The sequence below is a fragment of the Solanum lycopersicum genome, chromosome 5 (genome assembly GCF_036512215.1).
Source record: "Solanum lycopersicum chromosome 5, SLM_r2.1".
Lineage (NCBI taxonomy): Eukaryota > Viridiplantae > Streptophyta > Magnoliopsida > Solanales > Solanaceae > Solanum > Solanum lycopersicum.
In genome coordinates, this window is record NC_090804.1 from 2,209,350 (window position 1) to 2,317,972 (window position 108,623).

Here is a 108,623-nt window from a genome sequence, read left to right on the forward strand (position 1 = left end):
ATTAAGAGCCAAAACCCTAAACTTAAGCAAAGTAACAGCTGATTCAAACACCCAATTCAGAAATGACACAAAGTATGCAAATAAAAACATATAAAAAAAAAAAACATAAACCCCTAAAACCCAACTCAAAAAATGCTTTGTACAACCAAGAGAAACCCAAAAAAGACCAAACCTTTGCCTTGAAGGTGGCTATCTGAATCCAACCCTTTGTCTTACAGTAACATCTATTGAACAAAGTGCCAGCAAAATTTGAACTTTGCTAGAAAAAATTGAAAAAAAAAAAAACAAAAACAGCAAATCTGCAAGAGAAAAGTATCAAGAATCAATGCTAAAGAAGTTTAAGAAGGTAAAAATCAAGTCGATGGATTTTTTTGGCTTAGAAGAGTCAAAGAAGAGGAACAGTTGAGGAAGGTTTATGAAGGAAAATTGTGAAAAAAAATGGTTTATAAGAGTTGCTTAATGCTATTGGTGCTTTTGTTCAGTAAAGAAAATATAGCAATGGAAAAAAAAAAGTATTATACCGCCAAACATAGATTCAATAATACCATTACATTATTTTATTCTAATTTGAATTCCAAGGGAACAAAATGCCCTAAAATTAGGAGATGGTATACCCCAATTAATATACCTTATATATCATATCAAATGATTCATAATTGAATAAAAATCAAAATTATAATGAATTATATAATTATCGATCAATCACGTAGAAATTTTTTTTTAAAATGAGAGTTGATTTCATGACATATGTCTGTTATGATGTCGTGTTAAAGTGTGTGACTCATCTAAAAGCTTAAATTATTTTTAAAAACAAATATTTTTATTATTTGATTATATTTTCAACGATCAAAGTCTTTTTCTTCATCAAGAGTGAGAGATCCATCTAAGAACAATAGAAGAGAAATATATCATCGAATGAAATCTTTGAAAAGTCTCTATCTTCATCCACATCTAGGACATAGATTCTACGTGCCCTTCAAGACTTTATATTCTATATTGTTATTGCCATAATGGTCAATATTGTTATTACAATGAAATACAATTTTCATTTCTGAATATATATTTTTTTAGTAAAAAGAAAAATAGTGAACTCACTTTGTGTACAAAATTTGAGACCAAATTTTTATGTAACATGCACTTGTAGAGAAGCTGTCTGGGCATAGATGAACATTACAAAGAAAAAAAGAACTTTATGTATGCATATTTTTGGGTCCCCAAAGAAAAAACCAAAATTGTTGCCTCTTTTCTTCTTTTTTTTTTTTTTCTGAAAACAATTATTTTTCTCTATGCAAAACAATAGTACAGTATAAGGTTAGATAATATTTACCTTAGTGTAATATTGATAAATATTTATCTACCTTTGGTATTTATATCGAATTATATATATAATATTTATATAGTTATATGATATTAATGAAGTAAGAGGGCATGCTTATTATCGTAAAATGCTAAATAGTTGTGCATGTGCAAATACATGTATCTATTGATTTAATGTCAATACTAGGGATGAGGGTGAATGATTTTTAAACATCGAGGATATGGACTATGATGGATGAATGAGATTTCTCCACATTTAAGCATATATAGATCTCGAGTTCGAGCTTAAAAATAAAAATAAAAAAGCCTTTATTAAAACGCTTTCACTTTAATTGAACCCCATGTGTATTCAAATATGAATTGATTGGTCGAGTGATTTTTCAAATACCAATGACTAGATAAGAAAATACTTCCTCCGGCTCAAGATCGACAAGACGAATTGCAACTTTTATATAATCTTCAATATTTAAAATATTAAATTATTCTAATCTAATTCAAAAATTAATTAAATCAACTCTCGATAACTAAAATATCACATAAATTAAAATGATTTAATTGGTGTAATATGCACTTGTAGTGCTCATAAATTAACCACATTTTTTTGGTAAAATAGTCCCTATAAAGTAGATCTTCTTATTCATTTAATTAAGCAAAAATTGGCATCTATGGCTTCAAGAGGACCACTCATTTTGTTGTTGGCAATGCCAATAATTTAAGCCCTATGAATCAAATAACCACCACCCACTGGTCAAAACACTTTTTGCTCTAATGTATAAATCATATATCTACCTCACATTTATTATTCGTGCAGTTATAATTAATCAGAGTTATTGTAATTAACGAATCGATATTTTTATGGACAACTTTTACATATAACAAATATAAAATTTATGTTTGTATGTTATAACAAAGTTTGCATAAATGCATTTTTACATAATTGTGATTCATATTAAACTTATATATGTATAATTCACTATACATATACAATTAAAACAAATTGTATAAAGCGACAAAGAGATAAATTATATACAATTTGAATTGTATAAAACGAGAAAGCAAGAAAGGCAAAATTGATTTGTATAAGACGAGAGAGAGAGAAATTATATACAGTTTGAATTGTATAATACGAAAAAGAGAGAAAGGCAAAAAAAAGACTTGTGCAGTGAATGTACAATTGAATCGCATTGTATAAAACAAGAAAGAGAAAAAGTATATACAATTTTAATTTTGTATAAAACGAGAAAAACAAAAGAGACTTGGACAGGGAAATAATTATATTGTATAATTATAAGTGTATAGGACGAATATATATGTATTTGCATGCATTTATATAATTTTCTCTCGCTTTATACAATTATAAGTCCCTACTTTTATTGTTTGTGTTGATTGAATAATCTTACTATATGTGGTGTATATGTCACTGATAAAATTTATTTTACTAGTTATCACTTATTCGTTCGTTAATTACAATATTGTTGTCTAATTATAACTGCACGAATAATAAATGTGATATAAATATTTGATTTATACATTAGAGGAAAAAAAACAAAAAAATAAAATAAAATATATATATATATATATATATATATTTAAAGTTTTAAATACGTAAGTAGTAGTATAATAACTAGTAGTATAAGTTTTATAAGTGAAATACACAAAAAGAAAATTCTAAATAATGTCACTATTTAAAGGACAAGAATTTCGCTTACCTAATATAAATTATAAATTAAGAAGAAATTGTCTACGCTTTTATGTTAGATAATATTTTAAAAATTTAAACTAAACCACTCGTATCTTCATATTAGTAAATAAACTTTGATACAATATTATCTAACAGATTGTATTGCAAACAAATGATAAATATCTTACAAAAAATAAATATGGAAAAAAAGAAAGACATTATAGGTCTTTCATTAAATATTGGTTTTAGACCACTACTTTTAATAGGCAACTCTTGTATTAAAAAAAAAATGGATAAGTCATGTAATTATATTATATTATAAAAAATTGATTCATATCATATTATTTAACTCAATTTCAAGTATATTATTATAATTTTTATCGATGAGTTTTTATGTTCAAAACATGCCTTATATGTTTATGAGAAATACTATCAATTTTTTTTTTCTATATAAGAAATCAAATAACCACGCAAAAATGTGTCCTCCCTTCGATTTTGTAAGACAGACTTTATGAATATCATTCAAGTCTTCTAATGGCGATTCTCGTCTTGGACAAAAGTTGACACCTTAACCACAAGACCCACGAACAGTTTGATAAAAAATAAATAAAAAAATTGATGGGTCAATGTCGATATTTGATACCTAGACGATATTTCAATTCACTTTATTTAAATTTTAATTTTGTTGAAATAATTTTATAGTTAAAGTAATTATATTAACTAATTCTCCATTTTGGTGGAAAAGTGAAAAATTAAGTTGTTATCTTTATCTTATGACTAGGTAGTGTTCACGCATGAGTATATAAAAGGGTATATAATAAATGACAAGCTTTTATAATACTCCGTATTACATATACATATTTTAACATTCATTTTACTACACAAAATTTGCGAAATTAATTTCTTTCTTCCCTCTCCTCTAATCATGTGGTGTGACGACCTTGATGCTACTTATATATCCATTAATCTTATTTTCTATGCTCACATCAAATATGTTGAAAATAATTATCATCCTTTAATAGGAAATTTGGATTGGGTAAGTAATAACCATGAATGACTAGGTTATATTTATATGACATGTTTGGCTTATTTTCTTGTTTGAAAGGACAAACCAACAAATCAATTAAAAAAAGTGAAGTCAAAAATCATACTTCCTATGTCTTTGTCAACTAAATATGATTGGTCCTAAATGCACACGTTTCAAGAAAAGAATGGCAAATCGTGGCTCACTTTTTCACCCAAAATTTTCATTTTCATTGTCAAACTTCCTTCTTGACTCTATTACATTCTTATGTTAATCCAAAGCCCATAATTACTCGCGATCGTCTGATTAGTGGGATAAAGATAATAGATTCAATTTTATGATATCTGATGTGATTGTTTTATCCTTCGTTTGGTAATGAGTTTATAAGACAATATTCAACTTGACACAAAATTTAAAACACTTCTCGTTCATTTATATGGTCATGCCTTGTTTAATTAAGGGTAAAGCGAAAATTTGAACAGATTAAAGAGCACAGTGTACCACACAAATTGACACAAATGAAAATTATTTTATCCCACAATTTTAGTATAATGGAATACATAATCCCATATAGAATGTGAAATAAAATAATTACTTTGAGATGTCGTTATTTATTCCATCCCACCAAACAAACGACCCCTCCAAGAATCTAATTGAGAAATTGACATAAAGAGCAGTCCCACCAAAATTATAACCAACAAATGTATATTTTACATGATATACATATTTTATTTTTGATACAAATTAGTGTATACGTTGTGATATCATAAATCATCTTTAGCAGATCGACCAAATGTGTAATTTGCCCATTTTAACTTCCATGTACTATGATAACAAGATGAAGCAATATTTCATTTTTGGTTGTAGATATCAGTTTGTTGAATTTTGAAAAGAATAATAATCTACACATGCAAACACTAAAAAAATAAAATACTTTTGTACGTGATTTTTATTTTTTATTTTCCACATGGCTTCCGATATCTATACTGAAGTCCAGTTAAATTTGAATCGCGCGTTGCAGGACCCGTTTGAGGCAACGCTTTCAACATGATGATGTATATAACATAAAAGAATGTGCAACTCTGACTGTTATATCAAATTCAAAAAGAAAAGCTGTACCTACAAATTGGTTGATTCTGCTCGCTAATTTTGCTACATGAAAACTAGCTATAGTTATAATAAAATCATCGAAATCGCGTCAAAAACGATATACAAAAAATACAAACTAAAACTCAGATTCTTCTAATCTCTCCATAACCTTTTCCTCTGTCTTCAGCTGATTCCTGGATGCTGCTGCTGCTCCTTGTTCTAGTTTCTAGTTGCTCAAAAATGACCAAAAATTCCTGTGTTATCGCGAAGAACAGAGATGATTGTAAAAATCCATTGGATAGCCTTCCTCAGCGTCTTTTTACATGACAAAATGTACTGTTACTAGACATGTTCTGGTGTGATGTTGTACTTCTCACAGATTTTTTGTCCATTTTCGTTCCACCACTTCTCTGCCTCGTCCTCTGAGAAGCATTTCCGGCTGTAAGATAAGCAAATGAAACACTTCAGTAAACATATCAAGAAATAAGTTATGATTCAAGTTGAAGCAGAGTCAAAATAAAGCAGTTATAAAGATTAATCTGCAACACATACTACTTTGTGCAACAGGATGCTTTATGTTTCATGTAGTCGTTGTTTGATCTCTGATGACACTTTTTCGTTAGGGTAGGTATGGCCGTATGGAGAGTATAACTCCATCTATTTGGATGTCGAATAGACTGTTTTATGAGAACCTTAAATCTATAGCAATAGTGTGAAGGCCAAGGGATGAACATTCATCCCATTCATAGTTTTATGAAAATTCTTTTCTTTGGAATCGTGGTCGTGTTTGGGTTCATAGTTTATGAACAAGGCAAGTGAAACTTTTCAATAGAATGCACAGTTTTTGGATAAAGAAAGAGTTGAATTCAAGCACGACCACGATTCAAAGGCTTTCGCTAAGCCATCTAGCGTGACCACTTTGGGGCAACACAGTTATTAGTTCTCAATTGACAAGAGGAAAGATATGTATATATGTTGAGATTTAATCTCTTTTGTCATTCTGGTGGAAATAAAGTGAGGCAGAAGACGAAAATATCGAAATGTACGAGCAACAATTTAAGTGATAACTGAACAACTTCTGCAGGTATTTTCAGCTCAAGTCATTGTTTTCTATTCCTCTCGCTAAATGCTCATTTCCAGCAATTTGAAGCTATTGATCAGAGCATTACATGATTATACCGTGTAAAAAATGAAATAGGTTAAAGGATAAGTACCTGAAACGAACTCGTTTCAGTTCATTGCCTCCATCAGGTAAGGAAATAAGATATAGGTACACGCCTGGTTCAACTTGTAACATGCGTTCTGGCTTCTGCCCTCTAGACTTCTTAGCTGAGACAACAGTATTAGAACTACCACTGCACTCGGTTAGGGTTGTGGTAGTTACACATTTACCATTTGAAGGACGGGTACAGTTAAACGATGTTTGTTCAACATTAAAATCTAAATTGTTGGTGGAGACCTGCTCTTCTGGAAGCCTTTCAGTTACCTCCTTCAGCTGTGGAAAGTTGGATTATCCATGCCATTAGAATATAGGTCACAGTAATAAACTAACAATGCACATTGGCAAAATCCTACACGCTTCCCCAAAGCTTATAAACAATTGACTCATTTTATGTAGCGAGTTTATGCAATGACTAGAAAATATAAGACATAACTAAATTAACAAGAACACCGAAGACATACTTACATACTCTGACTGGTTCCTGAGAAACTCAAATAGCTATGATGTATAATGAGAACCTAATAGGTCATGCATATGTTAGTTAGTATGTACCATGTAAATTTATGCCACGCCAAAACAGCAATAAACAGAATATACTATTGAATGAATAACATGCACATTACAATATCCAAACTAATAGGTGAAGTTCCCACATGTAGTTTATGTGCAATAAATATGCAAATATTGGAGATTAAGCATCTGAATTTAAAGATAAACTAACCTGGGCAGTCAGAGACTTGATCACGTGTTTCGCTGCTCTTCTTTTCTCTGCTTCAACTGCAGCTTTTGCAGTTGCATCCTTCAGCTGCTTTGTCTTTCTCCCAAGTTCAGCTTCTAGAAGTTGAGATTTGCTTGCAAGCTCTTCCAGCTACAAATATTTTTCGAGTCAAGCTTAGCAGTGTGAAACTTTTGTTATCACTTCACTTAGTTGCTCACAGAGGTTTGCGTCTAGATTCTCTAGAATATTTAAACTATTGTGTATATTAGTCGCGATTAACTATGTAAACACTAATTGAAATCCAATAGCATGAGGTAAATGCGCTGAAATTCCCACCTAGTCCCAAATCCAATACTAGTCTATTTAAGTTGCCATCTTGATCGACCATGAGCTTATTATATAAAGATGCGCAGCTAGTGATCATACACGTGTGTTATAAGGTATCTGATAGGAGTTTGTTTGCTATTTAAGATGCTGGACAAAGATTGTAATTAGTTCCTTGTCAAACTAAAAGCAGGTGGGCATGCATACAAAATTCAAAAATGTTTTTCAGAGGTAAGACAACTTCATTCTTAAGAAATTGGTATGCTGGAGAAAGATTTTAAAATGGTTTTCACTCCTCATTTCTTCTTCTTGTCGATATGCCTGCGTGATGGTTCATGATGTGTAGATGTGTAGGCAGTCATGTTAAAGGTAGCCTAGAAAAGAGAAGTCAGCCCATTTTCACACATAAAGTCAACATATATTTTCTTGAAGCCTAGTTATCTCTACAACACAACCTGGATAATCGGAAAGAGAAACAGTTGATGGTTAAATAGGGAGGGAGGAGATTTCGGGAGGCCGAACAAGAACATACCTTCCTTTCCTAAGAAGAGCTGAACTCAAGACTATAGCAAGGTAGAAATCGTAGAAGACGGTGGAAATGTATATGCAAGTAGATGATGAATAATTCTGCTACATTATCAATTTCTCGAGAATGGTATATGAGATTGAAAAGACGAAGATATACTAGGGAAAATTGGTTGACAGGGTAGACAGACTTAAAACTCAGTGAACTGAGATTGGAAGAACTGTTAAGAGTTAAAATAAGGTCTGAAATAACTGAGTAACTTAACACAGATTCTATTTAGAAAGCAAAAAATTCAATCATTTAAGGAACCTAATCTTTTAGCACCCAAAATCAATATAATGTGTACGACGACAACAACATACCACCCACAAATGGGGTCTAGGGAGGCTGATGTGTACGCAGACCTTATCCTTCCTTGTGAAAGTGGAGAGGCTGTTTCCGCATGCATACACATGTATTGATAACACCGCACGCATGCACACACATTGGCCACATGGAAAGATCAGTTTTAAATGTGAAGGTTATATGCTCTATTGAACTGGTCCAATGACAGCTCCATATGGGATGTTTATAATTTGAATCTTCCGTAGAAGCATATAAAATAGCAGAGACGCTGTAAAATGTTTCAGAAAGAACTGAAACTTAGCAACTGCTCTATCTGTTTTAGCATCTCATGAACTTAATGAGAGGCCGAACTAGCGGAGTGCTTCTGAATATTAGTATTAATATTTGAACAAGGAACAGAGATTTATCGTCAGCAGGAGAGCCAAGAAGCCATAAAGAGATATAGAAATGAGAAAACACAATCACTAGGATTTAGAATGAAGAAACTGAAAAATTCTTTCACAACATAAAAATAGCTCACCTGTGCCTTCAATTGTTTGACCTCCAGGCTTAAGCTATCATTAATTGGCTTCAAATTATCTTCCACTACTTCAGCCGTACGAACAGGAGGATATGAAGCTGGTATGGCAGGCCACAATGCACTTGCCTTTCCTAACAAAGGAGATGTTGACTGAGAGACCACTCTAGTACTTGGAAGAGAAGCTGAGAAGAGACTTTTGGAAACTCGAAATGCACTGATTGGTGATTTGGACAAGGAAAAGCTTTCCCTTGGGGTATTTTCAGTTTGAAAAGAAGATGCACGGTTCTCGTACTGATCAACCCTAGAAATTCTGCCCTGAGCACGATTGAATGAGTCAGAAGATGAGAGTCTGGAAGTAAGACCTACTAATAGAGGAAGCCCACTCTCTTTATCTGTCTGCTCATTTGCCTTATAAAGTGCATTTCCAGCTTTGACTTTTGGAACTCGGGAGAAAGGTTCTGATTCTATTGCCTTCTGTAACTTGTCAAAACAATCATCACAGACACGATATGGCTTGTTTGTGCTTGGGGCTAATGATGCTTTAAGTGACTTTTTGCTGCTGCATGCTTTGCAAAAGACAAACCCACAATTGTAACAATTGTGGCGTTTTCTTCTGAAATTGAAAGGGATACGACATCCAAAGCATATAGAATTATCAGCACTTAATGCCCAATTATGAACACAAATAGCAGCACTAAAATTTGAGCCACACACTATTCTCTTTACTTGTTTATCCCTCAATATATCTACTAGAGTAGGTGTACACTTATTCTCGCAGTCTCCATGACCAAGTTGCCCATTTTCACCCTTTCCCCATGTATAAACTTCTGTTTTGGAAGTTAAAACTGCAACATGATGTGAACCACAAGAAATTTCCTCTACAGTACTGTCAACGAAATAATCTTCCACACAAATTGGAGACATTCCATCAGCTAGAGGGCTACCAAGTTGGCCATAAACATTACTACCCATCGTATATACTCGGCCTGCAGTTGTCAAAGCAACAGTCATGGCATAACCACATGCTACCTGACTGAAACTTTTGTCAACCAATGCTGCTATGGACTCGGGAGCTAGTCTGGGTTTATTATCACCGTGTCCTAGTTTCCCTTTATCTCCATCTCCCCAAGTGAATAGTGTTCCAGACGGAGCATCAGATGGTCTGGAATCCAATCCACTCATTAGTTCAACTACAGCAGCAGTGTGCCAAACACCACAAGCAACCTTGAGTGTCTTCAATCCATTGAAAGTTTCCACCTCTCTAGGAGTAATACATCCAGAACGATCTCCGTGACCCAATGCACCAAAAGTTCCATCTCCAAATGTAAACAGGCGGCCAGCAGATGTTATGAGAGCTGTATGCCAAGGCCCACAGGAAACATGAGACACTCTTAAGCCTTCCATGAGGCCACATACTTTCTTTGGGATCCAGTGACTGGCTTCACTTCTGTGTCCAAGCAGACCCGAACTTTTAGTACCATCACCCCAAGTGTATAGATCCCCAGAGGATGTAACAGCACATGAATGATATTCCCCACATGCAATCATCTCAACATTCATTCCTTTGAAATTTTTGATAAGCTTGGGATGTGAAACATCTGTTTCCGCCCCATGGCCCAGTCTGCCCCCTGCCTCTTCACCCCAGCTGAACGCCTCTCCTTGTTTTGTGACTAACATAGCATGCCTATTACCACAAGCAATATTCTGAACGTCAAGAACCACACTTGACTCCAGTGATTTGGGAATATTAGCATCAATCCTTGTGCCAGATGATTTACCAATTCTGTGTTTGCCACCACCCAATAGCCCATTGCCAGTGCCTTCTCCCCAAATGAAGACATCTCCAAGGTTATCAAAGTCTTCAAGGCAAGAACCCTGGCTGGATGAACTTAGAGCACTGGATAAACTAACTCGAAATGTATCAGCTGTAGAACTTCGAGCATTTGAGTTGTCAATTGCTCCAGCAGACAACGAGCTAAGATTAAAGGAACCTGTTTCAGCAAGCGTAGGACTCTTGCCAGCTGCAGTGTATTGAATAATGTCAGCATAGGCTTTTCCAAGCCTGCTCTGAGGTAAACTCTCAGTTCTCTGATTGTCTCCTTGATCCTGAGGCAAAAAGATGTCATACAACATTTTGTATCAGTTGGAGGGGGAAGAGGTCAGAGGAGAGGAAGAATGAACACACACAACTGAAGGCACAACAAAATGCCAACATACAATAGATGAAGTTGATGTGGTGACTCGTTGACCAAGTGGACTATCCGAAAACATGGTTTCACTTCTTGCATCATATTTTCCTCTGCGAGAGCGTCCCCTCGTAATTATTGCTTTCAGCCCAGTAATCCAAACCTCAGCTTCATCCTTGTCTTTACAGATCTACACAGAATTATCATAACAGTTACTAGATTATTTTTTTAAGACTTGTAAATATCAAAATGTCATTTTTCCCGACCGGAAAGAGTACTTATTTTCATTGAGAAGACAAATCAGAAACCTACCAAGTCCAAAGACCGGTCGTTACAGATGAGAGAAAATGATTGATACTCCTTTTCAGGTCGAGGATACCGCTGGAATATTGCCTGAAGAGGAGAAAATTACCACTGTTTTGGTCAGCCACTTGAAAATAAAGGTCTAGCACAAGAGGAAGAGGAGTATAAACCACACAGAAAAAGGATCTAAACTCGACAGACATAAGAATAGCAATGCCCTTGTGAACTATAATATATGGTCTTTACAAATCAGTCATAGAGCACAACAAAGAACTCGATGCAGAAATTACTCTTGCTGATCAATGATCAGAAAATTTAATCCACCTTCTCTTAAAGAGTAAAACCTGCAAATCTTCCATTCAAATGGAACTTGAGGGAAAAAATTTCCTTTATAAGGGAAGAAAGATGTGGGAATACTCAAACTCACAGTTCTCTGTCCAGGAATAATCCTTGATACATGACACAGTTCAAGCTGTTTTTCTTCTTTGTCGTGGTACCATACCACTGCAGATTCATCCTGACACATCAAGAAATTCCTTAGTGAAATGGTATAAACACAACTTATAATCAGGTTTTCCAAGCAGTCAAAGAAAACATTAGTACTTAATCAAAGGGATATTCAACATTAAGTTTACTTCTTAAATTTTTCTTGGCCCTAGGATCTCAAACAATTCAATATCTTGTATCTTGTCCAGTATATGAGAAACATAAATGGAAGCGGATAATTTTAGGAAAAAAGAGGAACTCAATAAGCTTTTCTCTTGCTGTTCAAGCATGAATGCATATTTTGAATACTAAGGAGCACTGAAATGCACATTTTCACTTTGTTCTTCTGGTGGTGAGTTCTACTAATGTTTGTTTTCTGTGCAATTCCTTTCTGCTTTCCTAAGAATAATCTCAAATCTCTCTCTATTAGCTGCTTCTGTGAGGGTGACAGGGAATACTTTCAACACCATGACGCATGACTAAATGCAGTTCTTTCTGTTTCCATCATATCCTTTAACTCTAGCCAAGAACATCTAAGTGTATTATTCCTTTTACTACTTATCGCATCTGAATACTTTGGTGACAAAATAGCCTACAACATATTTTGTACCTAGATGTGGTCTCTAGTTTCAAAGGTCGCAATTGTCAATTCTATGCTAATTAAGGCATAGAAAGAAACCTTAATATCAAGATTTTAAGAGAACAAGGATTTCAAAGCTTTTTTCTGTCCTCTGCTACCGTGTGCTGCAGATATTAAGAACAAAAAGGCGTAGATACTGTACTCCAACTTTGATTTTGTGAACCCCATGACTGCCAATGGAAATAATATTTTGAACGATAAGATAACTAAATAACTTACATTAGAAAGACGAAAAGGACAAAACTTGGGTTTTCCTCTGCGTCCATACTTCAGCAGATTTGCTCCTTTCTTAAGTGCTGCAATGGCCTTCAAATGAAACAAAACCAACAAAACAGATAACAAGCAGAACAGTTTAAGTTCAATATCTACATGTAGGGTAATAATGCATTCATTAAATCAAGAGCCTCATAATGTACTCTATAGACATGTTGCTCGAACCCTCCAAAAATGCTACCATACCCATGTCAACCGTGGCAAAACCAGGATTTTCACTAAAGAGGTTCAAAACATGAAGATGTTCACACATGAAGAAGTCAAAAGCGGGTTCGACATCTACTATATATACATAAAAATAATTTTATCCATGCATAAACAATGTAAATTTTCACCAAAGGGATTTCAAAATATGAAGAAGTATACACGCGAAGAAGCCAAAATGGAGTTCAACATGTAATATATATACATAATAAGTAATTTTAACCATGTATATACAATGTAACTTTCTGCCAAAGGAGGTTCAGATAAATCCCTCGGTCCAACGTGGCTACGACACACACCCGACAATATTTTAGAAAAGTCCGAGCAACATAGAGTATGTCTATAGTAGTTTGGCAAATTAGAAAAATGGAATTACCTGATCAATGTCCCTATCAGCAAGACTAGACCTTTGGAAATCAGCCATTCAAGTGGTAATACTATTAGGTGAAAAACCCCAACTGTTGAACCAAAACCCATCTGAAAAACCACAGGGAAAAGTTTTCCCCTTACTAGTACACCCCATATACAAAAAACACAATATCCAATCCCCTTAGCTACAAATACAACAACACCAAATTCCTTCATCTATCCCATTCTACAACTCTTCAAAAATCCTCAACAAAACATTCCCTTTTTTCACATATAAAAAAAGCAATCAACTTTCAACTCCCCAGCAGCTGAAATCACTCATTCACTCCTACAACAACATGAAAAAATCCCCAATAAGTCACCATTTTTTCACATTACACAAAATAAAATCCAGAAAATTCCAATAAATTCAATTAACCAAAAAGGGTCTCATTTTATAACAAAAAGATTGGATTTTTACCTCTTTTTTCTTGAAAATTTGAGGTGATTCACTAATCAACCCCTTGATATTATTATCTAATGAGCCAGAATATTATCTGGGAGCTCAAGAAATGAATACAAACATGCAATTCAATGAATGTATTTGAAATTTAAGAATAAAAAATATGTTCTTGAAATTGAAACCTTAATTGTTTCAATCTTGTAAAAAAAAGGGTTTTTTCAGAAACCCATATTTTAGTAAAAATTGTTAATAATTCCAAACAAAATTAAGGAATCAGAATTTCTACGTGCGTCCCTTAATGTTCTATTAGGTGTTATCTGTACCAATGATCTCTGTTTTTTTAATTGTTATTTATTTATTTAATTAAAATTAATTAATTTAATCCATGTCAGTCACCCGACAAAATTGTACCTAACCTGGAAATCCACGATGAATGATTGCGATGTTTGGTTTTGTCTTTTTGACTAATAAGGCCAAAAAATATATTTTCTCTGTTTCAATTAATTAATTTATTTTTTATTTTTCAAAAAAATTATGTATTTTTTTGATGTAATATATTTTAGATATATCTAAAACTAAGATTATATGATTTGTATATTTTTAAAATTTTTTATTTTTTATTTTTTAAGTTAAAATTAGGCAAACAAATAAAAATAAAATAAATATATGTATTTATGTTTTGAGATTCTCTATTAGTCAAAAAGGAGAATTCTAAACATGACTTTTTAAATTAAATAATTTTTTCCTTTAATCAAATCGTTGATTCTTCGTCAAAAAGAAAAAGAAAATCAAAGTGCTTTTCGTTTTTTCTAGAAAAAAATATCGGTCATCCCATGAATCTTTATTTTTCAAATGTTATTCTTTCAAATAAGGAATATGGGACTTTTTTTATTAAAAAAAAATGCATTTATAATCAAATTTTGAATACCATGATAGAAAATTAATAGGTGATCGAGATTGTTTAGTTTGATTTAGTGTAATCTGTTCTTCTTTTTTTCATTTCCGTTATTATATTTATTTATGGTTGATATTTATTTTTTTATTAATTATTTTTAGCATGACTTTTTTAAAAATTTATTTATTTTACATATCCTATTATTAATATACTTATTCGAGTAGAGAGTCTATCAAAACAATCTCTATAATAGAGGCGGATCCACATGGTGTCCGTCGGGTGCTCGAGCACCAATTAACTTCGTTACGAAATATATATATCTATGTAGAAATTTATAGATATTTGTATAAAATTAATATAGAGCACCCAATCAATAAATGATTTAGTTGGCTCAATGGTTCCTGGATGGGTACTTAAGACTTTTTTAGTGTTGTTATACTAAGTGCTCTATAAATAATAGAAAATAAGATAAAATTACATGTACATCACCTTACATTTGGATTATTGTTGTATTAATATAAATACATTTTCAATAATGTTACCATGAAATTTATTTCTTTTTGTTAATTGCTTTATATTGTTAATGGACCAAAAAGTCCATAATTAAAACAAAACCGTCTTTTCCTAATGAGTGTCATTGTTCATTATTAAAAAAAAAATTAATTTGAACGTAGCAGATTAAATATTCTTAATTATGAGTGGAAACTGAAAGGATTATCGAAACATAGTTCATCAAAGTAAGTAATTAAGAAGTAATTTAATAGTACAAAGAGAAATTAATTAATATCGATAATCATCATCAAAGGTCATGTAGTTGTTCCTCCTGGTTCTTGCATCTCTATCAGCCTGCTAAATTAAAATCATTACCACTAAACTCAAAATTAATGCATGTAAAAATAAGCATCCAACACAAAAGTACTTTTATGTGCTTTACTCAAATGTTCACGAACTAATAATTACTATCTCAGCAAGTCACGTAATTTCATTGTTGAGGAAAATTGAAATCAATAGAAAAACGTGATTTTCTGAGACAATAACTACTAGTCAGATGACCATATGAGAAATTAACCCGACGAATGTAGTTTTTACATCAATCACGAACACAATCACTTTCTTCAACTCGAATATCTAACAACTTTTTTAATGCATACATATACCAAATCAGGATCAATTGTCATAAAAAGAAGAATAAGCTGTTATCACTCCTTGGTCATTCAATAATTACAACAATAGTTATTTTTTTAGTCGTAGTTATTAATTTGTAATAGTGCAGTTTTTCTTTCTAGTTATTTTAGTATATAGGAAAAAGAAGCAGAAAAGTAATTTCGGGTTTTTGAGTACTTTAATTCGAGAGATCACAGATTATCTCTTAACGAACCAACACAATATGTAGAAAAAAGAAAACCTCTTTCCGGTCTCCTAATTCACTCAAACATTAACTCTGATTTTGTCTTGCAACGTCCCATACTAGATCCATGGCAAGGAATACGAACATAAGCTAAGAACAATGCTACACTGCTGTTGATCATTTAATTAAAATCCTGAATCGACCTCTAAGAAAGGGTGTTTCAAACTTTGGTAACGTGAGCAACCCCTTTCTAGGGGATAAGTATACACATCCAACCCTCTCTATAATAACATTTTAAAATCAATTTCATGTTATCTCTAAAAACGATAAAACATTCTTGACAAAACAACACCATTATAAAGAGATTTGACCATATATGGAACACCAAATATAGATTTACCTTGGCTAAAAGCCTTTCAAATGCTTGTGGTCCATGTTCTTCAATATATTTTTCAGCAGCAGTTAGAACATCATCTGGCTTACTAAAAATATCCTTCTTCAAAGGAACATACCATATTTTAACTTGTGGATTTCTATAAAATGGTCTTATAAAATTCTCATAAACATAACATGCTCCATTGAAGTAAGGTAAAACTAGCCAACATATTGCAGCTAGTTTTGCATAAGACCATATTGGAAACCTGAAAAGTATAAAACAAATAACATCACTAGTTCATTTTTCTAAAATTTATTTATTGATTTGATGTAAAACTCGAATCAGCTTACCATTCAATGAGCTTAGAAAAGCTAAGTTCAAAGAGAGTAATCAAAGAATAAAGAACCCAATACGTTAGCCATTGTCGATCATCTGCACGAGACTTTGTTTCAATTGCCTTAATAGATGTATACCTGCCAAATTATGAAATCATCAGTAACAAAAAGGTATTTAAATCAGTTACCTAAAAGAAAAAAAAATTAAAAAAGTTACATTCTTAACTTTACTATAGAGATCAAGTAACTTACAGAGGATAAACAAGAGAGATTAGAGGCCTGGAGGAACAAAAAATGTTGAACCTTTAGCATGTGAAATGAGTTGATAAAATTACATAGCAAGAGCAAAAAAATGTGTGGTTACGTAAAGATATGCCATCTGAGCCTAACTTAATCCCAAAAGCCAAAGGATTAGCCGACTATATATAAGCAGACCACCAATCCATTCACGACTTTTACCTACTCTAATATTATATTATCATTAGTACAAATATATGTAGGTGAAAATTGAGAATGCTTACAAAGCAAGAACATCAATATTTTTGGCAATTACAGCAAGAACATTGTTGTCTGAACCCATTTTTTTGTTGAATGAACACTCAACTAGTAAGAAACAGTAGTACTAGAGAGGAGTGGCTATTAATTAGAAGATGAAGTGTGAAAAAGAAGAACCTGAAGTGATAGTGTAAATGCATGGACTTTTTAGTACAGAAAAGGAGTCAAAAAGGTAAGTGGAAAAAAGAGTGAATCATGGACTTTTGAGTAAAATTTTCTTTTCAAGAAGCATCTTATGCTTCACGAAAATCGAGGCACCGAAAAAATAATAATTGAAACTTCATTTCCTCTGTGTGTAAGGATAATTTTAACATGCATTCTGAAAACTAGTGTGAAATGTCACTCGTGGGGTGAAAATGAGATATGTTAGATGGTGGTGAGAATACAATCAGTGTGCAACGTCACTTGTTGAACTTGTTTTCTCTCTTCAACTAGGGAAGTCATTTTTTTCATTTTTAAGAAACTTTTTTTACTAGAGAATATTTTCAAAAATTTAGCCACAATCACCTATGTTAACAATGTCATAGGGGTCTGTGGCTCTTGCAGGGCCCTTTTGTATGATAACGGTAGTTTCGGGCCTGCTTGCGCTAGCTCGAATTACACCGGGTACTTTCTAACTCTCACTAGCACAATTAATAGGTAAATCACCTAGCATTTGTCTCTGCTGGGATTTGAACTTTGGATGTTCCGACACTTCTTCGGAGTCCCAGCCTCATTATGATCTTCATGATTTCTTCCATGCTCTGCTGTGGTTGGTCAGAAGCTTCAGCATTTTAACCATCCATCACGTCTTTTACCACGTTCTTTGGGAAAGAGGGATGTCTCTTCTATTTCTGGAATGGGGATTCACTGTAAAGCAAAAAACAACATGTTTTAAGCTAAGTTAAGCAATAGTGCAATGTGCAATACAACAACTATCTTGAACAAGCAAGTGCAGTCAACCTTTTGTAGCCAACAGGAATAGTTCAAGTGCAAGAACCTAACAAAGAAGCTTACTGATTCCTCACACTCAAATTCATTACCACTTAAATTCTTCAACTACTCAAACTACATACATGAATCATGGCATGCTACTAAGTCCTAACAACAGTAATTCCGTGTTTATTCATCACATAGTGGGGGACCTGATGAAGGCAACGATTCGTAACACTAGTAAAAAAAAGACCAAAAAGAGACCTAAAAATGGAGACCTCAAAAATAGGTCAATAATAAGAGACCTCATGAGGTCGCTATTTAAATTAATATCTTTTAATTTTTTTTTTAATGTAGGAGAGACCTCGTAATAATTTTTTTTTTACCTAACTTATTTAAAAATTTTAAATTTTTAATCTAATTCTCATAAAATTGGAGACCTCATGAGGTCTCTTAGACAAAACAAAAAACCTAGCCAAAATTAAAATAACTCTTTCTTCCCTCTCTTAATTTTTTTACACGATTGCGCGCCTCTCTCTCTTTCTCACTAACCTCGTCGACGGCGCGCCTCTCTCTCTTGTCGTCATTGTCGACCGCCTCTCTCTTTCTCGTCGTCGATCGTCGACCGCCTCTCTCTTTCTCGTCGTCGACCGCCTCTCTCTTTCTCTCTCTCTGTCGACCCTCTCGCATTGCTATCTCTGTCGACCCTCGCTCTCTGTCGACCTTCTCGCTCCGCCGCCAGGTCTCGCGCCACCAGCTCGCCAGCCACCGCCAGTTGCAGCGCCTCAGCAGCAGCACAGCGCCTCCATCTCCAGGTAAATATCTTCGCATAGTACAACTACTTATGGTTTCACGTGAATTAGGACTTTTTCTTGTTATTTGGACACCACAAGGCATTGGGCATCCTAAGAACTTGTGACCAGAAATTGTGACTTCCAATTGGATTCTTGAAACTAATCATCTGTTCAAAATTAAAAAGAATAATTAGATCGTCGCTTTGAGAATTACTAAAGATATTGTAACACTACTAAAAAAAGGCCAAAAAGAGACCTAGAAATGGAGACCTCAAAAATAGGTCAATAATAAGAGACCTCAAAAATAGGTCAATAGGTCGCTATTTAAATTAGAATCTTTTAATTTTTGTTTCAATGTAGGAGAGACCTCGTGAGGTCAATATAATGAATAATTTTTTTTTACCTTACTTATTTAAAATTTTAAATTTTTAATCTAATTCTCATAAAATTGGAGACCTCATGAGGTCTCTAATTTCTTAATTATTCAATTAAATTAAATTATTATTTTTAATTTAACAAGTAGAGACCTCATGAGGTCTATACTTGTTAAATTAAAAATAATAATTTAATTTAATTTAATTTTTTAAAAGTTAGAGACTTCATGAGGTCTCTTAAACAAAACCAAAAACCTAGCCAAAATTAAAATAGCTCTTTCTTACCTCTCTCTTAATTTTTTTGGTCGACCGCGCACCTCTCTCTCTCTTTCTCACTGACCTCGTCGACCGCCTCTCTCTTTCTCGTCGTCGATCGTCGACCGCCTCTCTCTTTCTCGTCGTCGACCGCCTCTCTCTTTCTCTCTCTCTGTCGACCCTCTCGCTCATCACTCTCTGTCGACCCTCTCGCTCATCGCTCTCTGTCGACCCTCTCGCTCATCGCCAGCTCTCCGCCGCCAGTTGCAGTCGCCTCAGCAGCAGCACCTCCATCTCCAGGTAAATTTATTTATTTTTGGTTATTGAAACTAAATGTGTTAGATCATTGAGATGTGAGGTGTTTGAGGTTCATTTGATTGTATTATTATATATTTATATCTCATTGTGATATTGTCACTTTGCACATATACTTATGTTGTTATGAATTTATAATATGTGATTTTTACTCTTTAACATCTCTTTTTTCATCAAACAAAAACAATATTGGGAACTTGTGAAGTGAAGATTGTTTTTTTTTTCAATTAATAAGAGTTGGGATGACTCATTTACTCTAAAATAAATAAAAATTTTGAGATGTCTAATCATATACATATAATAATAGTTAGATGTAGAATGATATACATATAATAGAGATGTGAACATGAATCAACAACAATTCCCCAATCCCTAACATTAATCTACATAATTATAAGTCATAATATACTACAAATGAGAACCAAATATCACAAAATTATTTGTTTAAGCATAAGTACCAACACTAGTTGATCCTATTGATAAATTCATTTTCTTTGAAAATCAATTTGTGTCCATCTAGTGTTGACACTTAGCTTTAAATTTAGAAATAATTATTTGTTAAGCTTAAGAACCAACAATAGTTGATCCTATTTATGACAAAATTGATTTTCTTTTGAAAATCAATTTGTGTCCATCTAGTGTTGACACTTAGCTTTAAATTTTAGAAATAATTATTTGTTAAGCATAAGTACCAACACTAGTTGATCCTATTGATGACAAAATTGATTTTCTTTTGAAAATCAATTTGTGTCCATCTAGTGTTGACACTTAACTTTAAATTTTAGAAATAATTATTTGTTAAGCATAAGTACTAACACTAGTTGATCCTATTGATGACAAAATTGATTTTTGAAAATCAATTTGTGTCCATCTAGTGTTGACACTTAGCTTTAAATTTTAGAAATAATTATTTGTTAAGCATAAGTACCAACACTAGTTGATCCCATTGATGACAAAATTGATTTTCTTTTGGAAATCAATTTGTGTCCCTCTAGTGTTGACACTTAGCTTTAAATTTTAGAAATAATTATTTGTTAAGTTTGTAACTATCGTGTTAGTATTAAGTTAAACTAAACTAATTAAACTTAGAAATTTGTTAAGTTAGTTAATAAGTTAAACTTGTTACTATAGTATTAGAATTTAGTTAAAACTAGACTAATTAGACTTAGAAATTTGTTAAGTTGGTTAATAAGTTAAATTTGTAACTATTGTGTTAGTGCTTGACAAATTTAATGTATGATTCTTATGTAGATGGATCGTAGTTGGATGTATAATATGACTAATTTTGGTCGAATGGGGCTAAGACCTGAATTTGTAGAAGGTGTCATTGGTTTTGTGGAGTATGCAAAGACATTAGATCCTTTTCAACGTAGTGGTATGATTAAGTGTCCTTGTAATAAATGTCAATGTTTGAATTATGAAAAACCAGATGCTGTTGAGCTTCATATATATCGAAATGGGATTAAAAAAGAATACACTGTGTCGACTAGTCATGGAGAATTGATAATAACTTTGATGTATTCCAACATTATGTTCCTGGTGAAAGTAGTAGCAATGTGAACTCTAATGCACAAAATTATAGAATTGATGACATGGTTCAAGATGCTTTTGGTGTCCATTCTAATTTTGATTTTGCTAATCAAGGTGAAGAAGCTCCTAATATTGAATGTAAAATTTTCTTTGAACAATTGGAATCTGCTAGTCGGCCTTTATATGAGGGGAGTCCACACTCAGAGTTGTCTATTGCGGTTAGATTATTAAGTATCAAATTAGATTGGAATGTTCCTCAAGGGGCAATGGACTCTGTGATTTACCTTATTCATGATTTAGTTGACCCAAATCTAGAGATACCTGATAATTTCTATAAGGCAAAGAGGTTGGTAGCAAAGTTAGGAATGTCATCGATGAGAATTCATTGTTGTGAAAATGGTTGCATGTTATACTATAAGGATGATATTGATCTAGAATCGTGTAAGTTTTGTGGAAAATGTCGTTATAAACAGACAGCTAGTGGGAAGAAAGTTCCTATTAAGGCAATGCATTACTTACCTATTATACCAAGGTTAAAGAGGTTGTATGCGTCTAATAGATCTGCTCCTCATATGAGATGGCACCATGAACATAGAAGACCACCTGGAGTTATGTGTCATCCATCTGATGGAGAGGCTTGGAAGCATTTTGATAGAATATATCCACAATTTGCAGCTAAACCACGTAACATTATATTGGGTTTATGTTCAGATGGATTCACGCCACATTCTGTTTCTGCTGCACCATATTCTTGTTGGCCTGTATTTGTAACACCATATAATCTTCCACCCGAGATATGTATGACCAGTCCATATATATTTCTCAATTGTGTCATTCCTGGCCCTCGGAATCCAAAAGTATTGATTGATGTATAGTTGCAACCTTTGATTGATGAGTTGAAAAAATTGTGGGTTCAAGGGGTTGAAACATTGGATGTGTCTTTTAAGCAGAATTTTAATTTGCGGGCCATTTTAATGTGGACTATTAATGATTTTCCAGCATATGGCATGTTGTCAGGGTGGATGACAGCGGCGAAATAAGCTTGTCCTTATTGTATGGAAAATACTAAATCATTCACTTTGAAACATGGTCGTAAAAATTCTTGGTTTGACTGTCATCAACAGTTCTTGCCAATGGATCATGAGTTTAGGAGTTTGAAAAATGCATTCAGAAAGAATTCTGTTGAACAAGGTTATCCTCCTCCAATCTTAACTGGAGAACAAGTTTGGGAGAGGGTTCAAAACTTTCCAAAGGTCACAAAAGAACAACCCTATAAATTTGATGGACATGGTGTTGCACATAACTGGACAAAACAAAGCATATTCTGGAAGTTACCGTATTGAAAGGACAATCTTCTTCGATATAATCTTGATGTCATGCATATTGAAAAAAATTACTTTGATAATTTATTTAACACAGTAATGGGTGTCACTGGCAAGACAAAAGATAGTGTTAAAGCTAGAATGGACTTACCTGAATATTGCAGGCGAAAAGAGCTATGGTTGCAAGAGAAACAGAACAACAAGTTCTTCAAGCCGATGGCTAGTTATTCATTTACAAGGGTTCAAAAGAGTAAAATTTGTGAATGGGTCGAGCAACTTAAGATGCCTGCTGGACATGCTTCAAATTTAGGATAATGTGTTGATATGGAGCATGGAAAATTACATTGTATGAAAAGTCATGATTGGCATGTCTTCATGGAAACATTACTCCCCGTTGCATTTAGTGGCTTGCCTGATAGAATTTGGAAACCTATGACTGAAATCAGTTTATTCTTCAAGGACTTGTGTTCTAATACGTTAAGGGAAGACAACCTAGTTCAGATGGATCAGAATATTCCTGTAATTACGAATAAGTTGGAGAATATTCTTCCACCTGGATTTTTCGATGTGATGGAGCATCTTCCTGTACATCCTTGGAGGTCTGGTTCAATATAGATGGATGTATCCTTTTGAGAGGTAAATATTTAACTATTAATATTTTTAAATTAATATGTTGTTTAAATCAATGATAACAATGTATAATGTAGGACTATTGGAAAGTGTAAACGGGGCATGAAACAAAATCATAGAGTTGAAGGCTCAATGGTTCAATTCCATCTTGGTAGGGAGATAACTAATTTTGGTTCTTATTACTTTAAAAGAAGTGTGTCATGCTTTCAAAATAGACCCAATTGCCATGACTATGGTGGTGAGACTATGAAGCCACTATCAATCTTCAATCGACCAGGCAAAGGTTCAAAAAACGCACAATGAGGAATCTTAGTGCCATTGAGTTGCTGTCTGCATCTACACATGTCTTATTGAATTGCCCACAAGTTAAACCATTTGTTGATTAAGTTTTTTTTCTTACTAAAATATGTAATTACAAGACAAAACTATTAACTTAATATCCATCTTCTTTGACAGTTACTTTGTGCATTTATATGGCAATGAAAGAGTATTTGAGAATTTCTCAAAGTGGTTTCAAGATTACGTAAGCCTTATAATATTTTCATAATACTATTATTATTAAATAAATTTATATTTAATTGATGCTAATTTCTTACTTTTTAAATATTTATAGATTTATGACACAAAAAATGGTCAATTTGACAAATTTTTGAAGGACATTTCTTGGGGACCCATCAAGACTTATTCAATGAATAAGTATGTTGTTAATGGTTTTAAATTTACTACTGAAGAATACTCCAAATATAAAAAAACTAACAATAGTGGTGTTTGGGTAAAAGGTGGTGATGGAAATCTAGATGGAGTTGATTATTATGGGGTACTCTAGGAGGTTTTGGAAATGGAGTATTCCGGTTGGCCTACAAAAAAAATTATATTATTTAGATGCAAGTGGTTTGATCCAACCCCCAAAAGAGGCATGAGAGAAATCAAACAATATAATATCATTGAAGTAAAGCACACAAGGGAATATGAAGCTTATGATCCTTTTATTATTGCACAAAATGTTAAGCAAGTGTACTATGTTCCTTATCCCTTGCGTCCAGATAAAGCTGATTGGTGGGTGGTTATTAAAACCAAACCCATGGGCGGTGTGGAAGTTGAAAACGTGTTGGATTTTGCATACCAAAATGATGATTTATCAATTGTTCACCACAATGTCGATATTGAATTAGAAAATGATTTAGAGCATCCTGAACACATATTAGAAGAGGTTGATATGGAAGAAATAACAAATGAAGGGGCAAATGCAACAATTCATGAGGATGAGTTTGAGTATGATGATGGGGATGAAGATGAATATGAGGAAGAGGACGAGGATGAGTATGAGGACGAGGATGAGGATGAGGACGAGGAGGATTAGTAATTACCATTGTATCTCCGTATTGAGTGCTTTATAGATTTATTAATGATACAGAGTGTAATTTATTAATCTATCCTTGTGTGCCTTTTTTTTTAATTTCAATAACTTCAACTTCATATGTTCTCGTGTTCCTTTTGTTGGATATTGTTTTTGATATTATTTTGTACTTTTGGTTGTGGCTTTATTTTATTTTAAAAACTGATGAACTGCTAGATAAGCTACTGGATGATGTTTGTCTCTCATATATTCAATATCTAACAACCTTTGACTTGAATGTTTCTGTTACCAATTAGATGACAAGTAAATGTAAGAATAAAGATATTGATAATGGCCCCAAAAAGAAAAAAAATAAAGAAGGTATGGTTAGTAGACAACAAACAGGTATAGATATAAGATCACACAACACAACATCTCTCCCACCAAAAGACACTCTGCCACATTGCTATTCTAGGCCGACCGTGCCTCCACGTATTAATCCTCCTTCGACCTATATGCATCCACCACTGGAATATACTCAGCCGCCCCCTCAGGTAGCTTTGATGATGACCACATCAGGGAATGCTACCCCACAGGGATACAGTGTTTTGCCTTTAGAGGATAATCGACCAACGTCTAGTGTCTCTCGCACTAATACTCACAACCCTGCAGACTCACAACCATCATCATCATCTGCTTCACAACTTATGATGTCGAGTCTTTGCATTCAACGTAATAGTTCTGAGCCTAACACTCCAACCACAAATCAGTCAGATACACCTGGTCATGACAATACACAAGTTGGCATGAGGGACATGCATAATAGACTTGTCATTGAGCCTGGAGGATACACGTAAGTTTTTTTTTTAAAAAATATGGTATGTTTATTATTATATGATTTAATTGTATTTGTTTTAACTTGTAAATGTTAAAACTTTGTATTACAGTTTCAATCCAGATGATGTTGTGGGGATCATTTCTCAGACAATCAAAGAACTCTATAGAGATGCTTATCCTACATGGGGCAAGTTCCCTAGCAATCTCAAGAGACAAATATTTTTGGAGTTCAGGGTATTTTCGAATTTATTTGTTTAACACTATTAAAATACTTGTCTTCATTAATACTTATTAAATAAAATAATTTATGCTTTGATTGTAGAAAAAATGTGCTTGGCGTTCGGAACATGAGGCCAAAATTTGTGCAAACTTTCACAAGAAAGCTACGCATACTCTTGCTAGTTTGTTTAATAAAGCTCGTAGAGATAATAGCAAACCTAGCTGGGTTCTACCGGATGATTGGGAAAAATTACTCGTGCATTGGAAATATGATCCAAAATTTAAGCAGATGAGTGAGATCGGTAAAAAGGCAAGATCATCTACTAAGGGTGGTTCTCTACACACAAGTGGTGCTCAAAGTCAAGGATGTGTGAGGAGGAAATTGGTGTGTATCATTTTTCTTTGTGTTTATATATTTTATTTATTAATATTTAATTACTCTTGATTATAACTTTATTATTTTATGTAGGAAAAGGAACTAGGAAGACCGATAACTCAAGCTGAGGCATTTAAGGCAACACACATTAGAAAGAAGAAAAATCCTGAAGATCCAGACGTGTGGGTTGAACCGCAAGCTGAAGTGACCTATGTAAGCCTCTAATTTTAAAAAATAATTACTTATTTTCTAAATTTATATTCTCATATGATAACATTCAATTTATAATCGATATCTTCAAGCTTTGGAGGATTTACAACAATCTCTGCCGGAAGAAAATCGAGGTATGCCACTTACTCAAGAACAGGATGAGAGAGTTTGGTTAGACTTGACTTGTGGGCCGAGTAGATATGGGTATGCATATGGAATGCTGCATAAAACCTTTCGTGAATTTTCTTCTGAGTTTGAAGGCCTAAATAGTTCAAATAATGATGAATCAATGAAGAAAAATTTGGCTATGGAGAAAAAGATTGTTGAGCTATCTTGCCAAGCCGAAGAATCACGGGCTAGGGAAAGGTGGTTGGAATTACAGTTTGCGGGTCTTAAAGCTCAATTCGATGCATTACTTGCCTCAGGAGGGATTCCCCCTTGTTCTGGTGATGTCGCTTTCCCTCCTCGACCTCCTCAATCTCAACCTACTCAATATTCAATGTATGGTCAACAAAGAAATATGACCCATGAGATTAGTAGTGATGAAGAAAGTGATGATTATGTGGCAAACACACTACCACATTAGTGAAGTTTAGACTTGTGATAGTTAACTTATGGATCATTTTGTTAACTTTATAATTTTGTGATGGGAATTATTTGTTTTGTGAATACATGATAACGTTGGAATATATTATATAACTTATGGATATCATGGTTTTTGTTTAATATATAATTATGTTGAAGTGAGTAGCAATTGAGTTGATAAGAGAATATTTAGTAAATGTATTGCTTCAATTGAGTTTTTGAAGCTCTTTGAGTTTGATTTGGGTACTGAATTAAAATGACAGGTGATGCGAAGTTGCAGAAACAATAATTTTCTGCCAGTTTTTTTCCAGTAAAAGAGACCTAATGAGGTCTCTTTTTTGCATTAATTTTCCAGATATTTCATAATAAAGACCTCATGAGGTCTCTTTTTTGCATTAATTTTCCAGATATTTCATAATAGAGACCTCATAAAGTCTCTTTTTTGCATTAATTTTTTCAGATATTTCATAATAGAGACCTCATGAGGTCTCTATTTACCATTTTCTATTTTATAAATGTAGAAAAGAGACCTTATGAGGTCTCCCTTTTGTATTAATTTTTTCAGCTAGTTCATAATAGAGACCTCATCAGGTCTCTAATAAACATTTTATATTTTATAAATGCAGAAAAGAGACCTCATGAGGTCTCTTTTCTTCATTATATTTTCTGTAAATTTCATTATGGAGACTTCACGAGGTCTCCAAAAATAAATGCAGAACAGAGACCTCATGAGGTCTCTACTTTAAAATAATATAAAATTAAATTAAATAATATCTTAGCGACCTAATGAGGTCTCTTTATTAAAATATAAAATTAAATAATATAATAAAATTGTGACCTCATGAGGTTTCTATATAAAAAATATAAAATTAAATTAAATAATACAATAGTGACCTCATGAGGTCTCTTTTTTGTTAAAAAACAGATAATTTGTTGGGTGAGGTCTCCGTTTGGCAACCTCATGAGGTGTCTGTAAAAAAGTGACCTGCATTTTACTGACCTAGCGTTGAGGTCTCTTTTTCGGTCTTTTTTTCCCGAAAAGAGACCTCATGTGGTCTCTTTTCTAGGTCTCTTTTTGGCCTTTTTTTAGTAGTGTAATTAGAAGTAAGAAGCAATTGAAACTCACATTGTTTACAAAAGGGGTCATAAGACCACATAGTGCTGCATCACAGTGGATGTAAAATCGATCATGTGAATAGCCACATTCTTTGAGTGTTTCAAGAATAACATCAACATCATCAATAGCTCCTTTGAACGTAGTTCCTATAGTTAAAAGAACCATCATTGGAAAAGACTTAAGATGACTGATTTGATCACATAAAAGAAAAAATGAAAAATGATAAGAGGTTGGAGTATACGTATATACCAATTGTGACATTTATAATAGCTGGTTTGTCCTTATTTTGAAGTAACTTTGCTCTTAAATCTGAATAGTCCATCTCTCCATTTACTGATGTATTGATTGTTTCTGAATCCATTCTATACATTCTTGCAGCTTTGAATACTGATTTAATAATTAGCTTTAAATTTTAGATATAATTATTTGTTAAGCATAAGTACCAACACTAGTTGATCCTATTGATGACAAAATTGATTTTCTTTTGAAAAACAATTTGTGTCCATCTAGTGTTGACACTTAGCTTTAAATTTTAGATATAATTATTTGTTAAGCATAAGTACCAACATTAGTTGATCCTATTGATGACAAAATTGATTTTCTTTTGAAAATCAATTTGTGTCCATCTAGTGTTGACACTTAGCTTTAAATTTTAGATATAATTATTTGTTAAGCATAAGTACCAACACTAGTTGATCATATTGATGACAAAATTGATTTTCTTTTGAAAATCAATTTGTGTCCATCTAGTGTTGACACTTAGCTTTAAATTTTAGATATAATTATTTTTTAAGCATAAGTACCAACACTAGTTGATCCTATTGATGACAAAATTGATTTTCTTTTGAAAATCAATTTGTGTCCATCTAGTGTTGACACTTAGCTTTAAATTTTAGATATAATTATTTGTTAAGTATAAGTACCAACACTAGTTGATCCTATTGATGACAAGTTTGATGGATATGGTGTTGCACATAACTGGACAAAAAAAAGCATATTCTGGGAGTTACCGTATTGGAAGGACAATCTTCTTCGACATAATCTTGATGTCATGCATATTGAAAAAAATTACTTTGATAATTTATTTAACACAGTAATGGATGTCACTGGCAAGACAAAAGATAGTGTTAAAGTTAGAATGGACTTACCTGAATATTGCAGGCGAAAAGAGTTATGGTTGCAAGAGAAACAGAACAACAAGTTCTTCAAGCCTAAGGCTAGTTATTCATTTACAAGGGATCAAAAGCGTAAAATTTGTGAATGGGTCGAGCAACTTAAGATGCCTGCTGGACATGCTTCAAATTTAGGAAAATGTGTTGATATGAAGCATGGAAAATTACATTGTATGAAAAGTCATGATTGTCATGTCTTCATGGAAACATTACTCCCCGTTGCATTTAGTGGCTTGCCTGATAGAATTTGGAAACCTATGACTGAAATCAATTTGTTCTTCAAGGACTTGTGTTCTAATACGTTAAGGGAAGATAACCTAGTTCAGATGGATCAGTATATTCCTGTAATTACGAATAAATTGGAGAAGATTCTTCCACCTGGATTTTTCGATATGATGGAGCATCTTCCTGTACATCTAGTGCATGAAGCATGCCTTGGAGGTCCGGTTCAATATAGATGGATGTATCCTTTTGAGAGGTAAATATTTAACTATTAATATTTTTATATTAATATGTTGTTTAAATCAATGATAACAATGTATAATGTAGGACTATTGGAAAGTCTAAACGTGGCATGAAACAAAATCATAGAGTTGAAGGCTCAATGGTTCAATTCCATCTTGGTAGGGAGATAACTAATTTTGGTTCTTATTACTTTAAAAGAAGTGTGTCATGCTTTCAAAATAGACCCAATTGCCATGACGATGGTGGTGAGATTATGAAGCCACTATCAATCTTCAATCAACCAGGCAAAGGTTCAAAAAAACGCACAAGGAGGAATCTTAGTGCCATTGAGTTGCAGTCTGCATCTACACATGTCTTATTGAATTGCCCACAAGTTAAACCATTTGTTGAGTAAGTTTCTGGGTTCTCACTAAAATATGTAATTACAAGACAAAACAATTAACTCAATATCCATCTTGTTTGACAGTTACTTTGTGCATTTATATGGCAATGAAAGAGTATTTGAGAATTTCTCAAAGTGATTTCAAGATTACGTAAGCCTTATAATATTTCCATAATACTATTATTATTAAATAAATTTATATTTAATTGATGCTAATTTCTTACTTTTTAAATATTTATAGATTTATGACACAAAAAATGGTCAATTTGACCAATTTTTGAAGGACATTTCTTGGGGACACATCAAGACTTATTCAATGAATAAGTATGTTGTTAATGGTTTTAAATTCACTACTGAAGAATACTCCAAATATAAAAAAACTAACAATAGTGGAGTTTGGGTAAAAGGTGGCGATGGAAATCTAGATGGAGTTCTGAGCCTAACACTCCTACCACAAATCAGTCAGATACACCTGGTCATGACAATACACAAGTTGGCATGAGGGACATGCATAATAGACTTGTCATTGAGCCTGAAGGCTACACGTAAGTTTTTTTTTAAAAATATGGTATGTTTATTATTATATGATTTAATTCTATTTGTTTTAACTTGTAAATGTTAAAACTTTGTATTACAGTTTCAATCCAGATGATGTTGTGGGGATCATTTCTCAGACAATCAAAGAACTCTATAGAGATGCTTATCCTACATGGGGCAAGTTCCCTAGCAATCTCAAGAGACAAATATTTTTGGAGTTCAGGTGTATATTCGAATTTATTTGTTTAACACTACTAAAATACTTGTCTTCATTAATACTTATCAAATAAAATAATTTATGCTTTGATTGTAGAAAAAATGTGCTTGGCGTCCGGAACATGAGGCCAAAATTTGTGCAAACTTTCACAAGAAAGCTACGCATACTCTTGCTAGTTTGTTTAATAAAGCTCGTAGAGATAATAGCAAACCTAGCTGGGTTCTATCGGAGGATTGGGCAAAATTACTCGTGCATTAGAAATATGATCCAAGATTTAAGCAGATGAGTGAGATTGGTAAAAAGGCAAGATCATCTACTAAGGGTGGTTCTCTACACACAAGTGGGGCTCAAAGTCAAGGAAGTGTGAGGAGGAAATTGGTGTGTATCATTTTTCTTTGTGTTTATATATTTTATGTATTAATATTTCATTACTCTTGATTATAACTTTATTATTTTATGTAGGAAAAGGAACTAGGAAGACCGATAACTCAAGCTGAGGCATTTAAGGCAACACACATTAGAAAGAAGAAAAATCCTGAAGATCCAGACGTGTGGGTTGAACCGCGAGCTGAAGTGACCTATGTAAGCCTCTAATTTTAAAAAATAATTACTAATTTTCTAAATTTATATTCTCATATGATAACATTCAATTTAGAATCGATATCTTCAAGCTTTGGAGGATTTACAACAAACTCTGCCTGAAGAAAATCGAGGTATGCCACTTACTCAAGAACAGGATGAGAGAGTTTGGTTAGACTTGACTTGTGGGCCGAGTAGATATGGGTATGCATATGGAATGCCGCATAAAACCTTTTGTGAATTTTCTTCTGAGTTTGAAGGCCTAAATAGTTCAAATCATGATGAATCAATGAAGAAAAATTTGGCTATGGAGAAAAAGATTGTTGAGCTATCTAGCCAAGCCGAAGAATCACGGGCTAGGGAAAGGCGGTTGGAATTACAGTTTGTGGGTCTTAAGGCTCAATTCGATGCATTACTTGCCTCAGGAGGGATTCCCCCTTGTTCTGGTGATGTCACTTTCCCTCCTCGACCTCCTCAATCTCAACCTACTCAATATCCAATGTATGGTCAACAAAGAAATATGACCCATGAGAGTAGTGATGAAGAAAGTGATGATTATGTGGCAAACACACTACCACATTAGTGAATTTTAGACTTGTGATATCTAACTTATGGATTATTTTGTTAACTGTATAATTTTGTGATGGGAATTATTTGTTTTGTGAATACATGATAACGTTGGAATGTATTATATAACTTATGGATATCATGGTTTTTGTTTAATATATAATTATGTTGAAGTGAGTTGCAATTGAGTTGATAAGAGAATATTTAGTAAATGTATTGCTTCAATTGAGTTTTTGAAGCTTTTGAGTTTGATTTGGGTACTGAATTAAAATGACAGGTAATGAGAAGCCGCAGAAATAATAATTTTCTGCCAGTTTTTTTCCAGAAAAAGAGACCTCATGAGGTCTCTATTTTGCATTAATTTTCCAGATATTTCATAATAGAGACCTCATGAGGTCTCTTTTTTGCATTAATTTTTCCAGATATTTCACATTAGAGACCTCATGAGGTCTCTATTTACCATTTTCTATTTTATAAATGCAGAAGAGAGACCTCATGAGGTCTCCCTTTTGTATTAATTTTTTCAGCTATTTCAAAATGGAGAACTCATCAGGTCTCTAATTAACATTTTATAAATGCAGAAAAGAGACCTCATGGAGACCTCTTTTCTGCATTATATTTTTCGTAAATATCATAATGGAGACCTCGTGAGGTCTCCAAATATAAATGTAGAGAAGAGACCTCATGAGGTCTCTACTTTAAAATAATATAAAATTAAATTAAATAATATCTTAGCGACCTAATGGGGTCTCTTGAGGTCTCTACTTTAAAATAATATAAAATTAAATTAAATAATATCTTAGCGAGGTCTCTTAATTAAAATATAAAATTAAATAATATTATAAAATTGTGACGTCTTGAGGTCTCTATATAAAAAATATAAAATTGAATTAAATAATACAATAGTGACCTCGTGAGGTCTCTTTTTTGTAAAAAATCAGATTATTTGTTGGTGACCTCGTGAGGTCTCCGTTTGGCGATCTCATGAGGTGTCTGTAAAAAAGTGACCTGCATTTTACCGCCTAGCGTTGAGGTCTCTTTTTAGGTCTCTTTTTTTCGAAAAGAGATCTCGTGAGGTCTCTTTTCTAGTTCTCTTTTTGGCCTTTTTTTAGTAGTGATATAAGAGTCGAAAATGCATCCTCACTGTTGTTAACTGCTAATTAGCAAGAGCCTTACACACACACATAGTACAGCTGAATGCTGAGAGCATCTTTTTTCAGTTACATCTCATGGTAGAGACTCAAGAATAAATGAGTAAACGTTAGTCAAAAGGTCCAAAAAGAAAAGAAGAGTGGCAAATGAGTCCCACAAAATGATGAAGATTTAATCTTTAGTCAAGGTGTCAAAACGAATAAACTATAGGAAAGTATGCAATGAAATATGTCAAACTTCAGTTTTCATTGGATTGAAATCAACCTGATACCAAACTCAAGATAGTGTTTGAGGAATGGGGCAAGATATTTCTACTTGTTGATGAAGACTTTGAAGTCATAATTCTGCATCTCTTCAACTTGTGATTCCCTGATGACCATGGCTGACTCGACAAGCGATTCTTTGCATGACTTTACCTCAATGGATATTAGAGATGTGATGTCTCCAAAGCGAGAAGGGATTGCCTCAAGATATCGACATCTTCTCAATACCAAGTGTTCAAGGCAAGGAAAAGCATTGTCAGAGACATTCCATTTTTTAAAACAAGGACAATCAACTACTTTCAAAACTTTGAGTTGATGGAACTTGTCACTCGTCACTTCCCATTCGGCCTTTGAGAAAAATACTGCTACCAGCTTGAGTACCTGAAGGTTTGGAAGCATTGCAATGCTTGATTGCAGCCAATGCATGGTAAAGTTCGACAAAGTCAATTTTTTGAGATTTGGTGGAAAGTTGGATGGAGAACTTCCGCAAGAATCCATTTTAATACTGAGTGTTTCAAGCCGTGTTAGGGAGCTCATTACATGAGAAGGATAACCCCAACCAACAAATGAGCATCTCAGTTTTCGAAGGTTAGGTGTTCTCAACATCAATTCTGCATCCCTCACACAACAAAAAGTTGGAGAGGAAAGAGTTATCAAATTGTCGAATTTTGAGTTCTCAAGCAATTCATCTGCAGCATTTAAAGTGGAAAAATGAGCTTTGCTATATATCTGCAGATGTCTCAATTTAACCATCTTCAAAAGTGTAAGTGGCAATATTAATTTTCCTCCCATCGGTTTGACTATCAAAGTTTCAAGGTTTCGAAGATTGACTATGGACGATGTGATTGACTTCTGAGAAGTTCGTGCAGCAAAATACCTCAAGTAAACTAGCTCAGTTGGGAAAGAATCAATTACAATGAGCTCCAAATTCAAAACTTTCAGAAATCTGAAGTAAATGTGAGAGAATTGGACAATTGAAAAGGAACCTTTGTTTCTATCTTCCCTGCAACGTACAGTGCCAACAAGTGAACTCCATTTCACAAGATCAACCACTTGAGAATTGATGGACATGCGACGTTGAACAAGCTGCTTGTGAGAGTAAATAGAGGAAGACGTATTGACATTTTGGTCCCTGTAAATATAGAAATTCGTGAAACTATTAACTTTCAAGATTACTTGATGAACTGATCAAATAATTTTAACACTGAATAATGTTTTACCGTCTCATCCACAGTAGAAGATTCTTCTCCCTGGCTATTTCCTTGCAGAAATAAAGCAACAGGTCATGAATACGGCATGTTTTGACCTTACCGCCGGAACCCCATTTAGCAACCATAACTAGATTTCTTCCAATAAGATTCTCCAAGTAGCCTTCTGCTATATCCTCCAGACTCTTGTCATCACAACTTTTTATAAATCCTTCTGAAATCCATAACCATGTCAAGATTGAAATGTTGATTTCTTTGTCCTCCAAAAATACTCCAAAATAAAGAAAGCAAGGCTTTAGATGATAAGGTAAATTCTGATAACTTTGCTCTATGATGGCCTTCGAGTTGCTGAGAACATTAGTACATAAATTCTTAGCCACTTGTTTCCAGCATTTTTCACTCTTCTCCATCTTTGTTAGCATACCAGCCACCAAAACAATTGAAAGAGGCAGCCCCCTACACTTGTTTGCTATTTCTTGTCCAACATTTGAAAGGAGCATGAAGCAGCTTTCTTCACCAAACACTTTCTGTTTTAGTAGCTTCCAACTCTCGTCATCATTAAGAATACGAAGATGAAGGGGATCACTAACAGATTTAGCATTTTCAGCAACATCAGCATGTTGTGTTGTTAGGATAATTCTACTTCCATTATTGGAATCATGGAAACAACATCTTAAATCATCCCAAACACTAGCTTCCCATATGTCATCAACAAGGATGAGATATCTTTTCCACAATAAAGTTTTGCGAAGCTGATCTGCTAATACATCCGTAGGCAATTTAGTAAGGGTTGGAGACTCACCAATGGCATCACGTAGAATGGAAAGTAACACACTCCTACGCGAATATGCTTGGGATACACAACATTTTGCACGGATATCAAATCGTGAGACAACTAGCTCGTCAGAATATAGTTTGTTGGCCACAGTTGTCTTGCCTAATCCAGGCATTCCAACAACTGAGATAACATCTAGCTGTTTGGTTCCTCTTATTAGTTGTTCTCTTAGTTTTTCCATAACATCTTCAAAACCAACAACTTCTTCATCGGTTATCCTTGGAGTGTTAATCGATTCTGATGATATATGAGCAGGGGTGGTATCCAAGGTATCATTTAATACAAAGTCAAACTTCAAAAGTTCCTTTTTCCGAATCTTTGTGACCTCTTCCTTGATAAGTATAACTTCCTTTATGATGTCGAAGAGCCAACGAACAAGACACCATTCGGGAACTTCTTTTTTAATAAAAGAATCAACTATATATTCCACCTCATAAGCTTTGCCATTCAGTAGTGCTGCACAATGGTGGAGCCTTTCATGCTTATTGTACCACTCTTCCGCCACATCCTTGAGAAAAGGTTGTAAGCCCTCGAGTTCCTTCTGAATAACTTGAAGTTGGCTCTTAACAAAAGAATACTGTGAATCTGAATAACGGTCTTGGAACTCCTTCAAGTTATTCAGAAGGAAATCAACACAGCCTAGTCCATGGACCCTAGGCAAATTAGATTGAAATGCCTTTCGACTCACGAGGAAGATCACTTCCTTGATATGCTGAATGCTTTTGGGCATATCACGAAATAGTGTTTGGTTCACTTCCTCATCCTGCTCCTCTCTATCATATAACGAGTAAACGAGAAGTCCCACATCAATGCTGATAGTATCAATATCTTTAAGATGAAATTCAAGACCCAATTTTGGCAAATGGATCAGACTGGCTCTCAAGAATTTGAGCATCTCCACAAGGGTTGCCATTAGATGATTCAAAAACTCTATCCGACTGAGAGTACTAATACTCCGTATCTCCTCCAAGTTGTGTATGAGAATCTCTATGAAGCCAGCTTCAATCTCAGCTACATACACATTTTGGATATTCAGAGACAATTCGGATTGCATTGTCCATTTCAAAGCTTGTAGTACGTCAACATAGATTTTGCGGATGCACGGATTAACAGGCTTAATCCTCATCCGCACGAGATAAGAAAGCAAGAAATTCATCTCACCAGGAACCAAATCCTGATCTCTGTTATTGTCATAGCTTGGAATGTACAACCAGACAACCATTGCTGCAGAACCAGCCACAAATAGAACATGACCGAAGAAAGTACGTACGCTCTGAGGCTCTGCATACCACCTGTTTGATAAAAATCCTACAAGACTCTTCAACAACTTCAGCTCTTTTAAAACCTCCTGTATTTCGCGAGAACAGAGATCATCCATCTCTGCTAACTCGCTAACATTCTCTACAACACCATTGATGAATTTCATTACAAACTCGGAATTATCAACCCCACTCTTTTCCGAAAGTTGTTGCAACGAAATCTCGGAGAAGAAGGAGTAATTAGCTCCGATTTCCATCTTAGTCACCCGAATTTTGTTCTGCAGCAGGGAAGTAAGACGATTGAGATTTTGATATATTTTTGATACATCAAATGCGGAATCTTGAAACAGAGCGTGAACTTTCTGAGTGACAGTTAGCATGTTTGGTTTATCAGTGAAGCTCTGAATACTGAGAAACATATCCATGAATTTGAACTCTGTTTTGAGTAAATAAACTCGTTCCTTTATAGTCTCCGGCATGTAACTACCCCATTCGTCTTCGATTCGCTGCAAAAATTTGAGCGGGTGATGCTTTGTTGAAGACAAATATTCGCCGGAAAACATGTTTCTTGAATTTGCGGGAAGGGGAAGAAGGAGAGCAGCTAACAGCTTTTTTGAATGGTGGTTAGTTGTTACAAATGACACCATTCGAATTTTGAGTGTATTTTAAATTTAATGGAAATTAATTGACTAAAAAAGTGATTATTACATGTTTTTTTCCAAACTAACTCCAACCTAAGTTCAAAATCTCAGACACACTTATACTATATTAAGATCATGTTACTTACAAACTTTATAAATAATGTATAACCTCTTTTCGGCCTACCGATCACTATCTTCTGGGTCCAGTGTGCATTGATAATTTTTTCAAGTTATCTAGTTAATAGTATAGCGTAGGCCGAAAAGAGGTAGAAAGTTATTTATAAAATAAGTTTGGGATAATAGAATCTTAATTAGTATAATATAAGTGTGTCTCTGAAATTTCGAGCATATACTTATGCATTTTCCCTTTTTTCATTACATAAAAAATAATTAAACAATATTATACAACAAAATTAAAAAAGGTTTTACAATAATCAAAACAATTATACCTAAAGTATCAAATCTTTTTGGGAAAATTTTGCGGTTAAATAAACTTATACTACTCACGACTAATATTATACATTAATTATGTGGGATGACTTCAATTTTGTATAATTAGCTACATTTGTATATGTATAATTCGCCAGAATATACAAATACATATGTATAATATACAATTATTTAATCAATATACATATACAATTCACCCCTTTCTCACTCTTTGACCTCTCTCACTCGCCTATCTCAATCTCGCTCGCCTCTCTCCTCTCTTTCCAAATCTCACTTGTTTTTTTATACAAATGCATATGTATAATATACAATTTTAATCAATATACATATACAATTCACCTCTCTCCAATTCTTTGCCCTTTCTCGCTCACCTCTCTCTTCCCTCTCCCAATCTTGCTTGCCATATATACAAATACATATGTATAATATACAATTATCTAACCAATATACATATACAATTCACCTCTCTCACGCTTTTTGCCCTCTCTCTCATCTCTCTCTTCTCTTTCCCAGTCTCGCTCGCCTCTCTCCTCCCTATAACATATAGCTACAAATTGTAATTATCAATACACAAATAAGTAACAACCATCCAAACTAAGCTAAAATATGATCCTTGTCTAAACTTTTTGGTAACAATCTAAGTTTATTCAATTGCATGTGATTTAAATTTTACGAATTTAAACTTGAGTTTTGAGATAACATTTTATTTACTAATTTATAATTAATCCAAAATTATTGAATTCTAATAAACACATTTAGACTTATCCACTATGACCGTCCATGCACCAATGAAAGTTCCTTTTTACTCTTCATTTTTTCATTATTATTTTTAATGAATAATAATGGTTTCACATTACAAAGTCCATAAAAATACCGACCAATAATGATTAAAATACCAAACTGATCCATAGATACATAGCGACCCTTTTTTGTGGAATTTAATTAGGTTCTAGATTTTAAGAGGAGTCAAAACTAGTATACAAAAAGATGCTACCAAGAAACTTACAAAAAGACTTTTTTGATATATTAAATCAAATGACTAGATGATGAAGTGTGTTTGGATGAAATTATGTGGAGTATATGAACTGGAATGATAAATTGAAATAAATATAGTATAAAGTACAAAAATTCTAACAATTTGAGCTTTAATTATAGGGCAACTTTCACATATAGCAAACATAAAATTTATATTTATATGCTATAGCAAAGTTTGCATAATTGCACTACATAGCAAACATATAAATGTATAATTCGCTATACATATACAATTAAAGTGAATAGTATAAAACGAGAAACAGAAAGAGACTTGGGTAAATAATTGTATAAAACGAAGTGTATAAGATGAATTGTATGTGTAATTATAAGTGTATATAACGATTATATGCAATTTGAATTTGTATAAAATGAGGAAGAGAGAGACAAAAGAGATTTGGGCAGAAAATATACAATTGAATCGAATTGTATAAAACGAAAAAGAGAGAAACTATATACAATTTAAATTTGTATAAAACAAGAAAGAGAGAAAGGCAAAAGCTAACCAAAAATATATGTATTTATACAATTTTCTCTTACTTTATACAAACACAAACGCATTTTATACATTTGTGTTTGTATAAAGATATATAATTATTTAAGGAAAATCGAATTTGGAGAGAGATTTTAGGAAAAATTGAAAGAAATTGGAAGAGTAAAAATAGCTAATAGATTTGTATTAAGATAGAGGGTGGGCCACAACCAATTCAAAATAATTGATTTGGGAAGAAATTTTAGGGATAACTAAAGAAAATGGGAGAGAAAAGATAGGGAATGAATTTGAATAAAAATAAATCTTCTGCTTGATGAGTGGGTCCGAACCAAATGGCAAAATTTGTGCAAATTTGCTACGGAGTACAAATGTTTCAAACAGTAGCTATAGGATTTATTTTAATTTAAATGTTTGCTATTATGTACAATTTTCCTTAATTATATCCTTATGATACATTGTTACGTAAAAAATGATACATGAGTTAAATATTAGATACATAACTATAAAATCAAATTTATACTGATTTAAATTTGAAATAATCGAGGTTAGGTGTTAAAAATAAGATTTGTACTAGATACATTGTATAGAAATAAAGTTATAATGTATCTGATAAAGGTGAAATGATGTATACTAAATATTAAGAGAGAGAAGGATTTTTTTTTGTCATTGATTCAAATGATATAGATTTTTAAAGATTATGTTATCTTAAGTAGTGTAATTACATAATTTTCATATAGATATATAAGGGTTTTCTAGATTATGTTATCTAAGTAGTAATTTTCAATTTAAAATAAGTGTTACGTTAGGAAAAATCAGGTCCTCTAAAAAATAAATATATAATGTGTAGTTTACTAGACTATCTGTTTTTAATAAATCTTTTTTGAAAATTAAAGGGAAAATGCACAATTATTCGCTCAATCTATGTCCGAAATTCCAATGACACACTTATACTATACTAAGGTCCTATTACCCCCCTGAACTTATTTTATAAGTAATTTTCTACCCTTTTTCGGCCTACGTGACACTAGCTTGAATAAAAAAGTCAATCATCGTTGGGCCCACAAGATAGTGCCACGTAGGCCGAAAAGGGGTAGAAATTATTAATAAAATAAGTTCAAGAGGTAATAGGACCTTAGTATAGTATAAGTGTGTCTCTGAGATTTCGGGCATTGATTGAGGGGGTAATTGTGCATTATCCCAAAATTAAACACTATTAAAAAGATGGAGTACAAAAAACGTTATAGTTGAAAAAACATAATGTTTTTTGTCTTGAAATTCTAAGTGATACTTATTCTGGACATTGTTATTTTTCTTGCTAAGGTAACAATATTAGAGTCTAGAGCCAGAAGGGCAAAAATATTGAGCAAAAATTTCAGAAGGACAACAAAATTTAGGATCAAATCAAAAGGACAACATTTGGATAGAAGGATGGATATCATTAAAATTGTTGGTAGGAAGGCGTATACTGACATGTGCCTTATAAGGAGGATACTGACATGCATTTTTGGACTAAAATATTGATGACAAAAATATTTTTAGACCAATTATAAATGAAAGACATTTTTTTTTCATTTCATATAGTTTAAGAATATTCTAAACCCTTTTTTAGTTTTTTAAGGGATGAACCAGTTATCTGTGATACATACCATGGTATCATAGAGGACTTATGAGTATCATTTTAATGAATGAATCAATATTCTATGATACCTTGTCGGTATATAAAATATACCATATGCATATCAATGAGGATTAAGTAACATCATTTTGAAGAAATATATACTCTTGTATGAAATCATGCCAATATAATGGTATTATTTTCCCTTCTAATGGCTCATTGCATAAATTTAACACAATGAAAAGAAGTTATTTTTTATTGTTTTATAAGGTGCGTGCAATAATCATTCGATAATTGTTAATTTGTTATCGATCCAATCGATATTTTATTGTCTGGCTAACAAATTAGTATATTTAAAACTCGATAGCTAATAAGCCAATGTTGGAAGTGATCTTTCTCTGCTTTGTGCTTTTACTCTAGGTATTACTATTACTACCTCTGATGTGTGGATTATGAAGCATTGCGGAGTTAATGTATCTTGGACAAAATAATGGTGAAATTTTGCATTTTCTTCGATCAAGCATCATGATGTATTGTTCAACCAGACGACTGAAGCGCAGTGTTGAAGTTGAGGGATCATGGCTTATGAAATTAGTTAAAGCCATGATTGAGTCTCATAGCATGAGAGGATTTTATATAAATATTGACAGAGTTCAAAAGTATTCATTTTTTAAAATAGTTCAAAAAAAAAATCAGAACAAAATACTGGTCAATTTTAGAATTAAAAACAGAGAGTATAGTAAAATTTATAATAAATACAGTATTAAAAAACAAAAGTTATTGTCAAACTTCATTAATTTGCACAAAGAAAATATGTAACAATTTTTTTTATACACTTAATTGCTCTGCTTCAACTATTCACTGTCTGTTTCACTTCACAAAAAAGAAAACATCCAACCATGTTTTCTTTTCTTTCTTTTTGTGATTGGATTCATCGGGTGATTCACACCGTTTTGCTCAAATTCATTTCAGGGTATGATTTCATTTTCACTTCACTTTCTACGACTACTGAAATCATAATCCCGAATGACATCCTTACAGACATACTCTTACGGCTGCCCCTGAAGTCTCTCTTGAAATGTAAGTCCGTTTCTAAATCGTGGCATCAACTAATCTCTAGCCCTGATTTCGTGAAGACGCATCTCAAATTAAAAACCGATCAACTAGTACTGTTTCCAGGTATCAATGGAAAATACAAGTTTTGTTCTCTTACTTCCATCTTTAACAAACAACAACTCGCTCAGGAGCTACTTCTCATCGATTCTCCCAATTTAAAAGTTTTCTTTGTTGGTTCTGTTAATGGGTTGATTTGTCTGTGCAATTATTCGAGGGAGACATTTATATGGAATCCCACCATTAAAAAGTCAAAAAAAGTACTTTATCCCAAATTGGGCACGTCTTTCTATAACAAATATGGTTTTGGATACGATGAGTCTAGTGATGATTATAAAGCTGTATTTGTGGACTATTATCGTAATTCATACAATGATGATGTGTCCAAAATGAAGACTGTGATCAACATTTACAGTTTGAGGACTGATTCTTGGACAACACTCTATGACAAGCTTCAGGGCGTCTTTCTACTAAATCATTCGGGTAAATTTGTTAAAGGAAAAATTTATTGGGCTGCATCTGCTCGTATTGGTAATTATGATGTGTACAACATCATTTCTTTTGATGTAGCTGATGAGATATGGGAAAGCTTGGAGCTTCCCAGTTGTGGAGAAGTTAATTCTAAATTCAAACTCGGAGTTGTGGGAAGTGACCTTTCTGTGATGTATACATGTTATCTAGGTACCGCGACTTCTGATGTCTGGATTTGGAAAGATTGCAGCGTATCATGGATGAAACTGTTCACTATGGAATATCCTCGAAATACGATGCTAGTTATGTTTTCTTCATCATATTTCACATTTTCTATACACCTTAGCAAATCAGAAAAGGGTGACATTTTACTTTCGCTTCCGGGGTTAATCATGATATTTGATGGTTCAACTAAAATACTAGAGCACACTGCTGATGTTGAGGGATGCAATCCTGCAGAAAACTACACAGAAAGCATTGTTAATCCCCTAATGATACCCGGTAAGTATTCTACTTTTAGTTTATATTGCACTAGTTTCTAGACACATGCGTTGCGTGTAGTCCTCTATTGTAGTGTTTCTATACATGATGGACTCATTTTTGGTGAATTGAGAATTGATGATTCACTATTGTGCTATATGCTTAGAACTTATTTTGTACTATTGAATTTCAGGAAGTGGAAGCCAATGTTGAACACTCATCGACATCAGATCATAGAAGCCCTTTTATGATCCGTTTTCTTTCTCCATCGTGTCTGTTGTCTTTAGTATCAGACTTGCAGTTCTATCCCGTAAAATTAGATATTTAAAGCAAATGGATATTGCAGATTCATATAATTGATTTCGACTTGTGGATTGTTCAGGGGAAAAGAGTATTATTAGCCGTATCAATTAAACTTAGCAATTATGGAAATGTTGCAGATCTAATTATTGATATTTGGAAGTTTATTTTTTGGTAAAATATCTAACATATAGTCATACTTATTCTTAGAGCTATCAATATGGGCCCCATTCGGGCTAATCCATATAGATTTTGTAATTCGATGGGCCACGCTGGGCAAATCCATTTTTTATGTGGACTAGACAATGGTCGGTCCAGCCCATAAATGTGTCCGCTACGGGTTTTGTCTAGCCAGCCCTCTTTTCTTCAAACTATATTTTTTCTAGTTTTTAAATTAAATTATAATTTAAAAATATTATCATAATATCGACAAGACAATATTACATGGGTTAGAGTTACTATTTGTTAATCAAATACACAAATAAAATTATCTATATAGTATATTTGATTTCAAGTAAAAACATAAATAGTTAAATAGGAATATTAACCTTATTGTTTTACAATGATCATAATAAAACACAAAAACTATGATAATAGTCCATAGGTTATGACCTATGTAGTGATTCCCTAGAAATTTAGGCATTTTTTATTCTATGTAGTACATATTTTATAAACATAATTTGTATTGAAATATAATACTTCAAACTTTAAACAAATTTTGAGGGTAGACTCATGTTATTATTAATACTCCATTTTTATTTTTACTTTTAATTAATTTTTAATTGGTCCACGGGCCGACCCTATCCATATTTCTCAAGTCCTGCAAATAGACAGACTAATTCAGGCAAGCTAAAAAGTCTTTTTCTTAAATGAGCTTCAAAAATCATAGCTCAATCTTATCAAATCACGAGTTAGGCCAGACCGATCTAATGGGCCTAGCCCATATTGACAACTCTACTTATTCTAGACGTAGGAAGCCCCATATTTGATGATCAAATTAAATGACATATTTATGTATTATGCTACTTTGGATTGATGCATAAATAGTAAATTAATAAAATTGTCCTTTTATTATTTATGATTTTTTAAAGTAAAACAATAAATATACTCCTACTATTTCATACATTCAAATTAACTAGAGATAAGATATATAAATACATTAAAGCTATTTATGAAATTATCCATTACACATTTGAATATGTGGGGATCAAGGGTGTATCTTTAAATAGAAAAATACTAATACTATTTCTACATGATTAAAATTATTCTAAATATATACATAATATATATTCAATCTCTTTAAATTCTTTTTTATCTTATTTTCTTGAAGGAATATAAATATATGAGTCACACAGAGTCATTTACACCCAAATCCTACTTCACTGCTACTTCCTCACTTTAGAGAAAAACATTTGACCATGTTTTCATTTCGTACTTTCCGGGATCGGATTCATCAGACCGTTCTATTCAGATTCCTTCTCTCATGGTATCATTTCATTTTCACTACAAATCATCATTTTCTTTTAACTAAAAATCATGACTCGATACTCCCAAATGAAATGATAACAGACATTCTCTTAAGGTTGACCACAAAGTCTCTCTTGAAATGTATGTGTGTGTCAAAATCATGGCATCAACTCATATCTAGCCCCGATTTTGTGAACACCCATCTCAAATTAAGCAAACATCATATAGTTCTATTTCCAGGTATCAAGTTTTGCTCAACCCCTCCTTCATTTAACAAACAACAACTCACTCAACAGCTATTTTTACATGGATCCTCCCTGTTTACCACCTTTCTTTGTGGGTTCTGCCAATGGACTGATTTGTCTTTTCAATCGGAGAATGGATACATATATTTGAAACCCCACCATTAGGAAGTGCAAGAAATTACTCAAGTCATCGTGGGGTACCTCTTGCTATACCAAATATGGTTTTGGATACGATGACTCACGAGACTATTATAAAGCCCTATTTATTGATCATTGTGGTAATTTTGACAATGGTGAATTTTCCAACACGAGGGTTGTTGTCAATATTTACAGTTCGAGAATTGATTCTTGGAAAACACTCCATGACCAACTTCAAGGAGTCTTTCTATTAAATTATTTGGGTAAATTTATCAATGGGAAGATTTATTGCACTGCGTCTACGGGTATTCATGATTTCAATGTGCGCAACATCATTTCTTTTGAGTAGCAGACGAGACATGGGGAAGCTTGGAGCTTCGCATTTGTGGAGAAAAAGTTTTAATATCAAATTGGTAGTTGTGGAAAGTGACCTTTCTGTGCTCTGTACTTGTTATCCGAATACTATTTTCGATTTCTGGATTTTGAAAGATTGTAGAGTTAATGCATCATGGATGAAACGGTTCACCATCAAATTCCCTCAATATGTTGTGTTGTACGGGTTTGATTCACCCGTATTCACATTTTCTATATATTTGCACCAGTCAGATATGGGTGACATTTTATTCTTGATTCTCGAAAAAATCATGATATTTGATGGTTCAACTAGAAAGCTCAAACACACTACTATTGTTAAGGAATGCAATACTACATAAATCTATGCAAAAAACATTGTTAATCCCCTGACAATATCCTCTAAGAGTTGTGCTTAGTTTAAAATATATACGAATCCATACATCATATTTTCTTGTTAGCATTTCTAGATTCGCGCGTGCAATATTTGTATTCTAAAGTAATAAATCTGGAGCAATGTACATGTTTCAAAAGCTTTTGTTTGAATTATTAATTGCTGAAAAAAGTATAGAGATAAGTTTTCAGTAAATGTACTCAGACTTAATCTTACCTCATGGAGATAGAAAGACTATTTTTACCACTCACAATATCACATCTTAAGAGAATTCCTTTAGATGAAACTCAGTTCTTCTATGTACATCTTTATAATCACCCAAGTCACTAATATATACATACATACATATATACATACATACATACATATATATACATACATACATACATATATACATATATATATATACACATACATACATACATACATACATATATACATATATATATACACATACATACATACATACAAATATATATATATACATATATATACACACATACATACATACATACATATATATACATACATACATACATACATATATATACGTACATACATACATACATACATATATATATACATACATACATACATACATATATATATATATATACATACATACATACATATATATACATACATACATACATACATATATATATATATATATACTAGTCTTTGAAAACGTGCGTAGCACATTTATTTTGTATTATTTTTCATACAATTTGTACGTGCCTAATTTTACATCTTCAAATTAACGTTTTCAAAAAAAATTATTTTATAAAATTTGTACATGCCTAATTTTACGTATGATTCTACTAAGTATGTTTTTAGTCAAACTCAACAATATCATCTAATTTGAATACAATTTTAGTTATTACTCCCACTATTCCTTTTAGTTATCATTTGTGCTTTTTGAGAGTCAACTTGACTAAATTTTAAAGTTTTAATTTAGATTACACTAATTTGATATTTTGAAACAAGAATTTAGATATTTAAAATTATACAAAAAGTACTATAAATTGCAATTTTGTTATATCAATATGATGGAAAACTACATATGAAAATGTTAGTTAAAGTTTATATTGTTTGACTATTAAAAAGAAAATAGTAACAGCTACAAAAGAACGGAGGGGGTAGTTCACGAAGTAGGAAATGTTGAACTATGTAAAACTAATTAAGATAATATAACATCTAACATTATCGAAGTTGCTGACTTTGATACTTATAATATTAAAAAATGATTAAAACACCTAAATAGAACTAACTTGATTTTTACCAACCAAAAAAAAAGGTACAAGTATATAATAATGATGTACCACATTTGAGGAAACCATGTTATTTCCATGTATACATGTCCAGTAACTCCATTATCTAAATACAATTAAATAAATATTTTATAACATTTTAATTTAGAGTAATTTTTTAAATGACATTATTGTACTAACTTAAGTTTTTTTTTATATATATATATATATATATATATATATATATACTAGATCACATTTAAAATTATACTAAATATATATACTAGACACTAGATCACATTTAAAATTATTCTAAATATATATAATATACACTAGATCACATCAAAAATTGCTCAAAATATACATAATAGACACTAGATCACATTTAAAATTATTCTAAATATATATAATAGATACTAGCTAGATCACATTTAAAATTGTTCTAAATATATATGTAATAGATATTAAATCACATTTAATATTATTCTAAATATATAAAATAAATATTAGACCACATTAAAAATTATTCTAAATATATTTAACAAATATTAGATCACACTTAAATTGTTCTAAATATATATTACATGTATTAGGTCATTTAACCGTCTCTTCTTTTATTTGATATCCTGACACCTTTAATATATAAGTGAGAGCCGCTAAATGACATATTCATGTATTATGTCAATATGGATTGATGCATAAATAGCAAATTAATAAAATTGTCTTTTCTTATTTATGATCTTTTAAGGAAAAACAATTACTATACTCCCTCTATTTCATACCTTATACATAATTCTCTTTAAGGAAAACCAATTAATAAAATTGGATCATGTTGAATTTCTTTCTTATGTTATTTTCTTGAATGGATATAAATATATGAGAGAGATAGAAACATTTTTAAGAGAACACAATTTTAGACCCAAATCCTACTTCACTGCTCTACTACTTCCTCACAATGTTTTCGTTTCATGCTTTTCGGAATTGGATTCATCAGACTGTTCTATTCAAATTCCTTCTCTCGTGGTATCATTTCATTTTCACTACAAATCATGATTCGATACTCCCAAATGAAATCATAACAAACATTCTCTTAAGGCTGCCCACAAAGTCTCTCTTGATATGTATGTGTGTGTCAAAATCATGGCATCAACTCATATCTAGCCCCGATTTTGTGAACATCCACCTCAAATTAAACAAACAACATAAAGTTCTAATTCCAGGCTACTTTGCAAATATCAGGTTTTGTTCGCTCCCTCCTCTGTTTAACAAACAACTCACTCAAGAGCTATATCACATGGATCCTCCTTGTTCACCGCCTTTCTTTGTGGGTTCTGTCAATGGGTTGATTTGTCTTTTCAATCGCAGAGGGGATACATATATATGGAACCCCATCATTAGGAAGTCTAAGAAATTGCTTAAGTCGTCGTGGGGTACCTCTCGCTATACCAAATATGGTTTTGGATACGATGACAAATGTAACGATTATAAAGCCCTATTTATTGATCATTGTGGTAATTCATGCAATGATGAGTTGTCCAACTTGAGGGTTGTTGTCAATATTTATAGCTCGAGGACTGATTCTTGGACAACACTCCATGACCAGCTTCAGGGAATCTTTGTATTAAATCGTTTAGGTAAATTTATCAATGGGAAGATTTATTGGGCTACATCTACGGGTATTCATGATTTCAATGTGCGCAACATCATTTATTTTGATGTAGCAAGCGATACATGGGGAAGCTTGGAGCTTCCCATTTGTGGAGAAGAAGTTTTTAATATAAAATTGGGAGTTGTCGATAGTGAACTTTCTGTGCTCTATACTTGTAAGGCAGGTACGACTTCTGATGTATGGATTTTAAAAAATCGCAGAGTTAATGTATCATGGATGAAACGGTTCACCATAGAATATCCTCAATATGCTATATTGTATGGGTTTGATTCACCCATATTCACATTTTCTATATACCTCAACCTGTCAGATAACGATGACATTTTACTCTTGATTCCCGGAAAGATCATGATATTTGATGGTTCAACTAAAAAATTCAAGCACGCTACTATTGTTAAGGAATGCAATACTGCAGAAATCTATGGGGAAAGCATGGTTAATCCCCTAACATTGTAAGAGTTCTGAAATATATATGAACCCAAACATCATATTTTCTTGTTAGCATTTCGTGCAATATTTGTATTCAAAAACATTTGTTTAAATTATGAAGTTTTTATTGGAAATAGATTTGGATTTTGTGATATGTTAATGTGCTCTATTACATCTTTTACCAATTTCGTGTGAGTGTGTATTTAACATCCTTCCATCATTGAAAACTAAAAAGGAAGTGCACATGTATTCAAGACAAGCTATTGTTTCTATACCTTGATCTAAAGTAATTTATAGACGAGACAATTTTTTTCATTAATAAATAAAAGAACCTTCGAATTGACGAGATATCATTCCTCACAAAATGCTAAAATTAAAATCACTTTAAGTTTTAGTGGCGGTTTGTGTTGTCACTAAAACAAAGTTTTAATGGCGACTCTTATTTGACTTAGTGGCGGTTTTAGTTGCCACAAAAAACCAATGTATAGCGGCAACCCTTATTAGTTTTAGTGGCTGTGTTTAAAATGCTATTAAAACTGATCTTTAGCGACGACTATCTTTGATTTAGTTGCAGTTTTAGTTACCACTACTTACCTTTATGGCGACTATTATTTGTTTTAGTGGCGTTTTAAGTTGCAACAAAACATTTCTTTAGTTGTGACTTTTGTATGATTTAGTTGCGGTTTTTGTTGTCACTAATACTAATCTTTAGCGACAACTGTTATTGGTTTTAGTGGTGGTTTAATTTGCCACTAAAATTGACATTTAGCGGCGATTATTATTGTTTTTGTGGCAATTTAAGTTGCCATTAAAATTGTCCTTTAGCGGCAACTGTTTTATTGGTTTTAGTTGCCTCTAATACTTACCTTTAGCAGCGACTGTTATTTGTTTTAATGGTGGTTTTAGTTGCCACGAATACCTATATTTTGCGGCGATCGTTATTTGTTTTAGTGGCGGTTTTAGATAGCTACTTTTATCAGAAACGATTGAGACTATCAAAATGTTTCAAGTGATTCAACATGATTAGCTAATCTTCAAAATAGTTAATAATAAATATAATTGGGATTAGTTTTATTAAATTTTTATCCTAAAGATAAAATAAATAAAGAATACAAAAGTATAATACCCAATAACAAAGTTATATTTGAAAACTCAAAAAGATGGAGATATGAAAAATCAAAATTCACTTGCAATTACAAATTGATAATCATTTTTTTACAAATGGTGCATATGAATCAGGGGCCGACCCAAGGGTAAGCTAGGGGTTCACCCAAACTCCCTCGGTAAAAAATTATACTGTATATATAAGGTAAAATTTCTGTATTTATGTGAATATATATACTTTGAACCCCCTCAAATGACAAGAAAAATGAGATAGTCCAGTGGTAAGTTACTTTGAAACTATCCAGAGTTTCAATCCCCTAGCTAACATTTTACTTTTTTAGTTTCAACTTAATATATTTTTTAAGTTCCAGTTTCGTTTTTATTTTATTTTTTATAAAAAAACATGTTAAAAGTGTGGTTTTAAATCCAAAAGAATTCAAGGGTCACATTCCTTGGAAAAGACTGTTGGCTTATTTACACGTTTATACTTTTATTTTTCGAATCCCTGAATGAAAATCCTGGGTCTGCTACCGATATTAATCTACAGAAAGCAAGATGATCGCAAATTTTGATGAAAGAAGAGAATATATATAATGTTGTTGTGTGTTTAATAGACTCTTCATCAACCCAATTATTATAAATTAAAACTAAAAGTTATTTTTTGACTCTTCGTTATCCACATTTAGTACATGAATAACTTCCTCAAACATTTACTACACAAAACCAATAGGTGTATTTAGTCCATTTTCTTATAACATTTGTTGAAATAAAAGCTTATATTTGATTAGTAGGAATGCATAAATTAGAAGGGTATATTTACTCTTTTTTAATTAAAAATTATATAAGTAGAAAAACAATGATAATATCCCAAAAGAATTTAAATCATTGTGTCTAGATGCATGAATTTAAATAAAATTATAATTTAATATAAATTAATTAATATATTAATATTTAATTTAGTTTAGAAAAAAAATAAGATTAGAATAATAATCCAACTTTTAAGGTATATAATAGATACTAGCTAGATCACATTTAAAATTATTCTAAATATATACATAACATATATTAGATCGCACTTAAAATTATTCTAAATATATATATAACATATATCAAATCACATAAAAATTTATTCTAACTATATTTAATATTCCATCATCTTTTAATTAGGTTTACCAGTCTCTATATATAAGTCTAAGAGCCGTTGGAAAAACAAAAACACTACTCCTCCTTTCACCCCTCACTCTCTGCTCACCCACCATGTTTTCTTTTCTTGCTTTTCGGAATTGGATTTATCGAACTCTTCTATTCCAATTCCTTTTCTCATGGTATCGTTTCATTTTCACTACAAATCGTCATTTCATTTTTACTACAAATAATGACTCGATACTCCCGAATGAAATTATAACAGACATTTTCTTAAGGCTGCCCACAAAATCTCTCTTGAAATGTAAGTGTGTGTCAAAATCATGGCATCAACTCATATCTAGCCCCGATTTTGTGAACATCCATCTCAAATTAAACAAACATCATACCGTTCTATTTCCAGGCTACATAGAAAATATCAGGTTTTGTTCACTTCGTCCTCTGTTTAACAAACAACATCTCACTCAAGAGCTATTATATCACATGGTTCCTCCGTGTTCACCACCTTTCTTTGTGGGTTCTGTCAATGGGTTGATTTGTCTTTTCAATCGCAGAGGGGATACATATATATGGAACCCCATCATTAGGAAGTCTAAGAAATTGCTTAAGTCATCGTGGGGTACCTCTCGCTATACCAAATATGGTTTTGCATACGATGAGTCTCGTAACGAGTATAAAGTCCTATTTATTGATCATTGTGGTGATTCTAACTATGGTGTGTTGTCCAACCTGAGGGTTGTTGTCAATATTTACAGTTCGAGAACTGATTCTTGGACAACACTCCATGACCCGCCTAAGGAAATCCTTCTATTAAATTATAGAGGTAAATTTATCAATGGGAAGATTTATTGGGCTGCATCTACGGGGATTCATGATAACTATGTGCGCAACATCATTTATTTTGATGTAGCAAGCGATACATGGGGAAGCTTGGAGCTTCCCGTTTGTGGAGAAGAAGTTTTTAATATCAAATTGGGAGTTGTCGATAGTGAACTTTCTGTGCTCTATACTTGTAAGGCAGGTACGACTTCTGATGTATGGATTTTAAAGGATCGCAGTGTTAATGTATCATGGATGAAACAGTTCACCATCGAATATCCTCTAAATGCTGTATTGTTTGGGTTTGATTCACCCGTTTACACATTTTCTATATACCTCAACCTGTCAGATAACGATGACATTTTACTCTTGATGCCCGGAAAGATCATGATATTTGATGGTTCAACTAAAAAATTGAAGCACACTACTATTGTTAAGGAATGCAATACTGCAGAAATCTATACTGCAGAAATCTATGGGGAAAGCATGGTTAATCCCCTATCATTGTAAAAGTTCTGCTTCGTTTAAAATATATATGAATCCAAACATCATATTTTCTTGATGTTTATTATGATACATTACTGATCTTTCTTGCTTGCTAAGTTGAACAATGATCTGTTTCACCTTCTCTGTTGTATTCAGTACCAGAATTGTGATACTATCTTGTTACTAGATTTACAATCGTGTTAAAAACTTGGTTTTGTATAAATCTTTGGTTGTATAATTAGATATTTGAATGTTTCTAGAATGTGAAGATAACTCAATATTGTTGAGTAACGGGTCCAAATGAAGCAAGATGGATATAGCAATGAACCCAAGGTCTGATGTTTCTATATAGATTAGTGCTGCTTAGATACAATATATGAATGTGAAGATGAGAAAAGGTTTGCGTGTGTCTTCTTCCTTTGCTTTTCCAATAACCGCAGACACCCTCTCTCACATCCAAAACCAACGACTAGTTCTCGTCAAACCACTGGTAACACCTATGTTTCACCGGACCCCTAAAACCAAAAATCTGAACCCCCCTCCTACTGATACCATTAACAACTATATTCACATAGAGGACTACAATCAGAATGTGCAAAAAAAAAAACAATGTCCCTGGTGGCAAATCAAACACCGTAGCTTACCATAGTCGGGAGACAACTCTGGCAGCTAAGACAGCTTCTACTACTACTAATATTCAACATGGAAGTTGGCTGTCTTCTTTAGTACCGAAGATTACTTTCTTTAATCTTGCCAGTAAGGCTTACCTTAGTCGGGAAATTCATAAAGGGTAAACCAACTACGAAGCTATTTATTAGCCAATTTCATCTACAGAGATTTGTTAAAATATCTTAATTGATTATAGAACAGTACACATTGATATAGTAAATGATTTGTTAGGAGTCGACAAATAAAGTTATGCACGGAGAGAATAGTAATTAAACTGTAAAATAGAGATGAAGATCCAATTGAACTAATAAAAAATATATAGTTGGAAGTAATTAACTACCACCCCTTTTTAACACCTATTTAGGGGCAGAATTCTATATAAAGCAAACTAAATGACCTAACAAAAAAAAGAGAGAAAAAAAGTTGCATTGTCCTATTCTCTTGCTTCAGGCATGATGATGACTGCAATATTTCCTCACTTTGCCTAGGAAAAATGGTACCCTTTTGGAATGCGTGTACTCTGTATAAAAGCAATCATCTGAAATTGTTGAAAGTACTTGGCAGCATTGAGTGGATAATGAAATTCTACGCTTGAAAACGAAAGTGATCAAGTTGAATGCACAACTGTTCACCTTGATGCAAGAAGTGGTTGGAGCTGGGCCCGGTCCCCAAGAGGGTGCCATGTGCGATGGAGAAACGACATCATCCACTGGGGATGGGGATGGGGATGGAGCCGCGTGAGTTGGTGAAGCCACATTATCAATCGGAGATGGAGATGCATGAGTTGGTAAAGCCGCATTATCAACAGGAGATGGAGATGGAGCAGCATTATCAACGACATGACTGCAATAGTTTCTCACTTTTCCAAGGAAAAACGGTACCCTCTTTGAGTGCGTGTACTCTGTGTAAAAGCAATCATCTGAAATTGTTGAAAGTACTTGGCAGCATTGAGTGGATAATGAAATTCTACGCTTGAAAACGGAAGTGATCAAATCTGATGCACAACCGTCCACCTTGATGCAATTTTGGTTTGGAGCCGTGTGCGGTGGCGAAACCACATCATCAAAGGGGGATGGAGCCATATGTGTTGGTGAAACCACATTATCAATCGGAGATGGAGATTGAGTTGGCGGTGATGGTAACTTTGGGTGAGTACGCCACCACCATCGAGGCCACAATCCAATTGAAGAAGTATCAAAGTTGTTTCCTGTTTCGGGTTCAGTTGCAGTACCAGCAGCAATGCAACCCAACAACAGAAACAGACATAACAATGTGGCACTTGTCGATGACGACGACGACATATTTTAGAAGAAAGAATGAGTAATTAATTAGCTATAGATGAAAGGAACAAATATATATAGCTAAAGAATTTCAAGAAAATCCTTAAAAGTTGTACGAATAATTAATACGAGTTGATATAAATAGGCAAAGAATTTCAGGCCATACTTCCCAATCCTTTTATACTTCAAATATCAAATTCTATCCAAATTAGGATTCCTATATATGTTGTCACGTCCACTTTTAATAAATTTATAATTTAAATTAGGTTTTCTACTAATACTAAATTTGTAATTACAATCAAACTACAACTCCTATCAACACAAACGCCAAAAACATCATACACTTAGGGCACAATACAGAGATCCTTCTGCTATGGCAACTGATTCCGTACTCTCTCTTCTTCTTCATGATGAACTCATAACAGAGATTCTCTTAAAGCTTCCTGTCAAATCTCTGTCGAAATTCATGTGCGTTTCTAAATCATGGCTTCAACTAATCTCTAGCCCTGATTTCGTGAAAAACCATATCAAGTTAACTGCTAATGACAAACGATACATCCATCACAGGCTTATATTTCGAAAAACCAATGATGATTTCAAGTTTTGTCCTCTCCTTCCCTTATTTACCAAACAACAACTCATTGAGGAGCTATTCCACATCAAAAGATCCTCTTTATCAACTCACATTGTCGGCTCCGTCAATGGGTTGATTTGTGTTGTCCATGGCAAAAAAGAGGCATATATATGGAACCCCACTATTACCAAATCAAAGGAATTACCCAAGTTTACATGTAATTTGTGCTCTGGTTATATCAGATATGGTTTCGGATATGATGAGTCACGTGATGATTATAAAGTCGTATTTATCAATTATCCTTATAATCATTCTAGTAGTTCCGATATGACGACTGTGGTCAACATATGTAGTTTAAGGACTAATTCTTGGACAACACTCCATGATCAGCTTCAGGGCATCTTTCTATTAAATCAATATGGTAGATTTGTCAATGGGAAGCTTTATTGGACTTCATCGACTCGTAATAATCACTACAAGGTGTGCAACATCACTTCCTTTGATTTAGCAGACGGGACGTGGGGAAGCTTGGAGCTTCCCAGTTGTGGAAAAGACGATTTTGATATCAATTTGGGAGTTGTGGGAAGTGATCTTTCTCTGCTTTATACTTGTCGACGAGGTGCTGCTACCTCTGATGTATGGATTATGAAGCATTCTCGAGTTAATGTATCTTGGACAAAATTGTTCACCATCAAATATCATCAAAATATTAAGACACATAGGTGTTTTGCACCTGTTTTCACATTCTCTATACATTTTCGCCACGGTGAAATTTTGCTTCTTCTTCACTCAGCAATCATAATATATGATGGTTCAACAAGACAACTAAAGCACACTTCTGATGTTACGCAATGTGAAGAAATCTATGTAGAAAGCCTCGTTAATCCCCTAACAATATCTGACCAGGGTCGTCGTAACCAGGAATCTCCACAATCATCCTGATAATTTGCAAGGATTCTGCTTAATGAAGCTTGTTATAATCTTTTATTTGCTGCCAAAGATAGGACAAGACATTGAACATATATTTTTCCTCATATCGGAACTTAATTACCGTGTCATAAGGGTAGGACCGGTGATTAGAAGTAGACGGAATAGAAAAAAACATTTGAATTGTTGAGTAATAGATGCAATAATCAGTATTCTGAAGTTTCAACATAGTGCTCGTTAGATCTCAATTAAGGAGTTTAGCTAATGAGAACTGTTTGATTAAAACAATTTTTTACATCGAGAAATGATGATTCTTTCACATTTATGTTGTTGCTTTTGTTTAAACTGTATGGCTATTTTGTTACTCTATAAACAGAGTCATTGTGAAAATTTTGTCAGGCACAACCTTAACTATTTGTTTTGAACTATTGAATTTCAGGAAGTGGAAGCTAATGTTGAACACTAATCAATAGTTGCTGCTGAGTTCATGGATCGAAATGATGAAGCCTTGTGATTATCTGTTTTCTTTCGTATTAGACTTGTAGTTCTATCTCGTTATCAGAATTACAATCATTTGCTATAAACTAGAAACCTGATAACAATTATCTTAAAACTTGGTTTGGTATAAACCTTTTCTTTTCTTTGTATAATTAGATATTTGAATGTCTCTAGAATGTGAAGAGAACCCGATATTGTCGAGTGCTGAAATGAAACAGGTCCGAAAGTGTGCCAGTCTTGAAGGCACACAATGTATACTAACATGTGTACGTAATGATTTAGCTGAGTCATTACATATGAAAATTGTAGGTCAATTAGTTTTCAAATTCCACAAATTTTGTATCATTTAATGTTTAAAGTAATTTATTATGACCATTTTACCAGAGATTAGTGTAGTTGTAAATAAGAGAAACTTTAAACATTGATAATTTTGGCTTTAGATGTTATTTTCGGGTATAGAAAAACTTTATTATATTTCACGGTCAATACCTCATTTGAACTTATTACAACCTATATTTTACCCATTTGAACTAACACACATAATTTATTAAATCATCACAATTTTTTGCTTCTTCTTCACTCATCCATCATGATATATGATGGTTCAACAAGACAACTAAAGCACACTACTGATGTCAATCTATGTAGACAGCCTTGTTAATCCCCTAACGATATCTGATTAGGGACGTCGTAACCAGGAAACTCCACAATCATCACATAGCTGATAATTATTAAGGATTCTGCTTCGTTTAGCTTGTAATGCTCTTTTTGCACCTTTTTTTTGGTCAAATATAGGACAAGACATTGAATATAAAGTCTTTTGATGATCTCTTTTCTCCATACCTTGTTACGAGTCGAATAAGGATGAAATTTTACTTTTACTTCCCCGTGTTATCATGACATATAACGGTTCAACCAGACAAGTAGAGGTTGCTGATCAATTTGAGGAATGTGCTGCTGCAGAATCTATGTAGAAAGCCTTGTCGATCTCCTATTGATATCATGAAACCTCACAATCATTTAAGCCAATAAGAGCCGATAAGTTATTGTTGATTGACATGTCTGCCATATCACATATAAGGTAAAGATTGTGTTCCATAGTGAAACGAAATTCACCATCGATCATATTCTTTACATCCATTTTTTTCCTACCTTGTTACCAGTAAAATAAGAATGAGATTTTACTTTTACGGTTCAACCAGACCAGTAGAGGTTGTTGATCAATTCGATGACACATATAGTTTGTACTATCGATGAAACCTGTTTGCAGTTTCAAACCCCATCGATGTCTCCTTTTTCCTACACAAACTCCAGAGCAGCTCGCAAGTACATTGAAAACCCCTGCCACTTTGGATAACTAATGTTTCGAGATTAAGATTGGTATAACCAAAGCTAAACGGATATCAAGGATTCATGTAACTAGTCTCGACTAATTTGTATTTGTTAGAGAAATCTTGTGCACTCAACCATATATAAATTTTTAAGAGATGAACAAAGATTTTCTTCTCCTGCTTTTACAATAAATTAAGCAACAGCCATAACCCCAAAAAACTCGACAACTCAACAAATACCACTCTCTCTCACATCCAACGACTAGTTATCAAACCCCCGGATCTTTTGTAGCTGCCATTTTTCTATTTACTTCAACACTACGAAACTGTTCACCCATAAAGGTTCTGTTTTCCCTTCCCATGACTCGTCATCACATAAATCAGCCTCCCAAGTCACTAAAGTCATTGTCAATAGATGAATCGTAGTAATCTGGCGTGCTTCCAACCCATAAATACTCTGTTCTTATTCATTATCTTCAATGGTTGCTCGACTTGGTGTATGCCCGTTGCCCATTTTAAAATAAGAGTCTAGGTGTTCAAAGTAAATACGATTCGCATTGTCTTTTGGGATGTTTCTACTAACTTAATAGGCTTCGATATACGTAGAAATCAATCTCCATCTTTTAACATACTTTCAAGATCGATTCAATGTGTCCCTATTAATGTAATCAATATGATATATCTAGGAATTCGATTCTTCAAATTACAATTGAGCTGACAAAGTCTCTGTGGCAGGTTGATAGTTAGTGTAAAAATATCATAGTAAGTCTTCTTATTGATTAATTTGTTGGGATGGGATAGTTGCTGAAGATTCATATAACCGTACTCAGCTTAATTAGGACCAAGGCATAGTTAATTGATATGTCTACCATATCACGAATAAGTAATAGGTTGTGTTTCCTAGTTAACATTATGAATAGTCTAGGAGTGATAGTAAAAGAGTGTGTCAAATCAAACATGGACAAATAAATATGCATAGACAGAGAGTAATTAAACAGTAAAATAAAGAGGAAGATCCAATTGAACTAATTAAAGAATTTAATTACAAGTATCTAACTAACACCTAAAAACCTATTAAAGGGAAATCCTATATAAATAAGCTAAATGACCAAAAAAAAATAAGAAAGAAAATATCTGCTTCAGGCATGATGATGACTGCAATAGTTCTTCACTTTGCCTAGGAAAAATGGTACCCTCTTTGAGTGTATGTACTCTCTGTAAAAACAATCATCTGAAATTGTAGAAAGTACTTGACAGCATTGTGTGGATAATGAAATTCTACACTTGAAAACGGAAGTGATCAAATCTGATGCACAACCGTCCACCTTGATGCAAGAAGTGGTTGGAGCCGGAGCCGGGCCCCAAGAGGGAGGCATACGCGATGGAGAAACGACATCATCAACCGGGGATGGGGATGGAACTGCATGAGTTGGTGAAGCCACATTATCAACCGGAGATGGAGATGGAACTGCATTATCAACTGGATATAGTTTTTCGTCTAATCTGTGATATCAAATGTTTCTAGATATAGGATTGATATAACCAAAGCTAAATGGATATTGGTGATTCATATATAACTAGTCTCGACTAATTTGTATTTGTTTGAGAGAACTTGTGTATCTAAAACCAGATTGACGTGTAATTCTATCTTGATAATAATCGCATCGAGAACTTTTAATGAGGTGAACATCACATGAATACGCTAAGAGAATTCACCATCTAATATTATTTTTATAATTCAAACACTTTATTTTGTACTACACACAAAAACATCACATTCATGCAAAGAATGCCAGAGACTAGTAATTAATTGATAGGAATTATGGTCCTACACCCTTTAACATATTGGTCAGAGCTTCTTTATTTATTTAATTTTTTTTTTCAGAAAGCATATTACTTCACCCAATTGAACCCATTGAATAAAGACTAAATCCACCTCTGTGTATCATCGTTGATGCACCATATTTTTTTACGAAGATTTATCAAAAATAATTTCTTTTATCTCTTCGAGATAAGATATACTATAAGGGAGTACAGAGTTTAAATGGTACAAAATATTAATAAAAATTTTAAAACAGTATATAAAATTTTATATTAATCAAAACGGCAAAATCGCTGCATCAACAGTGATTTACTTTCCCGGAAAAAACAAAATCGCTGCAGAGGCAGCGATTTTGCAAAATGTGAATTTTTTTTTAAAAAAAATGAAACCGCTACCCAGGCAGCGATTTTTAAAAAAAAAATTTTTTTTTTTTTAAATGTGGAAGTCGCTGCCTAGGCAGCGACTTTTATAAAAAAAAAAAAAATTGAAATGTGCAAGTCGCTGCCCAGGCAGCGACTTGTATAATTTTTTTTTAAAAAAATTTAATTTTTTTTCTTAAAATAAATGTGGAAACAATGTGGAAATTTTTTTTAAAAAAATTCTTTTTAAAGCAGCAATTTTATAAGATAAAAAAAAGTTATAATATTTTTTTTTATAAAATTGCTACTTTAAATTTTATTTTTTTAAAATAACTATTTGTGGAAAATCGCAGCGATTTTCATATTTTAAAAAAAAATTATAAATTCGCTGAGCGATTTACATATTTTTAAAAAAAATTATAAATCACTGCCTACGCAGTGATTTAAAAAAATTTAAAGTAGCATTTTATAAAAAAAATATTATAACTTTTTTTTATCTTATAAAATTGTTGCTTTAAAAAAATCTTTTTTTAAAAAAAATTTCCACAATGTTTCCACATTTTTTTAAAGAAAAAAATTTAAAAATTAAAAAAAAAATAAAAAATTATACAAGTCGCTGCCCAGCACATTTCAAAAAAAAAATTTATAGAAGTCGCTGCCCAGGCAGCGACTTCCACATTTTAAAAAAAAATCTTTTTTTAAAAATCGCTTTCCTTAAATAAAAAAATTATAAATTATAAATCGCTGCCTAGGCAGCGACTTTTTTTTAAAATAAATTAAAATCGCTGCCTAGGTAGCGATTTCATTTTTTTAAAAAAAAATTCACATTTTGCAAAATCGCTGCCTCGACAGCGATTTTGCTTTTTCAGGGGAAGTAAATCGCTGTTGATGCAGCGATTTTACCGTTTTGGTTAATATAAAATTTTATATACTGTTTTGGAATTTTTGTTAATATTTTGTACCCTTTAGGCTCCGTACTCTACTATAAGGTCTATCTGTATATATAATATTTTGTTTAGACTCCATTTATATATAGTTATATCAAGTTGTGATAGGCTATATAAATCCTTATTCACCATCAACGGTTATTATGCCTCGGCCTCAAATTCAATTCACTTCATCATCGTATTAAAAAATTAGAAATCAAAATACAACAAAAATTATATCTCAAAACCAAGTTATATGAACTATATGAGTTATCGCTAATTATAGTTTTCATCTAAACTCAACTCGTCTCATCAATAACAATTATTATGCTTTAGTCCCAAATAAATTGGAATCAACATTTCATATCGACTCATTGTACCAAAAATAAAATCAAAAACACATTGATAAGAATCATTGGCTGAATGTAATATTCAAAAACCCTTTCTTAAAATTAAAGTAGTCAACACTTGAAAGGAAAAGCAAAAAGAAAATTAATTAGTAGAAAAAACAAGATTCTTTACAAAATTCTCACCAAACCCTACAATTTTCCTAAGAAATTTCATTAAAAGAAAATAATGCATGCTCTCAATATTCCAAGAAAATTATTTTACCCTATTATTATTGATACAAATATACTAATAGCAATTACTACATAACTATTGTATTTAACTTCCCCATACAATCAAAAAAAAATAAAAATCTTATACATAAAATATCTCGCATTAACAGAATCGAACAAGAATACATACATTTTCAAGAATGATGTTGATGATCATCTCCTTCATTACGTTGATTAGAAGAACCACTAGCATGACCACCACTTTGTCTATACGAATTCATCGCCGCCGTCAACATCCCCCATTGCCCTTCCGCCGCCGTCCCACCGCCATCGCCACGTGTCCCCAAAATTGGTTGATGAAAATTCATAAAATTCAATATCCCTCCTCTAATATTTGAATTCTCAATACTATCATTATTATTACTAGAAGATCCCCACATAGAACAATTATTAAGGTCATGATGATGACTAGAATTATTATTATTATTATTATTATTATTTGTCATCATATATAATGTTGTTGCTGGAATTTGCCCAATTTGATGACTTGCTGGAATTGAACCATAAGTACTAGATTGTAACATATTACTCATATGGTAATTATTTTGTAATAAATCTTGATCTTCTGACCTCCGCTTAATCCGTCCAGTATTATTATCATTATCATTATCATTATCATCGTGATCATCACATAACTCCTCCTTTGCTTGTAACATGTTCAAATTCCCACTAGGGAAAAATGAATTATTTTCTGACGAAAATAAACCAACCCCGTTAAAATAATTTCGGTCATGATAAACATGACCGAAATTATTATGATTATGTGCTAGGTAGTTACTAGCACTATGATGTCTAGAACTTCTTAAAGAAATATTAAGTGATGAATAATTAGCTGGAATAGTACCAGTACCAGTAGCAGCAATAACAGCAGGTTCAGCTTGTTGTAATAGCCATTCAATGGTTTCACCATCAGATTTGTGACCTAATTCTCTAGTAAGTTGAAAAACCCTAGCTGCACATGTTGCTGGCATTCGAATTCTTCGACCGCGACCATCAACCTTAGTATGTCTATCCTTTGTTGTTGTTGGTTTTTTTGTTTGTTGTGGTTGTTGTTTCTTGTCTTGATGAGTTTTTGATTTTTGGTTATGATTAACACAAGGTGCATCACTACTTGAGGTAGTCATCATGTGTAAAGAAGTAGGATTATAAGGATGAAGTTGTAATGATGATGAACATATTGTTGTTGTATGATCTACTTCATCTCTTTTTTCTAACAATTGTAAGGGGAAATTTAGTCTTTGAATGGAGTTTCCAATATTATCATGATGATGATGGCCAGTTTCCATTATAATAAGAAAGATAAATTGGTGGTGTTTTTCTTTGTGTGGGATGTGTTTGAAGTGGGGGCTAAGAGGTAGATAGCTAGAAGTTGTAGTATTAGTAGTAGTAGTAGTACATCTAATATGATGTATCTATCTATTATCTATCACTATAATCTAATGGATGGCTCTCAAAAAAGGGTCTCTCTCTTTAGCGTAAAATCTGTATACACTTTATTATCTTCAGATCTCACGTGATGAAGTAGTAGTACATCTAATATGATGCATCTATCTATCTATCTCTATTATCTAATGGATGGCTCTTAAAAAGGGATTTCTCTCTTTAGTGTAAAATTTGTGTACACTTTATTATCTTCACATCTACGTGATGACGTAGTAGTACATCTAATATGATGTATATATGTTTCTCTCTCTTCAACGTAAAATTTATGTACATTCAGATCTCATTTATGAAATTACACTAATTAGATAAGTCGTTGTTATTTTGTATAGGCCGAAAGAAATGATTTATTTTTACGTTATATTTGTACAATTCAATTTGTTATGATTAATTTTTTACAAGATTTATTAATTAATTACTAATGTTTATTACTACTATCAAATTTTATTTGTAAGTAACTTTGATTGTACCAAGCTTTTTGCTATTTGAAGTTTCTTGTTGATATATTTTTGAGTCAAAAAGAGAGGAAAAAAAAGCTAAGGGGGGAAAGAGAGAAATGAGTGAGAGGTGCTTTTAAGCAACAAACATAATGAGTGGGAATGTATATGAGTGGGCTATGGGAATTGGAAAAGCTAATATTAGTCATGAAAGTAAATCTTTGTTTTTGTGAGGGTATGATTGTAACTTAACCCAAAATTATTTTCTAGAAAATTACGGAGAAATCATAGTAGTTCAATTGGTCAATTGTTTGAATTTTTAATGAAAATTTAATTTTCATAATATTGTAATCTGCTCTTCGTTTCTCCTCTCTCTGTTCTCAATTTAGAGGAGGGGAGTGTAATACAGTATGTAATTTGTTTGATGAAAAATCATAAAATTTGATATTAATTTTGAAGTTTTAATTTATAACTACTATTTTTTTTTTGAAATAGTTTATTTAATTTCATTTTAATCGTTTTAAAATATAAAATTTTAACCTATAAGTTTTTACTTTGTAAAAAATAGATCAATCATTTTAAATTTATCAACAAACAAAGATATTTATCTCATCCTGAATAGATTGATTACACCATATGGGAGGATTATTTCAATGAATAGTTAGTTACTATTGCTATTGAGTTATTAGATTAGTGGATTTTTAAAATGTTTATTTAATAATTTGTAATAGCGTATGATTGCCAGTATTTATTTGTAAGAAAAAACAAAAAAGATATTTAATTTATTAATGTGACATTTTAGAACGTATTGATACCTAATTTTTAAATTTTATTTATTTATTTGACAAGATTATATAAGAATTAAAGAAACTTTAATAATTATTATAAATCATAGACTATTTTGTTTTTCTATCGGATCAATCATAAGTCATAATCACTACCTATATTTCAAGAAGTATGCACTACGAATAAAAGTTAATTAAAAATAAAATTTCATATTTACAAAAAATTAATATAACTTAAAATTTTAAGTTACAAATCGTAATAAAATTTCAATTTATTTCATATCAAAGTACAAACAGACCTAATAATTATTGTGGTTGGAAGCAAGGTCCCTTCATTCAGACTCCACGTGTAGTGCTGCTTAATTATCATTCAATTCATAAAGACAAATTAAATGAGGGAGAAAAAATATTTTTTTATTTTTGAAAAAAGAAAAAAAGAGAAGATAATAAAGTCAAGTGGATCCATATGTATATAATCTCATTTGAGCAATCATTGTGTAATTCAACTTTTTTTCATATTTAATCAACCATTGTGTTGGAAATTCAGGAACTTCTTTTAATGTCGATTTGATTGAAAGCTAATTTATGTGGGGTTTTCTACTTTTTTTTATATAATTCTTCTTTTTAATATATATATATATATATATATATATATATATATATATATATATATATATATATATATAAAATGTTTGATATATCGTGTCTATATATATTACTTTTATTGATACAAGACATATTAATCATGATATATTGATTAATGTCATGATACATCGTGTCCGTTATATTACTGTACTATCATCGATACAAAATACATCTGTCACAATACATTGCATAAGAGTGATACATTTGAAACTAGGAGAAAGTAAAAGATTTTGCAATTCTTTCGAATGTCAGGAAATTTTAAAAATATCATAGAATAAGTTGTGTATTTGAGTAATATTTTTTATGTATAATCTATTCGATTAAAATTATTTGTGGTGTTTCTCTTTTATACGTGTCTTTAAAGAAATTATTAGAATAATTAGAAAGATGTTTTTGACAATTTATTCTCGCCATTTATGCATTAAGATATAATTTATATTTGTCAAATATTTACGTTATTGAGATATTTAATATGTATTCTTCAAGAATAATTATTATTAAAGATAAATTAAAAAAATAATTAAAATGATTACGATAGATAATTTGAGACGTCATTAAATTATACTTTATCCGCGTTGAAATATGACTTCATAACCATGGTTGAAGATTAGTATAACGTAACAATTGAACTACCAACAACCTAACATGATTTAATATATACTTTTGACTAACTATGGTCTAAAAAAGATAATTTGATAGGTATAGTTGCATGTAATTCTCAATACTTAATTAATTATGGCCCCCCATAACTTGATTATGACTACTTATTCCATTTAAGTACATTTTTATCATCATTGACATAATCCAATTAGTGTTTGATTTGTTTTAAACTCCATACAGATTATGCTTATTAGTCATATCTGCTCCCCAAGAATTAAGATATGTTACTATAAGTGTTTCTCAATTAATGCACATTTTTAAGGAATTAATTAACCTAATTACTTTGCCAAAGTACACAATCAAATGTACATTATTTCTTAACTTAATTGTGATCATGACCAAAAAAACTAGTTGCATATGTACTTATATCAATAGTACTCCCTCCGTTTTATTTTACTTGCTCTTCTATATAATATTACATAACTACATAAAAAATTATTTACTGGTAAATAATTATTGTTGTTAGTTATGTATTTTTAGTGATAATTAGCATTTTTTTTAATGTGTTCCTAAAGCTTTTAGCGACATTAAATCTAATAACATTTAACTAATGTAAGTAAAAAATTTAGCACTTTTTATTTATGTATCTACTTATTGCCGCTAAAATTTATTTTTATTGCAATGTATCTTTATTTTACTTATAATAATAATAATAATAATATATTTCGTAAAAGGAATTGAATTTTATTACATAAAGTGGTATATTAGTTAAACTTATAGTTATAAAACGAGTCGATTGAACATCTCAGTCATTGACGGAAATTTCGCTCGCATCTGATCCATTATTAAAATTTATTCAGTAAAATATAATTTGATATTAAAAGGTAAATAATTATATTAAATTATCAAGGAATATAAAACAGACGGAACAATATTTATTGATTCTAATCATATAGAAAGTACGGTTACCATAATCCACGACAAAGTCACGTTGTGTTTCGAATTTTGACATAATTGTTCGTTTACTTTTACCTATTTACAGTAGACTTTACATACTTATTGAAAAATTAATAAATAAATTATATATTTTATCAAGATATTTATATTATATATATATAGTCTTTTTTTTAATGTATTTAAAATAGATAAATAAAAGTAAAAATTTATTTTTAATATAGTGGATAAATAAAATAGATGATAAATAATTTCTAAGCGTAAATTAATCGTAAGAGAAAATGACCAAAAAAACATATCCTTAATAAAAATAAATAGTTGGCTAAAAAGAATTTTTGAAAGAAAGGGAACTCTCATTTGAATTTAATTTGGATATGTAGTTTTTGCAATTTGTGTTTGGTGCAATTTTTGACATTTTATGTCCATCTCCAATGTCTTATAATGACATTTTTTTATAGCAAACTTTATGTGATTCGATAGAATTGTAATTAAATATAATTCAATCTCAAGAAATGAATATCGTACAAAACTATATAATAAGGAATATATCACCCTTATAATATTAATTGTGGAATATGTAATTATTTCATTAATTATTAGAAAATTAAAATCGATGAACTTTGTTTTTTGTAATACTAAAGAATGAGGAGAAGTAAAAGAGGAGGCTAGAATTTAGGAGATAGAAATAATTACTACTCATATAATATATCATACAAAAAAATTGAATCACAATTTCTTTCATCTTTAATTAGATATTTCAGATTCAATTTTTTAAAGATTATAAAAAATTATTAATTAAAGCTTTGCCTTCAAACTCTATTATACAAACTTAAATTTAATTGAATTTTAATAAAATATCAGACACGAAAACTCGAAAAATAATATATAGGTGGTTGCAAGAAATATTCACGTGAGATGCCAGCTCCTATTGCAGTGACATAATGGAGATAGATGTCTTACCATCCATTCTTGGCTTAAATCATTCAAACAAATGTTGTTTTTAAAAAGAAAAAAATCGGAGTTTATATTCGAATTTTGATTAAATTTAAGTCACGTATTACAGAATTTATTCAAAGGTGACGGTCCCATCAAAATATTGCTACTTATTTTAATTTTGAATAACAATTCTACAATTTCTTTCTTTCTTTTTTTTGAAGCTTTCATTTTTTACTTCTTCGATAATTTAAACTGACAAACTCAAGATCAAAATAATAATTTATTTCTCACTTCTTTTTTTTTTCTTTTTATAAAAAATAGTTTCTTCTTACTCAGTTTTCTTATATATTTAGATGGAGAATTCATTTGGCATATTTTATTTTGGATGATAATAATATTAGAGTGAAAATCACTTTCTCCTTGGCTTGTACTTTAATATCAAGCAATACTTTTTTTAATATATAAATTAAGGTGATGTTTCACTACTAAAAACATGTCCAAAATTGACAAATAAAATTAATCATTTTTTTAACAAACCAAGTTGGTGAAAATTCAGAAAATAGCAAAATCGATGGACAATCGATTTATTATTCGTCTTTAAAAAATCAAAAATTTGATCAACTTAATTATTTTAAAAAGTCAACCAAATTATCAATAGACACAATTGCTCCTTTAAATTTTTTTAATTAAAAAAAAAAATCAAATTCGTTTTCTTTTTTTTTTATCTCAAAAAACGCTTGAAGAGTATTATAAGTTAAAAAAGAAGAAAATCTTAAGCATTGTTTTCTTTATAAGATATTAAAAGCACATACTATATAAACATACACTTAAATCCGGTTTTAATTAGCTAGCAAGAATTCTAACTTCGATAGTTTATCCAGACAGCTTAATTTTGTCTCAACGGATAATTAAAAACTTGAACGTATTTTCATTTTGCCTCATGATCTCCTGACATTAACGTGTCACATAATTTTTAGAAGTGTCCACAAATAGTGACGGAGCCAGAAATTTCTTAAAAGATCTCCAAAAATATCAACTTGCTATGTTAAGGATGTCCAAGATATGTTATATAATCATTTTACTTGTATATATGCTATTTTTTCGATGACACTATGTGAGTCCACAAAATCATTTTATATGTCGAAAATATACTCAACTGACATAATAAAAATGAATTGCTCAGATATCTTGATACGTATATATACTTAATAGATCAAGTTTTAATGACTATCTATATATTATTATGCATTAATAGAGACATAGAAAAAGAAGGTAATTAACTTAGTTGGCAAGTTTAGGAAATTAATTTATGTTTACATGATTTTCAATATGCTTTTTTTTTTTTAATAATTAAATTGAAAGTGATATTTCCATATGGTTTTTAATTTGAAGTGTCAATTCCATCCCTTCTGGTAAAGTTGGTGGGTAGGCTGACAATTCCATGTCGGCCTCAAGCACTCAAAACTTACTTGAGTGTTTTTTGTATTTTCCCATCCATACAAAAAGTACACATATAATTGACAAAAAAAATAAATACCACTAAAATAAATATAATATAATATGTTCAATTAAAAATAAAGAGTTCAAAGTACTAGAAGAAAGGAGTTATTATTATAATTATATGAAATTATCGCGGTTATAACTTATATCTTTACTATCAATCATCTCTATCAACACAACTATCATAAACATTGTTGTTAACCTTCACACGTTCTTCAGCTCTATTATCAACGATCAAAACTCTACCATTATAACTATCGTCTTTTGTCATCACATTTATTAGAAGAACTAGCATCAATCATCGCCATCATCGATATTATATTACTAACCATCTCCACTCTATCGCTAGTGAACATGAATATTTTCTTTGTTTAAAAAAAAACCCAAATAATGATTTTATTATATTAAATTTATATGTTTTTCTAATATTTAACTACTTTGTAATTTTTTTTTATATATTTATTATGTTTAAAAATAAATTAATTATAATAACGTTCAGATATTGAAAAATAATTATAATTATCCATCGTCCAAAAGATCTATTAGAAAACTTTGTAATTAGATGTGCATTTAGATTCATATATTTTTATCTTAATACAAATAAATAAAATGTAGCAAAATAAATTTCGAAATATAAATATAAAATTTTTACGAAAATTACTAAATCCTATCCAACCCTAATCTCTCCCTAGCTCCACCTTTAATTATGGTGATTGGCTTAATTAGGTATTGCTTATTCCCTTTTTAAACATCCATTAAAGGCCATTTTGGACATAATAGTTTTTTTATAAAGTTGTTAAGTGATACACTATGCCAAAGCCAAAATTCTCCTCCAAATTAGATTATTATTTAAAAAAAAAAAAACTGTTTTTATTATTATTATTATTAAGTAAAAGAAAATCTTCCCTTACAAACTTTAATATTTGCCAATTTTGTAAAATATATCCAATTACGAACTTAACTTTCAACTTTCAAGTACATCATTTCAACTTTAAAAATATCATTTATAAATATTTCAAATATTACTCAAAATATATCCAAACACTTAGTGTTTAAATATCAATCTTAATCTTAAATAGTAATAGTAATAGATTGTGTATTGTTTGTTAGCGCCTTAAATTAAACTTTATCTTTAAGTCACTTTCATTATTACGTATTCCCAATATGATTTCGATATAAACTGGCTAATAATAATTTAATTTCTAAGTCCTGATTGATAATGATTTTATATAGACTTTTGTGTGGAAAAAAAAAAGAAAATTATTGAGATATAACCAATTGAGGCGTGATTGATAAATCACTAAATGTAATTATGATATTTTCATATGGTTAGGTTTTACTAAGGAAGAAAATCAAATCAATTAAATCGAATTTTTAAGTTTTAGGAACTTGGAATCAAACGAATTAGTTAAGTCTGATTATAACTATTCATATTTATTATTATCTCTAAATATATTCACGGTGAATATGCAAGAGGTTTAACTTTATCTTTGTCTTTCAAAATTTGCGGGGTTGAGAATTGGAGTCATACACTACCTTATAAGCCTAAGTCAAAGGCTTTCGGTGACTATTGAAGCTATCTAGAAAATAATGGTGATGAAGATTGCCGACTTTTTATGCGAGGGCGATATTATATTTACAAAAATCAGAAACATATGGCCCTATTTCAATTGTTGCTTTCAAAACAATGACACTTCATGAACAGTTAGATATAAAAATAAAAACTCTAAAAATATATGACATTTCACATTTATATACATCCAATAATTCCTCAGCCAGCTATCATCACTTGTATATACACATAACACAATAAAAGATTTTTTCATGAAAATGATGTATCAAAGAATAATTTATGACATTAAAGTCCTAAAGATTACAACAGTATGTAGATTTTACAAGTCACATACACACACATATATAGAGAGAGAGAGAGAAAAATGTATCATTAATGTAGTTTCATATGTTATAAAAATGTATATTATAATTTTTTATTTGCATTAAAAATATTTAAAACAAAAAAAAAAGTGTGGGGAATATACAAATTTTTGTATCAGAGCCAGGTTTCGATCCTGGGACCTGTGGGTTATGGGCCCACCACGCTTCCGCTGCGCCACTCTGATCATGTCATTGTTTCTTCACGGTATATTATATTACATTTTTTATAAGTTTCAAAATAATTATCGAATTTTGCATTTCAAAAGTTAATTTTATTAAATATAGATATAAAAAAACTATACATGAAGTAATTTAGATATGATGGGAAAATATATCTAAAATGGTCAAAAGTTTATACCATTTGCTTCTAAAGAAGGAGGACTATGGCAAGTAAAAAGAAATACAGGATTTTCTATCTCTTTTATGAAAAAAGAAAAAAAAATTGTCTTTTTTATTAGACATCTTCATTTTTACACATAAACGGTGATTGAATAATAATTATAATTAGCAAAAAGAAAATACTACAAAAATTTAGAAAACATTTTATCTAAATGAGGAAAGAGAATTGTATTTTCTTAAAATAATTTTCACTATCCTTCACATTAGTATTCTTGAACACGCAGCAAAAAGTTACTTTGTATACTTAGCAAAATGTTTCATGAGTTGTTCTCGATAGACGCTCAACTAAAAAAATTGAAATCAAAGCATTATTAGAGAAAATAACGACAACAAAATGGATGAAAAACGCAAAAAAAAGTAAAAAAAATAGAAGAAAAGTTGCTAAGTTAAAACAACTGAGCATGTGAGACTGTAAATAGTACTGTATTGTCAATGCTAAAAGCAATGCCTACAACACTCTTTGCAGAACTATGCCTCAATCCCAAACAAGTTGGGATCGGCTATATGAAAAGTAATAAAAGTTCTCTATGTTGTAGAAATGACTAACTTCATCAATGTTAGCTGGAAATGAGAAGATACTATATTCAATGTACAGAACGCGATACAGGATCTAGATTGTACAAGTATATCAGATGAGGTGGACCTCACTCCTCGCATATAAACCCACAAAAAGTCTCAGTAAAACATCCAACAGTTATGATAATTCAAGCAGCAGTAGCTCTTCACGAGCATCCTACTCCGCGTTTCAATCATATGAAGACGGGTGGCTCAAAGGCAGATGAGTTAGCCCCATACTCTTGGCCCAAAATGATAAACCAAAGATATTCAACAAAAGTTCTATCACCTACTTAGTAGAGCTTAAAATAGTTCTGTGCCCCAAAATGTATAATCTCTAGTCGCCAATGGTTCATCTTCAAATGGAAAGTTAGTTCCAATGGGTCTAGCAAGAGGTCCAGTTTACTTAGTCAAGTCAGGATATCAACTAATTTTTGGAGGTGGTGGAACATATGGCTCTCTGTGATGAAATAACTTGACCAGCGACCTACGCTCGCAGTCCTGCAGAAGCATACATTCAAACATATGACGAAGTTCCAGAGACTTTCTTTAACACAAGTAAAGGACACCAAGATTTGGGTGCAATTTTGTTACAATATAAGAACTTCACAACTCAGCAGAACGATGGAGCAATTAGTGGAACACTAATGTTCAAGCAAACAAAAAACTCAGTGGGTGTTTTCTTGTTACAAGCAAACAAAACATCTCAGTTGAATGTTCCTTCAGACCTCAGGGACATCCAATAAAATTGGAGAGAAGAGATATGCACAGCCCTGTGCAAGGATGACATGCACAAACCGAGAGTTGGTATGCACATACAATATTCCAACAAAATAATGACACTGAGAGCATTGTGTTACATGTTCAGTTCTCAGGTTAGATGGAAGATAAAGCAGCACAAGTGACTACAAGTTGTCCGACCTAAATAACATGTCAACCATTACTTTTGAAAAAAAGGCGTTAACGTTTCAAAATGATAACACTATCGCAAAGCCAAATTACAAATAGCTTCTCTTAGTTAGCAGATATATTGAAGCAGGATATAATGCGAAACATATCTAGCAAGACAGTTAGTTTTCAAGAGCAAGCAGATGATTCAACAGTAACCATATGTATGTCACTTCCGCAAGAACTGAAAATAAAAAGAATTAAAGTGACCTGAAGATACCTTACCTTAAACATATTTAAATGGAATGGTTTGTCTGGATTCATTCTTTTCAGTTTTAGGAATGTAAATCCGAAGCTTAGCTGGTCACGTGAAGTAAATCGATCAACTTCGTTGAACCAGAGGCAAGAGAACAAATTTGACATGGGTGTATGTGCTCTAACAATAAAAGAACCTTCAGGAACATCTGCAATACACAAAAAAGCCATAATTAGTTCAACAAACTGCATATGAAGACAACGAGAACAGGATAAATAGTAAGCACTAAGTGGCACATACAGCTTGGCAGAGGAGTGTTTGGATCTGAAGGATCAAATTTGGTAAGACCGTCAGATTGGTAAAATGAGAACTGTTCATCAATAGCAGTGTGATTGTACTTATTTAGACGCTTATTTTGGAGTACTTCATCCCAAACACAATGCCGAGTATAATGATTTGAGATGGCATACTCAGAGCCAGTTTGCCACAAGAAATGATCAATTATCAACATTGGATCGGTTGCGAGCCGCAGTTTGCTATCAAGCCAAATAGAGTACCTAAAAGTTGCCACAATAGGAGAACAAATTCATCTTCAATTGGAGCAAGATACATTAAGAATAAAATCCAGATAGGGATATGGATAATCACCTCGAAGAAGGAAAGAGGCGATGTGACAAAAACTTTGGTACTTTCCCTGTTTTACGCATATCTGTGTATGGTAAGTTCTTGACGACAACTAATTTCCACAAACCAACAAATCCACCATCATCAGGTGCATTTCCTTCTTTTGAGAGTGTCGAAAGAGTTTCCTCATCAACAAACATAACAAAACATACATTCTTCTTTGAGTACTCACTCATCTGAAAAGGCAAGGATCAATCCAAAGTAAGCACATGTTGCTATATCCTAACCTGCTCTTCGGCTTTCCAAAGATACCATCTGACAAATCTGTAGAATATTGCTAAATTGAGTCACTTATTATTATAGAAAACTGTTGTATCCGGGTTATATGTTTTAGAAAGTCTTTCATCTTCACAGAGCTATTAAACATTTCTGATTTACAAGTGTTTTTATGCAAATGCCATTTCTGAGAATAGAGAGAGCAAACTCAGTTGAATACTGCAAGGTCATTAGAATGAGAATGAAGAGAATTTCCAGCCCTTCCTGGTGTTTTAGAACTTCAGAAAGGATATAGTAAAACAAACTCAAAAGTACTTCATAACATGAGAGAAGAGTAAATATAAAGAAAAAAGTAGGCCATATCATTACCAATCTGCTTGTAGGCCTTCTTAAAAAATCAGAGCTTCCAAATATACATGACGATACGACCACTCTGCACACACTCATGTATTTTCTATCCTCCTCTTTCAAATCAAATCCAGTACTTGGGAACCCTTCAGCTGCCCTCACAAAACCACAATGAACTGTTTGATTTACAGCAAAAAATGATTGTTCTCTTTCTTCAAGGGTCTGATGTCCACCAAATCTGGGTTCATGAGCATTAATATGGGAAGCTTTCTTTTCAGTTTCCATATATCCCAAGGAAAAATGGGTGAAATTTAAGAAGTCCTTTGGTTCACTAAGCAAATCGACGGAATCCTTAAATGCTACATCACAGGGGAAAAAACCTGAAAATCAAATAGAAACAAAATGAAGATTTGCAGATTTTCAATATTTTCTGCTTACTTTGGAAATAGTCCCTTTAACCTCCTAGCTTGTATACAACATTTTATCAAGAGATATCAACAAAGGGATAGACTTTAATTAACTGATCTCTAGAATGTTATGATAATTCAGCATAGACAAATGATAACATATACTTTGCGCCATGGACAATAGCATGGTCAATTACCAACTCTTTGTGGCACTTTTTGGATATAGAAAAAAAGTGAAGACGATAGAATACAACATGAAACTTTGATGTATGAGGCACGCCATAATGCATATCTGCACGCTATATTAATTAGATTGAACACATTGTAAAGCATGTTTGAACTTCAGTTGCCACCAATCTCAATAAGATAAAAAGTTTTGAACTTTAACCACAAAATTCTTTGATAAAATACATGACAGATGATTAAGTAGTCTTGTTTAGCAGGCCACATGTGCTACAAAAATGAAGCTTATCGAAAGAATACTTGTCTTCATTATCAACCTAATTGTATTTTTCATGGAACCTTTTCTAAAAGAAACTTTTGTTTCTTTAATATATTCTTTTGAGGATAACAAAACTCATGTTTCTTTAAAATCGTGTGCTATCACTATAATGCAATTTTGATTTACTACTCGCCAGTTTTCTCCAAACGAGGCCATTTCGCTGCAGTAGATGGAAAAGGAAGATTATTCATACTATAATCAACCTAAATAAGCTTTCTCAACCTTATTGTTTCCTGCTTGTGTAAACTCAGATAAAAGTATACACAAGGATAGTAAAAGCAAGACTTACGCTGCTTACGGGGTTTCTTTGTTGGTCGGTCAGGGACATCATGCGCAATAATATCCTTTCGCATTTCTCTCCAAGGCAACATGTTGGGTTCCAATTTACCTGCAAAGAACAATGGGAAAACATGTAACATCTAAACTTAGAAAAAAGTTACCAATTTTTGATGAACTCAAAATATGAGAAGCTCGTATGACTAAAATAGATTTGTTATCCTTCAACAAGTAGTGGTTACGATAATAAAGCAGCCAAAGAGACACCGACTGCCCATAAGATACTCGCAGCAGTATGCTCATCTATAAGTATATAACTCCCAGAAAGAGTAGCAATTGCTTGCAGATACCACTTACTACTTACTAACATTTAAAATCATAAATGAAAGAATTATAACATCTAACGCGCTAGAGGATACAGCACAGACAAGTTTAAAGCTTTACAGCTCAAGTTTGATCAAGAAAAAAAGGCGCCCAAGATGGAAAGCATGCGACTTCTACTCCTTCCTATCTAGAGTCATATCCTCGGTAATATGAAGCTGCGTCGTGTCGGATTCTCAAAAAGCGCATAACTTTTGGATGATGCAACAGTCAACACACCCAATGATCTTTTTGAAGAGTCCGAGCAACATAGATTTTCAGTATACTTCTTGCCTCCAAAAGCTTTTTCCCCCCAATATAACTACAACAACAACATACTCAATGTAATTCCATACGGGGTCTAGGGAGAGCATACTTGTACCAAAACCTAACTCCATATCTTAGGAACTAACTCAGCTTAAGGAAAAGCATATCAAAACATATCCCACATTTGCCCTAACATTACTAAAATTTATTACTTACCTCATTTAAAAAAGACAAAATGCAAGAACCATCAGTTTAATAATGATACTAATGAAATTGAAACTAGTTTTGTTTCTCACCATGGAAGTGCATTCCTAAGCCAAAAGCCGCCAATGAAATCAAGCACAGCACAGCAAGTACAAATACACAAAACAGCAATCCCCTATTTGTAAAAAGACTGAACTTTCCTCCTCTCCCACAGCTTCTAAAACAGTTCTTGAATTTATCCAAAAACTTGTAAACAAACCCCAGTATGCCTCTTCTCACTCTCACTTGGAAGAGTTCAGCATTGTTCTTATACAGAGCCATCATAACATCCCTACAAAACCCTTAAACATCAAACTCCTCATCTGCCCAAATCAAAATTGGAGTACAAAAAATCTTTAAAAAAACCAAAAACTACACAGAATCATTCATCGTAGACAACAAATACATCGTAGAAATGCATATATTAAACGAAAAATTACCAATTTTCATAAAAGAAATCTGCATCTGCATTTGTATATTGATTTTGTGTTTCAGATCCCTTTTTCACCTGAGCTGTTCTTACTTTCACCACTGTTTGCTATTGTCTAAATTTAGTTTATAGTGTCTTAAATAGAGATATATTAAACATAAATATCCATTTTTACTTATTTAATTCGAAAAATTATTTTTTATTTTATTTATTCAATATACTAAAAATACGCTTTTTTACTTGCTATTTATGATAGAGTGCGAAAAAAATATTTTTATATTCACAATTAATTGTTTATTCTCTAAATTTTTCAAGACATAAACCAAACATTAATATAGATAATTAGATATTATGGTAAAGCTCGTGAAATTATGTCTATATGAAAGTTTGTAATGAAAAATATTTTTTTTACGAAGCTCAAACTAAATTCAGATTGTGCACCGTAGGGCTCATTCAGCTCATTTGGGGTGGTGTTTTCAACAGGATTTTCTCCATACTTAGGGCTCGAACCTGAGACTTCTGATTAAGGGTGAAACACTCTCACATGTGCATCACAACTCATGTTACCTTAGAATATTTCAACATCTTATTTATAAATTAAGGTTTACTCATTTGGTAAGATAGTATAAGATTTGAATTTTTTTACTCATTTTCGAAACTTGTGATTTATACAAAATCACATATACATATCTACTACTAATATATAAGTCGTGATAACCACACAACTCACAATTAACATGTCTATATCCATTATTTGATTTTCATAATTAGGAGTCGTTTGGTGTGAGGAATAAGAATATATAGTCCTAAAATAATTTAAAAAAATAGCCCTGGGATAAAAGTTTGTTGTCTTGTTTAGGAGAACTTATCCCACTATTTATACCATAGTGATGAGATAAATTATCTCAATATAACAAACCTAATCAATAATGAAATAACTAATTCCCAACCAAACAACCCCTTATATATAATAGATTAATATTTTTGGCCTTGGTATTCTATATTATTACTCCACTTGTCCTGTACAATTTTGTAAATTAAGTCATATTTTGCTGCATTTTTAGGATCCTTGAAGTGCTACAAGTCTACAACTGATAGTACTCATTCAATTTATATTTTTCCCTTAATACTATATTTTATTACTTTAGTTGTCTTGTAATTTTTCGATAAATAAAAACTCATTTTTATGCCTTTTAAAGGAATAAGGAGATATGTGATTTATTAATGGAGTATCTTAGGATATTTCGACATCTTATTTATAAACTATGGTTTATACATTTAGTAAGATAATATAAGATTTGAACTATTTTACTCATTTTCAAAACTTATAAATTTTCAATAAATTACACAAAACCATTCATTGTGATTTGTAAATAGCACATATATATATCTACTATGAATATATAAGTCGTGATAATCACAACTCGCAATTAACATGTCTACATCAGTTGTGTGGTTTTCACACTTAGGAGTCGTTTGGTGTGAGGGATAAGAGTATATAGTTCTAAAATAAAAAAAATAGTCCTGGGATAAAGTTTGTTGTCTTGTTTGGTTGACACGTTTGGGATAACTTATTCCACCATTTATACTATAGTGATGGAATAAGTTATCCCAAAATAACTAATCTTAGAATTCTTATTAATGAAATAATTAGTTTCTAATTAAACGAACCTTCACATAATAGATTAATATTTTTAGCCTTGTATTTCTCTTTATATTATTACTTCATTGTACACATTTATAAATAAAGCCATATTTTGCTGCATTTTTAGGATTTTTTAAAGTGCTAGAACTGATATTACTCTTTCAATTAATATTTTGCCCTTAATAGTGTATAAGAAATTTGGGCTTGCTTATGTTTACTTTTAATTGTATATTCATACTTTGCATGCCTTAAGAAACAATGATATATTTTCTTATAGTCATTATACTAACTAATGTATGATCTCATATTTAGAACTCTCTCTTGGGAATATTCTGTGTGACAAGTCTCACTTTTAAGTCGGTTTGTCCAACGTACAAGTGAATGTGCACCCCAAATATTTCATTTTGATCCTACTCAATTTGAACCCTTGGACTTTAGAGTTTTGTCTCTGAACCTCTTACCTTTTATTAATTCTATCCACGTCTTATCTCTTAGTACTATGTCATTCGTAAATAATATACAGATAGAACCTCAATCTGAATAGACAACATCAAATCATCTATCACCAATACAAATGATCTTTGATGTAGCCCATCCCAACAAGTAAGTGCTCTAAGTCTCCTCTCACCTTTTTAATTCGAGTCTCGAGTCCATCATACATATTCCTTTATCGCTTAAATAAACCATCGAAATATGTTTAGCCTTCAACCACCTCCGGAGGAACGTTGTCATGGAACCTCAAGATCAATAAATACCATGTGCAAGTTCCTCCTTTTCCCCTTATATTTCTCCACCGATCTCCGCACAAGATGGATATTGCTACTGTAGTTGAACGCTCCGACATGAATTATCTTTCCCTGCTCATCCTACTAATAACACGTCTAACCTCCTCAACTTTAAAACACCTACAACATCCAAAATTCATAAAAACTTTCAGAATACATCAATTCATACAACACAATACCACTGTTCCTTTTTTTCTATTTGACCAAAACGACGTCGTGTCCTTGTAACCTGAATGTAAAAAAACAGAGCTAAACCATCAGTAGAGCAGCGAAGAACTGCCGCCAAGTGAAGAAGGAAGCCATTAAATCAAATGGCGACGGAGCTAGAAGAATTGATTGGGTTTCTATCATCCCCTTCTCCTCCAGTGAGTATCAAAGCTTATACCTTTGAATCCTTTTATATGTTATTGAGTACAATTTGTTTGATTTTTTTGCCCCTTTTAGCTTGTCTTCAATTTGGTTGATTGATGTAAAAGGAAGTATCTTTGCTTAAAAATTAAATTAGTACCGATTGGGACGAACCCTTTTCGTTTTACAGTTATTTGATTCGAATTTTTTAGTCAATTACTAATCATTCGAGTTTTATCTTTTAGGTGAACTTTTAATATGTATGTATAAAAAATGGTTTAGCTGAAAATGCGGTGTATTTTGGAATAAAGGAAGAATCTTTCTGGATGAAGTTTAAATTAGGATGTAGAACTAACTTGGGGTTGAATCTTTTTCGTTGAAGATGATTTGTTTTTAAATTATCTGGTATTATTGAGCTTCTTGGCATATGTTTGAGGTATGGTTTTGTTAAAAAAAGTAAGAATCTTATGTTAGATTCCTAATTTGGAACTGGATTGTGGTTAACTTTTTGGGCTTTATTTGTCCAGTGTGCATGTTGAACAATGCTATAGGTGAAAAAAGCAGTGTGTTTCGCCACAAAAAAAAAAAAAAGAAATGTTAGAATTTTTCAATGCAACCTTTTTCACGTGATAGCTGATTGCTTTGAATTCAGTACTTGTATTGAGTAATTTGGTGTATGTATGTTTGAATGAACAATGGTTTTAGGTGAAAAAAATAGCGGTTGATATTGTTCGTGATTATACTGGTTCTGAGGATGGCTTGGAATCTCTTGGCAAGTATTCTAACGTCGTGCTTCCTTCTCTGTCTCGCCTTCTTGGTGAAAAAAAGGTACCAGTATCTTCTAAGATGTGTGATTACACCAATAAAGTTCATGTTATGGATGCTTTTTTGTTAAAACAAATTAACCCTTTTCTTCAGAGTTATAAGTAGCATTTCAACTTTTGGAAATCCCCCCACAACAGAAAATTCATAAATAAATATATTTTTTTTACTGTTACAATGACTGGATGTTTGCAATATTTTCTGTAACATTTAAAGAATCTTACCACGGTCAAAATAGATCAGATATTTGGAAGGAGGGATTAGTTCTTATCTGTGTAAACTTGAACTGGTGTTGTTCATATTGATAGTTGTGTACACTATGCCTAACCATCCATATACTAACATGGTGATAGAGCAATGATTTAGAAACTTCTATTTTCCCCTTTTTTTGAAGGAAAAAAAAAGACTTTTGAAAACACCAAAGTTCACTGTGCAAACACTAACTCACTGCTATAGAAATGATGTTTTAAATATGACTTTTGAAAGATAAGAAACAAGCATTACGTTATAGTACCGAAGTTCACTATGCAAAGTTAAACTCAATTTTTGCAAACACTTTATTACAATTTTTTTTAGAAAGACTATACCAAAAAATTAAACTGTGCACAAAACCTTTTTTTTTAAAAAATCATTCCTAACATAACGTTATGAGCTAGAACAAGACAAAGCTGAATGAGATCTCTTGAAAATATGAACCTTTCTGAATTGATGGATACACATATGGCATCACTTTCTTTCTTGTGAAGCCCTTGTTTTCGTTGCATACTATTTGTCCGAAAATTTGACAAATTTATTGTTGATTAATTCATACCATGACCATGGTTTGTCTTCCTGAGATCTTTTATCAAACTCAATTTATTGACATGTATGTAATATTTTTCGTGTATTGATACTTATACTATGCAGTAGCCTCCAGAAAGCCTTTTTAAATTCTTTTTTTTTTATCAACAATACCATTCAGGTGGTTTCTGAACCTGCGGCTCAAGCACTGGTAAATCTGTCACAAAAGCCAGAGTTGGCAGGTAAGATGGTTGAGATGCATATGGTTAGGACATCGATGGAAACCCTGTACAAGCAAGATTGTGAAATCACAAGTCTGCTGATTATGCTCCTTGTTAATCTTACTCAGCTGGATGCTGGTATTGATTCTTTGCTTCAGGTTAATCTCATCCTTTTTTTTTCGCACCAACGCTTTAAATGCCTCTTTATTTTTTTATTTTTTATGAATTAAGGTCTTTCTTTAAAAAGGTACAAGTAGATGCAAAACTACAAAAGAAATGAAGTGCAAGATTATTAGCCCCTTTGGCCTTTACAATGTGTCAAACTAAAACTAGGGGCCCAACAAAGTGTGTCCGAACAATGTTCTAGTTAACTTAGTCCAACAAAAAAGATTAAGCAAACATCTGGCTTTGAGAGTATTGAGGTTCCACCAAACATCTTCGATCCCTTTCCCTCCACAACACCAAAACATAATTGCAGGGATCATCACCACATCTTCCTGATGGTCTTATCGACTCTCCTTAAGTTCTTCTTTACGGCAAGTTTAACTTTGAAGCTTCTAATATGTGTCATTATTCTTGTTTATATACTGTCATATAAGTTAAGAAATTGTGTTTTGTATCTTTTCTAATTGATCAATAACGGAGGAAAGTTTCCACACTTAATCTTCCCATTTGTAAATAGAATGGGACAACTTCGCAATTATTAGGTTTTGATTCTGCATTTCCCTCTTCTGTGGTCATTGAATGGCTGAAGAAAGAAATTAAAAAATGCCTGTACAGAAATTGAAGAAAATTTTGATGACTGAGACACTAGAGGAACAAGAAGAGTTCTATAGATATCTTAAAACACTTCTTACACTTTCTACCTGCTGTTAGGTTGTGGTCATTTGGTTCTCCACAATTAAAATGGCTAAGTTGAATACCGGTTTCTTTTACACCGTCATTAAAAAAATATTGGTTTCTTATGCTTATTATGCTGATTGCTTTCCGTGATTGGCAGTCTGCAGATGAGAAGATGCATGGTTTATATGTCATGAAACTTGTGAGATCATTTTGTTCGTCCTCCTGTGAGGGAAAAGGTATGTTCAATTATCGTTCTTTTTCCCTTTTATCCAGTTTGATTGTTTTGTGTGTTTAAGTGCTTTGATACTGTAGTTCCTGTCACTGTTATCAAGCACAAAAAAGCTCTAAGGTCCATTGGATCTTTAAGCGCAAATAAAGTGTGATTGAAAAAATGCACAAAGTGAGAAAAAAATACAAATATATATGTTAGTCTAAGACTAATAATTATAAGCATGAATAACAAATATATGAACAAGGAAATTCAACTTTTTTATGATAAAGTGAAATATCAATGTTTAGTGTCGTCTCTTTAGAAGAGGCTCATTGGCAAGGAAAAGTTTGTCCTAGAACCTTGATGACGTCACTGAAGCGCACATTAAGCTAGGTGAAGCGCTCAACACGTTTTGAGCCTCACTTCAGGGCTTAAGCGTGCCTTTGACTTGACAACTGGTCCATAGAACTAAGAGCGAAAATGAAACGACTACAGCTGAACTCAGATACGCCCCTGCTTAGCTTGTACAGAAAGTGAGAACCTGGAGGGTGCTTGTTTCGTGATCATTCATCCAAATTGGTTACTTGAACTAAATTGATTGCCTAGCTAGAGAACTCGACGTAAATTCACCTTAGTCAGCTCAAGATGGATAACAAATCTTAGTCAATCATTTGTTTTCTGAGAATGGTAAAATATCTAAGTCAACAAATCAGTGTTGTAAATTTTCATGGATTTCTTATCTACTTAAAGGATTGACTCAAAAACCTTGAAACCTGGAGCACAAGTTCTATCCGTAATTGGTCCACTGAGCATTAAATTTGTCCAGATGTGTGTCATGTGATTTTCTGTGTTTTATGAGAAAGGTGAATCCTCTATTGAGAAGCAAGAGACTTAGCAAACATTATGGGGAAGAAGAATCTTTTATGATTGAAGTACTTACTTCACTAAATTTTGGGTGCTATAAGACTCGGTTAGAAAATATTCGGCTGTGGATGAGCAATTATGTGTAAAGTCTGTCTGTTTTACGATAATACTAGTTGGATTCTGTCCTGGGTTTCAATCATGATAGAGCTTTTTCTCAGCATTTACTTGCTTAGGGGAAGTTAAAAGTGTAGCAAAATATATTATTTCAAGATTCTAGTACATGAAAAGTATCTTTTGGCATGTGATGTGTTGAAATGTCTGATCCTCTCATCGGAGAACTTACGTTGTTAGTGAAGACGTCCTAACTTGAATATATCTCCAAGATGATGCATGTTTAACTCAAACAAGAAATTATTGCCTTAACTTTCCGTATTATCTATTATCTTTGTCGTTATTACCACATATTTCCTTTTTCCTTGTGATCAGTTGATCCCTTTGAACATGTGGCTTCTGTACTTGTCAACATTTCTAAGAAGGAACATGGGAGAAAGCTTCTGCTTGATCAAAAACGATGCCTACTAAAGCAAATAGTCCGTAATGATTCTAAGAGCTTGTTACGAAAGAGAGGGGTATGTGGTAGGATATTTTCAGTTCAAGATGGCTATTTTCATGAATATATGGACTTCTGCTTTAAAGTTAATTATTTGAATTCAAAATGAAAAAAGGGAAATGTTTCAAATTCTGTCATCAAGCACCAATATATGTATTTAGTGCCTTCTAGAATGAGCAATTTGGCTTGATCCAGCTTTTTTATAGTATTGTTTAAAAGCTTTATTTTACAATCATGTAATAAGCAAAAGTTTAGCAGGAAAACTTGTGCACTGATTTTGGATACAGGTCGCAGGAACCATCCGCAACTGCTGCTTCGAAGCTGAGAATCAGCTGCAAAATTTGCTTCTGATTTCTGAATTCTTATGGCCAGCTCTGCTCCTGCCTGTTGCTGGAAATAAGGTGACTTTCACCTATTTAAGTTAGATGTCAATAATAATTCATTTATTTCTACAGTACACTTCAAATCTATCTGTAATTAGGACTTGAAAGAATGGATGTGTCTTTGCCTTTTACTGTCACATCACATTTCTTTGTTTCTGTTTCTTAGAACTTGTTAGAGACCTGTAAAGCTATTTTTTCCATCATCTCAAAGTCAGTATTATTATGCTCGATGGAGATCTATTATTTAATTGTTCTTCCTCTCTGATTGAAATACCTCAAGCAAGTGACGGAATAGATAAGTTCAACCAGATAATGTGAAATCCGAAAACTAAGAAATGTTGTTTGTGATCGAGAATTCACTCTGACCATCAGGTAAATGGTTCTTATTTTAATGGAATAGGAAAGCTCCCATCTTTGGTTAAGGACTGTCTACAAAGATTTCTTTCTACAAGTATACCGAGAGTTACTATGTGTATTCTTGATATCAGTGTGTCATTACTTAATGTACACAAAAGGGAATGGTTTGCTGACTGAGTGTGCTAAGCCTTAATCTGGTAACCTGAAGGCCTTAGAAGATCCATTTCAATAGAAAAACAAAGTTAGTGAGGAGCAAAGAGAATAAATTTCAAATGGGAATAAAGGTGCAGATGGCGCTGAGAATCATTTTTATTTGGTTCGCTGCTTGGTTAAAGGCTAAAAATGCTTAATTTAGATTTTCTATTAAGTTTCAAATATCTTCCATAACGGAACATTTCTTCTTTCTACCTTTTTGGAACTCTATATTATTTACTTTCTTGCTTTGTCTCCTTCCTAGTCATCTGTAGCTCGCTGTTACAAATATGTCAACTTTAATTTTCTTGTCTCAGTTCTTTATATTCCTTTCCATTTGAATTGAGTATTTTCTTCTGGGCCAACTTCTGACAGGTCTATAGTGAGGAAGACACTCGGAAAATGCCACTAGAGCTTGCAAGTGCACTCTCAATCGAACGAGAACCCGTTACTGATCCTGAAATTCGTGTACAGGCGCTAGAGGCTATTTATTTGCTCATATTACAGGTATAGTCTGAACTTATTCTCTGTATGTGCTTCATTTGCTTATCTTAATCCTTACAGCTGTGATAATAAGCAGCACATCTTATAGCTTTTCAAGATCGGAGTCTATATCCAGCCACCTGAAATAGTAGCTCCTCTTCTTCTACATAGTTGATTATCTCAAAAGTGTTTTACTTTTAGATGTGTGGATAGAAGGAACTAGGCAGCTATCGTTCTGTGTAATGGAACCATTTAATCAAGCCATTCATCACTTTTTGGAACTTAAACTATAACCACACGCACAAAAAAAGTTTTTGACCAATTGTAGAGGATGGTTGTCCAAGAACAGCACTCTTTGTTTTTGGTCCATACAAGTTTATAAAGGAAATCTTGTGTGTATGAATTGATCATTTCTTCTACTCTGTCAGATCGCCAAATCATTGTACCATTAGTAGTTCACGAATCCCTTCTACTTGCTAGTTGCTGCGTTTGTCCTATCAAACAACAGATTTTATTGTCCGGGGAAGCTTTCCTCTGTATGATATGCTCGAATTGATTGTAGGAAGCTGGCAGAAGAGCATTTTGGTCAGTGAATGGTCCCCGGATATTGCAAGTGGGCTATGCAGACGAGGATGATCCTAAAGCAATGGAAGCATATGAGCGAGCTGGCTCCTTGGTATTTCCAAACTGCAGCCTATCATCCGTCAAGTCTCTTCTGTCATATGAAATATATCTTTTCACTGTCCTAACCTGAATTCTTCTGAATGTTAACAGCTGATTCAAGAGAGCGGCCTCGATGAAGAATTAACAGATACGTCTTCGTTAGCAGAGACATCTTCGTAGACATCCTACTTTCTTGCTGGTTTTGATTCTACAATAGCAACGAGTTCCAACAATCAATTAGACAATCTGCAGGTTGCTTAAGAGTAGTCAAGCTCTATAGAAGTGGAAGGTCCAAAGTGTACTTTGAATTATTATATTTTTTGGGTTTCTTGTCGCCGGGTTAGTTATGATCCTCTTAAAGGTTGTTATATCAAGGACTCGGGTGATGTATTCCCAGAGGTTATTGTTATTACTGGATAATTTAAGGCCCGCGATACGGGTCCAATATAATTTTACATTTTACATAAATTCACAACTTAAAATATTATAATCTTTCTCTCGGATACATCCCTATTCCCTCTCGGATACATATCCATCCCCTCTTCAATACATCCCTCCCCCGAAATAATGTGTATTGGACAACCAAGAGCATATGTATTCGAGAGCAATGAAAAATTTAAAATTTTTGTAATTTTACATTTACTTTCAACTTGTTTTAGTTAACGCCTCCTTTTATTGATTATGATTTAATTTTTTGATTTTATATTTAAACATGGATTAAGTATTGTGTTTGAAAGTTTTGCCCATTTATATTAGAAAAAAAAATACTAAATTAAATATTATTGCTTTTACCCCTTTTCATCTTACAAATATAATTATTCTATTTGATTAAGGTAATTACATAATCAAATTTAAATCGACTAATATAAAATCAAAAAGAAAAATCGAACACATATTTGTTTTACCACAGTAAAAATAACCGTTGGCGCCAAATGAAGATTGTGCATACCTTCACCCCGCGCGCGCCAAATGAAATTTAGCGAAACACAAGCAATTGAATATTCCCGCCATCTTCTTCTTCTTCTTCCCTTAAACCCTCCACAATGCGACCCGAAAAATTCTCCATTTCCTCTTCATCACCCAAACCCGAAAACAAATGGATCTTTCCGACATCGCCCGAAAGCTCGGTCTCACTGAGACCAAACATCTGGTTCGCAAAGCGGCCGAGCTCCGACGACTCGCCGATGTACAGTTCGATTCCTCCGCCATTGGCGTTGTAAGTAACGATATGATGGATTGGTTGCTGGGAATTGAGGTTTATTTGATTAGAATTGGATGGGATTGAATTTTGATTGATTTTTCTTTGTAGGGGGAGATCTGCAAGGCTATTATTTGCTTAGAGATTGCTGCTTCTAGGTATAATTTCAGTTTTTTTTCTTCTCTGATTGTTTGGGTGAATTCTGTTCCAAGTTGTATTAGGGTTGAAGTGTAACGATCAGTTAATTATGGGTATGCCAAATTTGTTTGGGTTGGTTATATGAATCTGCTATTTCATTTTTGGATAGATATAAATTGGGCGTATGCAGAGTCGGGTTATTAAATGGGTTGATTTGGATGTCAATTTGTAGTACTGATGAATCAAGTAACTGGGTTATATAGATTTCGTTATATCTGATATCTATTTCATTTATATACTAAATAATTGTGAATGTAGAAATAGCCTCTTGTAGAAATGTAGTGTAAGGCTGCGTGCAGTAGGCAACTGTAAGTTGTGTCCTTCTATGTAGTATAAGGCTGCGTGCAGTAGGCAATTGTAAGTTGTGTCCTTCTATGTAGTGTAAGGCTGCGTGCAGTAGGCAATTGTAAGTTGTGTCCTTCTCCGGACTGCCAAATAGCTGGAGGTCTAGTGCATCTAGACAAAATTACTGATGCCACTGTAAGATGTGGGATATGAGTGACATTTGTCTATGATTTGTAATATGTTCTGGTGATAAATGTAGGATGGATGTGGTGTTTGATCGTCAGGCAGCGATAAAATTGAGTGGGATGTCGGAGAAGGCTTACAACAGATCATTCACTTCAATGCAGAATGGAATTGGAGTGAAGTCAGTTCTTGAGCTTTTGTTTCACTGTACATTTTCCTTTTTGTGAATCTGTACATGCCTTTTGGAGGCAAATCGTGCTTTGTTAGATGTTAGATTCTTGCTGATGTGAAAAGTTTTTTTAAAACTTTGCAGAAACAAGCTTGATATTAGAGAATTGGCAATTCAGTTTGGGTGTATCAGGCTCATTCCTTTTGTTCAAAAAGGTCTATCATTGTAAGTTTGATCATCTACTTTGAACTCATGATCTTACATATTTGTTGTTTTGATTGTCCTGCCTATGATGTTTGTTTGGTCTTGTGTTTGAGAGCCTAATTGGACAAGAATAAGCTGCTTTTGTATTTTTTTTAAGGGATTTGGTTTCGCATGTTTGTGACCTATCTGTGCCTGTTTTTTCTATATTTCAGCATGCTAGAGTTTCTAGTTTTGATGGGGTTATACAAATAGTTAAGAGAGTTCTTAAGTAGGTTCTGATGATTATAATTCCTTTCCAGATACAAAGACCGGTTTCGTACATCCTTGCCACCTTCTAGAAGGGCAAGTGCTGATTTCAGTCGACCTGTGTTCACTGCTGCTGCGTTCTATCTGTGTGCAAAAAGGCACAAGGTTTGTTCAATCTACTCCTCAAGCATTGTTAGTCCTGCTGTGGTTGTAGCAGCATGATAGTTTGGAATGAACTGGCTCACAGTTTTCTTGTTCTGTGTTTGCAGCTCAAGGTTGATAAAATGAAGCTAATTGAACTTTGTGGAACATCAGAACCTGAATTTGCTAGTGTAAGGCCTTTGCTCCTTTAGTTCCTTGTTTCTTTTTCATTGTTATTATCATCAAATTGTTTCTTTACTTCAGCTATCAGTTCCCTGTACTATGGACTATGGTTCTAATATTTTTATGTGGATTGAAATGATGCAGGTTTCTACCTCAATGAATGATCTTTGTTTTGATGTTTTTGGGACATCAAAGGAGAAAAAGGATCCCAAGACAGTGAAGGGGAACCGAGGTAACACATGTTGATTGATCAAGTTCCTCACTTTATTACAAGCAAAATGTGGTTCAGTGTTTTTCAATACACATATGATGATACATACTTTAACATAGTGATTTGCATATGCAGAACTGCTCGATGCATTACCTGAAAAAAGGAGGGTTGAAGACGGTGGCTATTCATCCGAGGATGATAATGTAAATGAGAAGCTCTCTCTCTTGAATTTTGCTACTATTTAATGATGCCATAACACTAATTAACATAAGTAAGGAACACAGAAACACTCAACTCAGATATAAACACCTGTTTATGTATATGTTAACCATAGAAGATATGGCAAGCCACATTGATGCTTATTTGAACCCCTAGATTAGAAAAAAAATTATGATGAATTTGACTGGTTACTGGCTCATCTTGAAGTAAATTATCATTGAATGGAAGTTATAATCTCTGCAAATCTTTGTGCTCGAGTTATATAGTCAATTAAAGTTCTTACAAGTTACATCTCAGTTTGTGTTGTTTCTTGCTGATTTTGAAACCTTCCATTTTGCAGTCATCAGCTTACAAGAAGCGTAAACGCATGGATGAACATGCTTATCAGGAATGGAAATCTACTGTCCTCTCATCAAAAAACCAAAGCGGCCAAAAAGGTAACATAAATGAATACTTGATCCATAACTAAGAGTTCCATGAACATTTAGTAGTTACATTAGCTTATGTGCTGATGCAAAATTGTCTGTTTATTCTTGTAGCTCCTAAACAAACCAAACAAGCCCGGCTGGACTTCATGAAGAAAGTTCCTGAAACTAAAGTCCAAGCAACATAAGTCTCCATTGTCCTTCAATTAGACAAATTTTGGTTGATTTTATCAAACAGTGGACACTAAATGATTGGGCAGAAACTTCCTTTTGGTTTATTGGTACCATAGTTTACCTTTTTTAAAAAAAAAAGAAGAGATAGTGGTAAGCCACTAAATGAAGTTTATTTTGATTGATCCTTCTTAACAGCAAGGTTTTGTCTGTACAGATATAGATTATTCTTGTTAAATTTATCAAATCACATGCTTATGATAGCTCAATTATTGTGTATGTTGTGCACCTATTCTTCTACAATATTTATCTTATTTATAGTGTATGTTACACAATAACTAGCATGTGTGTCCCTATCTAAATTTAGTCACCCATATTTTAGTCTTTGATGAAATGGTCAAAAAAGAAAATGATGTTTCTACAATTGGAGACTTTGTAAACTTGAATGAAGAATATCGAAATCTAGAAGAATATCATTATCTAGAATACCAGTAATTCGACAATGTAACGTCAATTTCAATATGCAAAGTTGAATTTTTTTATCATGACTTTGACTAATTCATGTTAAGAATGCCATTTGGGATAATAATTAGGGAAAATTGTATATAATAATAAATTAATAACCTAAAATAAATGGAGTAGCTAGGGTTTGATTTAATTATGCTTCATACTAAACGTTTGCAAAAAATTGTCAGGCGCCTCTCTCTCAAATATCTCGCTCGCCACACTCTTCCTATCTCTCGCTCACTTTTTATACAAACACAAGTGTATAAAAATTATAAAGTAGAGAAAATTGTATAAATATATATATTTTTGTTTCCTCTCTCCCCTCTTCCAAATCTCGCGCGCCACTCTCTCAAATCTCGTTCGCCACCCTCGCCTTTCTCACTTATACAAACAGAAGCGAAATGTATAAATTCGTTTTTGTTTGTATAAAGCGTGAGAAAATTGTATATACACATGCAAGTATATATATATTTTTGTCCTATGCACTTATAATTATACAATAAAAATACTCCCCTGCCCATTTTTTTTTGCCTTTCTCTCTTTCTCGTTCGATACAATTTTCAAATTTTATCTAATTTCTTTCTTTCTCCTTTTATACAATTCGATTCAATTGTATATTCCTTGTCAAGTCTCTTTTGTCTTTCTCTCTTTTTTATTTTATATAAATTCAAATTGTATATAATCGTTCTATACACTTATAATAATACAATTCGTTTTATACACTTCGTTTTTATACAGTTATCTGCCCAAATGTCTTTCTCTTTCTTATTTTATACACTTCGTTTTATACAATTTGCTTCAACTGTATATGTATAGCAAATTATATAGTTTCTATGTTTGTTATGAAGCACAATTATACAAACTTTACTATAACATACAAATATAAATTTTTTATTTGCTATATACGAAAGATGCCCGTACGCTGGTAATATAATCTTGTTGGCGGCTCATTGGAGAAAAATGCCAACTGGCGAAGTAATTTGGACCAAATTGAGCCAATAATCCAAAGTCAAATTTGGATGACCCTAATTTAACAAAACTATATAATAAAAAATTCATAAGCCACGATGAACCCACACCCATAAAAATAAAAAAAAAACAATTACTTCTTTTATTTAAATTGTTTTTTTTTAATTTGAGGAATTTTAGTTATTTTATTTTCATTTATATATTAAATTAAAACATACTATGTTTCATCATCACATAATTCAAATGTTTATATACTACTAAAAGTAAAATACAAAAAGAATTTATTTTACCATCTCTATTTAAAAAATTTCACTTTTTTATAATTTTGATTTAAAAAATAAAAAATATTTACCATATAAATAACCTTCACAGATACTTACAATACTTCGATTTGTATTAATTATATATTGTCTAACATGTCAACCTTCCATAGAAAATATCAACCATTAGTGACAGCAAATACTGCTCCATTAGTTTAAAAATTACTCCATAATAATGTTTAATGACGTATTATTTTTTGTTTAGGCACTTGATTAAAATAAAATAGTAAATTCTTAGATTTTTTTAAAACTAAGTGTGTTCAAACAAAAAATACTACTTAATTCTTTTAAAATGAAGATAATATTTTCATCGAAAGAAATTTTGTCAATTTTTATTAAAATCAACAAATACATGATATTATTAATTATCGTCTAATCATAATTTTTCGTATATATAATTCCAAAAATGAAACTTAATGATCCTTTAATATAGAGCCCCATTTTAACTATGTTAACAACTACATTAATATCATACACTTAATAGATATAAAATGTCTCTCAATTATGAACTTATGGTAATAACTTCACGAATTTTCTTTTATTATATTTAATTTTTTTTGAACGTCAAAGAATAATTTACATAGTATTTAATAAGATCTTATTATTAACAATTATGAAGCTTTCAAACGTATAATAAAATTTGATTATGATAAATATCATAAAAAAATAATTAAATAAACTTGGTTAAATGGCGGAATAAGATAAGTTTTTCACAGCTGAAAAGTCGTGGGCCTAATATTCCTTTTTTTTTTTATTTTTTTTAAAAAAGATAAAAATTAATTTGATAATAACAACGACAAAGAAAAACCCATTATAAATAAATAAAATTAATTTGATGATCGTTATTATAGGAATCCAGTTTTGCAAAACAATAATATCCTCTCTGAAAAATTGATTATTTTTGTTAAATTTTTTCTGAATTTTGTTTTTTTTTTGCTGTTTGAAATTCCTTCCAATTCTATTTGGAAGAGAATTTCAATCAAACCATATATCTCCACTGTTCTCTTTCTCTACAAACCCTAATTTCAATTTTATACAAAGTTTGAATCTTTTACAAAGTTTCAAAGAAATCTCAGTTTTTCTTTTATTGGGTATTTGTTTGTTTTCTTTTTAAGGGCAATTTTGAAAAAGATAGTGATTTTCTTTTTCCTTTTAAGGGTAATTTTCAAAAAAAAAAAAAAAGATTTAAAAAGGAACAAATTTTGTTTCTTTATTGGGTTTTTTCAATTAAGGGTGATTTCAAGAAGGTATAAAGGAAGGATCTTGGTAATAGTTTGTATTTTTGAGATGGTGGGTAGTGTGAATATTGATCAACAGGGGAAGGGAGGATATGTGTCAGATGAAGTTTTGGGAACATTTATACCAATAGTTGTGTATTGGGTATATTCAGGATTGTATTTAATGCTTGGGAATATGGATAATTATAGGTTGCATTCTAAGAAAGATGAGGATGAGAAGAATTTGGTGTCAAAAAAAGAGGTTGTTAAAGGTGTTCTTCTCCAACAGATTGTTCAGGCTGCTGTTGCTACGGTTCTTTTCGCGGTTAGTTACTTTGATCATCTCTAGTTGCTGCAATTTGATTTGGAGGTTATTATGCATCATGATGAATTGGATTCATATAGTTTACTATTGAGGTGAAGATTGTATTGATGTATTGTTATGCATATGCTTGTTTGGTCTTCTTTGCTCATAATGATATTTATATGGTTAACTATTGAGGATATGTTGATATGATAACTTGTTATGCATATGTTTGTTTGGTCTAGTTTTAATGAATCATAATGACATAGAGGATTTATATGGTTAACTATTGAGGCCTAGTTGATATTGATAACTTATTATGCATATGCTTGTTTGGTCTTCTTTTTATGCATCATAATGATACAGAGGATTTATATGGTTAGCTATTGAGGCTTAGATAATATTGATAACTTATTATGACATATGCTTGTTTGGTGAACCGTAATGATACATGAGATTAATATGGTTGACTATTGAGGCTTGGTTGATATTGATAACTTATTATGCATATGCTTGTTTGGTTTTGTTTTTATTGGAATGAAATGCTTATATCTGGTGCCGGCTTAAGGTTTAGAAATCATTTGATTTACGAGTGTATGATTTTGTTGACGGTATGTGCAATTTATAAGTGGATGTTGTGTATTACAACACGGGGTGAGTCATATGATTTTGTCAACGGTATATGCAACTCATAATTGGATGTTGTGTATTACCAAAGCGTGGCGAGTCATGGATAGGGGAATATTTATGGATACGATGGCGGTGTAATAATAGTTCTTTTGTCCGAATTGGCACTGCTAGGCAAATGTTGTTGGATCTTAAATTGAATATCATTTTGTTGTTAGGCTGATGAAAAACATTTTGAGTTGTATTCATTGACTTGAGGGAGGAGCTTTTTTATGCTTGTGTGTGAGATCCTAGAATCCATCTGATAGATGGATGGTAAAATTGTTCTACCTTAGTCCTTAACATTTTCTTAATATTTATTTATATACATTTTTGGTTGAGGAGTCATTTGTCAGAGGAACTATGATACAATAGTTTATTTGGATGTTAATTTATAGCTTACTTGTTTTACCTACCATTTAGATAAATCCTTCATGCACAGAATAAACAAATTCAATTGAAGTACAAGAGCAAAAAGTATAACTTCTTTTGTAGGTCAATCACAAAGTTCAAGGTTACTTATGTAGAGTGTTTTATATCTATATAGTATAATTTATGTTGTGAAGTGTCTCAAAATCTCTTGAACCTAAAAAGTGATAGTCGATAGTTATCTGAATAGAAGGTCATCTTTTAACTTTATATGATATATTTTTGATAAGGAAGTTTATATGAAATGCTGAAGCTTGCAGGTTTGATTTCTCTGAGTGGTAGGAAAATAGGAGTTCCGTAAAAGTTAGATGCAGACTGTTGAACCTCAGTTTTGAGTCATTTGATTTTATAAAGAAAGGTTGACTTTGAAGTTCTTCTAGGAAAAATAGGTTGCCAAAGCGGCTCAATACGGCATTGTTTTGATCTTGGCTGTTGATGCTGATGTTGGGGATGAGACTACTGCACGTCTCATATAGAAACTGTCTACAAGGATGTCGAGCCTACCCTAAGAATAAGCTTTTATTGGCTTAATCTGCCTTTACAAAAGAAAATGGGGAATCATTGCTCTTCTTTTGCATTTCGTTGTCTACCTTCTTCTTGGTGTCCATCTGTCCTGCAAAGTTAGTTGACGGAAGCTTAATAGTTGAGAAGAGGAGGCCAAACTGTTGCCTCCCAATAGAGCTTTCTACTGTGCTACTTCACATATGTTTGGAATTATGGAAAGACTAAAGTAAGCTGTGAGATGATCTTTTCAACTGCAATATGTGAGCTTGGATATGTTGAGGGATAGATTCGTTGTTCTAACCTGCAAAGAAGAGATAAAAGAAAACAATGCGGTCTTGTCTTTCCTTTGGCTTGTGTTGATATGTGTAGGCTGTAGCCCAATTTGCAAAGTTTAGCCTAAGTCATATCTATCCCCTTAAAAATTCTACTTCAAACTTATTTTATTTGTTGACACTTCTCTTTATGGGTGGTCATTAGTTGGGTCTCTTGAGTCTTGACTCAACTAATGCACTGGTTTGGTTCCCTTTCACTTTGGTTAGTTGGCTTATGATTCTGGGACCCACAAATTAGCACTTGCCTTATCATTTATGACAGCAGAAATGTAAGCTTTTCTGATCCCAATAGGAAAATAGATAAGTTTAGCTTATACCGAATACAATTTATCTCCGATCAATGAGCTAAAAGTTGTACACCTTTTGTATGTTCTGATAAGTTTAAGTATATATCATGAGTAATTGTACTTTTCATATTTGTTTTATCTACTTTTAGTATCTTGTTTCAATCATGAACGGTGAACCTGATTTTCATATTCTTGTTCCATATCATGTCAATTATTATGTTTGTATTTTGACTAATTCTTGGTGTCTGATTATCTACTAATATGGAGCAGGTCACGGGAGATGATGGTGAATCTGGTGGGGATCAACACGCTTCGATCTTTGTTCTTGGCAGACAGTTATTTGTTGGCATGTTGATGTTAGATACTTGGCAATATTTTATGCATCGGTACATGCACCAAAACAAGTTCTTGTACAAACATATCCATGCTCAACATCACCGGCTAATTGTTCCGTATGCATTTGGAGCTTTGTACAACCACCCTTTGGAGGGTCTGATTCTTGACACAATCGGCGGGGCTCTAGCTTTCCTTGTCTCCGGGATGTCACCACGTACCTCCATCTTCTTTTTCTCATTTGCTACGATCAAGACGGTTGATGATCACTGCGGGCTATGGTTGCCCGGAAATCTCTTCCATATCTTCTTTAAAAACAACTCCGCTTACCATGATATCCATCACCAGCTTTACGGGACCAAGTATAACTATTCACAGCCTTTCTTTGTGACGTGGGATAGGATACTTGGTACCTACATGCCATATGAACTTGAGAGGAGACCAGAAGGAGGTTTTGAAGCTAAGCCTGTTAAAGATTGCAAGGAACATTGACAATACTGTTAGTACATGTTTGTCATAGAGTATGTACCACTGCAATTTTTGCATTATTCTAATGCTTAGTTTACTCATTTAATTTGTATAGAGTATATAGTTAAAAGGGTTCTGCATATATTGTTGTATAACTGATGTTGGTTTCGAGGTTTGAGAAAGGAATAGGGTCGAATAATAGTTTCCTTTTTAAACATTGTCTCAAGATCTGATATCTGGTATATTCAACTGCAGGCAGAGAGATAAATGATTACTGAAATACATTGTGTGCCTTTAATTCTTTAGTTCCAAGCATATGGACATGTATTTGTGACTTTCTCATTCTTCTTTTTTGTGGCCTGTTATTGATAACTTGTGAGACCATCTTTCATATTCATAGTTGAAAATACATCCTTGTGACACAACAATGAAACAATGAGCAATTGAGATTACAATACAGAGTATTAATAGTTTCTTTCTTCACTCTTTAACTTACTATTAAACTAGTATAAATTAACACACAAGACCTACGTAGCAATTTTCACTTGATAAAACGTTGATTTATACTAAGTCATATTAAAAAAGCACAACACTTGTGTATTATCTCATTATTTTACAACCAACAATTCGAGGTCCGTGAGTAGAATGTATATACTCATATCAGATCACACCCAAAATTAGTTTTTTTTTTAAAAAAAAATTATAATCTAGAATAAATAGTTATATGTATGTGAGTATAACTACTCGATCCCTTAATTTTCCTTTTTAGTTTGTTTAAAAAAAAAATGTCCCTTCTACTTTCATGTTTCTACGTCACATGTTTAAAACTACAAGATTATATTCTTTAATTTTTGATACGATGTGTCTTACGTATTAAAAAGTAGTCAGGGAAGGCAGAGAGATAAAAGTGCAAAGATAACTTCAGGAATTTTTTTTTAAAATCAATTTAATTTATAGAATTTTGACTACATTATTTATACAAACTAAATAAATTTTTAATATATACATATAATTATAATTAAAATTATTGAATTACGTTGTATTCGATAGCTCAGCCCTATCGATGATATGACATATGGGCATTGAAATAATTGTAACTGCTGGCAATAATTGTTTAAATAGTTCAATTGTGATATGTGGTGCTAAAAAAATAAATAAATTCAAGAACAATTATAAAAGGATAAGTCAAGATAACTATTGATATAATCTTGAAAAAATATCAAAATCGATGGATATAATCGCTCTGATAAATTTGGTATAGTCCATTGATTTATTTAAATGTATAGTGTTGCCTAGATACCTTAATTAGGAATATTATTGACTAGATAATTTTAATATTATTTGGTAATTGAATGTTTTGTAAATAAATGAACTTTGGTAGACCTTTTAGATTGTTTGATGGATATTTAGTCAGTTTGTTACTGATATTATAGCTCAGTTTGATGTATTATGAGCTTGAGTTGAGTCACAAAAAGGACTATGATGAGCTTAAGTCGAAAATTCTAATGAAGTCAGATCCATCTATACTAACTAGTATAAAATTAAATTAATAGATACACATAAAATAATAAAAATCTGTGAGATACACTCGTCCTACGTACACGTTTATGTATTATCCCATTATTTTACTGTGTCAATTACAACCAGGATACGGCTCCTTTCCATTTCTCTTCTTTCCATTTTTTCCAAGTTCAAGCTTGGATTGGAGACACGTGTCATAGTTTAGAATTAATGGTTAAGATCCGATTGACTAAAATAAAGTCCTAACCATAGTTATTTACTTCCATATATTTATATATTTGCTTCTTAAATATTTTTACAATCCAACAATTCTAAATTTACATTATATTTTAATCAATTAAATCTGAACCATTAATTTTAAACTATGACATGTATTTCCAATCCAAGCTAGAACTTGAAAAAAAAAAAGAGAAATGGAGAGAAACCGAATCCATTACAACCAACTATTATTTAGCCCCATGAGTAGAATGTATATGTTTGGAAAGTTGACTGCTGACAATAATTATTTGGAAAGTTCAATTGTGATATGTGTGGTGCTAAAAAAAAACAAACCCTAAACAAGTCTTGATTTATCTAAACTGTTATGCAGAATTCGAGATAATAGGAGAAAATATAAACGCGAAAAACAATACAACAGATTTACGTGGTTCACCAATAAATTGGCTACGTCCACGGGAAGAGGGGGAGCAGTTTTATTATGGAGAGGCAAGAACAGAATACAGAATAGGGTTTGCCATAGTGTCTATATATAGTGCTAAGCTACGCCCTAACAGGCTTGGGCCCAAAATACAAAATTGACAGATAATTAAGGGCCCAATACAACAACATTGTATACCGTCGGGTCCGATTTAAGGCATTCAACATAAAACATTTAAACTATCTCAAATTTTTGAGTTTTACATGTGAGTTATAAAGAATTGTACGAGTTTTGTACTTGAGCTATCGCCCAATATAAATATGCATATTAATTTGACCCCAGTTGACATTTATATCCTTCAATTTTAGGTGTGCACAAATAGACACTTAAATTTGTATTTAGTTGAATAAGTGACACACATTCTACATAGCATAAACAAATCAGTCCGAGTAGTGTATTTCACTCGAATTGTCGCGTACAATATGTATGTCTACTCGTTAAACTTTAATGCTAACTGAAGCCAAAATAAAAGACACGCTTATCTATTATGCTTTAAAATTTTCATGACACTATGCATGGCGTATACCATGATGTCTACTATTCCTTTTCATTGACACTTTGATTACGTACATACATATTTTAAAAAGACCAATATTGTATTAGTCAACATATTTCTACTTCATATGTCATGACAGTATTTTTACCTGAGCAACTTCCAGGAAATTGTTAATAATAGTAACAATCAGTTGTAAAATCAAAAATTTCGTTAAAAAGTGTTTAAAGGTTAAATATGTATGTATAAAAAATAATTTTTAATCTATATATTTCGTATAATAATTTATATACATAATATAATTTTTCGACAAAGGATATTTAAACAGACCAACAATTATAAGTCAAGATATTTAACGCATTAATGAGAGTGCATATTCCAGGAAACTGTAGTTTACCTAAACACAAAGTATCGTCTTATATGAATTATTATATTAATATATTAATATAAACAAAGACAATTATATTAATTAATGCAAGCTGGTAACAACGAAGGGGTGGCTTAATAAAATATAATTTGTTGAAAGACTTGGTTCAACAAACAAATATACTTTAATTTGTTCAAGCCTAACTTTTCGTTCGATTTTCCTTTTTTTTTTTTAATTACTTAACCTTAATTTTGATTTAACGTTTGTGATTCATTTCCTTATTGGTCTTTACGTGTATATCGAATATGAGATGATTTAAAGTATTTTATTTTAAATGATATATATATATATATATATATATATATATATATATATATATATATATATATATATATATATATATATATATATATATATATATATATATGATCATAATTCACTCGTCCATACGTAAGTACAATGACATCTTGTATATATATGGTCCCCTTGACTAAAGACAAATGTTCACATGCATTATTGGATTTTAATATTAACTTAACCTTCCTATAGTTCTCAAGGGACCTAGTTTTAAATTTATATAAAATTAAAACTTAAAAGTCTACAAATGAGGACAAGAACAGTATTTCAACATTGCCAATAGAAACGTTGTTTCAATTTATGTGATAGTACTTTCCTTTTTAATGTGCGTTAAAAAAAGAATGACAGATATGTCTTTTTATCTTGTCTTAAAAGGCATTATACACGCCCGATAATCGATTCACGATCCTACCCCGAGACCCGATATCTAGGAGTTGACCCCGACTCTCGACTCGAGACACAACATTTGAATTGGGACTCGACCCCAACACCTGACTTGAGAATCGACCTAGGACCCGATTTCCAAATTGAGACCCGACTCCGACTCTCGATCTGAGACTCGAGACCTGATTTCTAACCCGATCCGACCCTAACACGCAATACCTGACTCTTGACTAGATCCTACCTCGACTCTCAACCCGATACCTGACTTCATCACTCAACCCGGAACCCCACCCCAACACTCGACCTAGGATCTGACCTCGAGTCCTGACCCGGGACCCGACGCTCCATTGAGGATCTGACTTCGACCTAATAGGACCCGAGCTCAGAACTGGGAGTTGGATCTTTGATCAGGTCTAGAGGTCCATGTCCCAATTTATGTGATATAGTTTGACTTTTGAGTCTATCGAAAAAAGAATGACAAAATGTCTTTCTATCTTGTCTTAAAGGCATTTTACACGTCCTAGCTCTCTGGTCATTTCTCTCTATATATATACATATATATAGAAGGCCATAACAAACATTCACATAAACTTGAATACTCCAATTAACTTCAAGATGATGCAAGATCTATGGACTCAATTGGGTCCTACCATTGCAGCCATCATGTTCACCTGGACCATGTACCAGAACTACTTCCCTCACGAACTTCGCGGTCATATTAGGAGGTATACCGATAAACTCGTGAACTATTTCTATCCTTATATGCACATTATCTTTTATGAACTTGAAACTGAAGGGTGGTTTGAGCGGAGCAAAGCTTACGTATCGATTGAAAGGTACCTAAGCAAGAGCTCGAGCACACAAGCTAAGCGTCTCAAAGCCAATTCGGTGAAGGATGGTCAATCGCTTGTCCTAACCATGGATGATCATGAGGAGATAACGGATGAATATAAAGGCGAGAAGGTTTGGTGGATTTCGAGCAAAAAACCAGCGAGCAGGCAGACAATATCTTTGTATAAGGAGGATGAGAAGAGATATTTCAAGCTAAAATTTCACAAAAAGAATCGCGACCTTGTCACAAATTCATACTTGAAGTATGTGTTGGATGAAGGAAAGGCGATATCTGTGAAAGAACGACAGAGAAAGCTGTACACGAACAATAAGGGAGATGGAGGTGGTTATAGATACAGGGGAGGGAGGATGTGGAGTGGAGTAGTATTCGAGCATCCGTCAACATTTGATACTCTAGCTATGGATCCAAACAAGAAGCAAGAGATCATAGATGATCTCGAAACATTTAGCAAGTCAAAAGACTATTACGCAAAGATTGGTAAGGCGTGGAAGCGTGGTTATCTTCTTTATGGTCCTCCAGGAACCGGTAAATCTAGCATGATTGCTGCTATGGCTAATTACTTGAAGTATGACGTCTATGATCTTGAGCTGACATCGGTTAAGGACAATACCGAGCTAAGAAAACTCCTGATAGATACAACAGGTAAATCTATTATTGTGATTGAAGACATAGATTGTTCCCTTGACCTAACAGGTCAACGAGAGACGAATAAGAAGAAGAAAGAAGAGGAAGATAAAGGAAAAACTGAGGAAGATGCCGTCAAGGAGAAGATGAAAAAAGGCGGAGAGACGAAAGAAAAGCAAAGTGAGGTAACTTTATCAGGACTATTGAACTTCATTGATGGTCTATGGTCAGCTATTGGCGGTGAAAGGCTAATCGTCTTCACTACAAACTACGTGGAGAAGCTTGATCCTGCTCTAATCCGGAGGGGGAGAATGGATAAACATATTGTCCTATCATACTGTTGCTTTGAGTCATTCAAAGTTCTTGCACATAACTATCTTGACGTCGTTGAATCTCATGTTCACTTTCCTCAGATTCGTCGTTTATTAGAGGAAACTAATATGACTCCTGCTGATATTGCTGAGAATTTGATGCCTAAGTCTTCAAAGGAAAATGCAGATATTTGTTTAGAGAGATTGATTAAAGCTCTCGAAACTGCAAAAGAGGAAGCGAAACTTAAGGCTGAGGAAGAAGAGAGAGCAAAGGCGGCTGAGAAGGAGAAAGAAGAGAAAGATCGCGAGGAAAAGAAAGAAGTAACAGCTACTGAAGAAGCTAAGAGTGTTGACAGTGTAAACGAAAAAGATAATGGTGTTAAGGAAAATGGTAATGTTAGCAAAAGTTGATGAATACACATATAAGAAAGTATGTTTGGAGGTGTTTTAGCTTTCTGTTTTCTACAATTAGCTGAACTTGTAATAAGTTGTTGGTGAAGGTTAATAAGAAAACTTTTTTTAATCATGAAACACTCAAATTTTAGCATCACAATCCATATTTTGCCTCGCGTCTTCAAACGAGCTAACAAGCACTGCAGCGCGATCAATTACTATAGTGTCGTTGCAGTGCAAACTTCTGTCTATATGTATGAAATTAAACGATATTGACATAGTATATTTGTGGTTTCTGTTTGTCTTCAACACTGTCCTCTTTATAGTCCTTATTAGTATTTTTAGAAAGGATTAATCTATACAAGTCATTGGGAATTTTCGAGTTTTTTCTTATGCAAAAGTAGGTATACACATTCTATTTGATACTGGATCCTGTTACAACAATGCAGGACAGATCTCAGATGGAATCAGCACGAAAAGAAATAAAGCATTTTCGCGGTTATAGGAATGTTATGAATCGATGCTTCAAAAGTTATCGCGACTACAGAATGAGGATCAATACGTATTACTTTAGCAGAAACAGGTACAGAGAAGAGCAAAGATAATACAATTTTGTTTAGTGTAGAAGTAAAAAGTAATGAATGCTATAAAGCCTTTACCGAATAGGCTTTAGCAGCATTCACAAAGAGCGCTAAAATGTAATCGTCACTAGCAATGGCCTTTAAGAAACATATTAGCGACATTTAAGTTATTGTCGTTAAATAATTAGTGCTAACAATTTAAATTAGTATTAGAAAAAATGGACATTCTTTCCGTCTTCATTTGATTTTTGTGTAATAGTGTGATATTATATATACATCATATATATACGGTTTATACACTTATATATTATTTGTTCAATATAGATATATTACATATACATTATATATCAGTGTATAAATATTGTATGATAGCGTGTGTGTATATATATATATATATATACATTTCTCATATATAGTTATACTTCATATATAAGTATATGGTTTATATACTTATATATTACATATACACTATATATCAGTGTATAAACATTGTATAATAGTCTGTATATATATACATTTCTTATACATAGTTATATTAACTCACCACTTGCAAGTAGAGGTCTTAAACATGTGAGTTGAATTGCATTTGGATATGTTGAAATTTTAATGATTCGTTTAAAAGTTAAGTTATAACCAATTTCCTCAATTCTTATTAAAATTTTAATTCTTTATTTTTTTTCTTATAATTTATTTGCGTTCAAAATTTTTAAAATTCAAATTTATGATTATATATAATATATCAAATAAAAAATATTTTTTTTCAAAAATATAAATAAAGCTTCTTATAGATCAATCTAAACTACACATCAATCTAATTTTAAAAATAATTGAACGAATTAAAATGAATTGAATTAATAAAATAAGCTGATTATTAACCTATTTGGAAGTAATACTAGAAGAATCTAAAATAATAAGAGGGACACCAAACTTTATGTCAAATAAAAAAGCCTTAATTTAACACTTGGTAGAGAACCTATACACATATTATATTACAAGAAAATACCTAATAAGTTGTTAGCAAAGTGATAAGGATCTTAATTATATTTTGTTGGACCACTTTTTGAAAAATAAATTCAGGTATAGGGGCTAAAATATATAATTAAGTCTCATATTGATTATTTGACTAATTTAAATTTGTATTATATAAAATTAAAGGAAGTATGTTAAGTGTGCCACGGTGAATGACGAATATATTGGTCATTTCTTTATATGATTTTAAATAATTGTTATCTTATGAAACTAGTGTATATTTTTTCGGATTGAGTTTGTCTTGAATATATATTTCTCTATATGGTAATAAGAATCTTATTTTAATTCGATGTTACTATGTCACGATATTGACCCTCATATGTTATTTATGTCATTCACACTGCGATTGACAAGTTAGAGTGAAGGGTGTTAAGTTTACATTTTACTTGACAAAAACATATTATTATCTTTTTATATGCTCTTAAATAATTCTCGTTTCATGAGCTATTTTTGAAGCTGGACGTGCACTATTGATCTCTTTACGAAAAAGATGATTTGAAATTTAGAAAAAGTTTAATAAAATATTTACTCAAATGACAAATTTTAGACCTGTTTCTCATCTAGAATAGACTAGGATTTATAAATAAATTCATTTTATTTTTTTAGAAAACTTATTAATATGCACAATTCGATTAAAATTATTTATTAATATGATTAAAATATACTTTAGTCTTCATTTTTTTTTCTTGATATACTTTGAATAATATTGTAGATGTCAATTCATGTTGTGAGATAAGGGTAATGAATTATTGAGATTATTTTTGGATATATATATATATATATTTTCATTTATTATTGAAAATTGACTCATCTTTAAAAGTTAGAGATTGAAAAGTCACTCGAAAAGACCAGCTGGCTTTGCATCTATGTTTGAACAATCACATTGAGATATGTCATCTTCAATTTTTAGGCATTTTTGGTGTCGATTTGAATCGATTATCGATTAAAATTAAAATTAAATCAATTTAATTATTTTTAAAATATTAAAATCAAACTAAATTATCATCAAATACGATAAATATATTTATCGATTTGTTTTTTTATTTAATTTGATCCGATTGTTTAATTATTAAGCATACATAAAAAGAAAACATGAAATGACAAAAATGGCTTAAAACCTATTTTAGAAAATTAGATTACAATTGGAATGAGGAGGTAACTAGGGATTTTTTTAATTGTTAATATAGTGAACAGATAAAAATAAACGATTATGATAGATTATGCATGTCAATAATTTTAAAACTTATCAACGTATATAAATAAATATACCTATTTTAGAAAATTAGATTACAATTGGAATGAGGAGGTAACTAATGATTTTTTTAATTGTTAATATAGTAAACAGATAAAAATAAACGATTATGATAGATTACATATGTCAATAATTTTAAAACTTATCAACGTATAGTAATAAATAGTTATATAGTCCTTTTATAATATGGTTGGACAAGGATGAACCAAACCAGCCACGAGGAACACAATATATATCACTTTCATGACAAGTTGGAATTAATTAAAAGGAAGTAATTAATCAACCCCACAATATTAAATACAATTAAAGAGGAAAAAAATTTTTAATTAGTATGGAATGTCTTGCAAGAACATGACCCATTGATGGTAAGTTGGTAACTAATCAATAATCATATATAGTAATCAGTGATCAAAATTAAGATTTTTAGTTTATGAGTTCTCGATTATAATTATTTTTATTTATTGTTAGGTACCGGCCTCAACTAGTGAACACATATAATTGCTACGAGATAGGCTTGTAAATAGGAAAAATAACGAAATTGCGATTTTTTTATCAGTTTCAACACTTCTATATTTAAATTTAAAAAAATCTTTCGTGTTGAATTGCATCCATTAAAGGTTCGTCTATGAGAGTATGAGTAGTCGACATCAATCTGACTTCGTATCATCATATATAAAAGAGAGTAAGCAATTTTTAGCAGCAATAAATATACACATTAATAAAGAGTGTTTAAAGTTTTTACCCACATTAGTTTGAATGTCATTAGATCCAATGTCACTAAAAGCTTTAGAGACATACAAAAAGTGTTATATATTTAGCGACAATTGAGCTATTATCGTTAATAATTGCCGCTAAAGATCATTTTTGATGTAGCGAATATCATTATTCAGTTACATTAGCTATAGTAATAAGCCACAAACGCAAATACATAATCAACAAGATGTATTTACAACAAAAAAAGCCCGATTTTTATTTTTCGAAAAAGAAGTGAACACTTTGCTGAGGAATGAAGTACCTCTGCCTAGAAGAAGAGGAACGAAGCTTTGTGTTTGTTTGAACAGGAAGACCGACTACTCCAAGATCACTTATCCATAAATCGATTAATCGTACAAACAACATAAAGAAATCGTACAAACAACATAAAGAAATATAACCAGCGTTTATCGATAAAAACAACCCCCAACACTTAAAACTAAGAATCTCATATTACACTTACACACTAGAACTAGAACAAGAACAAGAACTAACAAAAAAATACTTCTAACTAGTTTTACTTTATTCTTCGACTACTAAAGTTTCACATAAAAATTTTCACATCTAACTAAGCATACAAGAAATCTGCAGGACGTCCAGAATATGTAGTAGCAAATGATCTTGTAGTAAAATCATGTTTCTTATTTCCTCCATCGAATCGATTCACTTTGCTCTCAGCATGAAACCTTGTCATTGGCATAATAGGCTCATAAGTCCTCTGATGCATCTCAATTGATGATTTTTCACTAGATTTATATGCATCTCCCACAACTCCTACAGCTTTATGATTATTACATCCCAACAAAATGCTCGAACGACGTTTAGCCTTGTCTCTTCCATTGGAGTTGTTATTGGTTCTAATTGAGGGTATTTTAACTTCTTCTATATCAGACATCATAGAGAAATCTGCTGCACTAGCAGTTACAACACTCCAATCAATGCTAACTTCACTTGGAGCATAACATGACATACTATCTGAGCCCTGTCTAACTAGACTTTGATTAGCTGTATTGTTACTTGGGAAGCTTTCGATTTCAAACAAGTCTGAACTTGCATCACTTTCTGCGTAATCTTCTTCATAGGTTCCATTTGAACTTGCACCTATGTTGATAATGTCGATTTCTTCAGCTTTCGGAACAATTGCATCCCATGTTAACATGCCTATGTTCTTCTCAAGACTCATTTTGCTTCTTTCTTTCTCTGTTATTGAAAAGCCAAACACTTCTAGTGACTTTCTTGATTCCTCTTCTTCTGTTTCCTTTTTGATCATTTGTATCCCATTCCCACCTTTAGGATCATAAACAGGAACGACGAAACGCTCATCTGATTTCAATCCAACTACTCCTGAATCATCAATTCTCTTGAAGTGCAAATCTTGATGATTAGCTCCTATTGTACTAGTCTTCTTTGATTTTGATTTGAAACTTTTTTCGCGGAGTTGATCATCAATCTCAACAGAGTTCTTGTCTTTGCAGTAACAATTGCAGCCAAATCTAGCAAGGAATTTCTTTCCATAAGACTTGTTTTTAGTCGTCTTTATTGGCCGCGGTGCTTGATGCTGCTGCTGCTGCTGCTGATAATTTCTTGTAACTTTCTGCAACAATGCACTTCTGCTATTCCAACTTGATTCTGAATGAACACTTGGTGTTGAAGGTCTGATCTTTTGCTGCAAAGAAACTATATCAGCGACAACAGGTTGATCATTATGAATCTTGTGTTTGTTTTGTCTCACATTGTTTACTTCATCAACCCCTTCATTGAAGTATTTTTCTGCACTAAATATGTCTATTTCACCATCATCTATCTTCTTACTTGATTCAAGATTAAGTACAATGGTTTTTTCAGTACCATTGATCAAATAAGAAGAAAATGAAGGATCAAGAAGATTTGTAGTAGTATTTTTGGTAGCTTCTAGTTTGACCATAGCCATTTGAGACTAAGTTTTGTATTTGAGTGGAAAGGAGGTGTTTTGGTAAGGGGAAAAAGACTCAAAAAGAAGAGATTTTTGTAAAGAAAAATGGATTTTGGAAGCACTAAGCTACAATAGGAAAATGATGAGAAATAGTTTGATATAACAGAAATCATAGAAGGGAAAAAGGAAGTTAGTTCACTAGTGAAAATTGATGGTGCTTAATAAAGCTATATAACCTTTTCTTTTCTCTTCCTCTACTAGAGTTCTCAACATCAGATTGTGATTTTTCCTTTGACACTTGTCCCACCCTTTTGGTAAGGAGGAAAATTATCATCAACGACAATAACATATTCAGTGTGATCCCGCAAGTGGGATTTGAGGAGGACATGCATTACTCGTCTCTTTTCTGATTGGTATTGGTATGGAGGTCGCTCGCTCTTTGATCAGTGATTCACCGGTCAGGTGGGGTCACTAGTAATAAGATAATACTTCACTGAGCCTATCAACGTTAGATCTATCATCATAGATAAGGAAACAGGAAAATATTCTCAAAATGTTCTCATGTTAGGTTGGTCAAAATGCTGTGGAATCGCGCGGTCCCACTCCCGCCCCCACCTCCTCACCCCCAACCCCACCATCTTAGTAATGTTTTGTGCTTACTTATCAACTTTCGAAAAAATAAGTGATTTCCGTCGAAAATGATTTACTTTATGCCAAAGGTTTAGTACTTACAAGAACTTCCCACTTTTTGAAATTAGTACTCTTTATAATCTTTAACTCTACCCGAAGTGAAAAATGACTTATATCGTATCAAACATACTGCTATAATTTCTATGGTTATAGTAAAATTTGAATATGTAGCAGAAAATGCAGAATATTTGCTTGTCCTTTATGGAATATATTTAATTTGTTTTAAATATGGTGTAGAAGTAGAT

At 32.3% G+C, this 108,623-nt stretch overlaps 16 protein-coding genes, 1 long non-coding RNA gene, 1 other non-coding gene and 2 pseudogenes across 23 annotated transcripts in view; 11 read left to right on the forward strand and 9 right to left on the reverse strand.

Moving 5' to 3' along the window:
• LOC101262308 (uncharacterized) overlaps positions 1-564 on the reverse strand; it is a 7,883-nt gene extending 7,319 nt beyond the window's left edge. For both annotated transcript variants that reach the window (XM_010322377.4, XM_004238738.5), the window contains exon 1: positions 173-564. The gene's annotated coding sequence lies outside the window, so the exon portion shown is untranslated. The remainder of the gene's footprint in view (positions 1-172) is intronic.
• Positions 565-5,093: 4,529 nt separating this feature from the next.
• Positions 5,094-14,022, reverse strand: LOC101262813 (PH, RCC1 and FYVE domains-containing protein 1-like). Its single transcript, XM_004238740.4, has 10 exons — positions 13,688-14,022; positions 13,235-13,555; positions 12,601-12,687; positions 11,683-11,772; positions 11,265-11,345; positions 10,984-11,142; positions 8,767-10,872; positions 7,055-7,201; positions 6,326-6,606; positions 5,094-5,550 (listed from the first exon to the last, which is right to left on the reverse strand). Exons 2-10 carry the CDS (start codon positions 13,280-13,282, stop codon positions 5,454-5,456), a joined length of 3,096 nt encoding a protein of 1,031 aa, XP_004238788.1. The 5' UTR covers positions 13,283-13,555; positions 13,688-14,022; the 3' UTR covers positions 5,094-5,453.
• Positions 14,023-15,227: 1,205 nt separating this feature from the next.
• Positions 15,228-17,383, reverse strand: LOC101263114 (HVA22-like protein c). 2 transcript variants are annotated; one of them, XM_004238741.5, is made up of 5 exons: positions 17,145-17,383; positions 16,876-16,902; positions 16,639-16,761; positions 16,313-16,553; positions 15,228-15,410 (listed from the first exon to the last, which is right to left on the reverse strand). In XM_004238741.5, exons 1-5 carry the CDS (start codon positions 17,201-17,203, stop codon positions 15,345-15,347), a joined length of 516 nt encoding a protein of 171 aa, XP_004238789.1. In that variant the 5' UTR covers positions 17,204-17,383; the 3' UTR covers positions 15,228-15,344. The 2 variants fall into 2 exon arrangements, with proteins under 2 accessions (XP_004238789.1, XP_010320680.1); XM_010322378.4 differs by having other exon boundaries at positions 15,228-15,413; positions 17,145-17,347.
• Positions 17,384-25,161: 7,778 nt separating this feature from the next.
• On the forward strand, positions 25,162-26,874 carry LOC112941518 (uncharacterized). The gene is made up of 5 exons (XM_026031000.1): positions 25,162-25,499; positions 25,594-25,717; positions 25,806-26,087; positions 26,172-26,291; positions 26,389-26,874. The coding sequence occupies exons 1-5, from the start codon at positions 25,162-25,164 to the stop codon at positions 26,872-26,874; spliced, it is 1,350 nt and encodes a 449-aa protein (XP_025886785.1).
• A 4,186-nt stretch (positions 26,875-31,060) lies between these two features.
• On the forward strand, positions 31,061-31,578 carry LOC138348377 (uncharacterized). Its single transcript, XR_011220981.1, has 3 exons — positions 31,061-31,141; positions 31,226-31,345; positions 31,419-31,578. It is a non-coding gene; the product is annotated as an uncharacterized lncRNA (long non-coding RNA).
• A 1,644-nt stretch (positions 31,579-33,222) lies between these two features.
• On the reverse strand, positions 33,223-37,273 carry LOC101263412 (putative late blight resistance protein homolog R1B-23). The gene is made up of 2 exons (XM_019213772.3): positions 34,545-37,273; positions 33,223-34,456 (listed from the first exon to the last, which is right to left on the reverse strand). Exons 1-2 carry the CDS (start codon positions 37,271-37,273, stop codon positions 33,373-33,375), a joined length of 3,813 nt encoding a protein of 1,270 aa, XP_019069317.2. The 3' UTR covers positions 33,223-33,372.
• Positions 37,274-41,699: 4,426 nt separating this feature from the next.
• LOC101258560 (F-box/kelch-repeat protein At3g23880-like) lies at positions 41,700-43,401 on the forward strand. The gene is made up of 2 exons (XM_004239334.4): positions 41,700-42,942; positions 43,115-43,401. Exons 1-2 carry the CDS (start codon positions 41,757-41,759, stop codon positions 43,132-43,134), a joined length of 1,206 nt encoding a protein of 401 aa, XP_004239382.1. The 5' UTR covers positions 41,700-41,756; the 3' UTR covers positions 43,135-43,401.
• A 1,593-nt stretch (positions 43,402-44,994) lies between these two features.
• Positions 44,995-45,784, forward strand: LOC101258860 (F-box protein CPR1-like; annotated as a pseudogene).
• A 2,576-nt stretch (positions 45,785-48,360) lies between these two features.
• LOC101259155 (F-box/kelch-repeat protein At3g23880-like) lies at positions 48,361-49,191 on the forward strand. The gene is made up of 2 exons (XM_069297646.1): positions 48,361-48,700; positions 48,788-49,191. The coding sequence occupies exons 1-2, from the start codon at positions 48,361-48,363 to the stop codon at positions 49,189-49,191; spliced, it is 744 nt and encodes a 247-aa protein (XP_069153747.1).
• Positions 49,192-51,525: 2,334 nt separating this feature from the next.
• On the forward strand, positions 51,526-52,930 carry LOC101259440 (F-box/kelch-repeat protein At3g23880-like). The gene has a single exon (XM_004239336.3). The coding sequence runs from the start codon at positions 51,526-51,528 to the stop codon at positions 52,738-52,740; it is 1,215 nt and encodes a 404-aa protein (XP_004239384.1). The 3' UTR covers positions 52,741-52,930.
• Positions 52,931-53,654: 724 nt separating this feature from the next.
• Positions 53,655-54,817, reverse strand: LOC101259748 (uncharacterized; annotated as a pseudogene).
• An 87-nt stretch (positions 54,818-54,904) lies between these two features.
• Positions 54,905-57,016, forward strand: LOC101260048 (F-box/kelch-repeat protein At3g23880-like). The gene has a single exon (XM_026031028.2). It carries the CDS (start codon positions 55,039-55,041, stop codon positions 56,179-56,181), a length of 1,143 nt encoding a protein of 380 aa, XP_025886813.1. The 5' UTR covers positions 54,905-55,038; the 3' UTR covers positions 56,182-57,016.
• A 1,957-nt stretch (positions 57,017-58,973) lies between these two features.
• Positions 58,974-63,187, reverse strand: TCP23 (TCP transcription factor 23). 4 transcript variants are annotated; one of them, NM_001399616.1, is made up of 2 exons: positions 61,853-63,187; positions 58,974-59,415 (listed from the first exon to the last, which is right to left on the reverse strand). In NM_001399616.1, exon 1 carries the CDS (start codon positions 63,006-63,008, stop codon positions 61,857-61,859), a length of 1,152 nt encoding a protein of 383 aa, NP_001386545.1. In that variant the 5' UTR covers positions 63,009-63,187; the 3' UTR covers positions 58,974-59,415; positions 61,853-61,856. The 4 variants fall into 4 exon arrangements, with proteins under 4 accessions (NP_001386545.1, NP_001386546.1, NP_001386547.1 ...); NM_001399617.1 differs by having other exon boundaries at positions 58,974-59,463; NM_001399618.1 differs by having other exon boundaries at positions 58,974-59,498.
• Positions 63,188-71,067: 7,880 nt separating this feature from the next.
• On the reverse strand, positions 71,068-71,139 carry TRNAM-CAU (transfer RNA methionine (anticodon CAU)). Its single transcript has one exon. It is a non-coding gene; the product is annotated as a tRNA-Met (tRNA).
• Positions 71,140-71,757: 618 nt separating this feature from the next.
• Positions 71,758-76,929, reverse strand: LOC101263705 (probable hexosyltransferase MUCI70). The gene is made up of 8 exons (XM_004238742.4): positions 76,796-76,929; positions 76,409-76,647; positions 75,499-75,597; positions 74,322-74,680; positions 73,701-73,912; positions 73,353-73,609; positions 73,082-73,260; positions 71,758-72,409 (listed from the first exon to the last, which is right to left on the reverse strand). The coding sequence occupies exons 2-8, from the start codon at positions 76,638-76,640 to the stop codon at positions 72,332-72,334; spliced, it is 1,416 nt and encodes a 471-aa protein (XP_004238790.1). The 5' UTR covers positions 76,641-76,647; positions 76,796-76,929; the 3' UTR covers positions 71,758-72,331.
• Positions 76,930-78,977: 2,048 nt separating this feature from the next.
• Positions 78,978-86,460, forward strand: LOC101264007 (uncharacterized). The gene is made up of 9 exons (XM_004238743.5): positions 78,978-79,580; positions 80,269-80,391; positions 81,347-81,544; positions 82,387-82,465; positions 83,791-83,933; positions 84,202-84,315; positions 85,222-85,353; positions 85,892-86,005; positions 86,104-86,460. Exons 1-9 carry the CDS (start codon positions 79,527-79,529, stop codon positions 86,170-86,172), a joined length of 1,026 nt encoding a protein of 341 aa, XP_004238791.1. The 5' UTR covers positions 78,978-79,526; the 3' UTR covers positions 86,173-86,460.
• Positions 86,461-87,006: 546 nt separating this feature from the next.
• LOC101264324 (origin of replication complex subunit 6) lies at positions 87,007-90,094 on the forward strand. The gene is made up of 10 exons (XM_004238744.5): positions 87,007-87,208; positions 87,302-87,348; positions 87,933-88,037; positions 88,170-88,250; positions 88,529-88,640; positions 88,745-88,807; positions 88,944-89,031; positions 89,146-89,213; positions 89,570-89,666; positions 89,769-90,094. The coding sequence occupies exons 1-10, from the start codon at positions 87,089-87,091 to the stop codon at positions 89,840-89,842; spliced, it is 855 nt and encodes a 284-aa protein (XP_004238792.1). The 5' UTR covers positions 87,007-87,088; the 3' UTR covers positions 89,843-90,094.
• Positions 90,095-91,089: 995 nt separating this feature from the next.
• LOC101265235 (sphinganine C4-monooxygenase 1) lies at positions 91,090-96,459 on the forward strand. Its single transcript, XM_004238747.5, has 2 exons — positions 91,090-93,163; positions 95,631-96,459. The coding sequence occupies exons 1-2, from the start codon at positions 92,909-92,911 to the stop codon at positions 96,183-96,185; spliced, it is 810 nt and encodes a 269-aa protein (XP_004238795.1). The 5' UTR covers positions 91,090-92,908; the 3' UTR covers positions 96,186-96,459.
• A 3,742-nt stretch (positions 96,460-100,201) lies between these two features.
• LOC101264625 (AAA-ATPase At3g28580) lies at positions 100,202-102,299 on the forward strand. The gene has a single exon (XM_019214122.3). The coding sequence runs from the start codon at positions 100,596-100,598 to the stop codon at positions 102,177-102,179; it is 1,584 nt and encodes a 527-aa protein (XP_019069667.1). The 5' UTR covers positions 100,202-100,595; the 3' UTR covers positions 102,180-102,299.
• Positions 102,300-106,094: 3,795 nt separating this feature from the next.
• Positions 106,095-108,229, reverse strand: LOC101264929 (protein PHYTOCHROME KINASE SUBSTRATE 1). Its single transcript, XM_010322379.4, has one exon. The coding sequence runs from the start codon at positions 107,704-107,706 to the stop codon at positions 106,345-106,347; it is 1,362 nt and encodes a 453-aa protein (XP_010320681.1). The 5' UTR covers positions 107,707-108,229; the 3' UTR covers positions 106,095-106,344.
• Between the last annotated feature and the right edge of the window lie 394 nt (positions 108,230-108,623).

Bases quoted from the DNA above. Each gene is read 5' to 3' on its own strand.
- LOC112941518 (XM_026031000.1), top strand. From the start codon at position 25,162: ATGCATCCACCACTGGAATATACTCAGCCGCCCCCTCAGGTAGCTTTG. The intron at 25,500-25,593 runs GTAAGTTTTTTT...TTTGTATTACAG, and splicing joins ATTGAGCCTGGAGGATACAC to TTTCAATCCAGATGATGTTG. The intron at 26,088-26,171 runs GTGTGTATCATT...TATTTTATGTAG, and splicing joins GATGTGTGAGGAGGAAATTG to GAAAAGGAACTAGGAAGACC.
- LOC101265235 (XM_004238747.5), top strand. From the start codon at position 92,909: ATGGTGGGTAGTGTGAATATTGATCAACAGGGGAAGGGAGGATATGTG. The intron at 93,164-95,630 runs GTTAGTTACTTT...AATATGGAGCAG, and splicing joins TTGCTACGGTTCTTTTCGCG to GTCACGGGAGATGATGGTGA.
- TCP23 (NM_001399616.1), bottom strand. From the start codon at position 63,008: ATGGAAACTGGCCATCATCATCATGATAATATTGGAAACTCCATTCAA.
- LOC101262813 (XM_004238740.4), bottom strand. From the start codon at position 13,282: ATGGCTGATTTCCAAAGGTCTAGTCTTGCTGATAGGGACATTGATCAG. The intron at 11,143-11,264 runs GTAGGTTTCTGA...AATTCTGTGTAG, and splicing joins ACGACCGGTCTTTGGACTTG to ATCTGTAAAGACAAGGATGA. The intron at 6,607-7,054 runs GTTAGTTTATCT...AACTTTCCACAG, and splicing joins TCAAGTCTCTGACTGCCCAG to CTGAAGGAGGTAACTGAAAG.
- LOC101264929 (XM_010322379.4), bottom strand. From the start codon at position 107,706: ATGGCTATGGTCAAACTAGAAGCTACCAAAAATACTACTACAAATCTT.
- LOC101264625 (XM_019214122.3), top strand. From the start codon at position 100,596: ATGATGCAAGATCTATGGACTCAATTGGGTCCTACCATTGCAGCCATC.
- LOC101258560 (XM_004239334.4), top strand. From the start codon at position 41,757: ATGTTTTCTTTTCTTTCTTTTTGTGATTGGATTCATCGGGTGATTCAC. The intron at 42,943-43,114 runs GTAAGTATTCTA...ATTGAATTTCAG, and splicing joins TAATCCCCTAATGATACCCG to GAAGTGGAAGCCAATGTTGA.
- LOC101264324 (XM_004238744.5), top strand. From the start codon at position 87,089: ATGGATCTTTCCGACATCGCCCGAAAGCTCGGTCTCACTGAGACCAAA. The intron at 87,209-87,301 runs GTAAGTAACGAT...TTTTCTTTGTAG, and splicing joins ATTCCTCCGCCATTGGCGTT to GGGGAGATCTGCAAGGCTAT. The intron at 88,641-88,744 runs GTTTGTTCAATC...CTGTGTTTGCAG, and splicing joins TGTGTGCAAAAAGGCACAAG to CTCAAGGTTGATAAAATGAA.
- LOC101260048 (XM_026031028.2), top strand. From the start codon at position 55,039: ATGGCAACTGATTCCGTACTCTCTCTTCTTCTTCATGATGAACTCATA.
- LOC101259440 (XM_004239336.3), top strand. From the start codon at position 51,526: ATGTTTTCTTTTCTTGCTTTTCGGAATTGGATTTATCGAACTCTTCTA.
- LOC101263705 (XM_004238742.4), bottom strand. From the start codon at position 76,640: ATGATGGCTCTGTATAAGAACAATGCTGAACTCTTCCAAGTGAGAGTG. The intron at 73,913-74,321 runs GTAATGATATGG...TTGCCTTTTCAG, and splicing joins GAAGGCCTACAAGCAGATTG to ATGAGTGAGTACTCAAAGAA. The intron at 73,610-73,700 runs GTGATTATCCAT...GGCAACTTTTAG, and splicing joins CGCCTCTTTCCTTCTTCGAG to GTACTCTATTTGGCTTGATA.
- LOC101263412 (XM_019213772.3), bottom strand. From the start codon at position 37,273: ATGGTGTCATTTGTAACAACTAACCACCATTCAAAAAAGCTGTTAGCT. The intron at 34,457-34,544 runs GTAAAACATTAT...CTATATTTACAG, and splicing joins CTTCTACTGTGGATGAGACG to GGACCAAAATGTCAATACGT.
- LOC101263114 (XM_010322378.4), bottom strand. From the start codon at position 17,203: ATGGGTTCAGACAACAATGTTCTTGCTGTAATTGCCAAAAATATTGAT. The intron at 16,762-16,875 runs GTAAGTTACTTG...ATAATTTGGCAG, and splicing joins ATCTCTCTTGTTTATCCTCT to GTATACATCTATTAAGGCAA. The intron at 16,554-16,638 runs GTAAGCTGATTC...TATACTTTTCAG, and splicing joins TTTTCTAAGCTCATTGAATG to GTTTCCAATATGGTCTTATG.
- LOC101259155 (XM_069297646.1), top strand. From the start codon at position 48,361: ATGGATCCTCCTTGTTCACCGCCTTTCTTTGTGGGTTCTGTCAATGGG. The intron at 48,701-48,787 runs GTAAATTTATCA...ATTTTGATGTAG, and splicing joins CTTTGTATTAAATCGTTTAG to CAAGCGATACATGGGGAAGC.
- LOC101264007 (XM_004238743.5), top strand. From the start codon at position 79,527: ATGGCGACGGAGCTAGAAGAATTGATTGGGTTTCTATCATCCCCTTCT. The intron at 79,581-80,268 runs GTGAGTATCAAA...CAATGGTTTTAG, and splicing joins TATCATCCCCTTCTCCTCCA to GTGAAAAAAATAGCGGTTGA. The intron at 86,006-86,103 runs GTATTTCCAAAC...GAATGTTAACAG, and splicing joins ATGAGCGAGCTGGCTCCTTG to CTGATTCAAGAGAGCGGCCT.